Genomic DNA, 128,833 nt, shown 5'->3' on the forward strand with positions numbered 1-128,833 from the left:
AGGTCACAAAAAGCAATACAGGTGCAAAAGTCTGTATTACGCAATAACTGTTTTTAATATCTTAAAGCTTTGTGCTGACAAATATCAGCCATAATTGTAAACATGTACATACTGTGTATTGATGCAAAAGAAATAGTGTGCTGCAGCCTTTATCATCATTTGGCCTCTTTTGGTGTCAAGATGATATATTAAGTCCATGCTAAGCACCAATTAGCAAAGCGGTAGATTAGCAGAATGATTTTCAGCTCACTGATATCCAGCCTTACAGGGAACCAATGGGAGGTAGATAAGTAAGTAATCAATAAAAAGATAAGTAAGGGAGAACTAGTGCGTGAAATGGACAAATCAACAGTGTGGAAAGTTCTGAAGATAACAAGAAAACTGATTGCAGCTGTAGACCGTCATAATTCTCTTCCATTTGGGTCTGTGGGTGATATGTTCCCGTTGTGGTTGGGAAGTGAAGGACTATAGCATAATAACAATTATTATTTTGCTGGTAGTGCACTTCATTCATGATTCATTTCTATTGGAATTTAATTCAAATCTTCATTCTGAGCTTTCTCAGCAAATTCTATTGAATATAATGGTATCCCTAAAATTCATAAAAAAAATCATCCTGGCTAGTTGACATTAAATTCTCAGTGGATGGATTCTCAATTGATTTAAATGTTAGCGCATTTGCAATTAAATTACTGCACTGTTTGCACTAAGATCCAAGCATTACGAACACCAAGGCCTCAAAGCTACAACACCAATGAATAAGGAAATCTTGTGGAGAAAAGGTCTTCTGCAAAATGTTGGAAGCTTAAAAATGCTCAGAATGAAGGAAAAGATTCACTTTACCCAAATACCTTGCAAACAAGAGAATTCCACCTACCTGCACGGCTTTGCTATCAACATGGCTGAATCCGATGGATTCTGTAGTGCTCTAAGCTTAAAAATAAAATTTAAAAAAGCTTAAAAAATAAAAAAGGTCAGTTATGGATATAGTAACAATCCAACGAAGAAGAAATTTAAAAAAAAAAACAGACTATTACATTTATAATTGAATTGTGACAATCCGAATCTATAAAAAATGAATAAGAAATACTTCACATAATAATTTTATTCATGCAATCATTATTTTATAAAGCAAAATATCAGAACCATCTGATTGTTTTTTACTAATCAAATCTTTGATTATTGTGAAGGTCAATCAAAAAGACAAATAAAAACCATTTGTTATTATTCAGTGTCATATTCTTGTTACTAACAGATTTAACATGAACACATGAAACTGAACCACCTTAAAAATACCACCTAAAAATACCATGTGGTACTTCTAGCTCGCACTACAGAGGACGAGCGACTCTAAATCGTAAACATTGCATATTGTGGCTCCGTGCACCTTAGGGAACATGGTAGACCATTAAAACTGATCTTATAGTATGTATCTCTCTCCCCCTCTCTCTCTTTATATATGTGTGTGTGTGTGTATATATATATATATATATACACACACACATACATAAATAAACACCCAGCACGCCCCTGCGGGCGGTTTATCCTTCAAGCTCGGGTCCTCTACCAGAGGCCTGGGAGCTTGGCCCAGATAAATGCCACACAGCAGACACATCTCTACATCAACTGTTCAAAGGAGACGATTATACGATTCAGGCATTTATGGTCAAATGAAACCTCTACCAAGGAAAAGCAACAAGCAGAAGAGATTTGTTGGCGCCAACAAACACAAGGCATGGACATTAGACCAGTGGAAATCTGTGCTTTGGTCTGATGAGTCCAAATTTGAGCTCTTTGGTTCCACCAGCGGTGTCTTTGTGCAACACAGAAAAGGTGAGTGGATATTCTCTACATGCATGATTCAAACAGTGAAGCATGGAGGAGGTGTTTTGGTGTGGGGGTGCTTTGCTGGTGACACTGTTGGGGATTTATTCAAAAGTGAAGGCACACTGAACCAGCATGGCTACCACAGCATCCTACAGCAACATGCCATCCAGTTTGTGTTTAGTTGGACGATCATTTATTTAAGATAAGATAACCTTTATTAGTCCCACACGTGGGAAATTTGTTTTGTCACAGCAGGAAGTGGACAGTGCAAAAGTTATGAGGCAAAAATTAGAATACAATAAGAATAAATACAGTACACAGCTGTACAGAATAGAATAAAATACTATATACAGTAGAATAAAATAAAATAAATATACAATAAGATAAAAATAGAATACAAATACAAATACTATATACAACTGAGTAAAAATACAACGATGACAGAAAGGATTATTGCACTTAGTATTATTGCATATGTATGGATGTGTGTGCTTGATCAGTTAAAGTCTTTATTATGGAGTCTGACAGCAGTGGGGAGGAAAGACCTGCGAAATCTCTCCGTCCCACACCGTGGGTGCCGCAGTCTCCCACTGAAGGAGCTGCTCAGTGCTGTCACAGTCTGCTGCATGGGGTGGGAGATGTTGTCCAACAGGGATGACAGCTTAGCCGCCGTTCTCCTGTCACTCACCACCTCCACTGGGTCCAGAGGGCATCCTAGAACAGAGCTGGCCCTTCGGATCACCCTGTTCAGTCTCTTCCTGTCCCCAGCAGAGATGCTGCCGCCAATTTTCCAATAGCAAAGTGACCCCAAACACACCTCCAGGCTGTGTAAGGGCTGTTTGACCAAGAAGGCGAGTGATGGAGTGCTGCGCCTGATGGCCTGGCCTCCATAGTCACAGTCGTCTGAAAACGCTCCACGTCCACACTACCGTTTTCAGTCGTTTTCACAGAGTTGTGCGTCCACATTGAAACGCCTAAAACGCTCACGTTCCAGTACTGTGCATGCGTGAAACGCAAGACGATTCGGCCTGCCTCATTTCTGTCAGCCATTTATTTACTTTCCAGCTCTTTGAAACATCGTGCCAAAATGTCAAAGACAAGCACCGAGTTTTTTAATTGGACTAACAATGAGGTGGAGTTGTTGCTGCGAGTAACACAAAAGTACAAAGTTGCAAAAGCGAGTGAGAATTAAAGAATTTGAAGAAAAGCTATCTGGCGCATGTACAAAACTGACATTAATCTTTAATAAGGCTGTCAAAATTGAGAGCAAACAAAACAACTGCTGTGTAATGCCCTCCGCTATCTTTATTTAATTGGTCACTTAACTGCATCACATGAAGTCCTGTAGTGACTTCAGTTAGCACGAGCTTGTGACTCCTTGAAGCTGGATTTGTGTGTACTACCAGTTTCAAGCAGAGATCTTTCTTGTGTAAGTTAAATGTGTTAACCACTACATAAAGTTCTCACTAGTCTTGTGACTCTAATAGGGGACAAAATCTGCTTCATGTTGCTTTCAATAACTATCGACTGTTATCAGTCAGTAAAGTGTTCGCTGAGGTCACAGGAGGGTAATTCTAGACTTCAATAGAATCACACACAAAAAGAGGAGTTGCCCTCTGGCAGCCATTAGAAAGAATGCAGGATAAAGGCACTTGGCACTGAATTTAACACCTCCACCAAGCCTGAAATGGAATGAAAGAACAGTTGTCAAGGTAACAACCACACACATGCACATACATAAAAGAAATTGCTGGATTTATCAGATGGTACTGGGAGCATTATTTGGCAATGGAAATAAGATTGCCCACACAAGAAGGTACAACAAGGTAAACAAAACAATCTACAATGCTTCAGATAACTTTTTATTGTGAATTCAAAAAATCAGGGAACAAACAACCTTCCTGGGTAGGCATGTTAGAGTATTATTATAAACTCAGAATGAAAGCAGGTAGGTGAGCCAGAATCTGTCTGAAGAGTTTAAAGGTCGATTAATGACATGAAATGTAGACAAGATTAGAATTTACAGTCATTTGCTCTTCTTGATGTTGTAGCTCTACTCCTGCAGGGTGCTTTTGGAAATGAAGTGTAGGCCTTCCTCTTTCAGCCGGGCCAGCACTGGTTCGTAGATCTCTTTCACCATTGGAACCACCAGACCCTTTGTATTGATTTCACCTACAAAGTAAGTATAGAGAGCCGGTAACATTATATTCTCAAGTATTTATCTAATATTCAGTGAATGAGGTTGGTGACTAAATTTAGTTTGAACATAGTTTGAATGCTCTCTGTAAAGTGAAAGACCAACGAAAATGAACATTTTTGAAAAGTGAAATCACTAACCGTTAAGAACCATCCGAGCAGCAATGGCTGCTGGGTATCCAACAGTCTTGGCCATGGCTGAGAAGCCGGTGGGGTCGCCATACACCACCAGGCTGATGTGTTTGGTCTCTAGTTCTCCAGTTGGATAGCGAACCCCCACATCGTTTCTCAGAATGATCATGTCTCTTTCTCCCTTATCTGATGACAAGAGGCAATAGTTTTTTTTACACTTGGTGTCACATTTAATACTCCTGTTCTTCTAATATGGTATTAATGAGCTCACCGAATGAAAGTTTAGTTTCCAAATGTTTTGCAAGGGCAGCCAAAATGCTCTCTGCATGGGGCACTAGCTCATCGCCAAGCATCCCTAAGCTGCAGAAATAAAAAAATGGTTATTAAAATAACATAACCGTTACAAAACAATACTTAAGGCTCGAAAGATAATTACTCTGCCCTAATAACCCTACACACTGCAGCGGCAGCCCACGTGTCCTTGGCTACATCTAAAGAGATGAGCATTTGCTTTTTGTGGCTGGGTTGCTGGTGAATTGAATAAATGAACAACAAGTCTTTCAATGTGAGCTGCAAGCGGCTTGCTTTTTACCCTTTAACAACACAGATGGAATGTTTCCAACAGTTCACTTTACCATCAGAGGAATTTACATTTCAATGCCAGTGTGACCCTCTTGCATTCACTGCCAGAACTGTGAGAACAATGACAGCATGAAGCCTTGGTCTGAAGAGACCCTTGGAAAAGCTAATTTAAACTGATGATTGTGCATACTACACCACTTCAGGTGTACTTGTTAGGCAGGCAGTAATAAGTGTGTAGAAGATGCATAGCCTTGCTCTTGGGGCGCTGTGTATAGGGACAACGCAAACTCAGAAGAGCAGTATCAATCACAAAAGAATATACCAGATATTTGGATGTCTGCTAAAGTAGTACAGGATTCCACCAAATGACAAAACAATTCAAATTATTTCAGGCTTCATTTCATCTTTATACTTTTGATAATCACTTTCTGACTTGATAAGGACGAGACTCTTCTGAAAGCTGCCAATTCTCACACACTGACAATATGATACAAGCTTTTACCTTCACATGGTTTCAGACTGGCCAAATATATTGAATAAGGGGAGTTTTAACATTGCATTTAGCTTCAGTGTAAACCATAGATGGTATAAACCAGTGGTCCCCAACCCCCAGGCCGGTCCGTGGCCTGTTTGGTACTGTGAGAATTTAGGCTCGGGTGTGAAATTTATGGCTGTCAGGATTTTTATTGTTAACTCTGTTTCCCTGGGTCTTTTCCCGTGTTGTAGTTATAGGTCTTATTTTGAAATAAATATTTACGCATTACCATAGCAACTAGAGAGCATTAAGGGGCAGAGAGGAGGATGTGACTCTCAGTGTTGTTGGCGCATTTCAGTAGGACGCTGCTAATAAAGTTACACAACTAGTTATTATATTTACAAAGTACCACAGTTCGTCGCTTCATTTTATTTTGTTGTATTTATCGTGACACCTTAGTGGCCGGTCCATGAAAATATTGTCTGGCATTAAACTGTGGCGTAAAAAAAGGTTGGGGACCGCTGGTATAAACAATAAAAGGCGCTGTGACATCACTCACTGGTTTATGAAGTACTGTTTTAAAGCCTCCCTCATCTTCGTGTTTTGAAACCGTATGTAATGAGTGAGCGATAGATCTGCCTGTGAAACTGCTAGTTATTTGCCAGTGTGCATACACAAGATACGAGGCTCAAAATGAACAAAATTTACAAAACTATTTATTTTAACCCCAAATGACTGACTGACCCATAAATTAATCAGCGAAATGTTGTGCACAGAGGCCAGGCCCAAGTGCAGTTTTCTTATTGTGTCCTACTGGACAGGCCTGTTTTTGCAAACACAGGACAGATCCTTGTTGTCATTAGACTTTTTAATTAGATTATAAGGCCACTGGACTCAGTAGTATATAGAGCCTAATCCTGGTTTGAAAAAAATATTAACATACATGGCAGCCATTCTCAGGTTCAAGAGTCTTGACGTCCCTCACATTTTTATTCTACTGTTCCCTTTCCCCCATTTCTATTAATCAGAAAGGCTTGAAAGTGAAAAGTGATTTAGTTTCTGAGATATCTGAAGACTTTTTTTAAAGGACCCATGGACACTATGAGAGAGATGGTACCAAAAGGAAATTTGTTAAAATCTTGAAAACACAATAGGAGAAAGACAGCTTAGCTTTAGTTGACTAAAAGAAGCTATTTTTTTTACTTCAGGGTGGCTTCTCACCATCTCAGAGTGTCCATCCTGAAGTCATCCTGCCCTGTGTGTTCATATACAGCTTGTTCAAAGACATTTTGGGAAACAGAAGAAGATAAATCCATCTGCTGACAGAGGAGTTCTTTCTGTAGAAAGAAGAGAAACAAGTCACTGCATCACATTAATGAATCATGAGACTTCAGGGCTACATTTTGTAGGTGGGCTGCTATTTATTTGGTTCTCTTTGAATTGTCTTTTCAGATAAAAAGTTCTGAGTGTTTTCAGAGAAAACCCTTGTTACATCAATCATCATCAACCAGCTTTTGATTTCTGATAAACACAACCCAAACACGGAGCACTAAGGCTGCTTTTTCTTGTCGAACAGATAGCAGATGACAAATATTGTCTGCTGTATACTCTCATCAATGCCAGAGTGCCCCAGCTCACTGCAGCCTTGATGCTAATAAACAGCAACTGTAATAGGCTCTACTGTCACAGTCAAGAGCTTCAAAGCAGCTTGTTACATTAAACTGAATGACAGAAAGAAGCAGGGTGCACTGTTAACTGACTATTTTCCGCCCACATCTTTGGATGCTTTTGAACACTAAAAGAGGTTCTTACCCATGAAACTGGTGATGACGTGTGCTGCAGGATGGAACTGGGATCGCTGTTGATTAGACCCAGTTTAATGAAACCACTCATGGCCTTCGAGAAACCCTGAGTAACAGGACAAGAACGGAGGTGACCAAAATATGTTAAAATAAATTGGGTTTCAGGTTTAATCAGGGGATTATGTTACACGGAAGGAAAAGGTTTTAAATATTTTGCTGAGTGCTGGATATTTGCAAAGTTACGTGGACACAGAAAAATGTCTATTTTGCGCACCTCAAGATCACAGTGATACCATTGCTGTGCACTGATTGGCCACGCTGATGATTAATGTAGGACTTGTACTTCTGTAGTACAAGTTAAGTTTAAAGCTCATTTTGTACCACTGCCAAATCTGTAGTGAGATTTAATGTTCTGGGCACTTATTACTGATGTGGCTTTGTTTGGTTAGTGTTAACTGATAACTCCATCCTCGTGTCTTAATATGGTCACTCCTGTCTTCAAAAACTAACATGGTAGGTGCCAAAATGCTAACACTGAGGTGTCAAAATGGGGAGTCCAAAACTCATGCATTTCAGAGACTATTTATGCCTTTTATAATCAAAGATAATTATAATTTCAATATTAGATTATTACAGATTATAATTACAATCTAATATTGAATTTAATTATTTCTTAAGCATAATAAATTCTGTATAGCAGTTGTATTTGTATGTGCAGTTTGTCTATGTGTGTTGTACCTTAAAACGCAGAGTTCCTCTGATGAGCGTGTGTGCTGTCTGGATGCCGTATGGCTCAGCGTATTTCGTGCTGTCACGATTCGGAAATCCCTCAAGGTTGAAACCTGGAAAGAAATCCATTGGAGTGGTGGAATCCATCAGAGAGCCACCAGGTGGGACATTTATCACCTCAAAGAAAGACAAAAAAATCGTATCTTTACTGAAAGTAAATAATAATAAAAAAAACATATTAACAATTTATGGTCTTTTGAGACATCCATACCTGGTTGTCTTTGAGAAAAATAGCGGGACTGATAGTGTTGAGGAGGACACCATATGGGCTCCAGCTGAACTTGTAACGAAGAGGATTGTCTGAGCACTCAGGAGCAGGAAGACCACCACAGAATGAGCTGTAGGACTCCACCTAAAATGTATTCAATGCATAAAGAATGATCAGACAGCTACACAAAAATGCAGCTAAAGCTACTGTTGATATGCAGAAAGTACTTAAAATATCTAGTAGCTGGTATATGTTAGTGACCAAACGGAAGCCACTACTCAGTAAAATGCACAAGGGCTCATCTTGAGTTTGCCAAAAGGCACCTGAAGGACTCTGACCATTAGAGGCAAAATGTTCTGGCCTAATGAAACAAAGATTTAACTCTTTGGTCTGAATACTAAGCTTCATGTCTGTTGGAAAATGTGAATTTAATATTTTTTTGAATAAGGCTGTAACATGACAAAATATCAAATACGTAAAGCACTGTAAATACTATCTGGATGCACTAAAGTGTATTTATAATGATACCAACAAATGTAATTTTTTACAGAAATGTCTAACAAAATTGTCCAAGCAAGGAATAGTTGTTAACCGGCAACCAGGTCACTGGCAGCCAAGGATCACTGATACACATCAGGAGAGAAGGCTGGCCCGTTTGGTTTGATTCAACAGACGAGCTACTGTAGCTCAAATTGCTGAAAAACGTACTGCTGATTAGAAAGGTGTCAGAATACAAAGTACATCACAGTTTGTTGCATATGGAGATGCATGGTTTCCAACAATGGGCACCCGAGCATCAGAACTGGACAATAGTGAAACTGAATAATGAAAGACAGTGGCCTTGTCTGATGAATTGCATTTTCTTTTACATTACGTGGCTGGCCGGGTACATTGTTTACCTTGGCAACACCTGGCACTAAGATGCATATGGGAAGAAGACAAGGCATGGGAGCAGTGAGATGTTTTGGGCAATGTTCTGCTGGGAAACCATGGGTCTTGCCATCCATGAGGATGTTACTTTGAAACGTACCACCTACCTAAGCATAGTTGCAGATCATGTACACCCTCTAACCAAAACAATATTCCTTAATAGCTGTAGCCTTTTTGGAGCAGGATTGGTTTAAGGAGGACAAGAACGAGTTTGACCCTAACCCTAACCCTAACTCTCAACCTAATCAAGCTTAATAATCTGTGGCATATGCTGGACAAACAAGTCCTATTTATTCATATTTTTTAATACATTATATTATTTATATATCATAACAGTTGCCTTAAGGTGCTTTATATTGTAAAGAAGCTACAATTATGCAGAGAGAACCCCAACAATCAGATGAAACCCTATTAGCAAGTACTTGGCAGCAGTAGGAAGAAAAAACTTTATATTAACTGGAAGAAACCTCCAGCAGAACTAGGCTCAAGGAGGGTCTAGCCATCTGCCATGACCAGTTGGGATTTAAGGGACAAAAGACACCCTGTGGAAAGGAGCAAGAGATTAATAATAAGTAGTGATTAAAGGCAAAGTGGTGAATAAACACAGCGAGTGAAGAATAAATAATGTTATGCCTGATCAGTGTACCAAGTAATCCCTGTGATCTAATAGTTCAGGCTTTAATCTGATCCAAATATTCAGCTTCTAGTTTTTTGCATTTTTGGTCTTTGTGATGTTAAAGAGAGAGGATATTCTTACAGAGCTATCTCAAGCAAATGGCTATCTGTAAGCGAAGAAACCCAACCTACCTGCTCTTCAGTGCGTTTTTGTAATAGGAGTTGCCAATCAAAAGCAGTGTTGGGCAAGTTACTTTGAAAAAGTAATTAATCATAGTTACTAGTTACTTCTTCAAAAAAGTAACTGAGTTACAAGATTCTAAAAGTAATTAATTATTTGAAAAGTAACTACTGCGTTACTATAAAAAAAAGTTTAAGCCTCTGGGGTCCAAGGGTATAATTGGCCATTTTAAACTACTTTTGATGTTTCCTCTATATTACACCTTTAAAAACTATTTACTTTGCCTTGTTTGGTCTCATCCTTTTCAGCACAACCTCACGTGTCTGAATTTATTTACATAGCAATCAGCTCTTCTGCATTCAATAATATGCCACACAAATTATTTGTGCCACTCCAAATATTTCTGTCCACTATAAAGGAGAACATCACAGCCTGACACCTGCAGGTCTGACAGCAGCAGGTGTATCACTCCTTTTTGTACCTGGAGACAGCAGGTTCATTGTTCTGACACACAACACAAAACTATCCACAACACTACACACTAACTACACAAGACAACACATTAACTACACACTCCAAAAAACACGCATATATATTGTTTATCATGACTCTGGTTTTACGTGGCCTATCAACACAATTGCTTAAAGATGTAGCGCCCAGATTACTTACAGCTACTTCTGTGCAACTGATATGAGATGCGGTAAACTGAACACAGCTTCAACCGTCTGTTTGTTGAAAAATAGTAACGGACCGCATTTTCTTGTTATTAACTGTAATGGCGTTGTAACGATAGGAACAGTAATTAGTTAGATTACTCCTTACTGAAAAAAGTAACACCATTACTTGTAACGCTGTTATTCCCATCACTGATCAAAAGAGAAGTTTAAACGGAGTATGGCGTTACGGAGATGAGTTAAAACTGCTATTTCAGTCTGTGGTTAAACTTAGGGGCTGCACTTGTCTAGTCTAAGTTAAATAAGATTAGTCTCAAAACCTGAATGAGGCAAAGTCACTGTAATATAGTTCACAAATACAAACATGAAACTGAAAATGAGTATAATAGGTCCACTTTAAAGGAGTAATAGTAGGTAGACAATTTTCAATTAGAGAATATTTTTTTCCTATGGTCTCTGAATTCAGCAGCTGTGTGATCCATAATTGGTTAGTTTATGCTTAAAGAAAATCATGCGTGGAAACAAACCTGTCAAATCAGTGCTTACAGAATAACCATTGGATTCAGCTTCCACTGTATGCTGACTGACTGAATGATTGCATGAATAAGCAGGTCTACAGCTGTTCTTAATAAAGTTAGTGACAATTGTATTTATGTATCTGTCAAAGTCTGATCAGGTTAACCACTTGATATGACAGAAGCTGGCATGAATCATTAATCTTGAGTTGTGTCTAGTTTTAAAGTGTTCAGTCTGTCAGAACAATATTGGGTTCAATTTGTTTGTTTACATTACTAGTTTCTAAGAAAAAAACAAAACAAATTCCAGTTCAAAAACTCCACATTAGCCTGTGTCTGTCTGCTTGAACTGGAACCTGTGTGAAACTCAGCATGTGTTGAACATAAAACTTTCCATGTTGAGCCATAGTGTGACTGTCCATGTGTGTTTGAACACTGTTTATATGGCACACATACAGGTGCCAGATTTTCTATCTCAGTGTTGCAATGTTCACTCACAGTGCAGCTTTCAGCTTTGGCTTTGTTGATACACTCCATGGCCAACATGTGGTCGATGCCTGGGTCCAGTCCCATCTCATTCACGATCGTGATCCCTGCTTCTTCTGCACTAATACACACAAATGCATTCAACATGTAAATATGCATTTTCACTTTTCATGACTATATTTCTTAATAATATTAGGGGGGATCTTTTCTGTTTTATTTTATTCTATTTTTGCTATGCATTTCACTTTCTTATCAAAAGAAAAATAAGAAAATGTCATTATAAAATTCAAAGTTTAAACTTTAAAGTCACAGCTTTTTATCCCATAACCTTCAAACGTTTAGCCAGTGCAATAATTATGTGACACAATAAGAAACAAGACTAACATTTGCCTATACATTTGTGCATCCCAAATCCTATGCATATGTTTTACAATAATTTATTAATACTGCTGAGGATGATGTGCACACATAGGAAAATAATAGAGAAACATTTATTGAAAGTAATCCTGAATTCCTAACAGACTTCTGTGGACTTGATCATTACCTGCTCTGCAACGCCTTCATGGCAGGACTAAGGTAGCTGGCTGTCACCATGTTCACCTTCCTCTTTATACAGTGTTTGGCGATAAGCGGATGGAACGAGTAAGGCAGCAAGCTGAGGAGAAGATGAAGGGGTTGACTTAAGTATAAGCGGACTGATATTTTAATCTAATAATGTAATGTTAAATTGTAAAACAGTCCAAAAATAACTGGGCTCCATTAAATTACTTTGGAGATGAAATGATAAAAAAATAAAAAAGAATTTGTTTTGTGGTAATACATATTGTGGTAAAGTATTCATCTGGAATAAATGAAATCATTACAACTTTACACATTACTTAATAATTGCCACCAATGTTATATCTGTCCTGCTGCTATACCTGATGACCAAGTCATGATCTCTGACCAGAGAGTCTAGGTGTCCCTCTTGGCTGCTGACATCCAGCATGACAGGGATGGTGTTGGGGTATTTGGCTGCCAGCTCCTCTGCCTGGCTCAATAGCATCGATGCTAAACGCAAACAAAGAAACAATAACCACTGTTACACATAATTTTCTGGTCTTTGTCAACTTTCTCAGTTTCAGTTTTTTTTAAGACTTTAAGTAATGTACTCTTTACTGTGCTTATAACTGTTAATGTAAGCCACTCAGCTGGACTCAGCTGGAAGTTTGTGGTGTCTTTGTAATCTAGGCCAATTTAATGCAATTATCAATGAATATTGTGGCTCAGGGTTTCATTTATATGTTAGCTCAGTTAACGTGATGCACTGTGCTACCCAAGCTACCCAGAATATATCCATCTTCTAGATATAGTCAATGGCACTCATTATTATAATAATAACACCAAGATACCTAAAGTCCTAAGTTGGACAAGAACCCCAATGGTAAGATTTACACTTTAAGGGTAGTGTTAGAAGTGTTTTATCACTTTTACTAGAGATGAAACAATATGATTTATGATAAACTGTATCTAAGTGAACTTCCTCAGGCTAAAGGAATAAGTCACAGTTAAGCTTCTTAAAGATGAAAATATTTAAAATAGCAATGAAAGTCCTCTGACTCTCAGCCAAACTGCAGAAGTAAGTCTTCTTGGGGTCCAACATGGTAACAGAAATCTAACAGGCTAACCAGCATTAAGGTTGACACCAGTATACTGATGCAATGTTTTCACTCTGTTGATCTCCAAAGCCCCGAAACAATTTAATCTCAGTAGAAGTACATACATCTATGTTAAGAGGGAAAACATGGTCAGTCAGTAACCTGCACTGCTTACAGTTACCTTTTGGCAGAGTTGAGTAAACACTGACTAACACTGTTCAAGGTTGTGATGTGTCCATTAGATGGGGTATACAAATCACTCACTCCTCATAATACTTTCAAAGAGACCAAACTAACCCTTTATAAAAATATTAAACATTGACCGTTGGTTTCATTATTTATCTGAAAATGATAAACTTGACAATAAAGACTGACATGAATTTTAATCCCACAAAAGCCCAGAACATTTCAGTCTTAATAAAGTTTAACAGGCAAACTCACCCACAGTAACCTGGGTGCCCTGATCACGGGTCAGATACTCCACAACAGGTCCAGACACATATCCTGAACCCAACAGCAGAACTCGCTTCATGCCGGCCTTCTTCATGATCTGAGTTTTCTCCCTTAAGAACATCAGACAGGCTGGGTTATTATGGTAAAGCATGACAACATTTCAATTTCTGAGCCTCCAAGTGGGAAAGTTACATACTGAACTCCACAGATTTGAGTTCAGTACCTAAAACTAGAGATGGCACGATACCACTTTTTTATGTCCGATACCGATATCATAAATTTGGATATCTGCCGATACCGATATGAATCCGATATAGTGTGTTTTTAATCAATAAAACTGTTTTTTTAATATCTTGCTGCATTTTGTATAAGTTCATACTCAAGTTTAAATAAACAACAACACTAAAGCTATTCTGTTATACCTGTATGTAAAAAAATACACTGCACCCAAAATATTTCATAGTTCAGCAATACTGATCAATCTAATAAACTTAAACCTACTCCATCCTTCCTATTCTGGTATTTTAAAGAGTACTTAGCAGAAATATTAAGCAACCTAACTAATAGGGTTGCAAACTCCCAGCAAAAAAAAATAAATACCTACACCTCATGATGCTTAATCGACATAATCAACTTTAATTTGATGCAGTGTGAAAAAAAAATGCACAGAATTAAATTATTTTTCAAGAATAATTAAATAGATTCAACATCTTCCTTCAACAGAATTGCAGACTGCACAGATGGTACCTTCCCAAAGGAAAAAGCACTATAGCTTACTAGGGTATATTAGACTTATTAGTTACTATATACAGTAATTGACTTCTATACATTTTACATAAGATTAAAACTTTGGGTGTAAGATTCAGATAATTATTTATTAAAAGCTAGACATTTTAAATGAGAATAAGAAAGAAAAGTATGTCTTTGTGCCCCCTTTTCCCTGTTAATGCCCTATCGGGCCCCCTGGCTAAACTTTGCTAGATCCGCCCCTGCACAGTTACCAGCCGTTAGCTATGTAAAAAAAGATCCTGGTGTAGAAAGTAATATTAAATAAATTCTAACAACAGCTTATCAAGGTTAAACGTGCTGCAGTTGTTCAGCCGCTGGTTTCCTCTTTCTGGCACGAAGTAGGCGATAAACAAACAAGAGAGTCACGACAGAAAAGCCAATCAGCTGATCATTAAGGAGTTTCATGATTGAAGTAGCAGCAAGAAGAGGCAGTCGCTCCAGGTATTGGTTGTTAAGCTTAACGCGGGAATGCTTTACAAACATTCAGAGATGAACTTACACACTTGCTTTACTTCTCTCTGGGATAACTTTCTCAGAGATGAAATGCTGGTTTGGTAGCGAGGCTCCAAATACACCCAGCCGCTCTATCATGTGAGCATACTGCTCCGACTTGCTAAGGTTATAAGCCGAGTTACGCCGTGTTGCAAGTTTTGTGAGGTGCTTTTTTGATATTTAATGGATCGGATTACATTTTTATTTCTATCCAATATCCGATCCAGCAATTTACGTCAGTATCGGACCGATACCGATACGTAATATCGGATCGGTCGATCTCTACCTAAAACATGAGATTTCAAAAACTGAAGCACAGCATACCTAGGATATCAGATATGGATATTTGTTGCAAATAAAAAAGGAACACCAGAGATGCAGTTCATGAAACTCTGATTCCTTGCTCATTCATCTGTTTGCACTGATCATGTTTGCACTGATCACCACCTGCACTCATGTATATATCTATCTACTTAGCACTTTTAATTCTTATTTTTATGTCTATTTAAGCGTTATATGACAGTATGTTTGCACTAAGTACCGCAGCAATTTCCTAATGTTGTAAACCTGCTCAACATTTGGCAATAAAACCCTTTCTGATTCTGATTAATGTTTCCATCTGATCCTTAAAACTGTATGATTTGACTGGAACAACACAAATTACAGGTTTTCTGGTCGAATCATTTAAAGCAACAAATAAAAGTTTTAGATGACGAAGCTGTCAATACAATTCCGTCATATTTTGTCAGTTCCGTTGGAGCAGCCTTTCAACGCCTCTCTCTGTCTCTCGCTAGCAAAGTTGACCCAGACAACAAAGTAAAGCTAGTTTTCAGCTACGAGCACGACACAAACCCGACGTATTAGCCAGAGGTCCCTTTACTATGGTTCGGAGCCGTGGACCTGTTTTATATACGCGTGGAATAGTTTTCCATACGAGATCGCTGCAAAAAGTGCAGCCTTACGTAATGTCCACCCTACTGTTACTCATTTTATATTAAGATTTAAAAATCTAGTTGGCACTGGTATGACAAGTAGCCTTCAGTAATAGTAATAAATCACACAGCAATAGTTAGGGATGGGTACTGGTGTTCTGACATAAACGGTAGTAACCAGACCGAAAAGCAGCGCACATTTCGGTGCTTTATTTCGGTGCTTTTTTTTTCCTGAGCTGTGATACACTTCTAGCCAATCATTTTACGTTTCCGAGGATAGTAGGCGGGCCCAGGTACATACGTTCTTTTAGAGCAGAGCTACAGATTAAAAATGCCCAAGGCGAAGCGGTCAAAAGTCTGGCTGTACTTCACAGCAAAAGATACAAACTCAGCAGCTTGCAACAAGTGCTTTAAGCTGATACTGTGATACTGTCAAAGGAGGTAACACCTCAAATCCGATGAAATACCTGGCGACGCATAGAGGGCTTTTTTTTTAAAAGCCGAGAAATGCGCCGTATTTGATAGCTTGCTGCGAGACCTCACACTGAACACATCTACTGCGGGTGTGGTGCCTGTTATCAGACCCGGAGTTAGCAACATCCCCCCAAAAACACGAAGAGGAGAGTCCTGGCCCCTAGCCCTGCCAGTGTAGCAGAAATGATGAGGATGATGCAGCAGCAGCCGTTCTTCTCTGCGTGAGTAGCTTAATGTTGTTCGTGTGTAATTTACGTTGAGTAGGCTAACCACGTTATTACATTAATGCATGTAAGGTGAACTAGCAAACACCATCATAGCTACATGCGGCTGTCTTCTTGTTTGATGGCAGATACTCCCTTCACCCTGGCCAAAAAGGCTAAAATGACAAAAGAAAAAGAGGGAAACAGCTAAACATGAGAGGTTTAGGACAAAGTTTGTGTTTTTTCCATTGTTTAAGCACTGCTTCCAGCCAAGAGTGATACCATATATGCCCCATAGCTGAAGAAAAGGCTAACATTGTTATCTTTTTACAAAAAAACAGCTGAACATGAGAGGTTTTTGGACCAATTTTGTGTTCTCCATTCTTTAAGCACCGGTTTGAGCACCGTTTGAGCACCGGCACCGTTTCAAAAGTACCGATTTGGCACCGGTATCGGATAAAACCTAAACGATACCCATCCCTGGCAATAGTACATTCATGTTGTTGTAAAAAGCATGATAATATATTAAGTAATCTAAAGTATTCAGAATACGTTACTCTCACTGAGTAACGTAACGGAATACGTTACAAAATACATTTTGGGGCATGTAATCTGTAATATGTAGTGGAATACATTTTAAAAGTAACCTTCCTAACACTGTTAAAATCTTTATTTTTGAAAAAATGAATTCAGTCATTAATAGTTATGGTTAAACAAATGCTTGGCTTAACAAAATGTCCACCTACTGTTACTCATTTATATTATGATTTTAACATCTAGTTGGTATTGGTATGGTGAGTAGCCTTCAGTAATAGTAATAAATCACACAGCAATAGTACATTCATGTAGTTGTAAAGTATTCAGAATACATTACTTCTATAATCTTTGGTGGAATACATTTTAAAAGTAACCTTCCCGACACTGTCAACAGGTTAGCACCTCATACCACAGTGCAGCAAAGCAGTCTCATGAGCGCTGGGAAGGACGAGCCCAGAGCCCAAAACAGACAGTGTAGGAGATGACAAGGTTAGTAATTGTATGGTGAATTTCAGTTATCTTGATTGGCAAAAGAAAAGTAAATACAAAATCTGCTTCTCACATATAGGGTATTTCCAAGATTTTTTTTTCAAAACTTCTCCAATTTCTTTCATTACAGCTGTCCTGTGCCAGATGTTCTGTTGACCCACAGTGAGAGGCATCATTTCACAAACACCAGGAAGACTGAAACTCATCGCCGGGATCAAGCAGGGCTCGTGATCTTCACCAGCAGCTCCCTCACAAGAAGGATAAACCCAGCATTTCATGAACACTGATGGAGACCTTTGCTTTGTGTAATGTTAGAAGTACTCAGATAATCCTCAGAGGGTCTGGACTTTTACATAATAGAATAGAATAGAATAGAATTCAACTTTATTGTCATTGCACATGCACATGGCAACGAAATCCAGTTTGCATCCATCCAGAAGTGCTTTAGCCATGATATAGATATATTACAATATATATTAGCAATAATATAGATATGTAAGTATATTACAGAAATAGGTCTATTATGGTATGTTATAATGTACACGGTATGAAGTATGTTAAGAATATTCTATAACTATAAGTATGTACAGGCTGTAGTGAGTACAAGCTATGTACAGGATATGAACAGGATATAAATATGTAATAAAAAACTATACAGAAATCTGAGATATACAGTTATACAGAAATGTGAACTATGCAAGTTATAAACAGTTGTAGGATTAAAAATTATCGTATGTACAGAATGATTATTTACACAGAACTATACCGTAGTGCAGTTAAGTAATAGCTATAGCTATAAGCTATAGTAATTTATAAGCTATAGTAAAGCTTTAAGTCCTGTAGAAAGTTAAATATATTTTGTGCTCACTGGTTACTCTGGTATGAATGACTCTGAATTACTTTATGATAAATAACACACTATTGCCTAAAAACAGTGAAAGAATTCCAGATCACAAGTTTTTAGTTCAAATACAAGTAACAACCTTTGACTTTAATCAGGTTTTATTTAATTGTGTCAGAGAAAACATCATGTGCTCTTCATGTAGCTGAGTACATTCAGTGTTTAAAACAGAAGTTGTGCAGGTCTGAGATCAGCAGTTTTCTGAAACACCAAACTGAGGTACTGTTAATGCTGATGTATAGTGACACAGTTACAGGGGTGATTAATCCTTCTGACTTTTTGTCTTTAAATTTATCAATAAAACAGCTGCAGCTTTCACTGACAGCACATGTGGTACTTTAACCTTTGTACTGTTTTCTTCAGTTAATTTTGGAGTTACTACAAAGATTGAAGATATAGGATGATCTGTCTGCTGTCACTGGGTGGTGCTGAGGTCTGAATCTGAGGACGGCTCCTGTAATCACAAACAGAACAGAATGATCACAAACTGAAATATAAAGTTTATCTTTCAAATCTGAAATAGAGCTGTTCCTTCTCTGTCCTCACACACTCGGGATCTGAAGTTGTTCAGTCCTACAGTTCTGCCGACAGCTGACATATGAGCTGTTTATTTTTTATTTGTTTTAAAGGCCTTATATACTAACACATTTTCTAATATCATGTTTACCTTTGAGTTGTTGATACTTTATAAATGGACATCTGCAAAGATGAGATGATGGAGCTAGGTAGCTAGCTAAGGACCTAAATTACGGATTAGTTTACAAACACATTTAACTTACCAAAAATAATGCGGTGGGGCCTCAGGTCCTCCTGTCCGGTAGTCCAATTTACTGAAGAACACCTCAGGCTGTCACTTTGAAATAGTCGGTAATGTAAACGCTGGACCTCTCAGCATCTGCCATTCCCGAACAGACACGTGCAAGTTTGTCCGTGACCACAGCCGCGTCGTCAGTGTTTTCTCCAGTCATTGGTCAGCATTATAATATATGCAAATACATGCAAAATCTTGCATTGAAACTGAAAAAAAAAAATGTAAGCGAAAACAAAAAAATTACAGTTTCAATTAATTTTTTTTCAGTTTCAATGCAAGATTTTTCAGTACATTTATTTCAGTTACAATATTTTTTTTCGGTTTCGTTTCAAGGTGGCATCGTTCTGATTCCATAGTCTTTCCCTTTTCACGTAAATGGCCTCTGTGTTGTGCCATCCGCTTTGTCAGAGGTTGGGAGAGTATTCCAGTGTGTACAGCTGATCTGGGACTGCTGCAATGATCTGGTGTCCACATCGGATGGGAGGTAAGCATGGGAGGAGGCGTTGGATTCGGGGGAGGGAGAGTGATAGTGAGGACGTATCAGTATCAGTGTACATGTTTCATGCGTGTGCATGTGTGTGTGTGTGTGTATCCCATGTTCATCTGAGAGAAAGTGTCACCACACCCGGTTAAGCGAAGGTCAACAGTCACTGTAGTGTTCTGTTGCAGAGTGTAGCAACTCTGGTTAAACACCAAGCTAAACCTCTCTCAATGAATACATGAGTCCGAGTAGACGTGACTTTTTACTCAGAATCTTCATTTGACAAGCGGTGAAAACTGTGGTTGAAAAGACATAAATATTGTATCACGAAATAACTCAAAATATGACTTTACATCTTCGTGTTAGCTTGAGCAACAGTAATGATCATCAAAAGGAATGCCTTTTTTAACATGTACATATCAACCTCCATGAATCACAAATAAAATATAATTTTTAACAAATACCGCTATTTATGCCTTTTTAACACCTTCATCATGAAATATATACACTTACGGAGTTGCCTGAACGATGTTCCCAAGTGGATGGCTGTGGATAAGCCTCAGAGCAAAACCGCATGTCACTCTCCCTCTTAGAGCAACCAGGATGAGGAATTAAACAGGAAATGAAGCAATACAGGGAACCCACCAGGAAGTGAGGTTATTAGCAAGTTCACCTTCAAAATTAAATCTTCTTAACATGTTTAACTCTTTTTACTGTTCTTTTTAACTTAACTACAAACAAATTAATTATTTTAAAGCAAACATTAAAGATAAATGACGTAAATGCCTTTGAGGCATCACAGTCTCCAGTGGATCCAGGTGGCCTTGAAGGAGGTACAAAGAATTCTGACAACAATCCTGTTATTTAGTATTTAGTATTTAGTATTTTAGTATTTATTTATTTATTGTCATTGTCAAGAACAATGAAATTGCGTTTGGGGCTTCCATACAACCCAAAAAAAAAGAAGAAAATAATAAATACCCCTTAAAACCCAAGTGTACATATTTAACCCAGTGTGACTCCAATGCAATAAGACAATCCTTAGCAATAATGTTCGTAGAAATTCAGACAAAGACCTGAGAAACATGACAAAATACAACAATGCAACCCATTCAATATTATTGTACTGTGAGATATGATATCAGATATGATAGTTATCTATTTAAGAAAGAGGGGGGGGGGGCAGGAGGGGGAAGAGAATAAAGATATGATGCACCAATGCAGACCAGTTCATTGCTATTAAGAAGTTGGATATGGTTATTGTCCGTGAGAGGGGGGCAGAGAGTTCAGGAGCCTCACAGCCTGTGGATACAGGCTGTTGGCCAGTCTGGATGTTCTGGCCTGTATAGACCTGTACCTTCTCCCTGAGGGCAGCAGATGGAAAAGGTGGCGCGCAGGGTGATGTTGGTCCCGCAGGATACTGTGCACCCTCCTCAGACAGCGAGTGGGGAAGATATTACTGATCTCTGGCAGACTTGTTCCAATAATTCTGCCAGCTTCTTTCACCACCCGCTGGAGTGCTTGCTGATCGGCCTTGGTGCAGCTGGGGAACCACACTAGAAATCCATACGTCAGAACGCTGCTGATGGCACAGTTGTAGAAGTTCAACATCAGAGATCTGGGAATGTGTGCGCTCCGCAGTCTCCTCAGGTAGTAGAGGCGCTGTTGGGCCTTCCGTACAACTGAGGTGATATGGTTGCCCCAGGACAGGTCCTCGGTCACAGTTACCCCCAAGAATTTAAAACTGCTCACCCTCTCCACCGCCTCACTGCCAATGAAGAGAGGCAGATGGTTGTTATGACCCCTCTTCCGGAAATCTACAATGATCTCCTTGGTCTTTTTGGTGTTTAAGACCAAGTTATTGTCGTGGCACCATGACTCTAGTTGTTGCACCTCTGTCCTATAGTTTGTCTCATCATTGTTGGATATAAGTCCGAGCACTGTAGTGTCATCTGCAAACTTAACAATGAGATTGGACGCGCAGGAGGAAATACAGTCATGGGTGAAGAGAGTGTATAGCAGAGGGCTCAGAACACACCCCTGAGGGGCACCGGTGTTGACCACAAGGGTGGAAGAGGTGTTCTTACCCACTCTGACACTCTGTCTACGGTTAGTGAGGAAGTCCACAATCCAGTTGCACAGAGAGGAGTTAAGTCCCAGTTGGTGGAGTTTGGGACGGAGTTTGTATGGCCGGATGGTATTAAAAGCCGAGCTGTAGTCTACAAAGAGGAGCCGTGCATAGGTGTTCCTGTGTTCCAAGTGCTTCAGTAATGTGTGCAGCACTGTGGCGATCGCATCCTCGGTTGACCGGTTCTCCCTGTATGCAAACTGGTGCGAGTCCAGGGATGGTGGAAAAGCAGCTCTGATGTGTTTAATGACCAGTCTCTCCAGGCATTTGGCGGGAATGGGGGTGAGTGCCACAGGTCTGAAATCGTTCAGACATGTGACATTTGACTGTTTTGGGATGGGAACGATGGTTGCTGCTTTGAAACAGGATGGTACCAGTGAACAGGACAACGAGGTATCATGGGAAGAATTTGTTGTTCCAGTCAGCTTCAACCTTGGTAGGCCTTCAGCTGGCGCCAGGGGGGCCGCATGAAGTGAATGTTTGGGTTTAGTGTGACAACTTCATCCAATTTTTACAGTTGGTCTAATGTCCATCATGGCAATGTTCCCTCTAAGCTGCGCGCGTGCGCACTGCTGGCATGGTCTCTGCGCACAGAAAAAAAATCTAACCAGAATTGAAATTAAAATTAATACTTTAACAATTCTGTTTTGCAGTGTTAGTCAGTAAGTGACTGGCTGCTCCAGTATGGGATTAGAACGATGCCACCTTGTCCCATAGTCCAGCCAATAATGCAATTCACATTCGTATATACGCAGCTAATCAACGTCGTTGACAGGCTATGACAGCGTCCTTATGTGCTGACACTGGTGTTTTAGCCAGCAAACCGGCTGATGAGGAGTGACGCCACGTTAATGTCAACGCGCACAACCATTGGAGATGTGAGCAGGACAGACGGAACAATTGAAGGAAAAAGTGTGGACTTTATACCAGTTTTTAAATTGTGTTGATAGGCCACGTAAAACCAGAGTTATGATAAAAATATATGCAATGTTTGGTTTTCTTCCTGAATACTATCGTTGTTTATATTTAGTGCGGGAAGAAATGGTAAAAACAGCGTTTTATACGGAAAACACTCAAAAGCTTGTGAGCAAAAACAAAACCAAAAAACCCCACCCTTTCCTATTGGTGGAAAAATGTACCATGCCAACCAATCCAAAAAATGATATGGCAACATTAGGGGTGCAACGATATTCGTATCGATATTGAACCGTTCGATACAGTGCTTTCGGTTCGGTACGCATATGTATCGAACAATACAACATTTGTAATTTATTTTATCAACTTTCCTTCTGATGATGCTGTCTGTGTTGAGCGCTCAGTGAATCTGCGCTCGACAGTGCAGCCTAGGCGGAGTAGTCGAACGCAGATTCAGTGAGCGCAGGGCAAGCTAGCGAGACAGAAGTTAAGCTCTCCTTGCAACATGGCAAATTGAACCTCCCCCACCCTCATTCAGATCTGGTGTTTGGAATTATTTTGGTTTTCATGTGACGTATGACCCTGAAGGTAAGCGCGTCATGGACTAAAGTAAAACAGTATGTTGGATGTGCCACGCAATGCTCAATTACATGGGTGGGAGCTAGTGTGTTAGCGCAGTTAGCTCGTTAACGTGTTGGCCGTCCAGCCCCACGCACGGGGCGATCCGCGGTAGCTCGTTAACGGAGATTTGCCGTGTTGTGGCGTTAACGTCATTTCAACGAGATTAACGCTGACAGCACTAGTGAGAACACAACGAATATGACTGCACATTTATGCTGACATCATCCTAGTGCAAAGACAAGTGGAAGCAGACAAAAACAACAAGCGCGCATGCTACAAACTTTACCCGAGTCATTTAGACAGCTGTTAGCACAGGATTCTCCTTATGGGGACCTGATATGTTTAATATGCTGCTGAGAATAAAGCCCAGAAGAAGCGTATAGTATAGCTTTTATTTTGGAAAGAGCCATTTCTCTGTAATAAACTCTCTTTTCCAAAGATGAGTGATTCCTCGATCAGATATATTTTTTTTATTACTTTGTTATTTCAGCGACATTCAATTTAAAAACTGTACTTTTGAGTTAAAATATATATTTATAATTTTAATAAATGACAAATTAAAAAGGCATGAACATTTTTTTTGTATCGAAAAAATATCGAACCGTGGCACCAAAGTATCGAACCAAACCGAATTGTGAATTTTGTGTATCGTTGCACCCCTAAGCAACATGGTATTTTGTTGTTTAGGAAGGGGGAAGTTTTAGGAGTGACGGCGGTGTTTTGAGATGTGAGAGATTTGCGACGTTTAGCGCAAATCATGTGTAGTTAGTGTGTTTTGTTGTGTAGTTAGTGTGTAGTGTAGTCAATAGTTTTGTTGTGTGTGTCAGAACAATGAGGCGACTGCTGAACGTTACAGGTGTTACAGGAGTGATACATCTCCTGTTGTCAGGCCTGCAGGTATCAGGCTGTCGTTCTCCTTTATCTCATAGTGGACAGAAATTATTTTTTGGAGGGGCACAAATAATTTGTGTGGCATCAAATTTGATGCAGAACAGCTGATTGTTTTGTAAATAGTTTGAAATGCTTATTTAAAAAAAAAGCCTTGGCTGCATTTTTAGGTAAACAGCTGCAAAAACTTTGTTGTTTGCATAACTCAGTTACTTTTTTGAAAAAGTAACTATATAACTAGAAAAATTTGCATTTCCTGCGAAAATGCTGTGTGGATGCCTTAACGCTGAAGATGTCTGCTGAAAAAAGCTGAAAAAGTTGAAAAAAAAAACAAAACATTGCACTGAGCAGGATTTGAACCTGGCCCTTCTGGTCTAAAGGCGGCGATTCACCTCAGTGCACCAAACTCATTCACACAAAGAAGAGGTGGAGAGAGTGACAATTGTGGTGAAATTAGCAGAAGCTGCTTAGAATTGTGCTGATAAGAGGTGAAAAAGATAAACATTTGGCAGAAAAGAGGTGAATCAGAAGAATTTCTGCTGAAAAGAGGCAAAGAAGCAAAAAGATGAGCTGAAAAGAGGTGTAGAAGCAGAAGTGCTTGCTGAAGATGGCTGTATGTGTAATGACACACTGGAGAGCAGTGACACACAAGAAAGCAGAGCGCATGCAAGCAGGGAACATGTGTAGCAACTGTCACAGGTAGGATTCAAACCTCTGCCACCGGGTCTCACGGCAGATGCCCTACCCTCTGAGCGAAATGAGCTCTGGTCACAAGCAAAGATATGATGAGAGGGACAATGTGCACTGTGGAGCAGAAGCTCAAATTAGCAGAAAAGAGGTGAAGAGGAAGAACTTTGTTGTGAAATGAGGTAAAGAAACTGAAATTTGTGCTTAAAAAAAGTGAAAAAGCTGAACTCTGAAATCCTGCTAAAACAGCAGAAGAGGCTGATATTTTTCAGCTACTCATTGAGCCAAACTGGTTCCCACGTAACTGAAAAAAGGTGGAAAAGCTTACAATTCTAATGAAAACAGCAGAAGAGGCTGAGATTTGTGCTGATAAGAGGTGAAAATGCTGAACCAATCAGAGGTACTGCTTCTGTCTGCTTCATCAGGCTGTGTACTTGTATGTATTTCTGCCATAGACTGTTAACAAGAATCTGAGGTCCATATTAGAAAAGCTGCTAAAATCGTAAAACTTTGCAGAATTGTAATAAATTATCAATATGAATTACCGGTCTGTGATAGTGTATAAATTTGTACTCAAAAACTAGGTGGGATAGAAGCATAATTCTTGCACTGGGTGAATCAGCGGACTTTGGTGTACTTTGACTGCGATTTACATAGCTCTTTGTATCTCCGTGGCGGAGACATGACGAGAGAAGAAATGGCTTAATTTTCGGAGTTTGAAAAATGAGAGGAGGACAGATTTCCACCCCTCAAACATGTTTTTGCAGAAACACTGTAATTTCGCTTAAATAGTATGAAATAGCAGTAATACTATGATTTGGCAGAAATACTACTTTTTAGAACAAATACTATTGTACAGAATGGTGTACGTCAGTTTAATGCTGGGTGGTGCTACAATAGTAACTATCCTCGGTCAGAAGGAGAGGCTGACATCCAGGGATTAGATTACCACAGGTGGAGTTTATTGGCGGTCAGATGGATGGTAGAGGGAGGCATGGCATACAGTAGGAGGATGTGGAGAGGTGATATGGTGTGGTTTCTATGATTAAGAAAACTGGCAACAAATTCCTCCACTACAAATCAGTCTGATACCACTTCTTACAGGGTTCAAGTTTACTAAGGCACTACCCAAAAGGCGCCACAAGAGGGCACTCCAACACAAGAGATGACCTATTTACACTGTAAACACCCCCTACTTAGCCACTACATACTACAGTGATATTACAGTATACAAATTCACACAAATACTATGATTTGGCAGAAATACTATGACTTAGTAGTAATACTATAACATAACAGTTCAATGTTCTTGCACAAATACCACAATATGGCAGAAATACTATGTTTTAGCATAAATACTGTGATTTAGTATAAATACTACGATTTGGCACACATACTATATTCCGCAGATACACTATAACATAACAGATATTCTACGACTTAGTAGTAATACTATAACATAACAGAATTATTAATTGGGCACAAATACCACAATTTGGCAAAAATACTATGATTGGGTACAACTACTATGGTTTGGCAATAATACTGCATTTTAACACAACTACTGAGATTTGATTGAAATACTATGATTTTGAAGAAATACTATTACTCCATACAAATACGATGCTTTGGGACAAATACTATGTTTTGGTTCTAATACTATGATGTGCAACAAATACTATGATTTGGCACAAGTACTATGATTTAGTACAAATACTATGATTTGGCAGAAATACTATGCCTTAGTAGTAATACTATAACATAAGAGATATACTATGGTTTTGCAGACATACTATGTTTTTGCACAAATACCATGATTTGGAACAAATGCTATGATTTAGCAGAAATACTATGATTGGGTACAAATACTATGATTTGGCAATAATACTGCATTTTAACAACAACTACTGAGATTTGATTGAAATACTATGACTCCATACAAATACGATGCTTTGGCACAAATACTATGATTTGGCAGAAATACTATGACTTAGTAGTAATACTATAACATAACAGATTTCCTAAAAAAAACTATGAAATTGCAGTAATTCTATGACTTGGCAGAGATACTACGTTTTAGCACAAATACTATAACAACGCAGAAATACTATGACTTAGTAGTAATACTATAACATAACAGTTCAATGTTCTTGCACAAATGCCACAATATGGCAGAAATACTATGTTTTAGCACAAATACTGTGATTTGGTATAACTACTACGATTTGGCACAAATACTATATTCCGCAGATACACTATAACATAACAGATATTCTACGACTTAGTAGTAATACTATAACATAACAGAATTATTAATTGGGCACAAATACCACGATTTGGCAAAAATACCATGATTCGGCACAAATACGATGACATGGCAAAAATACTATGATTGGGTACAACTACTATGATTTGGCAATAATACTGCATTTTAACACAACTACTGAGATTTGATTGAAATACTATGATTTAGAAGAAATACTATTACTCCATACAAATATGATGCTTTGGGACAAATACTATGTTTTGGTTCTAATACTATGATGTGCAACAAATACTATGATTTGGCACAAGTACTATGATTTAGTACAAATACTATGATTTGGCAGAAATACTATGCCTTAGTAGTAATACTATAACATAAGGGATATACTATGGTTTTGCAGACATACTATGTTTTTGCACAAATACCATGATTTGGCACAAATGCTATGATTTAGCAGAAATACTATGATTGGGTACAAATACCATGATTTGGCACAAATGCTATGATTTAGCAGAAATACTATGATTGGGTACAAATACTATGATTTGGCAATAATACTGCGTTTTAACAACAACTACTGAGATTTGATTGAAATACTATGATTTAGAAGAAATACTATGACTCCATACAAATACGATGCTTTGGCACAAATACTATCATTTGGCAGAAATACTATGACTTAATAGTAATACTATAAAATAACAGATTTCCTAAAAAAACGATGAAATTGCAGTAATTCTATGACTTGGCAGAGATACTACGTTTTAGCACAAATACTATAACAACGCAGAAATACTATGACTTAGTAGTAATACTATAACATAACAGTTCAATGTTCTTGCACAAATACCACAATATGGCAGAAATACTATGTTTTACCACAAATACTGTGATTTGGTATAAATACTATGATTTTGCACACATACTATATTCCGCAGATACACTATAACATAACAGATATTCTACGACTTAGTAGTAATACTATAACATAACATAATTATTAATTGGGCACAAATACCACGATTTGGCAAAAATACCATGATTCAGCATAAATATGATGATTTGGCAAAAATACTATGATTGGGTACAAATACTATGATTTGGCAATAATACTGCATTTTAACACAACTACTGAGATTTGACTGAAATACTATGATTTAGAAGAAATACTATTACTCCATACAAATACGATGCTTTGGGACAAATACTATGTTTTGGTTCCAATACTATGATGTGCAACAAATACTATGATTTAGCACAAGTACTATGATTTAGTACAAATACTATGAATTGGCAGAAATACTGTGACTTAGTAGTAATACTATAAAATAACAGATATACTGTGATTTTGCAGACATAGTATATTTTTGTACATATACTATGATTTGGCACAAGTACTATGATTTAGTACAAATACTCTGATTTGGCAGAAGTACTATCTTTTGGTAGAAATTCCTGCTAAAAGGCACTATTTCTGCGTTTTAGCAGAAACACTGTAATTTGGCATAAATACTATGATTTGGGATAAATGCTATGATTTGGCACATATAATATATTCAGCACATATATTATAAAATAACAGAAATGTTTGGCCCCAAAACCATGATTTTGCACAAATACCATGATTTTGCAAAAATACTATGAATTGGCAGAAATACTATGATTTAGCAGAAGTACTAAGATGTAGTAGAAGTACTTTGCTTTAGCAGAAATACTATGATTGAGGAGTAATACCTAAACATAGGAGAAATATTGATACACAGACACACATACACAGACAGTAAAGGGAACAGGAGCTGTGGAGAGTCTGGGCTTGGTATATGTAGGTCAGTTAAATTAGCTGCACCTGCTGTAGTCAGCCCTTACACACACAGACACAGAGAGAGGTGTGAGTTTTCTTCAGTGTATTTCTGACATTCAGGATTCCCCTCGAACAAATGGCCATAATTTCCTAACCGTAGAGGCTAGAACGGTCATTCAGGCATCGTTTTATTCAGAAGAGATGGGGGAATCTTCAGGTCTTCATAATTCAGAGATAAAACATAAATTATTAAAGATATATGACTTGTAATACACTGTAACTGAGTAGAGGCGAAGCAAAAACTGCCTTGACTTGCGCTCAAACAACCTTTGGTAACTCTAAATCTATATGGAGCATCAAAATCATTCTTTCACCGTAAGAAACAGCAGGCTTTGGTGAACAGTCATGGAAATTTTCAGGGCTCTGTGGAAATCCATCAAAAAGATATGACGAGAGAAAAAAGTGGTTCATTTCCAGAGATTGAAATCTGATGAAATCTGAGCGAGGGACAAATTTCCTACCCTCAAACAAGTCCAACTCATTTCAGAATGGTAATAGGTGAGAAAGAAATTCTTGAATTGTGAGCGTCAGGAGTGTCTGAACATATACGGGGACAAGCCTCATGTCTTAACTTCGCTTCGTTAAGGAGATATGACAATTTGAAAATGCCTCTCATTAGAGAAATCCAGCGGTGATTTTGAACAAACTCTCCATTGAGTTTATATGGAGAGTTTTCTGACTTTGTGTTACTCTGAGGAGATTTGCAAAATATCTATGAGTCCCACAACAATGATAGTGACATTTTCTGAAAGCCAGCAAAAATACCTACGTTTTGATGTATAATTTGTGGGGCTTGAGTGAAAATTGAGCGAGTAGCAAGAAGTTGTTTGGACATGAAGAGAAAATTCAAACAGTTTCACTGTCCCCTCTGAGTTAATTGCATAGCAACCATAGCAACGCATGTATTTTCTGAAAAATCACAATTTTGCAACTGAAAACTCAAAGAGGGATAAGATTAAAACGGTAGAAGATCTGAAAAAGCTGAATCATACAGGAATAGCCAAATCATTTGAGAACATTTTAAAGTTTGAATGGAGTTTCTAGGTGAAAGTATGAGGCAGTAGTTAAGTTTCAAAGACAAGAAAGTTTTAGCAGAATTGTGGAAGTTTCCCATTCATTTCAATGGGACAAATTAAAGGAAAAAAGTGTAATATTTTAAAAAGTATAATAGTAATAAACACCAAAAGTCATAGCCGGCATTAGCAGAAAGAGCAGAACAGTTTAGAGTTTGAACGGTGAAAATAGCACAAAAATTGTGGAAGTAGATCCACGGCAAAAAGTGTACGGAAACACCCGGAATAATAATAAAGAAGAAAGAGAAACAGGATCTCAATAGTGTGGATGCCTATTAAGGCATCCACACAATTAATTGCCCAACATTGGTCATTATATACTGTATTTTGCAGACGGAGTTACAGGACTCTCTCCCAGACCACAAACTCGTGATCATAATACAAGTCAGAGCTTTATATAAAAAAAAAAGAAAAAAAGAAAAAAAAAGAAAGTTGTGTTTTCAAAATTCAAGTTATTTTTACTGTGTTAACATACCAGGTCATGAACAAGATTCTTTTTAAATTTTCGTTGTAAGTGGGCTAAAGCAGTTAATTAAAAGTAGCTAACATAAATGTAAACACTGTAATTTGATTATTTTAATAAACCATGTAACTTGATGCTGGCGTGACCACAGTGCTGTTGCTCACAGTGGTCCAAGAGACTGCTCAGGGAGTTTGTGTGTTCGCTCAGACACACGAAAAATTAGAGGGAACATTGATGACTGGTCACCAATTATCTCAATTCCCGTTGTTCTTCTCCAATATGTTATCCATATTGCGTTCAAAACACAGTCTGAGTACTCACAGCCCTGCCTATCATGTCGGCCAGCCTTGTGGGATTTTGAACAGCTATAGCCACTTCTTGTTCTTTGATAAGCCAGATCCGAGCCAGCTCCAATCAGCCAGAACTCTGTTATCGTGGTTCCAAATTGGTAGATGTTGTTCATTGTCCTCCATCGAGAGTGTCGCCAGACACACAACGCAATCGACCATCGAGTATCTGGCAGCAAACGTCTCCGCAGGACAATCTGGCTCTCCCAAGCCCAGCAAGGTGTCAATTCCGTTACGGGAACAGTTGATCAAATCCATAATTCTTTAGGTTTTAGAGAACAAGACTGAGAAACTCTTTGAGGGTTAGAGTTAGAAGAGACTAGACTAAAAGATAGAAGCAGCAGCCGGGAAGATAAGGGAGGGAGAGGGGAAAGATGCGTCCGCCTCCTCTGAGAGTCAAAGAGGGTAATGTGTAGAAAGGTTTGAATCAATGTCTTAGTTATTTACAATACAGTGTGTACAAAGTCAAAATGGCAGCAATAGGTAGCAAACTGTATGACTGATGAAGAATTGGACAGAATTCAGACAAGGGGAAGGCTAGCAGTGGAGAAAGTGGGTGAAACATGGGAAAAAAATAGGTAAAAATCCTGGCGGCCACCAGTGCTTCTCCTCAACCTTTGCTTAATGCAAGCCAATGATATGATCTTTCTAAATGGAGTAAGACATTTCTACAACGACAGGATGTATGTTTTCCATTGTGATTGTTTAATGAGAAGCACCGTATTATTTAGGGTTCAATAGCCCAATTAAAACCAATCAATCATAGCAATAATTCTCCAATGGGAGATCATTTGTTTAGTTAGATCTAGGTTGGTACTTTTCTTGTCAGGCAGTGCATTTTTGTTTAAATTGGAAGTAAATAATAAAAATGTCAGAAAGAAGCATTTATAGTACATTATATTATAATGCATAATACACAATACATTAACTGTTAGTAAGATTTAAAAAGCCAGGTAACCTATGAGTATGCCTCATTTAAATATTACTATGTATATTCCTTTTTATGTATTTGGGTTTTTTTTCCTGTTTTGTTAAAGGAATCTCTGGCATCATAAAAGTAGTGACTTGTGATTAAACAACGTGACAATGAAAGCCATGCTCTGGAAAACCCAGAGTAGGACTTTTAATCAAATTATATATCCTTCTTAAAATATCTGCTAGATTCAGTAAAAAAAATCAGTTTGTGATTTTGCAGGCAGGATCCCCTCAACATTACACCAGCACCACCACCAATATTATTGGATGATTGAGGCACCCAGAGTGACCTGTGGGATTAAGATCCCATCACCCCCCTCAAATCCCCCCCGGAGTCAAACCCGTGGGCTTGTTATCGCTGGCCTAATTGGAAACCGCATTGCACAAATGCTCTAGCCACAGCGGGACTGACTGTAGATCTGCCTGGCACTTGTATTCTTAATTAAAAAAGAAAAGGCAGACATTCACTCAGGAGGATTACCCCCTAAGTTTACATATCTTAAGGAGCCAAATTCAGTCAAAAGGATTAAAAATTTGATGGCATGGCTTGTCTCGAAAAATTATACTTAGGATCAGTTAAGAAAAAAAACTCATCAGGTCTTAGAGCTGGCCTAAATATGACCAAATGGAAGGCTTTGGTGACCATGGATTCACTGAGGATGGTGAAAAGAGGATGAGATACCTCCAAGCAAGCTGTTCCTACAGCCTTCGAGAAAAAAATGCATACAGTCTGATTGTTAATGATTAATAAAAATATTCATTGGTTAAACGTTATAAAGTCATAGATCTGTCAATAGATCCAACAAACACATTCAAATATTTGTAAATACAACTCTTGCGAACATGTAAAAAAAAGCTAAGACTGCAGAAAAATAAGCAAATCAATTACAAATAATCAACAGATCTGAGAAAATAATTATAGCAGATTTAAAACCATTCCTAAATGCTATATGCTATAAATGTGATTTCCCAGATGACGAATGCTAAATGTGCAAATGATTATATTTTCATGTTTTTGAGAAATCTCCTTTATACAGAGCCAGACTGAATTGACTTCTGTGACTTTGGTACTAGAAAAAAGCATTAGCTCACAGGGCATGTTTACTTACAAGTCTAAGCTTCAAAATGTTTTACATTTGTAAGTGACTGGCTGGACCCACAGTTTGCTAATAAGCTGCCATAAGTTAACTGCAGATCTGACATGTAATAATAAGAACATGCAATATTAAATAGCTAGATTTGTTGCCTGGGCATGTAAAGTAGATGCTAACATAAACAAGTAAACCTGTCCTCAATGTTAGTCTTCAAACTTACTTAATGTAGCAGATAAGACAAAAAATATTCCAGTACTATTTTCAGACATTGCTGATGTAGAGAAAATGGAGAAAATGTACAAATCTGATGTTATTTGAACGCTGTCTTTTTCCATAGTCACAAGCAATGAACCGTTTTATGTTATTATGTTATGTTATTTGTACTCATTTACTTAAAGACACTTGAAAAAAAATATTGTATTCTTTTAAGATAAATCATCTCTACGAAACTCCTAAGTGCAGTCAAGGTTCCCCTGTTAACAGTGGAATTCTAGCAGTTATATCCTGCCTCCAGTCTTTGTCCTAGCTTTTATTTATGCACAGAAGTAAAACTGGTATTGATTATATCTGTTATATCTGTTGATTACATTTTACATCTGATTACACCTCAAAAGAACCTGTATGTTAACACCAGACAAAACAAGACAGAAAGACTCAGCATAATGAGTGATTGGGTTTTTAGTGTAAAAGAGTAGAAAAGCTATGTCTACCACTTGGTGAGTGCATATTCCAGCTTCTGGAGTTAGTTAGCGGAGATGGCCTATTTAGCATGCTAGCTAAGTAAGGTGTTAATGCAGGCACAGCAGACACCAGAAGGCAGCACATAGTAATGGTTTGTTACTATGAACAAAGATCCTCAAACTTCACAAATGACAATTCTAGGAAAGGATTACTTAAGGAATGCAACAGCAGAAACGGCACACTAGAAACCAAGTTAATAACTGAGGTTAACAAGCTCTACAATTTAGAAATTCAGAGCTGGTGAGCTATTGCACCTTTCCTGTAATCGTTAGACATTGTATCTTACTCATAGAATGTTTTAACAGGTTTGATGAACATTTAAAATAAGAATTACATTCAAACGAAGCATTTAAATGCAAATATAACAAACAAACAAACAAACTTACATATTCACAGTTCCTGTCTGAAGACTTACCTTCTTTCTCTAAGTTTTTCAATGTATTCAAACTTTGGAGTAAGTTTTCCGTTAGAGGCGATGACAGCCTTTAGGAATAAATCAGAACATCCAAACCAAACATGAATTTCACTTATTTGCAGAAAGAGTCAAATAAACATCCGTTACATACACATATCTAATCCAAATAAATGTTATCAACCAAAATATTGAATTAGAAAATGAAGTAAAACACTCAACTAAAAATAGCATCATGCCTTTGTAACAAATAAAGTGAGATACTTCTCTCAACCAACATTTCACTACTTACATCTCTGACTTGTGGGCTAAATTCTTCTTCGTCCAATGGTCTGGTTGAATCTGAAGGTAGCTGGTAATGACATATAATTCACAAGGAAACACTATGTGAAACATGTCATAGCCCTCTCCCATACTTGATCAGAAAACACCACCAAATGCACTGGAAAATTGGTGGCATCAAATCAGACGTCTTACCATCTCCCAGATGTAGGGGAAGAGACGGTCACCAAAATACTCTGTGGCTTCGATTGGCAGCTGAGCAGGAAGGTTGTCAATGGAGCACATGAGAATCCCGTTTCCCTCCACGCTGCCGGGACCACAAATAAAACCAAATCAAATGTTAAAATTCAGGCATTTTACTCTTTCAAAAAAAACCAAAAAACAGTAGCACGTATACAATTTGATGGCAGTCTCAAAGAAGTTAGGAGGGGACAACAAAAGGCTGAAAAAGCAAGCAGCACTAAAAAGAAACAGCTTTGCGTCTATTTAGGTTGACTGTCAATAGATCTGTAACATGAGGAGGGTATAAAAAATTTTAATTTTAGTAGATTAACAAGTAAAGATGGGCAGTAAAGATTGTATTAAAAGCATTCATGATTCTGTTATTGGTTGCACATCTGGAAAGGCAACATTAGTGCTGAAATGTATGTAGCAATTTTAGAGAGACATATGCTCCCATCCAGAAGAAACTGTTTTCAGGGAAGGCCTTGCTTATTTCAGAAAGACAATACTTTTGAGTGGGCCCATTTCCATATGGAAGCAAAAAACCCCTGGACATACTGAAGTCAACTTTTAACTTTGGAACATTTAGAAACATAAAACAGAAACTAACAGGGCTATTTTTCTGTATCAACTTGTGTATTGCTTAATTGTAAAACCACTGAAAGGCAAAATTTGTTGATGTTTTCTTTATTTACCTGTTCACCTTTGCAGTTATATTGGGCTCTCAGACAAGTCTTTTTTTTTTTTGACAACTTTATTTATGATTTTCCAATATGACAAAAGTACAGACAAATATAACTCGAATTGCGACTACAAACACTGCCATTGTGAAACCGGTTGAGCCACGCAGTGGCAAACCAGTTGGATGCAGAAAAATGTATAATCTATGGGCACAAACAAAAAAATACTACCATGTGAAACCCAAAAAACAAAACCCACCAAAAAACAAAACAAACAAAAACAGAATAAAATAAATACATAAATAAAAGGGGGGCTGCATTGTGCGCAGTTCTTTTTGGCTTGCTACAGATAGTAGGTGGCTTTAAAGAAAGAAAGAGAAAAAACCCCAAACACAGATAAAAGCAGTAAATGACAACTTCTCCACATATTCAACAAAGGATGACCAGGTTTTGTAGTATTTACTTTGAGACCCTCTCAAACTGTATCTCAAATACTCTGTCTGCAAGCACCTCATCACCTCTCTCACCCAAGACTTCTGTTATCGGATTAGGATCAATTGTTTTCCCACACACATATTAAAAACTAATTCCCAGAACCGGTTCAAATCAGAGCAGCTCCAGAACATATGGTTAATGTCGGCGGGTGATTGCTTGCACCTCGGACATCTATCATCAGAGGCATTGTATATTTTGGCTAGTTTAGCTTTGGTTAGGTACGCCCGGTAAAGAATTTTAAACTGTATTATACAATGCCGTATACAGATTGAGGATTCATGGATCTTGCTAACACTAAGATCCCATAGGTCGTCTGGGATCTGGAGGTTTAAGTCCAGCTCCCAGGCATTTATGGCTTTGGACACAGAGTCTGCCTTTATATGCTGCAATGTGCTATATATTTGAGAGATGTGACCTCTAGCAATAGATCGAAATTGCAGACAATCCTCAAGTGAATGTGTGTGTGAATGGGTGGATGATTGTGTATAGAGTAAAGCGCTTTGGGGGTACTTAGGACCAAGTAAAGCGCTATACAAATACAGACCATTTACCATTTAAGTGTACAGACATTAGGTAGACTTGGATAAGAAGTGAAGTGTTTAACTGCAAAGCTACGCGCTTGTAAGTATCTAAAGTGAGTCTTTGGGATTCCAAAATCTTTAGACAATGCTTCAAAGGATAAAAATGACCCTTTAACAAACAGATCAGAGAAGCAGATAATTCCTCTGCTGTACCAAACCTTGAACCCTGCATCGCTCAGAGCTGGTAAAAAAAAGATGATTTGACGTAATAGGAGAACGCTGAAACCAGACATTGAGAGAGTTCTTAACCACAGGATTTTTAAAATGAACATTGCGACTGACTGGTAGACCTGAACACATTATTGCAACAGGGGATATGGTGAGATTACCGTCTAGCTCCATAGTGGACCAAGGCGGCCCTCTGCCCTCCCTAAAACCCCGCATCCAGGTGGATAATTTCACAATATTGGCAGCCCAATAATAATACATAAAGTTTGGTAGGGCCAGGCCGCCTTCCGACTTAGAACACTGTAACAAGGATTTACGGATTCTTGGAACTTTTTTGTCCCAAATAAAAGATGATATGAGTCCGTCTAACTGGATGAAAAAGGTTTTAGGAAGAAAAAGGGGTATCATCTGGAAGAGGTACATGAATCGAGGCAAGACTACCATTTTAATCGTGTTGACCCGCCCAGCAAGAGATGGGTAATACTGACCAGTGTGCCAAATCCGATTTTGTTTTCTCTAATAAAGGGATAAAATTTTGTTTAAAAAGATCCTGATAAGCGTCTGTGATTTGAATACCCAAATAGGTGAATGAGGAGTGTTCCAGTCTAAACTGAAAGGCTGAGTAGTCAGCTTCCTTCGCCAGACTGTTAATAGGGAACAGTGTGCTTTTAGCCAGGTTCAATCTGTATGGAAGAAATATAGTATCATCAGAATTCAAATATTTTTAGACATTGGATTTATAACACTGAATTTTTATCCTCCAAATTTCTCTGCAAAAATATTCACCTGCAAAAATTCACCTGCAAAAATTCACCTGCAAAAATTCACCTGCAAAAAATCCACCTGCAAAAATTCAATTGCAAAAGTGATGAACTTGAAAGACCCAAGCCAGAGCAATCAGGATGTGGATGGGGTAAGGTACTGACATGCTACAACTTTATAGTTGTTAAATTCTGGGTACAAGTATACATACCCATCTTGTACATGTTTTTTAATATTATTATTATCCTACCCAATTACATGTTTCTTTTAATCAGAGTATGCTGTTTTAATGACTTTACAATATCACTTACATTGTGTTCCTTACATTTTCCCTAATTGTATGTTATATTAATCCTATATTTCCGTTTTAATATTTCTAATGTTTGCCTTGTTTTCTTCACTGTCTGGTCTGCCTCTGTCTCACCTGTATGGATGCATTTACATCTAAATGTCCCCAACAAAGGATGTTTTAATTCACCACTATTCCAGTGAAACACGAGTCTCCCATCTTCCTCCTACCGGTCTCGAGTTTTTGTTCACCAAAGCACACACCAACTTCATACTGACGGACAGATCACTGCCCTTTTGCCGCCTTGTCTGACCGTGTTTTGTGGCTTTGGTTCACTTCACCTCACTCTTCCCCATTCTTGTCATTAAATCAGGCCGTTCTGCAACCATGGCAGCCATTCACTCTATGGCTTTATTAATGGTGTATTTTACCCCTTCACCAAAGGCCGTTCTTGTTTACAACATTATATTTGCAGTGTTCATCTATCTATCAATATCTGCGGAGTATTTTTTTTTTTTTAACGAGTATCCTATTTTCCAAAGCACAGCATGTAAAGGGTAGCTCGGTTAGCAGGATGCTAGCATGTAGCGCTTAGTGAGACACGCCTCAGACGAGTTGAGCAAAGACCCCGTCTGTGTACTTTATACGTGAGCAACGGATTTAAATAAAATTAACGTTTCAAAAGACAAACTTGAAGATAAAAAACAATATACAGTGGGGCAAAAAAGTATTTAGTCAGCCACCAATTGTGCAAGTTCCCCCACTTAAAATGATGACAAAGGTCAGTAATTTGCACCAGAGGTACACTTCAACTGTGAGAGACAGAATGTGAAAAAAAAATCCATGAATTCACATGGTAGGATTTGTAAAGAATTTATTCGTAAATCAGGGTGGAAAATAAGTATTTGGTCACCTCAAACAAGGAAAATCTCTGGCTCTCACAGACCTGTAACGTCTTCTGTAAGAAGCTTTTCTGTCCCCCACTCGTTACCTGTATGAATGGCACCTGTTTGAACTCATCATCTGTATAAAAGACACCTGTCCACAGCCTCAAACAGTCAGACTCCAAACTCCGCCATGGCCAAGACCAAAGAGCTTTCGAAGGACACCAGGAAAAGTATTGTAGACCTGCACCAGACTGGGAAGAGTGAATCTACAATAGGCAAGCAGCTTGGTGTGAAAAAAATCAACTGTGGGAGCAATCATCAGAAAATGGAAGACATACAAGACCACTGATAATCTCCCTCGATCTGGGGCTCCACGCAAGATCTCATCCCGTGGGGTCAAAATGATCATGAGAACGGTGAGCAAAGATCCCAGAACCACACGGGGGGACCTGGTGAATGACCTGCAGAGAGCTGGGACCAAAGTAACAAAGGTCACCATCAGTAACACACTACAACGGCAGGGAATCAAATCCCGCAGTGCCAGACGTGTTCCGCTGCTGAAGCCAGTGCATGTCCAGGCCCGTCTGAAGTTTGCCAGAGAGCACATGGATGATACAGCAGAGGATTGGGAGAATGTCATGTGGTCAGATGAAACCAAAGTAGAACTTTTTGGTATAAACTCAACTCGTCGTGTTTGGAGGAAGAAGAATACTGAGTTGCATCCCAAGAACACCATACCTACTGTGAAGCATGGGGGTGGAAACATCATGCTATGGGGCTGTTTTTCTGCCAAGGGGACAGGACGACTGATCCGTGTTAAGGACAGAATGAATGGGGCCATGTATCGTGAGATTTTGAGCCAAAACCTCCTTCCATCAGTGAGAACTCTGAAGATGAAACGAGGCTGGGTCTTCCAACATGACAATGATCCAAAACACACCGCCCGGGCAACAAAGGAGTGGCTCCGTAAGAAGCATTTGAAAGTCCTGGAGTGGCCTAGCCAGTCTCCAGACCTCAACCCCATAGAAAATCTGTGGCGGGAGTTGAAAGTCCGTGTTGCTCGGCGACAGCCCCAAAACATCACTGCTCTCGAGAAGATCTGCATGGAGGAATGGGCCAAAATACCAGCTACTGTGTGTGCAAACCTGGTAAAGACCTATAGTAAACGTTTGACCTCTGTTATTGCCAACAAAGGTTATGTTACAAAGTATTGAGTTGTATTTTTGTTATTGACCAAATACTTATTTTCCACCCTGATTTACGAATAAATTCTTTACAAATCCTACCATGTGGATTCATGGATTTTTTTTCCACATTCTGTCTCTCACAGTTGAAGTGTACCTCTGGTGCAAATTACTGACCTCTGTCATCATTTTAGGTGGGGGAACTTGCACAATCGGTGGCTGACTAAATATTTTTTTGCCCCACTGTACTTACCGGAGAATCGCCAGGGTTTGCCGCTTCCATCTTGCTGCTCCTAAATTCAAAACTGCCTCTGCAGACAGGCAGGGGAGGCGTGGAAATTGTCTTTGAGTTAGTCAAACGTTTTCCTTAGTTCGAGTAGATGATAAAATAAAATAAAAATAAATGGGATTTTAAGTAGGACTAGGCGTTCTGTAATGATCTCTATTTAGGAGAAAAACTTAATCACTCACCTTTAAACAGCTCTCTTTTAGGAGACACACTGCTGGCTAACGGTGTCATGTGATCAAACAGCATAATTTAATTGGCTGAGAGCCGCTCGACTCGATCTAGTGCTGATTGCTCTGGCTTGGATCATTCAAGCTCATCACTTTTGCTGGTGAATTTTTGCAGGTGAATTTTTGCAGGTGAATATTTTTGCAGGGAAATTTGGAGGATAAAAGTTTAGTGTTATAAATTCAATGTCTAAAAATACTTGAATTCTGATGATACTATATTTCTTCCATAAATCTGTAACCAGACAGGCGGCCAAAGGATCCAATGAGGTCCAGAGGTGAAGGAATTGATGCCTCCGGATCTGTAATATACAGAAGGAGATCGTCTGCATACAAGGAGCACTTATGAATAGTGTTTCCCCTAGTGATCCCCCTTATTATGGGGTCTGTTCTCAATGCTGCCGCCAGCGGCTCTATTGACAGATTGAATAGCAGGGGGCTTAAGGAGCATCCCTGGCGGGTGCCTCTATGTAAGGAAAAGTATTCTGAAATAGTGTTATTGGTGCGGACTGAAGACAGGGGTGCTGAGTACAGAGTCCTGATCCATGAAATAAAATTAGAACCGACGCCAAATTTTTTCAAAACGGAGAACAAATATTGCCAATCCACACAGTCAAAAGTCTTCTCGGCATCTAGTGAGACTATTAGTGATCAACTGAATGGTCAGAATATAGGATATTTAACAGCCGTCTGATATTGAAATATGACTGGCGGTTCACTATAAAGCCTGTTTGGTCCTCATGTATAATAGAAGGTACTACCTTCTCAATACAAAGTGCAAGAGCTTTTGTGAGGATCTTATAATCCACATTCAGTAGACTAATGGGGCGATAGGATCCACATTTTTGAGGATCCTTGTCTTTTTTGAGTATTACAGAGATTGTGGCTTGGGACAGAGTTTGTGGCAATGTGCTTGTTGCCTGAATTTCTGAAAAAACCTCAGACAGTAAAGAAACAAACTTGTCGGCAAAGCGTTTATAGAAATCACACAAGAAGCCACCTGGGCCCGGTGCCTTGCCATTTTGCAAAGAATTAACTGCCTGCAATATTTCCGCTGAGGTAATAGGTCTTTCCAGCAGCTCATGTTGGTCTGGGTTAATAGTGGGAGTATCTATGTTCCTCAAGAAGGAAACCAAGTCAGCCTCTGAATAATCAGTGCGGGAAGTAAATGGTAAATGGTAAATGGCCTGCATTTGTATAGCGCTTTTCTAGTCCCTAAGGACCCCAAAGCGCTTCACACTACATTCAGTCATTCACCCATTCACACACACATTCACACACTGGCGATGGCAAGCTACATTGTAGCCACAGCTGCCCTGGGGCGCACTGACAGAGGCGAGGCTGCCGGACACTGGCGCCACCGGGCCCTCTGACCACCACCAGTAGGCAAACATGGGGTTAGTATCTTGCCCAAGGATATTTGGCATGCAGCCAGGAGGCAGCCTGGGATCGAACCACCGACCTTCTGATTAGTGGCTGACTTGCTCTGCCACTTGAGCTACAGCCACCCCAGAGATCCTGATAAAATAGCTTGAAAGCAGCATTAATTCCGTCAGGGTGTGTTACCACCTGACCGGAGTCTAACTGTATGTTGGGTATAGATTGAGCTGTAGCGGATTGACAAAGCTGATGCGAAAGATATCTACTTGCTTTTTCACCATGCTGGTATACATGATGTCTTGATCTAGGTAGGAGCTTCTCAGTTTCTTTAATTGAGAGAGTGTCAAATTCACACTGCAGCAGTACCTTCTGCTTGTATAAATCAGCGGTTGGACAGGTAGCATATTGTGTGTCAATGTTAGCTATGAGCTCCGTCAGCTCCCGAAGCCATTCGTTTCGCTTTTTAGTCTTATAAGACGAAAAAGAAATAATTTGGCCCCGCAGATATGCTTTTAGCGACTCCCAAATTATAGATTTTGAAACATCTGGAGTGTTATTTGTTTCTTTTTTTTTTTTTTTTTTTTGTGTCCCGTTTGGATCTTTAGCCATCAGAATTGTTGTCTTAAGGCATAAGGTCATATTGGTCCATATTGGTCCATTTGATATAATTATGAATTTATTTTATTTTCAGTTGCTACAAACGGGACAGACATGACTGGGGGATAGGACAGGGAGAAAGAATGAAAGAAAGAGAGGGAGAGAAAGAAAACCAAAGGGGAGAAGAGACGGTGAGAAGGGGGGGAAGAAAGAAAAAACAAACAAACAAAAAAACAAAACACCTGGGTCACCTGTATGGAGAAAAAAAACAGAAGAGAAAGCAAACAACAAAGAGCAACATAATAAAAAAAACAGCACCATCACAATAAACTAGCTAGCAGTAGATATCAGTAGATACTAAATAATAAACGATATTGTGCAGCACGCAAGATAGACAGCGCACAATGTGCTTTGAGGCAGCAGCCAAGAAAGCTGTAGTCCGCGTCTGTGAATACCCGTGTGTACACCTGTGTGCATACTTGTGTGGATCAGCATGCTTGCATTCCAAAGGTTTCTCCATGTAACGATCTGCTAGGGAGTGTGGGGAGCCACAGCCCCGTCCTCCAGGGTATGAAGCAGGTATGGAGGAGATCAAAACTCCAGACATCCAGAGGCCCCCAGAACACAAGAGACCAAGGAAGACCAACAGAGGGGCAGCCGCGCCACTGTCCCAGTAAGAGCTGAGGAGAGTCCCAGATGAGGGCTCACTCAGCAGCCGCGGAGCAGAAGCCAGGGGGAGTTGCAGTGACGCGCCCGTGAGCTCCGCCGGCAGCCAGCTGTGCCTGAGTGACCGAGGTGGCCCCAGGCTCCAGGCCCCGATAAGCGGCCGCCAAGGAGTGAGCCGGTGTGTACCTGGACGCCCACCCCCAGACACAAAGAACCACCAACGCACCGACACCTGAGGGAGTCCGCCACTGGCAGGGGAAGTGGTGGTGGGTGGAGATAGGCCTCCAAACCTTGGAGGGCCTGAGATGTCCCCAGAGAGGTGGCGTCTGATACCCAACCTGACATATAGACACAGACATACAGGCACACACAGACACAAACATCCATTCCCACCCTCATGCTCTCATATGCACTTACTCCACACTCAACCAACGAGGAGACAGACATAAAGAGACGCTGTACACACGATCACACTCCCCAAGCGTACTCTACGAACCGGGTCTAGGTACCCTTGCCCCTGGAGGGGGGAACTGCACCCAGACCCAGGTAGTGTTACCCTTTTCCCTGCGGTGGGGCGAGGCAGACCGCCCCGACTCCGCAGCAGCAGGGAGGCCCCACACCCCAGACCGCAGTCGGACAGCCAACTACTCCTGTGTTATTTGTTTCTAGAAAAAGCTCGATGTGGTGTACTATGAACTTGCAAAACTCCTCATCTGACAATAATGCTGAGTCAAATTTCCAGAACCGCTGCCTTGCTGATACATTTGGAAATGCGATATCAACCTGCACTGGTGCATGATCAGAAATTACAATTGCATTGTATTTACACATGATGACCCTTGGGATAAGGAAATTATCCAGACGAAAATAATCAATCCTGGAATACGAATGATGCACAGGGGTGAAGAAGGAATAGTATTTTGCTAAGGGCTCAGTGATGCACAGTGGATCTGAAATGCCATAGTTTTGAAGAAATGTCTACAGCATTTAAATTCTATGTTTATCGTTTATGGACGATTTAAAATCTTCAAATCTACAATTTCACACGTGCTACACCTTAAGTTTTTGCTAATGCAATCATGCTTTTAATAATTTAAAAAATATTTCAGACTGAAAACTAAATCAAATTCAATTTCAATTACATTTTATTTAGCACCAAATCACAACAACAGTTGCTTTAAGGCGCTAAAGGGAGCAGATTTCTTGCAATGCTACTAAATTATCTGCCTGGAGAAAATCAGTCTGCTGTAGAGCTGGGCGATATAAGATTTTTTCATATCACAATATGTTTTTTTGTTTGTTTTTTTTCATTTCAGGCGATAACGATATCTATCACGATATAAGCCAAATAACTATATTTGTAAGATTTAAATGTGCCGTTGCTCACAAGTAAAATGTGAAATAATCAGCAGCGTGTTTTGATTTAAATATTTATTTCCCATAATAAGTTCAACAGGGTAGATGTACTTAAGGAACATGAGACTTTTTCAGATAAATAAAGGCAAATATTGCAAACTACACAAAAGGCAGCCGCTAAAGCGTTTAAGTTTCAAAATAGAACAAACGAAACAGGCTACTAAATTTTCAATTCAACTTAGAAACAAAATATTAATTCAAAAAATAAATCTTAGTTTGTTTTACAGAAGAACAGACAAAATTGACTAACTTTTGTCAATATCAAATAAACTGAGAACTAAAAGGAAATTCTCGATCTCTCCTTGTTGCATAGCTTAGCTTTTCAAACAGTTTTAACAGTTACTTTAGTCTGACAAAAGCCGAATGACGAATTAGCGCTTCCAGTCAGAGATTGAGCATGCACCGGTTTATTGTATTTCCAGACTTGCTTTTGGCACAATTTACAGTGCCAAAACACTGGCTGTTGTGAAATCCGTGGTAGCTGTTTTTTGTTGGTTCATCTTCCTTGATTGCACGCCGGTTTTCCCTGGGCTGGGGTGTAACAAACGTTAACTAGTAATGACTTCATGAACTTCTTCACAAATAAAATTTTAATCATTAAAGAAAAAATTACCAATAATCATTCCACAGATGTAATATTATCTACAGCTACTCTTAGTATCATTGATGTTAAGTTACTCTTTTTCTCCAATTGATCTTTCTGAGTTAACTTCAATAATTACTTCCTCCAAACCATCAACGTGTTTTTTAGATCCCTTTAAACAGCTGCTGTGATTTGCGGTCTCTTATTTTGCACCTTGTTCATTGAAAAACCTTCAGAGCACTTTAACAGAACAGAACTGAATAGCCCTTTATTGTCAATGTACAAAGAAATTATTGGTGATCCAGACCAACTGTGCAGGAGTAAAATATAAATAGCCAGCAGCTGCTTGTCTTTGTCTCCCTGGGGTATTCAGAGCTCTAATAAAGACTGTTGTAACTGAAGACTGTTATTCATAAACTAGACTTTGTATTTGTATTATTTTGTTTTATGTGTTTTAATGTTGTATTTGATTTTTAACTTGTAACACTGTAATAATATGCCTTCCTCGCCAAGTCTCCCTTGATGTTAATCTCAAGGGATCCCTGATTAAATAAAATAAATAAATATGAGGTCTTTAGGATAAAATAAGAAAGGAGTTTTTAAAAGCCAACTCAAGTAATAAATGCATGAACCAGTTTTTCTACATCACTCTGAGATAGGATGTTAGCATGTTTTATCCATGTCCAAATGCAAGTAAACAGTCCTACAGATTTGGATAATATGTGCATTGAAAGACCTATCCTGGTCAAAAATGACTCCAACATTCCTCACACAAAGGTCTAGCAGGATACGAATGGTGAGTTATGTTAATAAACAAAGCTGAACAGAAGAATATACAGAAATCATAAAAGATGCTGCTTGATGTAAAAATTGGAGTCGTTGCCTCAATTCTGAAACCCTGATCCAAACAGAAACACAGTTGATGCTGGCACAAAGGCAAATCATGAACCGTTTGCTCTATACCTGTCATGATCAATATGCTGGTCAGCATCATAGATGCAGAAAGGCTTATCAATGGTGGTGCATTCATTCATGAACTCTATAGAGCCTCCAGTGTCAGCAGATATGTCGCAGATGGCCAGCAGCCTGCAGGAAGACAGAAAAGAAAACACTTATGAGGGTATAGCAGGCTGTGGGGTAAGGTGATCCAAACGGGTATGTCCTACAGGGAGGAGGCCCCAGCACAGACCCGGGACACGCTGAAGAGATCTATTGGCTGGCCTGGGAAAGGTTTGATGTTTCCTCAGATAAGTGGGGTGCCTCTGCCAACTATAGATAAGCAGAAAAAAATGGCTGGATGATTTGTTTTATTATTTTAGATGTTAATTTTATTGAAGATGTCATGAGAAGTCATGAATCACAATGCTTTTGTTTGTTTTTCAGATGTTATTTTGCCATATTTTAGTAATACGTGAACAGCTTTTGTAGTAACATGTTTTCATATTTATTCTCATATTTAACATCTCAAAAAGTTGATTCAGTTCATCTACACGTAGCGTTTTCAGTGGCAAAAAATGTTTCATCGCTCATCCACATGACTTCTTTGGTCTCAGCTGATTGCAGGTTTCCCCAACCTTATAAACAGTATATTTGCATAATGACTAAAACTAGCACCACTGAAGAACAATGAGGTCAGTTTCTTGATCATTAATATACAAAATGTCATGACCATTGATCAACAATTACTGATCAAAGACAAAAACATTATCATCCTTCTGGCAGACAAGGGTAGGTACACGGTTTTGCTAAACCAGAAACTATCATGAGAAAATTTTCTTGCTGCTCGGTTACAAAAATACTTGAAACAAGACCAGGAAGTGACTAAAGGAAGAGGGTGATAGATTGTCTGAAGCAGTTAGAACAAGACAATACTACTGACCGGATGTCATTTTTTAATTAATTTATTTAATTTTTATTTTTTATTTTATTTGGTTTTTATTTATATATAATGTATTTTTATTATTTAGTTCCAATGATACAAAAGTCTTGTGTGATGTTACGTCTGTCTCATTTATGTTCCAGTCACTGAAGCAGGGGAGGCAGTTCACAAGAGATTACAGGATGACCCCAACCTCAACAATAGGACTCCTCTCAGCACCGACCAAGTGTGTTTGCTCTTGGAACTCTGACTTCATTCCACATATTTCACAATAGTTAGTACTACAGACTAAAACATGGGTGGGCCTTTGGCTCCCCAGTTTTACCCATTGTAGCCAACTTTTACATGGAAGAATTGGAAAAGAGTGCTCTGTTATCCTACCCTGGAACACCACCAAGTCATTGGTTCAGGTATCATTATCATTTCATTATCATTTTTATTTATGAACTGAACAGAAACAGAAATACAAAATAAATAGTACCAAATAACTTATAATTTATAATATTAATACCAAATAATGGTCATACTGTATTAAATGCCAGTGAACACAAATGTGTTTTAGATGTGTCATCTGTAGGGGGACATTATTCCACAGTTTAGGCACTACAAACCCAAATGCTCGATTGCCTCTGTGAACGAGCCTACACCTTGGTATGGCTAAAAGCAAAAGATCATTTGAACTAAGAGATCTAGAAGTCGGATAAGGCTTCAACAGGTAAGACAAATACCCAGTAGCCTGTCCATTTGGAGCTTAGTAGGTCAACAATAAAATTTTAAAACCAATTCTGAAGTGAACAGGGAGCCAGTGAAGAGAGAGAGAGAGAGGCAAGCACTGGTGAAATATGTTCATGTCTTTTAGTTCACATCAGAAGACGAGCTGCAGCATTCTGGACCAACTGCAGTCTTGGATGGGAGGTCTGACTAACTCCAATATATAAGAAGTTACAATAGTCCAGCTGGGATCTAATAAAAAGGTAAAGGTATGTGGATGACACCTGAGTGAAAATCAAATCTCAGGACATACCACAATTCACTAATCACATTAACTGTGGACCAACTGCTTCCTAAGCAAAAACCCTTAGTGATTTCTCATCTGTCAGGAGTATTAGAACAGCTGAGACATATTTTCTCTAAACACCACGTCAGTCAGCTGAAACTGAAGAAGTCACTTGGATGACTGACGAAACCTTTCTCCCACTGAAAACGCTACCTCCAGATGATTTTCTTTTAAGATTTCCTTACCTGGATGATTGAACATCAAGACATTTTTCTTCTTTGTTATTGAAGAATGTGATAACTGGTTTGAAATGCGTTTGTTATTGTTTTTCATTAAACGGTTTTCAAATGTAACTTCAAACCTGAGTGCTTCTTAGTGTTAGACCAGTTGGTTAGTCTAATTTTTTTTTCTTGTTTAGTCAACTAAGAAATTAGTCGCCAGGAATATCCCTAAAAGATAAACATGCAATCGCTGTTGAGATGCAGTAGCTACCACCACAGTACTTTTATTCATTCAGTAGAAAAAGATTTCCAGCCTGTATTTGTGATTTTCCTGTGCTGCGTTCTTACTTGTGAGGAAGCTTAGGTGATCCCTCGTTGTATGCAGATGAGGATTTTTGTGGTCTCATGAGCATCTGAGCGTCCAGTCGCCGGAGGAGTCGAGGAGTGTGGGGGTCCCAATAAATACCATTGATCAGACAGGTTGTATAGGGTGCTACCTATAGTCAGGAAGAAACCACGGTCCAGTCATTCACTATGTGTTGAACTACAGTGTGTCAGCCATTCAGTAGTGCTTTTGAAATCTCAACTGTAATTTAAATCTACAACTACAATTCTGAAAAAGTTGGAATGGTGTGTAAAATACATATTACACATTTTCTACAACACAAAACAAAAAAATATAATACCCTGAACTGCATTAAATAATACACCAACAATAAACAGTAAGTCTCTCTCTTCTAAGTCCCTGCGAGTAAACAGTTTTATAATTGATAAATTTTTATTTATTTATTTATTTTTACCGCCTGTCCCATTTGGTTCTTTTGCCATCAGAATTATTGTCTGAAGGCCAAAAAAGACGCCCAACAGATTTACTTTACCAAGTGGACCATCCTGGCCTTGCCGTATTGGTCCATTTGATTGACCTTTGTTTTTATTGTTTATTTTATTTTATTTTCACTTGTTACATACGGGGAAGACATGACTGGGGGAAAGGAAAGGGAGAAAGAATGAGAGGGAGGGAAAGAAAAACAGCGGGGAAGAGGAGCGGTGATAAAGAAAAGAAAATTGATCAATATACTGATTTAATTTGAGTTAAGGACCTGGTTATACTACAATGGGTATGTTAGTTTATATTCACGTGCAACTCATTTTTAGTATCTTGCCCAAGAATAGTTTGCCTGGGATCAAACTATCAACCTAACAATTGGTAGATGACCTGCTCCACCTTTATAGCCACAACCTGAACAGAAAGGGTGGACAATAAGTTAGTTCCACACCCGTGGAGGCCAAAAACTCAAAAATGTTCTGTGCTAGGACCAGTTCTGTTTCTGTACAACTGCTTCCTTTACACACTATCATTCAAAGGCATAGCAAATATTTTCATTGCTATGCAGATGAAATCCAGCTTTATTGATCCATGAAGCCAGATGACACACATCAATTAGGTAAACTGCAGGCATGTCCTGGATGGGACCTGAATGACCTCTAATTTCCTGCTACTAAATTCATACAAACTGAAGTTATTGTATTTGACTTTAAAACATGTTGTATGACTACTTTAGGCTTGGTGTTTGATCACAACTGTTTTAATTTCATGTCACCTGTTATTTGACTGCTACCTAATGTGGAGATCAGGGAAATATTTTACTGCTACTATTCATAACCATCATTACCATTACATTAATTATCATTTCATCAAAGCATTTATTCAATAGATTACACATGTTCTTAGTTAAGATTATTACACCTATCACAGAGAGCTTCTGTCTGGTAAAAGGTCAGAAGCGTCAACGGGCGGGGTGAGGCCGAGTGCATTTTGAGGTCGAGACACACAAACAGTAGTTAGACTCATGTTTAGATAAGAGTTCAAATAATAGTTTGCAAAACCTTTTAACTGTAAGATTATGTCTGCCTAAGGGACAGTTTGTTCCAGGAGATAAGCAAGAGTTAGAAGATTAATAGGAAGCACCTGGCCTCGAGACGGAGAAGATGTCCTTTTAAATGTGTCAAAAGTCGTCAACAGAACATTTGTGGTTTTTAAACTTGTGCATGTATTGTATCTGCTTTGACACATGAGGGGGCGTCATAAATAATACCCTGATGTTATAAAAACAACTGCTTGTGTATTATTGGGCGGAGATCAATGCTGTCTGTGTGCAATGTTCATCTCCCCACGTGTGTGTTCATTAAAATCATTGTTTGACTGACTCTCCTGGACCAATTGTTGTTTTTTGTGCTCACCCTCAATATTTGAGCCCGTAACACTAACTTGAGCATTGTGCCTCACGTTAGGGAGTGTGTAGTTTAGTTTTTTTGTCCGATAACTTTGGAGAAACTTAGGCACCATTTTTACTGGCCTACTATGCCTAAAGATGTGGAATAATTTTGCTGCCACTCCAATTTTAAAGCATAGAGGAAATCTGGCTTTCCCAGTTGGAGCGCCCAGACTTCAGAATAACTTGCCACTTCAGAGTCTATACAGTCTTTCAAATTGCATATTAAAACTCACTTTTAATTCAAGTTCAGTTTGAGTACCATCAGGCTTGTTTTATCTTTGTTTGCTTTGTTTACATGTTAAATATATTGTCATTGCCTCATCATGTCTCATTTTACTGTATTTGCTTTTCTATTGTGTTTTCTTGTTCATTAAGTAATTGTGAAGCTTTGGAAAAAGGATGGTATTAGTTATACTAAAATAAAGAAAATATTAAAAACAGCATTAATTGTGAAAGATTAAAATGGTAACTATGTGCATTTTAAAACTGACCTCACATATGCTTTTTGTTTTCTCAAATTAGTACTCCACACTATGGACTGTTCTCAGTCCAGCTATGGTTCCCCTACTGCTCTGCACACACAGCAACCTGCCACAGCTCAATATTCCATCTGCTACACGTTCAGCCTCCAAAAATTATTCATCTTTTATCTAACTATCGTCCACTAGTCACTATGGTATTGACAACTGATCGCTAATATGGATAAATATTGGATAATTACTAATAGATAAACACCTCTCATAACCAATATTATTCATTCCTCCCTGAACACTGGGATTGTTCCTGAAGCACTGAAAAAGGCTTCTCTTATTCCAACTCTCAAAAAGCCTGGTGCAGACCCCAATAACTTTGATAATCTTCGCCCTATATCAAATCTCCCCTTTATTTCAAAAATTCTTGAAAAAGTTGTCGCCGCCCAGCTTCATTTACATCTCAATGACCATAATCTCTATGAACAATTTCAATCTGGTTTCCGCCCCAATCATAGCACAGAAACTGCTCTGTTAAGAATTACCAATGACCTTCTGATGGCAGCTGATTCTGGTCTCCTATCCATTCTCATCCTTCTTGATCTTAGTGCGGCATTTGATACCATTTCTCACAATATTCTCCTGAACCGGTTAGCTTCCATCGGTATTAGTCATACCCCACTTACCTGGTTTACCTCCTATCTCTCAGACCGCACTCAGTTTATCCAACTTAAATCCCATTCTTCAACTCTCTATCCTGTTTCTGCTGGTGTGCCCCAGGGTTCAGTATTGGGGCCTCTTTTATTCATTATTTATATGCTTCCTCTTGGTTATATATTCCGAAAATATAATATAAATTTTCACTGTTATGCCGATGACACCCAGCTCTACCTTTCCTCTAAACCCAATTCATCCCTCCCACCTACCTCCCTCTCAGACTGTCTTATTGAGATTAGATCTTGGTTCTCCTCCAATTTCCTCAAACTTAACAGTAATAAAACTGAAGTTTTACTTGTTGGTACACCATCTATCTTAACCAAATCCCACAGCTTTTCCATTAACGTTGAAAATTCTCCCACCCTTCCCTCCCCTCAGGTTAAGAGTTTGGGTATCATACTTGATAATACTCTTTCATTCCAGTCTCACATTAATTACATAACACGGTCTGCTTACTTCCATTTACGTAATATTCACCGACTCCGTCCCTTCCTCACTCCCCATGCTGCTGCCATCCTTGTCCATAGTCTTATTACGTCCCGTATTGATTACTGTAATTCCCTCCTATTTGGTCTCCCTAAAAAGTCCCTTCATAAACTTCAACTTCTTCAAAATTCTGCAGCTCGGGTCATAACTTACACTCCGTTAAGTGCTCATATTACCCCAGTTCTTCAGCAGCTTCACTGGTTGCCCATAGAAGCCAGGATAAATTTTAAAATCTTACTTCTTACATACAAGTGTATCCATAAATCTGCTCCTTCATATTTGTGTGACCTACTCCATATCACCACTGTTTCCCGCCCTCTCAGATCATCATCTGCTATTCATCTTACTGTTCCGTCCTCACACCTTATTACTATGGGGAACAGAGCTTTCAGTCGCTCTGCTCCTCGGCTCTGGAACTCTCTTCCTCCTGCACTAAGAAATATTGACTCCCTCTCCATATTCAAGACACAGCTCAAAACACATCTGTTTAAACTGGCTTATTCGCTTTAATGCTGATTTTATTTGTTGTCACGCTCTGTTTTGTAATTTTAACTTATTTTATGTATTTTATGACTATTGTTCCTTTTATTAATTGTGGTTTTTTTTGTAAGGTGACCTTGGGTTTCTGAAAGGCGCCCTCAAATAAAATGGAGTTGAGACAAAGCTGTGTGAAAGGCATTAGCCATGTTGCTCGGCGATAGCATAATATTCTGTTTTAGCTAGCTGAAAGGTATTGTTTGCAGGCAAATACCACAGCCTTGAAAAAAAAGCTTGCATGTGAATTTTCAGTCAAATTTTTGGTCAAATACACCTAAAACAATGTCTAGAATGTGAAATGTTGGTATAATGGTGCTACTTGAAGCCTGAAAATGATCTCCCATAAAAAAACAAAAACGCGCAAACAGCAGTAGCAGATGTCCTGACTGGGTTCTACGTTAGCATTTAGATCCCTCCAGAGTTTTGTGCACACGGTTTAGGTAAAAATGAAAAAGGTTGAGGCTTTACATTTAGTTCAGTATTACCTGTTGCCTGTGTCCTTGTCTTTTGGGAAAATACTTTACACAAGTAATGGCTCAAAGAGAATTCTTTTTTTTTTTACTGTGCTGCAATTGATTTGTGCCACTAATTTTTATTCAATCTCCGCACAGGATATGCTTGTGAAGATGGAATATGGGGAAGAGCAGAAGTTCGTTGAAGTTCCACAAAGTGATGAATGAAGGACATGCATATTGTATTAAAGAAATAAGTGAGAGAATGCTGTTATTTGCATTTACCAGCTCACCTATGTCAGACCTTTTGATAAACAACATTCTAATGAAAGTGAGAACATGTATACTGTTACATCTTTCAGAAAATGTTTTGTGGTGCACAGTTCAGAATAAATGTTTTTCAAAAACCATTGCGTCTTTTTAGTAAATGTTTATTTCCAAAAGAAATTTCTAGAAGTTCAGAACAGTAAAATTCCCGCTTTTTAGAATTAATTAGAAGAAAACTCTTACGTAGTTAAACTAAAATACTCTTTGAGAGTTAATATATAAACTCTTAACACCTAGTTAGCATTAGTAAGTGTTAAATTATCAACTCCAGACAGATTTGGTGTTTAACACTAAATCAGAGTTAACGTACCAACTCTCCAAAAAGAGTTAAATTAACACTCTCTGGTGTGGACCCATATAGACACTTTAATAGTGTTGAAATCAAATCTGACAGTGTTAATTTGGACATGCCAGAGACAAACTTAACACTACAGCTGCAACTATCTTACTTAGGTTTTAATGTTGATTAATATCTAAGCATTGACTTTTTGAAAACCCAACCTTAAATATGTTGTCAATACATCGCTAAGTAGCTTATTATTTTAATGTATCTGACTGATTTCACTGGGTGACATTAATTCACGGGGCACATTCCTCATAAAGCAGATAAGACAGTTACAGACAGTTCCATCACACTGGAAAAAAGTCTTAAGCGAATGTGAGTCCAAATGGTGTGTGTCTCTATGTTAGCCAGGATGTACCCTGCCACTCGCCATGTGGCAGAGCAATAGTTCTCAAGGCCTTCTGAAGGCCAAAGTTTTTCTTTGGTTACTTTTTCACTCATTTTTTAGTCCAGTCCATGATGATTTTCAGAGGGATGGGTTTCTTGTTTGTTAAACCACTTAAAACCGACACATGATTTAAAGGCAAAAACACCTAACTCAAGAGATGAATGAATTATGGGTCTATGCATAATACAGAACCTAGCAAAGAACCAATTTTAAAATATAATATAAAAAGCTAATAACTAATAACTAGTTATTGGCTAATAGCTATTAGCCAACCAGGCAAGATATGCAAGTTATTGGCTAATAGCTATTAGCCAATAACTTGCATATCTTGCCTGGTATGCATTACATTAGAAAAAGTCTTTTTGAGGAAACTGGACAAGTGGAGGACAAAAGAAGTGGCAAGCCTAAAAATAAAAAAAACAAATCTACAACAGATGAACACTATGTTTTCCATTTTTCTCCTCAACACTAGGGCTGTTCGATATAACTATATATATATCAGATGATGATATAAAAACGTCTATCGTTTCATTTTACGCTATCGTTTGTTTCGTGGTGTCGCAAAATAAACTGTTTACGGCAATATTTTTTAATCGTTTTGATGGTCACTGTAGTGGCTATATTAATTTCTTAAAGTTCTCTCTTTCTCTTATATTTTATATAACCACACTACAGATGGACAAGCGCCTGTTTTTATGCGTTGTCGTTAGCAACAACGACGGTAACACCATCGCGTGTCCGCTTGTTTATGTTTCACATAAACCTTTCACAATAAAGCTCAAGATCCTGTTGAGACTTTTCAAAATAAACTGAATCACGTGAAAGAGCAGATTATTTACAGATGAGAATTAAAAAAGAGCCGCCAAGTGCTAAAAAATAAACCTTAGACTCAAACGTTAGAACAGGCTTTTCCCCGCAGCACGCCGTGTAATAAATACTCACAAAAAAAACGGCGCCCTTTACAACTTATGTCTAAAAATGTATTGTTTCATGCATCTGTTAAAACACTCGACTCCAGCTACATGATGCGCAGCTGGAAACACTTTACGCAAGACGAGATTCACAGAATTTACAGAAAATGTTACATTTTTGTGATTTATATCGTTATCGGGACGATAGATGTCTTATATCGGGATATGAGATTTTGGTCATATCGCATAGCCCTACTCAACACCATACCTAACCAACACCTCATCGTCTCCTCTGTTCACTTAACCTACATGTCCCTGAGGACACTCTCTGCCACTTCATCTAACAACTTCTGCATCCAGTAATGCCATTTCTGCATGCATGTACATTTCCAGAATTCCATATTCTTTTCTAACCGACATCCAACCTGTGGGTCAAATGCACTAACAATATTCACACCTTCATTTTCCAGCTTCAAATTCATGATGCTGTCTGACACTATTCTTTCAAGATTACCCCTACTCCTTTCCATTTGCTCTCTACAGCAAAGTAGAACAGTCCAAATCCAGTGCTACTGACCTTGCTACCCTTCCACCTGGCCTCATGCACACACAATAACTCACTCTTCCTTCTCTCCATGTCAGTGAGCTCTCTCTCTTTACCAGTCATAGACCCTCCTTTTAAAGTCCCAACTCTCCCCTCCATAATCACATACCTTACCCCTTTCCTTTCCCTAATCTCTAATAATCTATATAAAAACATAGGGATTACCATGGTAAACACAGATCTAGAACCCTGCAAGTGGGCTTTATATTTCTACTTAAATGACACATCAATACAGCATGTGTTTTGAAATGCCAGCACAACTTGACTTATTCATGTCTTATGTGGGCAGCACGGAGGTCAGCAAGAAGGTCCTGAGTTCAATTACACCATCAGACCGGGGTCGTTCTGTGTGGAGTTTGCATGTTCTCCCCGTGTTTGCATGGGTTCCCTCCGGGTACTCCGGCTTCCTCCCACCGTCCAAAGACATGCAGTTTGTGGGGATAGGTTAATTGATTAATCCAGATTGCCCATAGGTGTGAATGCGGGAGTGAATGTGAGCGCTGTCATGTGGCTGTCTGTCTCTGTGTGTTAGCCCTGCAACAGACTGGCGACCTGTCCAGGGTGTACCCCGCCTCTCGCCCTAGGACAACTGGGATAGGCTCGAGCACCTATCCTGAAAAGGATAAGCGGAAGCGAATGGATGGATGGATGGATGGATGCCTTATGTGTTGCTGACTGAAGTAGAGGACAAGGCCCCTGAATAACAGACGGGGGTTGGAGTAATGTTGTAAGCAGGTCTTAGTGACAGACAAAAATTAAGAAACTCACGCTGGTCCTGAAGTGGGAAGTGTACAGTTCTGGATGGATCTCGTACTCAATGGGGTCATAGATGCCGTCACTCTTTCTTACAAGGTGGTGGTGTCGGCTAAGGACGGTGGCATACACTTTGGTCATATCTGGCAAGAAAACATACAGTTTGCTCTAGTTAAATTACATAATATAACTTAATGATAGTGATAAAAACGAACAAACACAATTGCATAATAAAAGGTTGTAGGAATACAGTTAGCTTTAGCCATAAATTAGTATATATCTAATCTTAATGTCACATTAATGATTCTAGTAATATTTTGACTTAATCTTTAATGATAATACAGTGAACTGACTTTGAATCCTAATAATTAGAGAGGTTTACTGTGGTGCAGGGCTCTAGACTAACTTTTTGCCATGGGCGTACCGGTACGCCTAACTTTTTAAAGTTAGGCGTACCGGCACAAAAGTTAGGCGCACACAAATTTTATAATAATTTATATAATATAATGTGTTTTTCTGGATACACTGTGCTTTTTCAGCATTCAAAGATTGATGACACCGTGTCAGAGCACTGGCTATGAATTTCAGAAGGATCAGGCCTTAACTTAACAGAAAAGTTAGCAATAGTTCTTTTCCTATTGCAGCTACATCCACTTCTGTCGTGCCTAGGCTGCTCACTAGGGCTGGGTATCATCACTGATTTCTATAATCCATTCGATTCCGGTTTTCAAAGTCCCGATTCGATTCAACTTAGCCTCAGACAGTCAGAAATATTATAATTCTGATCATTTATCAGTACTGACTTCATCAGAATTGTGAACATCACAGCAGGTGCCTTTGTGTGAAAGTAACTGAGAATAAAACACAGAAAAACATGAAGGAGATTTTCCTGGTCTGGCTTTTTATAGCAGATAACCTTAAAAATATTCTACAATGTTCTGCATATAAAGTTTAAATTTCTTCAGTATTGAACAACAGAAAAAATAGGCTTTCTTGTCCGAGGTCATTTAAGTGAAAAAAAGAAAAAGAAAAGAAAAAGACAGCAGCCACAGTGCTGTAAACAACGGTAGACTGGTGGGTAATAAGTGAATGAATAATACAGAAAACAGAGATTGGAGACGGGAAACTGTTCTTGAAGTATAGAGAGAGAGCTAGCTGTGCATGGAGTGTGATTTTAATAGTCGTGGAAGCAAAACAGCAAAATTCATGACGACATTGATCAAATGTGAAGCGCAGTTTGCTGCTTCTTTTGCTGCTGGCTCGGTGAATTTTGGTTGGAGAGACAAAACCTGCAGCTCAGAATCAGCGCAAAAAGACGTAAACACAGCGCGGACCGGACGCATCAGAATCCCTAAGCTCCGACAGCGTGTCCGTCTACGGGCCGTCGGGTGAGAAAGCCAAGAAAGACAAAGTTGATTCTGATGCGTCGGTCCGTTCTGTGTTTACGTCTTTGTGTGCAATCCGTGTACCTGCTCTCATTTGCTGTTTGGTTGTTGTTGAAATGGTTTTGTGAGCTTTAATCTGAGAATCTGGCGTTTCTGGCAAAACACAGTTATATTTAAAAGTCGATTCAGGATTTAATGATTTGATATCGCTTTATTCAAGCTACTCACCTCCCACTTCCACCTGCACTTTCAACTGGACCACGGCCAATCAGAGAGGTCCCGCCCCTGACTATCTCTGATTGGTTTAGTCCACAATAGGGGCAAAATGTGTGTCTGTTGTTGACCACAGGGAAGGTTGCAGATTTTTTTTCTTTCTTTTTTTTTTTGCTACCCGCCAGTTGCAACCAAATTTTTTTTTTTTAGTCGCACCACTGAAAAATTTGGTCGCATTTGCGACCAAATTGGTCGCACTCTAGAGCCCTGTGGTGGGATGTGGAGTTGTGTGTGGTGTGGAACAACAAAGGTAGATGGAAAGCTGCTCTCATAAAAGCAAAGGAAAACACTGCAAATAAATATCACTTGACTTGCCAACTTGCAACTAACCAGGGAACATCATTCATGTCTCACAGACTACAAGGACTGTACGAATTACTGGCATTAAATGTGTTCGGACCAACTTCTACCACCCTCAGACTGATGGGGTGGTGGAACGGCTGAATGAGACTTTAAGCTCCATGATTCGCAAGGTCATTTACGCGGATGAACACAATTAGGATTGCCAGTTAGACCCTCTTTCGTTTACAGTGAGGGAGGTGCCCCAGAGTTTCATGGGATTTTCTCCCTTTGAGTTACTGCTCAGCAGAACTACACTACTGCCCCTTGTGATGTGATAGCTCTGTTTGAAAAATCTTCACCGAGCATAACACCCCAGTAGATCTCAGACCCAGCAACAACCTCAGACAACAAAATGGAAAATCACTGGAAAAAAAGAAAAGAAAACAATGTTGTGTATGTTATATGATGAGCAGTTCTCAGACCAATACATAGGAGGGACGAAACAACCACTCCAAAGGTACGTAGCGCCACAAGAGAGATCCAGGTCTTTAGGACAAGATTCAGCTATAATTTCACTTCAATGAGGGGACACACTGTTTTCATGATGCTAATATTCACATTTTGGACAGAGAAGATGGATGGTTTCAGAGAAGAGTAAATGAGTAAATGGATATCCACTGAATAGAGGTAGTGACCTACAACACCAAACAGGTGCCACCTATAATACAGTCCTGAGATCATTTTCCAAGTGATTCACCTCTAATTCACACTTTGTCTCATGGGATCCTAATGACTCACATGATGACAGAACGGGTCAGTGACTCTCAGTATCTCAAAGTTGACAACCCCACAAAAACAGGGATAGAGATGACAGACGTTTTATTATCATCATCTGGTATATTTTGTCATATCCCACAGCCCTAAAATAAATTGACAGATATTTTGTTTTTTTAGGTTCATGACTTTCCAATTTATTCACAGAGGCAAAAATAAAGGAACATAGTAAAAGTTTGGTTAATAGTAAGAACTTTTTGATCAATGTAGAAATTTATAAATGTTCTTATTTTCTAAACACATTTCATTTGTAATATAATCTGTAAGCAATGTTTAATTTAAGTCCTTGTGCTTTTTGTGGTATCCATGTTTTTCCACATTCCAAATAACAAGATCAGACAGACCATTTCCCCAAAGAACTTGTGTGTTTAAAGTGCTACAACCCACCACGGTCACTCCAACAGCTGAAAATTGCATGATGCTCAAAATATTTCATACCTCCTGTTTCAGAGACGTCCTTCAACTCGTGAGGTTCAACATATTCAACAGGAAGCTCGTTGATGATGTCTTGGGCTCCCTGCAAGAAAGAAAAAAGATGCATAAAATGAAACATTCATCACAAAATCCTCCTTAATGTATTTTTTCTGAGTGTTTGGTTGTGTCTAAGGTTTTGTACCTTGGAGACATTTCCTGTTCCAGTGAAGCAAAATGTGAGGGGTCCAATGGATTTGGGCATAAGCCCCATTGAAATTTCATACCCACAATCCCTGACTGCTTGGATGGCCTGGCTTACATTCCTATAGTTATGAGCCATACCAATGTGCTGGATATGAATCATGTGGAGAAAAGGACATCACATGTGAACTCTTTATAAGGACAAAGTTGTTTTTAACATTTTTTTGAAATGATAAAGAATGTCCACTCTTACCATAAACGGAGTGTGGTGGCCGAGAGCCAAGAAGCGCAGCCCCAATCCATGCAAAATGTTAATCATTCCTGAAGAAAAAGAAAGAGAGATTCATTTACTTCAAAAAGAACTATTTACTAAATAATAACACACAAAATAGTAATTTATAATGTGGTCATCATAAACGATTAAAATGACAGAAATATTTATAAGACAGAAAAACTGGTCATTAATTTAAGGTTAGAGGGTGATTTTTAGTATTCTGTGCCATTTAAGCTCCCATGACAGACTAACTATTGTATGCTGTATAAAAATACAGGCCATTCAAAATGGCTCAGTATGTATTTGTAAAAGCTTGCCTTACACCATCAAACTCTCATCTACCATAGAAAACCATCTTATGTATGCAAAATTATGTTCTTAATTGTCTTCTAGTTACATGACTTACAGCTAGTTGTATATAGTTTTGGAGGGAAATCATCTACAAGAACCAGAATAAACAGCTTTTTCTATCTGATTTCTCAGATCTTTTGTCCCGATTTAGGTTCAGATAACATAATTATAAAGTCCAGCAAGGGCCAGGACAGTCTCCTAAAGATGATTCAGCTGCAGGATTGGGGTGCCATCTGTGCAGATCTTGCTCAGGAATGGCAGCAAGCAGTTGTGAGTGCATCTGCACACTCAGTGAGCTGAAAACTCTTGGAGGATGGCCTGGTGTCAAGAAGGGCAGCAAATAAGCCACTTGTCCCCCCTAAAAATATCAGGGACAGGCCGATATTCTGCAAGAAGTACAGTGAGTGGACTGCTGAGGACTCAGGTAAAGTCATTTTCTCTGATGAAGCCCCCTTCTTATTGTTTGGGGCATCTGCAAAAAGGATTGTCCAGATAAGAAAAGGCGAGCACTACCATCAGTCCTGCCTCAAGCCAACAGTAAAGCATCCTGATACCATTCGTGTGGGGTGCTGCTTTTCAACCAAGGAAGTGGGATCCCTCACAATTTTGCCAAAAAACACAGCCATGAATAAAGAATGGTGCCAAAACATCCTCCGACAGCAACTTCTTCCAACCATCCAAGAACAGTTTTGTGATGAACAATGCCCTTTCCAGCCTCTGATGGAGCACCGAAGTGACTGAAGTGATAATAACTAAGGGGCTCGGGGAACAAAACATTGACATTTTGCATCCATGGCCAGGAAACTCCCCAGACCTTAATCCAATTGAGAACTTGTGGTCAATCCTCAACAAGCAGGTTATGAAAGAATGGGTTGTGTGGGATTATAATATTATTTTATGCCATGTTAGACCCCTAATTAAAGATTGTGAATTATAGGGGGACGAGGCGGACGGGGCAAGGGTAAGTGACGGAAGTGACGGACAAGGTAAGCGACCCATGTTGTAGGTGACGTCAGACGCCGGAGATTTTGGCGGAGAAAAAGCAAATGGTAGCATAGAGTTTAACAAAGGTTTTTCAAGCTTCAGTATTACCAAATATACTAATCAATTGTCATATAACTAACAACATCTGTTTTATCATCTCTAACACCCTGGAGGACAACGGGGAGAGTTTAGACGCTCTCCAAGATTACATCGACCGCTGTTTTCAAGATTTAGTAATGAATAAGGCCCAGAGTGCATCTTCCCCGGCCAAAATTGAGACGCCGTCATCGAAGAGATGTCGCCCGGCAGACTCCCCCGGTACAACATCGCCTGCCGGCAAAGACATCGCAGACATCCTGGAGTCAATCGACAAGCGATTGTCCAGTTTCGATGCGAGGCTGTCCCTGGTGGAGATTTTACACCGGGAATTTAAATCTCTGAGAGAATCCCTGGAATTCAGCCAGCAGCAGGTGGAAACGCTTGCCGCTGAAAATGCCACGCTACGGGAGTCGGTCAAATCTCTCACCGATAACGTGACCCAGCTAAACATTGAAAATAAAAAAATAAAAGAGTCCGTTATCGATCTACAAGCCCGTAGCATGAGAGATAATCTTGTGTTTTCTGGTATTCCAGAAACTGCCGGAGAGGACGCAGAGGCAACGGTGAAAAGCTTCATTAAAATCCACCTGAAGCTGCCGGAGGACACCGTAAAGAACATCAACTTCAATAGAGTACATCGCTTGGGGGGCGTGCGGTCGCGGACCGGGAGACCACGGCCTATTGTGACCAAATTCGGTCAATTCAAACAGAAGGAACAGGTGAAGAGTCGCGGCAGAGAGCTGAAAGGAACGGACTTCAGCGTGAACGACCAGTTCCCCAAAGAGATCCTGGAACGACGCAAGGTCCTGTTCCCAGTTCGACGTAGCTTCATCCAGAAAGGCTCCCGTGCTGTCATCGCCGTGGACTGGCTCTACGTGGACGGACAGCTCTACCGAGACCCCGGCACCACACCGTGGTTATATTGACTGCACTCCAGATAAGAACCCGCTACACTCTTTTCTTATTCATTCACACTTTCTCTTTTAACATGGGTTTAACCTAGTAATATCAATATGATGTCATAGCAGATATAACACCGTCACCCTCCGTCATTGTTTTAATTGGAATGTTTCCGTTTCGTTTCTTTTTTGTTGTTGTTGCTCACAGTTCATGTGGTTTATTTCTTTCTCTTGTCTTTCACTGCTGTGATCACCTACTTCCCCACTCACCTACAAACAACACCCTCTATTTCTCCATATTTTCACACCACGATCACGCAAACACATCAGCTCAACGGCAGCACATTCACAACAGCCTCACAGCACGCACAGACTTGCAGGACACATAAGCAAGCCACGCTTGTTCATATTAGTGAATATTCACACACATAGTCAGACTTATGGAGCCTCTCACCACACTTCTTTTTCTCTTTCTATTTACAAACAAGGGATGTTTCCACATTCTCTCCACCTGTCTAAACGAAACACCCAGCATACTTCATTAGACATACACACACAATTATGGGCATGCTGAGGTTTGTCACATGGAATGTAAATGGAGCTGGCTCCAGAGGAAAGAGGTTAAAGATATTTAACCAGCTTAAAAAACTACAGGCAGATGTTGTTTTATTACAAGAAACTCACAGACCTGTCACAGGTTTAAACTAACTTAAAACACCTGAGTTTCCTAACGTGTTTGCAGCCTGTTATAATTCTAGACAACGGGGAGTAGCAATTTTAATACATAAAAATGTTAATTTTACAGTACTCGATACAGTTATAGATCCAGAGGGTAGATTTCTAATTATTAAACTATCAATATTGAACAAAAAACTATGTATTGTAAGTATATACGGTCCAAATGTTGATGAACCCTCAGTCTTCCACGGATTTTTTAGTGCACTCTCTGAACACCTTGATTGCACACTCATTCTTGGCGGTGACCTCAACCTTGGACTAAATGAAGACATGGATAGGCTCAACACAACAGGAACTCAGCGCAATTGGCAGTCCACAAATATAATCAAACAGTATATGAGCGACTTTGGTCTTTGCGATGCATGGCGCTCTCTTCACCCCACCAGTAAGGAATATACTTTTTTCTCGCATGTTCATCACTCTTACTCTCGTCTGGATTATTTTTTGGTCAGCAGCTCACTGCTGTGTGACATTTCAGACACTGAGATTCATCCTATAGCTGTCAGCGATCATGCTCCTGTATCTTTAACACTAATGCACAAGAATAACACTACGCCAAGAAAAAACTGGAGATTTAATATATCACTACTTAAAGATGAAGACTTTATTAAATATTTTAAAAAGGAATGGACTTCATATTTAGACTTTAATGACACTCCCGGAATATCTGCTTCTGTTCTATGGGAAGCAGGGAAAGCTGTGATGAGAGGTAAAATAATTTCTTTCTCATCACACAAAAAGAAAGAAGAAAACAAAAATATTCAGGAATTAGAAAAAAACATCAAATCACTAGAAGAAGCCTACGCGTGCGACCAAGATCAGGAAACATTGAACAAAATATGCAAAACAAAACTAGAATTAAATGAAATTATTAATAAAAAAACACAATTCCTTATACAAAGACTTCGCTTGCAGAATTTTGAACACAGTAACAAATCAGGTCGATTTCTAGCTAACCAGCTAAAAATAAATAAAGAAAAAACAACTATATGTGCTGCTAAAGATTTATCGGGGAACACAATATATGATCCTGGAAGAATAAACAACATTTTTAGGGATTTCTATGAAACTTTATACTCACCACAAATAAACCCATCTAAAAATGAAATTGATCTGTTTCTTGACAACGTAACTCTTCCAAAATTACTAGATAGTCAAGCAATGGAACTGGATTCGCCACTGACGCCAAGTGAACTCCAGGAAGCCCTGATAAGTATGCCCAATAATAAGGCTCCAGGTCCAGACGGCTTCCCTGCAGAATTCTACAAAGAATTCTGGATAATTTTGGCACCAGTATTCCACGGCATGTTGCAGGAAATCGAGGAAAATGGCAGACTACCACCAAATATGAATTCTGCCAACATTAGTCTCCTGCTAAAACCAGGCAAAGACCCTTTATTTCCCTCAAGCTATCGTCCAATTTCTCTTTTAAATGTAGACCTTAAAATAATCTGCAAAGCTCTCTCAAAGAGATTAGAGAAAATGACCCCCCTCTTAATTCATCCTGACCAAACTGGTTTCATAAAAGGTCGGCACTCCTCAACAAACACTCGTAGATTACTTAATTTAATAGACTACTCATACGATAAAAACATCGAAACCATAATATTATCTCTAGATGCAGAAAAAGCATTTGACAGAGTTAACTGGAAATTTTTATTCGCAACTTTACACAAATTTGGTTTTGGAAACTCTTTCATAAACTGGATAAGAATATTATACAATTCCCCAACAGCTCGTATCAGAACAAATGACCAGACATCCTCCAGCTTCTATCTCCTGAGGGGCACCAGACAGGGATGCCCACTCTCCCCTTCACTTTTTGCAATTTTTATCGAACCTCTAGCAGCAGCATTTAGACAGGCTACAACAATTAAGGGCATAAAATGTAAGAACATAGAACATAAAATCAGTCTCTATGCGGATGATGTGTTGCTTTTTCTGCAAAACACACAAACCAACCTCTCTGAGGTAATTACTTTAATAAACTGGTTTTCAAGAGTTTCAGATTATTCAATTAACTGGCCAAAATCTACAGTTCTCCCCATTAACTGCTCCTTCCATAATTCTTCCTCTGCCCCACTGCAATCCGGAAATATTAAATATTTAGGTATTAATGTCTCTCCTAAGCTTTCAGACTTAACTAAATTAAACCACATCCCACTTCTAAAGAAAGTAGAAGGCGATCTGACTAGATGGAAATCTTTACCCATATCACTCATGGGAAGGGTCGCCACTATAAAAATGATGATCTTGCCAAAAATAAATTACTTATTTTTGATGATCCCTAACAAACCATCACAAGATTGGTTCAGATCTCTGGATTCATGTATTTCCAAATTCCTTTGGAAAGATAAACCCCCGCGTATCAGCTTAAAAACGCTACAAAGAACCAAGGATAGAGGAGGATTAGATCTGCCTAATTTTCACCAATACTTCTTAGCCAACAGGCTTCAGTTCATCTCAGAATGGTTAAAACATACCTTCTTAGTTGAGCCCTGGCTAGATGTTGAACAGGCACTATGCAAGGATCTAGAGATTTCAGACCTACCATTTATTAGCTCAAACATCAAAAGACATGAATGCTTTAAAAGTATCAACATCAGCTTTTCTCTGACAGCATGGTGGGAGTTTCTAAAAATAACGGAGTCTTCATTAATCCCATGCAAACGTACACCTATCTGGAATAACCCTGACATATTACAAAACAATAATATGATTAATTTCCCAGAATGGAGTTGTAAAGGAATTAAATACTTAGAACATATATTAGAGGGAACAGAATTTATTCCATTTGACAGACTAGTTGCACAATATGGGATCAACAAGACAAGATTTTTAGAATATCAACAAATTAAATCCATAGTAAAAAAGAAATTTAACCTCAGTCAAGTTGAATTACAAACACCACTAAGTGCGGCACATTTTCTTACTCTTAAATCCCCCAAATTATTATCTAAAATATACAGAACACTTTCTAAATTAGATGAATCAATATCCCTTCCTATTGCAAAGTGGGAAGCAGATTTATCAGTCAGCTTAGACCAAAACTTCTGGTCTCAGATTTGCTTAAAAACCTTTAAATTAATTAAAAATCCCAGTCTGCAATTAATACAATACAAAATACTACATAGAGTGCACTATACAGGTCATCGGATGTTCAAGATGGGCTTTACATCTTCCAACAACTGCTCACACTGTCAAGGCAATACACCAGACAATTACATCCACGCTCTTTGGTTCTGTCCACCAGTGCAAAAGTTTTGGCACGAGATATGTGAAGACTTATCAAAGTGTCTGAAATGTAACATTCCAACCTCCCCCTTAGTGTGTTTACTGGGCAGCTTAGATAATGTCACTTCAGAAAAGAATATAGCCCATATGATTTTCACTGCCCTATGCATAGCCAAGAAAACAGTCCTCATGAACTGGAAAAATAAAAATAATCTTAATTCTAACCAATATAGAAATTATCTATTAGATTACATTAGTCTTGATACAGCCTCTGCCACCACATCAGATCAATTGCTCTGGACTCCTTTTATCAGCTCCATCACCTAGTGGGGGTGGGGGGTCATAATTTGGTCCCGCCTTCACTGTTGTGATTGGTGTGGGGGTAGGGACAGGCTTAGGGCGTCGGGGGGTTCCCCGGAGGCATCTTCCTTGGGGGGCTCAACCCGGGGTAGCGGTCATGTCCGGTTGGGGGCTCTGTTGGCTCTCAGGTGACTGTTTCCTCGCGGCTGCGTGCAGCGGGGCTAGGGGAGGGTCTGTGCTGACGGACGTGGGTTATTGACCTGGTAGCCTGGCTGGCCCTGGGTGGGTCCGGGATGGGCGTGAGGTTCTGGGGGCGCTCCGTCTCTGGGCTGGGGCCCGGGCCGGGCCTCGGGGGCTTGGATCCTGGTTGGTGTGTTGCCGGGGTTGTGGGCGGGTGGGTGCATGGGGGCCCGGCCCTGGAGCGGGGTGCCGCCGGTGCGTCGAACCACCTGGGGGGCTCTTCAACTGGTGGGGGAGATGGTCACATCTTGCAGGAGCTTTCCTCTCTTCAGGAACTCTCTCTGCAGGAGGGGGAGATACAGGAGAGGTGGAGGAAGATCTCAGCCTGGGCGTTTACTGTCTTATGTAGTCTGGAAGATGAGTGGATGGTGGGGTGGGTGCAGTTTTCTCTGTGGTGGGGTTGGGTGGACTGTCCCGGGCTCTGTGGGGCCGGGAGGCGCTGCTGCACTGGGCCCCGGTCTGGATGGGCCTGGGCCCCCTTTCCCTGGCGGGTCGCGGAGTGTGGGAGTGCCTACTGGGGTCAGCGGGGGAGCTGGCCCCAGGGAGGGGTTACCTGCCCCTCCCTTCCTTCCCTCCCCATCTCCAGCTGCCTCTCTCTTCCCGCTCCACCACAACCACCCACACATGCAGGGCCTTGGAGTAGGGGTATGTCACCAGGGTGCAGAGGAGGCTACCCCCCCCCCCCCCTCTGTCCCCTTCTGGCTGCCTCTGCCTCAATTTTATCCCACAACTTAGACATTCACATTATTCACACTCTCATTACACATACATATAGGATCTTGGGGGTGGGCACAATCACGGAGTCCAAATTACCATCAGGGTGTACACCTCACCCCTGGCGTCGTTGCCCACCTCTCAATTTTAAATACACTTAGACATTGAGGGCTATCAGGAGGGACTATGCGCTTACCTGCTGCTCCTTGGCAGGTAGCTACATGCCCTCCTGGGTTTTAAATGCACCTTAGAACACACATGCATCAACACTACAATGAGCGGGTGGAGGGAGGTTTGGAGTCTTCTCCCACCCCCATTCTCTGCGGCCTGCTGGAGCGGGAGGGCTAGGTGGAGTTGGCCGTCCGACTGCGGTCTGGAGTGTGGGGCCTCCCTGCTGCTACGGAGTCGGGGTGGTCTGCCTCTCCCCACCGCAGGGAAAAGGGTAACACCACCTGGGTCTGGGTGCAGTTCCCCCCTCCAGGAGCAAGGGTACCTAGACCCGGTTTGTAGAGTACGCTTGGGGAGTGTGATCGTGTGTACAGCGTCTCTTTATGTCTGTCTCCACGTTGGTTGAGTGTGGAGTGAGTGCATATGAGAGCATGAGGGGGGGAATGGATGTTTGTGTCTGTGTGTGCCTGTATGTCTGTGTCTATATGTCAGGTTGGGTATCAGACGCCACCTCTCTGGGGACACCTCAGGCCCTCCAAGGTTTGGAGGCCTATCTCCACCTACCACCACTTCCCCTGCCGGTGGCGGACTCCCTCAGGTGTCGGTGCGTTGGTGGTTCTTTGTGTCTGGGGGTGGGCGTCCAGGTACACACCGGCTCACTCCTTGGCGGCCGCTTATCGGGGCCTGGAGCCTGGGGCTCGCTCGGGCCCCTTCGGGGGTGGGGTGCCCCCGGCCTCTCGGCCTGGGGCTCGGTCACTCAGGCACAGCTGGCGGCCGGCGGTGCTCACGGGCGCGTCACTGCAACTCCCCCTGGCTTCTGCTCCGCGGCTGCTGAGTGAGCCCTCATCTGGGACTCTCCTCAGCTCTTACTGGAACAGTGGCGCGGCTGCCCCTCTGTTGGTCTTCCATGGTTTCTTGTGTTCTGGGGGCCTCTGGATGTCTGGAGTTTTGATCTCCTCCATACCTGCTTCACACCCTGGAGGACGGGGCTGTGGCCCCCCCACACTCCCTAGCAGATCGTTACATGGAGAAACCTTTGGAATACAAGCGCGCTGATCCACACAGGTATGCACACGGGTGTTCACTGCTCGTAGACCCAAATTACACCTTTCTTGGCTGCTACTTCGAAGCACATCTGTCCTGCGTGCTGCACAACAACATTGAATATTTAGTATTTACTGCTGTTTACACTTAGCTAGATTAATGCGATGGTGTTGTGTTTAGTATGTTGCTTTGTTTTTTGTTTTTTTTGTCTTTTTTTGCTTGTTTTCTATTCTTCTCTCAACAGGTGATCCAGGAGATTTTTTATTTTTTTTCTCCCCCCCTTTCTCACTGTCCCTCTCCCCTTCTGTTTTTCCTTTCCTTCCTCTTTCTTTCTCCCTTTCCTATCTCTCACTCATGTCTGTCCTGTCTGTAACATCTGAAAATAAAATATAATAAATAATAAAAACAAAGATCGACCAAATGGACCAATACGGCAATGCCACGATGATCCATTTGGCAAAGTAAATCCATTTGGTATCCTTGTTGGTCTTCAGACAACAATTCTGATGGCTAAAGAACCAAATGGGACAGGCGAAAAAAAAAAAAAAAGATTGTGAATTATTATGTAGTTTTAGTTTGCATTATTCTCCTGAATTAGAAGAAGGTGATAACTATTGCATTTGTTAAACTGATTTGCATTACATTAGACTGCTGATTTATTGTGAATGAATGATATTGTTTTATGATGCATTATACTGCTGAGTTATAAGAAATACTGTTCGCAGAAAGTCATCGCCTTATTTGTCTGATTAGAAGAGAACAGAACATACTGGAGTTTTCTGCCCCATCTCAGCAGGAGCAGATAAACAGGGAGCCAAGGTCGTAGCTTAGGCGCTGTGTGAGAGAAAGAATGTGAATGTTTAGGCTTTTATGATTAGGTGGGGGCCACTAGAGGCTATAAGAGTTTGACCAATGCTCCACCATTTTGAGATCTGATGCTGTCTGCGTACAGTGTCCATCTCCCACGCGTGTGATCATTAAAATCATCGTTTGACTCAACCCGGCCGGACCAGTGTTGTTATTGTGGTTTTTCCTCTTGTATCCATCCCCAATATTTGAATCCCGTAACAGTTTGGGGGCTCCTCCTGTGGTATTGGGGTGGAAGTTGGAGGTTTGGACGGTCCGAGGTTGTCGAACGGACAGACACAAGCCAGTGGTCTGACGTGAGTGGGCATAAGCCGGCTTATACAAAGGTAAGGCACTACCTGTTGAATCTATTTCCAAAGTGTGCCAAATTGGACATGATAAAATTAAAGTCTACTCACTGAAATTACTGGTAGATGTCTGTTTTGATTTTGATGAAAAAAATCTCATGAGTTAATGCAGTTAGAGGCTGCTAAGAAATTGAGTTAGAGGCTCAAGTGTTTAATGCAGTTAGAGGCTGCTAAGTGTTTAATGCAGTTAGAGGCTGCTAAGAAATTAATACAGTTAGAGGCTGCTAAGAAGTTAATGCAGTTAGAGGCTGCTAAGAAATTGAGTTAGAGGCTCAAGTAGTTTGGTAGGGAATTGGTCATTTTGTGAGGTAGAGGCTCAATTGGTTATATGGTGGACCTGAGTTGGTCATGTTGTGAGTTAGAGGCTCCATTGATCACTAGGTTGCACCTGCCTCAGTCACACTCTTGTTTCGAGGAGTTGACTGCTGTTTCAAAGTGTTATAAATTATTATAGGACGGCAGTTAGAGGCTGCTAAGAAGCGCATAGCCCGGAGGTTACGCTCCCTCCTGGCCGTGGACGCGCGACTTTGACCTGTCGGCGAACAGGGTTAGTTCAGTTTGGCTTAACTGTGGGGTACAGGGCATCCTGGAATAAGCTAGGAGTTAGAGGCTCCTTACCGTGTTAAACGGTATCTGCGCTTTTTTGGACACTGTTAAATTGAGTTAGGGAGTTTAGAAATGAGGCCAGATACAGTTAGAGGCTGATACTGGTTAATTGATCACAAAAAAGTTGGACTTTCTTCGGTTGGACCCGTTAACTTAAATTTGTCAAAATTGTGTAGGCGCTAAAGCTGTCGGGCCTGACAGTGATTGTAAATATAAGACGTCTTTGTAATATAAAATAGAGTTGTGTGTGAGACGAGACTGTGTGTGATGACAGCGCACTGCAGCGCTGCGAGCTATTTTTAGACTGTGAACATGCAAATGAGGTGGCTGCTGTGAAGCGCACAGAGGACTTTTGCTTACTGTTTAGCGTGTTTTTGAGTTTTATAATTATGATTTGCAAATACTGTTAAAGACCTGTAAATAAGACGCTGATTTTGCTGATTATAATATTACAAATAAGGTTTTGAATGACTAGGGTGAATGTTTGATGTTTGGCTGGGTTTTGATATAGAAAAGACAAATCGTGCATGATTTAGACCGGCACTTCAGTCGGCAGGGTAAGATTGAGTGATAAATACAGCTGTGATTTGTTTCAGTTTTGTGGTGTGAAGCAGGATTTATAAGATTTTTAAGTGACTCTTGGTTCAGTTCAATAATATAGGCAGTTACATTTGATTTATGGTTACGATTATTACTGGTTTTATACATTCATATTAATGGAGGATTGTGACTGAGAGTGTGGAGAGAGGACGTGAAGACGGCTTTGCAGCTGCTGGAGTGAGTAGCTGTGTGTGTGACAGGAACTCTGCATGCCCATAGAAGGCAACTGCCTGACTGTGTGAAGTATACACCCAGAGAGAGAGAGAGAGTTAAATCTAGGTAGATGAAGCGAATGGATGTTTTCAGAAAAGAAATACTAAGTGAATGTTTTAGTTTGTTAATACAGTTGAATTTCTCTCAACCTGGAAACCTGAGTACAGCGGCAAAAGGATAAACAGAATTGGGACGACAGACAGGCCAAGCTTTGTCTCAAAATTACAGCTTGACCTCACTTTGTTCCCAACCTGAAAAGAAGCTTAAAGGACATCTTCTCCTCCAGTTATCGGTTACCATCACTGGAAATTTTCAGGCAAGTTTTTGACTGAATTGTTATTGGCGCCATGTGCCCCTGAAATCTCACAAGCAGGCTCTGACTCCTGGCTGAAGACATGGAATGCTGTTATTTAAGGTGGGAAATCAAGATTTGGGAAACAAAATAAAAACACGCAAACAACCAGAGAAATGCCTCGTTTGATAAAAAAGTTAAATTAACCCACCTACAAACGCACACACACGCAATGAAGAAACAGCTTACATTCATGAACACGTGAAGATTTTCTAGCAAGGTTAAAGCAGCGAAACTTAACATACACCGGTTGTTAAATGATAAAGTTTATCCACTACTAACAAATAAACTCTCTGGGTTGCAGGACAACAACTTAACTTCAAAAAAAGACACTGGTCTGACCAACCAGTGATGACACGTCAAATTTAGTGGTTAAAAGAGTCAAATTGTGACATGTTTTCTGCTGATTGATTAATACAAATGATTACTGAATGAAAGAAAATTCCTTTTTGGGCTTTTAAACATGATCTTAAGAATTTTAACATGTACCTGTGTTGTCCTGTCAGCTTGGTGGGTTATGAGTTGATTATATAGTGAGAAAAAACAAAAAAAAGGGGGAGAGAAGGCTGACACAGGGCCTGGTCCCGTTGTTTCTCCCCTCTCTGAATAACACAGCCAACACAACATCATTTTCCTGTTCGTCCGTTTTTGTTTTGTTTTTTCTCTTTATGCTTGATTACAGGCTGCTTTGTCGGCCCGGAAAGCCGAGGCTGACCTGGACTCCTGCTCTCCCCTCTACCATCTTTGCTCACTCCTCTACCATCTTTGATGTGACCCTGACCAAATGCTACAGCAGCTGGACCCACAACAACAACCTGAAAATGTCAACACTGCTGCAGGAAAACGATCTCATGCAGCGGAGACGAAGAGCGTTAAATCCAAGGCCCGTTTCACTACACGGGGGAGATTTCCAGACAGCTTCAGCTGACAGAGCTGTGACGAGACGCCCATTAAGCCCGGATGAAAAGTGAGGCCGAGCAAAAGAATGCTGACCTTAACAACTCTGCATTAAAACTGTGCAGGACAGTGACGGACCAACACTGATGATCGGGCAGCAAAAAGGGCGTGCCAGAGACAGGAGGAGTAACTGAGGTCAGGAGGCACCTCAGAATGGACAAAAGCACAAGAAGAAAATAAGCTGAAGGCACAGGTGTCGGGGCTCGGCCAGGAGCTGACCTCTGAGAAGAGCCGAACAGCAGAGCTGCAGAAGGCCGTGGAGCAAAGCAAGGAAAACATCAATAAACTTCAATCTGACGTGTACGGAAAAGACTCTGAGGTTTCTGCCCTCAGTATGAGCTCAAGGCATCAGAGCAGAAACTGAGCATGGCTCAGGAGGAGCTGGCTGATAATCGAACCCATCAGTTAGGCTTGGAGTCCCAGATACAGGACTTGAAATCAGGCCGGAGCTCGCCGGAGCTCGCAGGAGGTCGCCAAACCTGACGAAAAAGCTCCAACAGCAGGAGCAAGCCCTGAAGGAGCTACAGAAGCAAAAGGGTCAAGTTAAGGAGGAGCGGAACAAGGAGAAGATGCAGGACACTGGAGAAAAGGACTGCCTCAATTGGGGCCAGAACCAGTATGGAAAGAACTTTGAGCAGCAGCACCAATGGACGCAAATGGACTGAAATGGAGGAGGGCAGGACCCCAGGGCACGCTTCAGGCCGTGGTTTACCCAGAACAGGAAAGTGATGAACACAAACACACACAAACACACACATCTACATGCACTGACTCAGAATGAAGAGAAACACAGATATGAACACATATGCACTTGTTGATTGAGTGAGAACTGACACACACACACACGCACACAAATCGAAATGCTGATTCAATTCACTGAGAAGTGATCCACACACACACACACATGCACACGCTGATGCAATGAAGAATGCTTTACTAACAAATGCTGCACACAAACATCCAAATACAGAATCTGTTACAACAACAAGAAGCCATTGATTGTTTATTGGTTAAATGCAGTTCATGTCACCCAGAGGGCACCTGTGTAGATTTGGGGGACAAGGTCTAAGGCAGTTTGGTTATGAAAACAATGTTTGTGTGTGATGTCTGTTTATGGCTTAAGGCCTCCACTGAATTGTTTACTGTGCTTCACATAGCCTGATAAGGAGCAGTGGTACAAAGTGAAAATGATGAATTAACGGTGCGAGCCTTATTTCGGAGCGCCACATTTTTGTGTTTGAGATTTAATTGAAGGAGGAACACACTGAAAAAGAAAAAAAAGAAAAAAAAGGGGCCAGCCCTTGGATTTACGTAAGCATCTTGCGTGTATTTAACACAATTGTCTCAGGCTTTAAAGATCTGTACGAAATCCAACAACTCAATTTGTTCTCATTGAGATGACACGATACAATCCAATAAGAGTGGTTAGTTGCTGAACTCACGGAATTCACAACACCGCATAAGATTTCAAACTACAGGAAAATCACTGGAGTTATAAGAGGCAGACAACGACACACACACCCCATGCATGCTATTGCTATTTATTGTGGATTAACCTGTCAAGGGCAAGAACAAAAGAATTCTGCCTCAAATAAGATAAGATAAGATAAGATAACTCTTTATTGTCATTGCACAGTCATACATAGTACAGTAGTACAATGAAATTGGAAAAACTGTCCTACGTCGGCACTACATATAACACAACACGACACGATATGACACATCACAACGTAACAAACAACACAACACAGTATATTAACTTAGTATAAAAAAGAAGAATAAGTGTATGTGTATTGCACACTGTTATTATTGCACATTAATTATTATTGCACCTTGTTATAAATATAAATATTATTGTTATCGTTTTAAACATTGTTACCTCCCCCTAAAAAGTCCAGGGAGGTATCCAGTCAGGTCAGCTATTTACATTGATCAGGGCTATTGCCCTGTTGTAAAAGCTGTCCTTGAGTCTATTTGTTCGGGACCTCAGCAGCCTGAACCTCCTGCCAGACGGCAGCAGCTTAAACACCCGGTGTCCTGGGTGTGTGCAGTCCCGTAGGATGCTGCGTGCCCTCTTGAGACAGCGAGTGCTGTACAGGTCCTTCAGGGAGGGAAGAGGATGTCCAATGATTTTTTGGGCCATGTTGATGACCCTCTGGAGTGCCTTTCTGTGTGCTGTGGTGCAGCTGGAGAACCACACACCGATGCAATATGTCAGCACACTTTCAATGGAGCAGCGGTAGAAGACGGTCAGCAGCTCCTTCTTCAGGTCCATTTTTCTGAGGATTCTCAGAAAGTGGAGACGCTGTTGGGCCTTCTTTAAGACCGCAGAGGTGTTAGAGCTCCATTGGAGGTCTGTGTCTATGTGCACACCCAGAAACTTGAAACTGGAGACCCTTTCCACGCACTCCCCGTTGATGCTGACAGGCTGCAGCTCGGACTTCCTCCTTCTGAAGTCAACTACCAGTTCTTTTGTTTTGGTGGTATTGAGGTCCAGGTTGTTGTCTGCACACCAATCTGACAGCCTCTGAACTTCAGCTCTGTATGCAGTCTCATCTCCCCCTGAGATGAGCCCCACCACAGTGGTATCATCTGCAAACTTGATGACTGTGTTGTCTGGGTGGGAACTAACACAGTCATGTGTGTACAGAGTGTACAGTAGGGGACTCAGTACACAGCCTTGTGGAGAGCCGGTGTTGAGGCTGAGGGCTGAGGAAAGATGAGGCCCCACTCTAACTCTCTGTACACGGTCTGAGAGGAAGTCTCTGATCCAGCGGCAGGTGGTGGAAGGAAGTCCAATTTCCAGCAGTTTATCTATTAGTCTGTCCGGGAGTATCGTATTGAAAGCAGAGCTAAAGTCAACAAAGAGCAGCCTGGCGTAACGGCCCTGCACTTCCAGGTGAGAGATGGTGGTGTGGAGCGTTGTAGCAATGGCATCTTCAGTTGATCTGTTAGCTCTGTATGCAAACTGGAGCGGGTCGAGTGTGGGTGGCAGGCAGGACATGATGTGACGTCGGACCAGTTTCTCAAAGCACTTCATTATAACAGGTGTTAGAGCAACTGGTCGGTAGTCGTTGAGGCTGCTAATGTTAGTACGCTTTGGCAGTGGGACAATTGTGGCTGACTTTAGGCACGGCGGGATGCAGGACTGGGACAGTGAAGTGTTGAAGATCTTAGTGAAGACCCCAGCCAGCTGGTCTGCACACTCTTTTAGGACCTTTGCGGTTACCCCATCTGGTCCGGTGGCCTTCCTGGGGTTCACTGCCCTCAGTGTGCGCCTCACCTCATATTCCTGCACTATGAGGCTTGGGCTGCTGCTGTCCGATGTTTTTGCTGCTGCTGCCTCTGGTCCCTTCACCTCAAAGCGTGCGAAGAAGTGGTTCAGCTCCTCTGCAAGCTCCGCGTTACCCTCAGTCAACGTGGTATTGCCAGGTTTGTAGTTGGTTAAGTGCTGAACTCCCTGCCATACCTGTCGTGAGTTGTTGGTGGTGAAGTGGTCTTCGATCCTTCTCTTGTACGCTGCCTTGGCCTCTCTGATGCCTCTTTTCAACTGAGATCTGGCTGCACTGTACTGCATACCATCACCGGATCTAAAAGCGGCGTCACGTTGCTTCAGCAGGACCTGGACCTCTTTAGTCATCCAGGGTTTCTGGTTGGAATACACCCGGAGACGTTTGTCCACAGTGACACTGTTGACACAGAAGTTAATATATGAGAGCACTGATGTTGTGTGCTCTTCAAGGTCCTGATGTTCGAACACGCTCCAGTCCGTGTTTTCAAAACAGTCCTGCAGCTGATGTGATGCACCTTCTGGCCAGGTTTTCACAGTTTTTGTGACTGGGGGGGCTCTTCTCCTAATAGGAGTGTATGCAGGGATCAACAGCATGGACATGTGGTCTGACAAACCTAGATGTGGTAGAGGGGTTGCTCTGTAGCCTTTTTGGATGTTGCTGTAGGCTTTATCCAATGTGTTTTTCCCCCTCGTTGCACATTTAATATGCTGTTCAAATCTGGGGAATACTGACCTTAAATCAGCATGGTTGAAGTCCCCAGCTATAATGTGCACTGCGTTTGGATGGGAGTTCTGCTGGTTGCTTATTGTCTTGTGCAGCTCCTCCATGGCAGAGTTAGCATTAGCATCGGGTGGTACATACACGGCCGTTACCATGACAACAGTAAACTCGCGAGGTATGTAGACGGGTCTGCACTTCACAGTCAAGTATTCCAAATCCGGGGAACAGTGGCTGTCTACAGTCTTTGTGTTTTTGCACCAGCTGTCATTGGTGTAGATGCATAAACCCCCTCCTTTGATCTTACCGGAGTGGCCGTTCCTGTCGTGACGGTGAACCGTGCGGCCTGCTAGCTCAATAGCCGAGTCCGGAATTGATGGCTGCAGCCAAGTCTCTGTGAGTAATATTATGCTGCTGTCCCGTACACACTTATTGACTGCAATTTGTAATCTCAGTTCGTCGATTTTGTTGGTTATGGACCTGACGTTGGAGAGGAAAATACTCGGAAGCGGTGGCTTAAATGGCTGTTTCTTTAGCCGAGCTAGTGGACCCGCCCTGCAGCCACGCTTTTGCCTCCTTTGTTTACGTTTCCTCTTTGTCTTGCCGCTGGGAAGAACCAACCATGGAGACCCTGGAGCTCTTATTATGTCCTCCGGAATGCTGTGAAAGTGGTGGTAGTCCGATGTAATGCTCCTTGCACAGCGTAATCCCAAACTCAAAAGGTCCTGGCGACTGTAGGTGGACTCTACTCGATGTATAATGATAAAAAGCACACACATCCACACAGATACACGTAGAGAAAGTAAAAAACAAAACACCGAACGTGAGGAGCAGTGAGCCGCTGCGTCTGTGCGCGCCGCCATCTTGGTCAGACAGAAATACAGGAAATCATAGCTTTCCTGTATTTCCTACATTGTTGGCATGCTGGTTAGTGCTGTTGCTTGACAGTAAGAAGCTCCTGGGTGCAGGTCCACAGTCTGGCTAGTTTGCAGTGGTTTCTCTTTGGGTATTCTGGTTTCCTGCCACAGTAAAAAGTCATGCAGTTATTAGAGCTAGGCTAATTGATGATTCTAAATTATCCATGAATGTAAGTGCAAACGGCTGTTTGTTTCTATCTGATAAACTGGTCAGCTGTCCGGGGTGTACCCTGCCTGGTAACCTGTCACTTCAGGGTTATTTCTCAGCCCTGTTGCAACCAGGATAAAGATAGGAGGATGGTAGTTGTTGTAGACCCATTCAATTTTCACGGTAACCAGGATCTAGACTTTGTTGAACCGCATGCAATATGAAGACAACATGTAGTATTTAAGTGACCAAGTAGTATTTGGATAAAAGTTACTGAATAGTGTTGAAATAAACTGACAGAATTGAAGGATTAAAATATTCCAGGAGCTCAATTTACTCCATCTGACCATGTTTCAATTGCGTTTTATGAACACAAAATGCACAGGTTTACTGAATATGAAAAGGTTGTGTTGATTTAACTCAGTTGTTTAAGTTTCTGCCAAAGCAAAACATTTGTGTGCAACCAGTGTCCACTATTGAATTAAGTAAATCCAACATGTTTTTTGTCAGTGCAAAAAGGAGTTACGATACCTGTATTCCTACACAATATTGTCCCGGGAGGGAGAAAAACTTTCTGGTGAAGTTTTGGTTGATTTTTGGGTTTTGCTTGACACTAGGTTGATTTTATCAGTGAGATTTGGATTGTTTTCTTTCTCTAAGAGAGAGAAAGATGGTTTTATGCTTGGACATGTTTGCAATGGGCCCCAGTATTTGATATTATATGAGTATTTTATTGGTTACGTTTGTTTTTGCTTTTGTTACAGTGCACTGAAATAAGAAAATCTGAGAGGTGTGATCCACCGGTGGTGATATTTTGGTATTTTGTGAGTTCCTGATTTAACAAATCAGCTCTTTAATCCAGGCCTGAGAGATTGAACTTTAAAGCGCTATAAAATATTCTTACTGAAAACAGTCGCAAAGTATTTTTCTCCATGATTATAATGGGCTTGGGAGAAATTCACTTATATGGGACATTGATCACATGAGAAGTCCTGAGCCTAAAAGGATTGCAGCGAGTCAATCCAGTCCAAAAAACAAGGAACTGTTTTCCTTTAAAATGAAGACGTCATCGTGCTGGTGATGGATGCTCGAATAGGTTGCGCATGAGACTCCATTATCAGCAATATCTGGTATGAATGTGTGTGGATGCATGCATGTAACTGGACTGTGATGGACTGACGACTAAAAGTTTTAACTGACTTGATACTGAGACAAAAACGGTACCGACTTTAGGATCAGTGAATGTCCACAAACAATTCACCCAGCCTGTAAAAGAAGGGTGGATGTTTTGTCTTGCTTTGTTTTGTTTTTGCAAGAACAGAAGGATGACAGAGACTAAGGGAGGCTGTAGTTTCACATGAGTGTGAACTGCAGACTTAACCCTTTGGTTGCTAATTTTGAGTTACTGATGTTTGCATTAAGAAAATTGTGTTTTAGTAGCTGTGTTTCGATTAATGTATCACATTATATTGTTGGGAATGTTAAATGCTAAAGTAAAGAAAAGGTTTGATTTCACTCATGACTGAACATGTTATTATTAACCATAGCAGGCTACTGTAAAGAGTCAATTAACTTTTATAGAGGGGGGGGAAAAAAAGCCAAAAAACCCTCTATTGAGGTCTATGAATAACAGGGGAATGATAGACTTGTCACACTCAAAATGGAGATATGTAATGATAAACACTGGTCCCCGTCTTTTAGGTGCTTTCTTGAAATAGTCAGCAATTTAAAAGTAGGATAGAACCGACAGGGGCATGTGCTGAGAGGTGGTGCTGCACAAGAACAAGAGCAAAATAAAGAAAAATATTGTGTTTAGCTTTGATAAATTCAAATTAAAATGTACCATTACACTCAGAGGATCAATATGAAATTCGATATATGCTAATTTTGTATGAAGTACATGACTGATAACTGTTCTGTCCTGAGCTTTTGTTTTTACAGCACCCACTTGACCACACCAACAGTTTCTCGCCACCAACAGGGGTATTTGCAAAGAATATGGAGGAGTATCATCAAAACTGGGAAAGGTAAGCCCCGAAGGGGGTGATAACACCATAACTTTCACTTATGGTTAAATTCTCAAAACTTGACCCCAAACTTGAAAATTCTTCAAACATTTAGAGACAGAGTGGATAAACATAATGTCACAAACCACAGAATTTTCTGGGATTGGAAATCCTCTGGGTGAGTGGTTGACTAAAAGCATGCATAAAATAAAAGCTATTTTTTGTTATTGATTGGTAATAGATTGATAATTGGCCACATTTACAGCTGTATTGACTTGTTGTGGACGCAGTCTACTTCATGTTTAAGCACTCTAATTAACAGATTGAAAATAGAGACATTAAAGGAAGAATATCCAGCGCCACCCTGTCAGACGCCAGTGACGGTGGGGCTCAGTGATGAATCAGGTGAGCTGGATTCATGGCTGAATCAAAACAAAGATTTCCCTGCTGTGGTCAGTGAGGGAAAAACAGGGGGAAATAAAATTGAAAGAGGTATTTATAAACGTTTATGTGTGAAGTTTATAAACGGGATAAAAAGGGGGTGTTTTACTGTTATTTTAGCATCAGCAGTATTGTTACATCAGAATCATATAACAAGCATTGCATTAATCATTTATTGAAGCTATTGACATTACATTAACATTTGTATTACAGTGATTGTTATAACCTCAGGTTAATCTTCTATTTACAGGTGTCAGGATAATCATATGATCTTTCATTGCAGGTGTAATCATGATCATTTTTATACATATTCAGTTTGTTGCTCATTATAGAGTTGTGCTCAAGTTAATAAGGGTTAAAAGCTACAGTCAGCGCGATGTTTGGCTGATCTATGGACTGGGGTGACTTCGAGCATAGAAGGCTGCACGCGCTTACATAACACTGATATCATGTTTTTCTTGGTGATCTTTTATTCAGTTATATCTTTTGCTAAGTTTTAAGTAGTGGCAGTTAATTAAACGACATTCATTTAATATTACATACCTGATTCAGAGCATTACACACAGATCAACTTAACAATCTGCAAGACCTTGTAGCTGCAATGTTGTGTCTCCATAAGGGACAGTTGGCTCCAGGAGATAAGTGGGAGTCAGTGCCTGTCCTCGAGAAGGAGAGAATATTCCTTTGCTGTGTCAAAAGTAGTCAACAAGTTCATATTCAAGTGAAGTTCATATTAATACAGGTTTTGTTTCTTGGCAATTCTAAGGACGCAGGCTCTGGGCAGAGCCAGGAGTTGAACAGATCTAAAATGACAATTAAATTGGTTTCATTCCCTGGCACAGGCTGACAGGACTGGAGCAACGACACTGGATAGGAGAAGGTCTCATACTTTCTAAGATATGAGGTCACTAACCTTTTCTTTTAATTTTCTAGCTCCGTTGATTTGACACATGGGAATGTGTCAAAAAAAAAAAGGGGGGGGGGGGGGGGAGTTGAGTTTTAACATCAAAAAAGGGTTATCTGAACATTTTTATGACTTCATTGGTGTTTTAATAACTTAGGTATGGTAAAACTTACGCTAATAGTGACCCAGAAGGTCACGTTTAGATGATAAAATGCCTGTGTTCATGAGAAGCTGAGTACCACACTGGAGAGGAAACCGTGGGACAGTAGGCGGAAGCAAACACATGATTTTTGGGGGGGCAAATGTTAGGATTAAAAATGGCTAATTTGTTTTTGATGTCTTTTGTTAAAATGAGTGGTTTTAATAATTTTCAGACACACCTTGCAAATGTGCTTATAATGAGTTGGCACTCGGTCTTTTGAAGGTCATAAGCTTCGTTTGGCGTGATGGTCCAGACTGATAAAGTGTAGGAAATGACTTGAGTGCAGAGGGCTAAATGCAAACACGCTTACACACACATAGGATATGATTAGAATAAGTCCCTGGGACATTCTGAATATTCTAAACCAATTCTGAATCACCAGGAGGTCAGTAGATAACAACATTAGATTATTAGGGCTAGGAAGAGAGGTGTTTTGGTTTTCTGTCTCTTACAGAGAAAGGAACAGACACCAGACGAGGTCACAGATATACGAGGATCCTTCACAGCAGAGACAGACACAGTGACTGCCGAGACACCAACTGGGTTCAAGTGTCATGGCGTTTGGCTCCGATTAGTCACCTCAAAAGGATGGATCCCATAAACACAGCAATAACCATGAAGGGGTTGGCGGAAATCCAGGAACACCAGACCAACGAGGTTCGAGAGGCTCTTGGGCAAAAGGGGGACACGTTCCTGTACCTTTTTCTGGGGGATACACAGGACACACAGGACCCGAGGATTCACAGATCGTTGTTTGAAATCGGGGCAGAATAATCCCCTGATCTGTGCAACGACTGAAGGGTTGTCTAACCCCTGAGGTTGTAGAAAGAAGAGCAGAGGATCACCCAATTGGACGACACTGGTGGCTGCAGCAATAAAATAAAGGCTAAAAGCTCCTTGGACAGGGGTTCTAGTCTGAGTACGTCTGAAGGGTATAAGGTAGTAGAGCAGGGCGATATGGCCAAAAATATTTATCACAATATATATTTGAAAATTTGCGATAACGATATAACTGACGATATAATTGATGCGAGACAAAATACAACTCCACAACATTACTAGCGCAAAAAGACAACCTTCCATTTATTTTCACTTAAACAAGAAGCTGGTTTTTATGTACATTAAAGCTTTATAAAAATGTAACAGTGCAAATGCAAATTCCTTGCTGAAAGTTTAACCAAAAGGCATTTCCAGTAGAAATGGGCTGACATATCCTGAGCATAACCATGTTTAATATCCACTGAAGTTAAAAAGAGGTGCTTTGCAACATTAAACTGCAGTGTGCAGTACGTATTTTTCGGACCATAAGGTGCACGGGATTATAAGGCACATTAAGCGAAACAAAGCAGTCAGATAAATCAAACTTTATTAAACTCATTCTTCTTGCTTCCTCCACTTCTGTACCATTGATTCATTAATGTTGAATTCTCTGGCAGCTGCTCTATTCCCATGTTGTTGCAGTATATTAATGACTGACCTCGTATTGTGGATGGATTATCTCAGTTGTTCTCCTGACTGAAGTTTGGTCAGTTTACAGCATCCTGCCATGCGATTACATTTGTCTCTAACTATCAGAACCTTAACGTTAACTTTTGTAAGTGGAAAAGTGTTAGTGTTCGTCCTCCAGCTTCACTGTTTATGTTATGCTAACATAGCTGTGTCGCTAGCGATCACGTAGCACATCATTATATACCAGCTAGCCCAACTTCAGTAACCCTACAAACGTCACTGCTGTTTAGTTTCCTCTCTTCATTTATGTTGGAAGTGATAGCAGAGCTGTACGTTTGAATTTTTTCAGAAATCTCTCAGTCAGAACATGCTATATCATGTTTAGGTAACTAGCGAAGCTAACTTCCGCTAGCTTCCTGCTAACTTCTAACGCCGTTAAATGTAATAAATTCTGTTTTCATAGATGCTTGGAAGTTAAACTTCATAGTTACACATGGTAAAGCAGCAATGCTGATCGTTTTATTAAAGATGAAAGAATTTAGACAGTTTTTAACTCTCAGTGATGCTGCAGTGTTCGTTTGACCTGAAGCATACGGAGTTTAGGACCCAGATTACTCCCAGATTTAAGAGCATCTTAGTCCGACAAATACGACAATAACGACGGCCGCTTGCATGTTCTGCAAAGAAATGTGCTTTGTCGTGTATCTGACGGACAAACACCAAACCAGTTCCACATTACTGAAGTTGCACCATTTTTACAAACCAATTCTGGTTCATCTGTTTCACTCAACAATCGGCCATGTGCGTATGAAAACAAAGGCACTGCGCATGCGCGTTTTACTCATATTCTATCGCGATATTTCATTTTCCTATCGTTGCCTAACATTATACCGGTATCACCATGAACGGTATAATATGGCCCAGCCCTATAAGGTAGCACCAAAATAAAGCTGTGGGAGAACTGGGCAGTGTCATCTGTACCTACTATTGTTGTAGTAATAGTTTTTCTTACATCTGAACTGCGCAAACACAGAGGTCATCTCACATATGGTTCGCCCAACAGGGGGACAGAGGGCCTCAGGGGGAAGAAGAAATGAACCCGGCTACACTGGATTACAGGGTGTAGGTGAGCTCTTTATTCTAAAGAGCTCAACAGGGGGAGTGTGGGATTATAATATTATTTTATGCCATGTTAGACCCCTAATTAAAGATTGTGAATTATTATGTAGTTTTAGTTTGCATTATTCTCCTGAATTAGAAGAAGGTGATAACTATTACATTTGTTAAACTGATTTGCATTACATTAGACTGCTGATTTATTGTGAATGAATGATATTGTTTTATGATGCATTATACTGCTGAGTTATAAGAAATACTGTTCGCAGAAAGTCATCGCCTTATTTGTCTGATTAGAAGAGAACAGAACATACTGGAGTTTTCTGCCCCATCTCAGCAGGAGCAGATAAACAGGGAGCCAAGGTCGTAGCTTAGGCGCTGTGTGAGAGAAAGAATGTGAATGTTTAGGCTTTTATGATTAGGTGGGGGCCACTAGAGGCTATAAGAGTTTGACCAATGCTCCACCATTTTGAGATCTGATGCTGTCTGCGTACAGTGTCCATCTCCCACACGTTTGATCATTAAAATCATCGTTTGACTCAACCCGGCCGGACCAGTGTTGTTATTGTGGTTTTTCCTCTTGTATCCACCCCCAATATTTGAATCCGTAACAGTTGCCATCAATCAGGATTTGGCCCAGAAGCTTGAAAATGAAGGGCCAACACTGCAAATATAGACTCTTTGCATAAACTTAATGTAATTGTCAATAAAAGCCTTTGAAACGTAAACAGTGCTTGTAATTCCTACTTCAATACGTCACAGAACAACTGACAAAAAGATCTACAAACACTAAGGCAGCAAACTTTGTGAAAAGCAATATTTGTGTCATTCTCAAACCGTTTGGCCACAACTTTACTGTCTACTTGCCTATCACTCCCACTTATTTCAGCTTGTGTCAGGGATGAAAATAATGACACAGTCTACATTACATTTATTTTTATTCCATAAAAGGATGAGAGCATGATGGTAAAGTGCAAACTGCATCCAGGACAGAACAAACTGCATTAAGCTTCTAACACAACTTCAGTTCTTTGCCAGTGCCTGCACAACAATTAGGGGAAATACCTCCAACATGCACAAACATTTGACCACACAGCATACAATTCAACTGCACAAATGTAATATCTTCGCTAAATTCTTATCAATTCCCATTCCTACTCCCTGGTATAACTCTCAAACTTAAAAAATAGAACCCGTATGTTGGGGAGGAAATGCCATCTCAATTTAGAAGATCTTTATTTGGCCTGTAAAAATAGTTTCCCCTCTGTAAATCTAGGGTGTCTTGTTATTCATCACTGACTACAGTGATGAATAAAAACAACCATAGGTTTCTCTTAGGCACTGTAGCTAGGCTAACTAAAAGTCAGCATTTTGTTAAGCCAAGCATTTGTTTAACCATAACTATTAATGACTGAATTCATTTTTTCAAAAATAAAGATTTTAACAGTGTTAGGAAGGTTATTTTTAAAATGTATTCCACTACATATTACAGATTACATGCCCCAAAATGTATTTTGTAACGTATTCCGTTACGTTACTCAGTGAGAGTAACGTATTCTGAATACTTTAGATTACTTAATATATTATCATGCTTTTTACAACTACATGAATGTACTTTTGCTGTGTGATTTATTACTATTACTGAAGGCTACTTGTCATACCAGTACCAACTAGATTTTTAAATCTTAATATAAAATGAGTAACAGTAGGGTGGACATTACGTAAGGCTGCACTTTTTGCAGCGTTCTCGTATAGAAAACTATTCCTTGCGTATATAAAACTGGTCCACGGCTCCGAACCGTAGTAAAGGGACCTCTGGCTAATACACTCAACAAAAATATAAACGCAACACCTTTGTTACTGCTCCCATTCCCCATGGGATGGACGTAGAGACCTAAAATTCATTCCAGATACACAATATAACCATCCCTCCCAAACAGTGATCACAAATCAGTCCAAATGTGTGGTAGTGGGCACATCTGCTATATTGAGATAATCCATCCCACCTCACAGGTGTGCCACATCAGGATGCTGATCTGACATCATGAGTAGTGCACAGGTGTACCTCAGACTGCCCACAACAAAAGGCCACCCTGGAATGTGCAGTTTTGTCTCACAGCAAAATGCCACAGATGCCACAAGCAATGAGGGAACGTGCAATTGGCATGCTGACAGCAGGAATGTCAACCAGATCTGTCGCCCGTGCATTGAATGTTCATTTCTCAACCATAAGCCGTCTCCACAGGCGTTTCAGAGAATATGGCAGCACATCCAACCGGCCTCACAACCGCAGACCTCGTGTAACCACACCAGCCCAGGACCTCCACATCCAGCAGGTTCACCTCCAAGATCGTCTGAGACCAGCCACCCAGACAGCTGCTGGAACAATTGGTTTGCACAACCAAACAATTTCTGCACAAACTGTCAGAAACCGTCTCAGGGACGCTCAACTGCATGCCCGTCGTCCTCATCGGGGTCTTGACCTGACTCCAGCTCGTCGCCGTAACAGACTTGTGTGGGCAAATGCTCACATTCGATGGCGTCTGGCACGTTGGAGAGGTGTGCGCTTCACGGATGAATCATGGTTCACATTGTTCAGGGCAGATGGCAGCTGAGAATGTCCCAGTTCTTGCATGGCCAGCATACTCACCGGACATGTCACCCATTGAGCATGTTCGGGATGTGCTTGACCGGCGTATACGACAGCGTGTACCAGTTTCCACGAATATCCAACAACCTCGCACAGCAAACCAAAACAAAACACTCAAACAAAATACACAATTTCCATTACAAGTGACATTACCCTCTACAATTTTTACAAATAAATTAAAAACTGCCTAAATAGGCTTTTAGGTGATTTTTAAAATTATGAATAGAAGCCAATTCTCTAATTGCATAAGGCAACTTATTCCACTGAAAAGATGCTCTAAATATAACAGTTTTTCAAAAAGTTACTTTTAACTCGAGGAATTACTAAATTGTGGTTAGTTGAGAATCGTGTAGCATGATTATGTATTTCATCTGGATACTGCAACTGAGCATAAAAAAAAGTGTGGTGTGTTTACCAGTATTGCTTTCTTTAAAAATACAAGTAAGCCATAGTATAATTTAACTTGTACAGAAAGCCAAGAAAGTTTATCGTGCATTTTATCAATACTTGTATAATATGAACACCTTAACACTAATCTGGCCACCCTATTTTGGACTAACTGAAGTCTGTTCAGATCTGTCTTATTAGCTGCTGACCAAATGATTGAGCAGTACTCTAGATGAGATAATACTAGTGGATTAATGACATCTTTCATAATTGAAGAAGTGATATAAAAAGAGCATTTCCTAGCTATAGCTATGCCCTGTCCCATTTTCTTAATAACAGAGTTGATGTGCTGAGACCATGAAAGGTGGTGGTTTATGGTAACACCAAGTAATTTAATCTGGGTGACCTGTTCTAATACCGATCCAGCTATGGAAAGATTTAGTTGTGGGCTGTTGACTAAGCGTACTCTACTTCCTATTAACATGGATTTGGATTTAGACACTTTTAAAATCATGTTGTTTTTACTTATCCAATCAAACACGTTCAGCAAATCTAGTTGTAATACGCTTGTCAATTCAGAGTGGCTACTGGCTGAATAAAACATGGTGGAATCATCAGCATACATTACAAGATGAGATTTATCCAGGACATACGGCAAATCATTTGTAAAGACTGAGTAGAGAAGTGGACCGAGGCAGCTGCCTTGGGGTAGACCACAGTTCATTTTACAGCCCTCCGAGAAATAACCATTATAATAAACCTTTTGCCGTCTTCCAGACAAATAACTTTCCATCCAGCACAAAGCTGCTGGTGAAAATCCATAACATTTTAGTTTATCTATCAAAAGATCATGATTTATCAAATCAAATGCAGCACTAAAATCCAAAAATACCACCCTGGCCAAATTCCCATTATCTAGATATTTATACCAGTTATCTGTCATGTGAATGAGAGCTGAACTGGTGGAATAACCAGGTTTGTAGGCATGTTGAAACTGAGTGAGTAACTGATTTTCTGTTAGGTAATGTTGAATTTGTTCATAGACAATCCTCTCCATAATTCTACTTAGAACGGGGAGTAGACTAATAGGTCTGCTATTGACACCATTAAAAACGTCATTCTTGTTTTTAGGAATGGGAATTATTTTCGATTCTTTCCACTGCAATGGAAATAAGCTGCATGCCAAAGATCTATTAAATATGTGACATATAGGAAGGGACACAAACTTGGCTGCAACTTTGAGCAGTTTATTGTCTATGTTATCAGAGCCGGAGGATGTATCGTCAGGAAGTGATATCAATAAGCACTCTACCATCTCCACATTCACTGCCTCAAACTTAAATTGGCATTGCTTATTATTCATGATAACATCCTGTATAAGACGACGTGATAAGGTGGGATCGCCTCTGCTCATTGTAGATTTTAAATTTGTTATTTTATTGCTGTAATAATTCGCAAAATAATTGGCTATGTCCTTAGCTTTACTTATAAACGTATACCCATGTAGATGTGAAACATCACCGGAGCAAGATCTCTACCCATTATATTATTTAAAACTTTCCACACCTTTTTGCTGTCCTTATTGGCCTCCTTGAGCTTAAGTTGATAATATTCTTTCTTGCGCCTATTCAATTTAGTTACTTGATTTCTTAACTCGCGATATCTTGCCCACTCTTGTGGACTGACAGACTTATGTGCTTTTGCTTTTGCTATATCCCTTTCTGACATTGCAACCTTAAGTTCATTATCTAACCAAGGTGCGTAGTTCTTTTTAACAGTAAATCTTTTTAAGGGGGCATGTTTGTCAGCCAGGTAGCAAAAGTTTTCAATAAACATAGATAATGCCATATCAGGGTCACTCTCGAGGCAGATGTCAGTCCAGTGAATTTCTTTTACGTCATTAATATACTTATCTGCATTGAAATTTTTGTATGATCTATGAAAAATAATCTTTTGTGCAGTTTTCAGTGGTTTCATTTTCTTGGTCAAACCTACAAGATTATGGTCACTATAACCAACTGGAATAGAAACAATATTAGAGCAATGCTCAGGAACATTTGTATATATATGATCAATACATGATGATGACCTATGACCTCCTGCGTTGACCGTGACCCGGGTGGGAATGGTGATCATCTGAGACAGGCAACAAGCCGACGCTGATGAACTTATCTTTTTCCTTAAAGGACAAGAAGGAGCTGACCAATTGATATTAAAGTCTCCTAATAAGAACATGTCTTTGTTTTCCTCAGTTACTCTTTCCAGCATTTCACAGATTCGTTTTACATACAACATATTACTACTTGGGGGTCTATAGCAGCAACCTGCTAATACAGGCCTGCCATAGAGCGGGTGTAACTGAACCCACACAATTTCCAGGTCGTTAAACATTAAGTCTATACGTAGTTTGCTTGCCATATTATCATTAATGTATAGAGTCATTTTTGACCAGGACATGTCCTTCAACGCACATATTAAACAAATATGTAAGACTGCTTTCTTCCATTTGCGCAACATCTCTAAAATTAGAAATATCCTGTCTCAGAGTGACGCTGAAAAACTAGTTCATGCATTTATTACTTCCAGGCTGGACTACTGTAATTCATTATTATCAGGATGTCCAAAAAACTCACTGAAAAGCCTTCAGCTAATCCAAAATGCTACAGCAAGAGTCCTGACAGGGACTAGAAAGAGAGAGCATATTTCTCCTGTTTTGGCTTCCCTTCATTGGCTTCCTGTTAAATCCAGAATTGAATTCAAAATCCTGCTCCTCACATACAAGGTCTTAAATAATCAGGCCCCATCTTATCTTAATGACCTTGTAGTACCATATCACCCTATTAGAGCGCTCCGCTCTCGCTCTGCAGGCCTACTTGTTGTTCCTAGAGTATTTAAAAGTAGAATGGGAGGGAGAGCCTTCAGTTTTCAGGCCCCTCTTCTGTGGAACCAGCTTCCAGTTTGGATTCGGGAGACAGACACTATCTCTACTTTTAAGATTAGGCTTAAAACTTTCCTTTTTTCTAAAGCATATAGTTAGGGCTGGACCAGGTGACCCTGAATCCTCCCTTAGTTATGCTGCAATAGATGTAGGCTGCCGGGGGATTCCCATGATGCATTGAGTTTTTCCTTTCCAGTCACCTTTCTCATTCACTATGTATTAACAGACCTCTCTGCATTGAATCATATCTGTTATTAACCTCTGTCTCTCTTCCACAGCATGTCTTTATCCTGTCTTCCTTCTCTCACCCCAACCGGTCGCAGCAGATGGCCGCCCCTCCCTGAGCCTGGTTCTGCCGGAGGTTTCTTCCTGTTAAAAGGGAGTTTTTCCTTCCCACTGTCGCCAAAGTGCTTGCTCATAGGGGGTCATATGATTGTTGGGTTTTTCTCTGTATCTATGAAGCGCCTTGAGGCGACTTTTGTTGTGATTTGGCGCTATATAAATAAAATTGAATTGAATTGAATTGAATTATAGGGCTACGCCCCCTCCAAATCTGTTTCTGTCCTTCCTATACAACTTATAACCGTTTATTTCAAATTCATTATTCTCAAAGGCAGCATCTAAATGTGTCTCGGAAAAAGCCAGCACACTTATCGTATTTGTTGACAACAGTGCATGAATTTCTTGAATCTTATATTTAAGGCTACAAATATTAACATGAGCCACTTCAAAATCTTTACCGGAGAATCCGGGAATAAGTATAGGATCCGACATTTGCAGACCGATCGATCTCAACAGCTACAAATGGCAACATTGCTGAAATCTAAATATTAATTCCGGCGTTCTGTGGCCTCGGTTTAACAATTAATTTGTCATATTTCAGGATGGCAATATCACCTCTGTCTCTGGCCGCTCTCAGCTGTGGTAACAGTTCTTTCCTCTTCTTCCTGATGGACTCTGAGAAATCTTCGTTGATGTAAAGATTGGTACCTTTCAATTTTTTGGCAGATGAGAAAATTAATTGTTTATCTTTAAATCTTTGTAGTCTGACCACAATCGGCCTGGCTCGTCCATTTTCCTTGTATGGACCGACTCTGTGAGCGCGTTCAATTTGAATGCTGTCACTATCCAGGCCCAGCTTGTTCTTCAGCATATGTCGGACTTTCTCCTCTGATCCATCCCACGTTTCTGCTTTTTCATCTGTTAATCCATCCACCACAATGTTGTTCCTTCTCGATTGATTTTCTAAATAATCCATCTTGGTTGTTAATTCTCTGTGTTCCTCGCGTATGCTGCTGACCGCCGATTCAAACTCTTTTAGTTTGCTTTTAATGCACCTCTCTTCAGTTTGCAGCTCGGTGACAACCCCATCCGTGAATTGCAGGCTGGATTTAACATCCTGTACATCCCTTAGAATGCTGTCCAACCTTTTGTTAGTTCCATCCATGATTAATTGGACAAATGTCTTAAAGTTATCTTGCTGTTGATGAATCAGATCTTTGTGTAAAATTCCCGTTGCTGTTCCAGCATAGCGTTCAGCGTGCTAACACTGACATAGCTGTCATCCTCTGCCAGTAGCGCCTTGACGGCCTTCGGGGGCATATCGACCAAATCGTTTTGCCCCCCCCCCCACCCGTGAAGATCGCTTCGTGTACAATGGAGTTCACAAAAACGTATACGTGAATCAAAGAATGTGAATCAAATTATACGTGATACGGTGCGACGTTCTTTCTTTCTTTCCACGCTCCAAGTTGTGTTCAGGTATCTACAAGTACGGCTGCCGTCAGAATTCATTAAGCTGTACAATTTAAACATGATATCAGGTATCAATCATCGTACTATCAAGTTAACGGTTCATCTGCATGTTTCAATAATAAAACTTTTTGAGGCTTACTGCAGCGGTGGATGGAACAGCTACAAAGTTTGTTCTTATTCACGTTAGAATTTGTTGATCAGGTCCTTTGATGAAGGATTCCCACTAGCATTTTTCTCAGTGAATGATTTAATGGTGCTGTTTATGCTATAAACACGTTTTCTTTCACGCAACCTGAGCTCACCATCTTGGTACTGGATGAATGAGGTAAGCTGTATAAAGCGCTTTGAGTGCTCATGAGAACAGAAAAGCACTCTACAAGAACCAGTCCATTTACTGTTTGTCATAAAGAACACCCTTAAACCCTTTAAGCCTTTTGTTTTCTGACTTCGCTGGGCCAGGAGGAGCTCTTCTTGATCCAACTAATTGTGGGTATTTATGTATGGGGTCAATAGTGTAGTGTCGAGCACATTTTCCAAACATGCAAAAGATCTTTGGTTTAAGACCAGGAGGCATAAATTCCTAGAAGGGTTGCATCAGGAAGGGGATCCGGCATAAAAATGTGCTGAATCAAGCACACGGATCCATGTCTAAAAATAAGGGAGCACACGAAAGAAGAGTATGGCTGGACAGAGGGATTTCTTATGAGTCCTACTTTCATTATTTTTTTATGTCAGTAATGACATAAAATTCTGTAACAGTTTATACTGAATAACAGATTTTGATCTTGCAAGTCCGAGTTAACAGTGTCAACAGTGGTCAGACTGATCAAATGATAAAGGCCATGTTTTTACGAATGATTCACTTCTGTCCATGATCTGACCTGATCTTCACTGATCCCAAAGTTTGCTACAGTGCAACTCTTTCTACACAGTCGGGGAAATAATTAACAAGATTAGGAATCCCAGCAGCCTTTCTTACCTGCGACACCAGCCCACTGGCCAAATGCTACAATCCGGTAACCATTAGCATCAACCATCTTCTCATAATCAATGAGCCTGATCTCCTGCACAGACAAAAGAAACTTTGTTAGTGTTTTTGAAGAGTGTGAATTTAAATGGAAAATGAAATCCAGCCTTCGGCAGAGTATGCTGTATTTCTTTATTTACTGTACATCAAAATCATTAGTTGAGTAGCAACTAAGGATGGGTATCGAAAACCGGTTCTTGTTGAGAACCGGTTCCCACTGTTTCAATTCCTTGGAATTGTTTGCCATTTTCGCAAACAATTCCCTTATCGATTCCAGTTGCCCCGAATGACGTCACCACGTTGCAGAGCATCATTTACCTGGCAGGAAACAAGGCGGCTCAAACGCTAAAAAGTTTGGTTATACTTTATGAGAACGGATGACAACAGGGCAACTTGCAATACTTGCAAAGTAGATATTTCATTTAAGGGAGGAAACACTACGAATATGCAAAAGCATTTGCTCACAAAACACGCGATAACCTTAAATGAATGTCGTGTTTTTAATTCCGCTACGGACTCGTGAATCTCAATCCAGCAGCAGCGGTAACGTTTGCACATCCTCTCCCGTTAATGCGGCAGGTAAATAATCAACTAACAGTGCATATTATGTTAGCGTGATCTGCCTTATTACAAAACCTGCCATTACTGTGCATTTAGGTGACCATGATGAGAGAGACAGACAGAGTCTAGCTGGCTCAGATGCTGGCAGTTGTCACTGCAGTCTACCAGTAGCGTCTCCTTTCAGGCCAGGATAGACGAATGTCACCGAGCAGTGACCAAGTTTGTGGTAAAAGGCTTGCACCCATTTGCCACAGCAGATGCCCCCGATTTTCGGTAAGTGAATGTGTTTAATTGTAGGCAGGGACATTACTGGATATTCTTGTGTAATTGCTACAGAATAATTTATGTTATACTTTGTTATTGCTACAGAAGAATGTTTATTTTACATTTACAATTTTTTTCCTGGGGACCCTGTGACATCCCATTGAAAAGCCGTAGGCTGTGGATCTCTTAAGATCTCACTGCTGGGTTTGTAAGGCCATGTTACTCCTAAATTTCTATCTTGTTCAAAGAGAAGATATAAATCAAAGTTCTAAGCTAATCGACCTTAGTGTTCTCCTTTTTTAAAAAGAATCGATAAGAGAATCGATAAAGAATCGAATCGTTAAACAGAATCGAAAATGGAATCGGAATCGTGAAAATCTTATCAATACCTATCCCTAGTAGCAACAGCTAGAAATCTGAATCAGTTTTCATTATTTGTTGAGAAGTTTGGACACATAGTCATTTATGGGTTTTCTTTATTTATGTCTTTATTATTTATTTTGCATTTTAGTGTATTTTGTTTTTAGATTTTTCAAAGTGAATACCAATCATTTTAAACTCCCCAACACCTGTGGGAAAAACTCCTATGCTCCGATCCCCATCAAAAGTAATTTCTCTCTCAGATATATGGTAGACTCCTTTCATCTGTTTATTCCTCACCATCCAATGTTAAATCTGCATGGGAGAGAGAGCTGGGAATTAGCCTGAACAAGTGTTGGAATGTAAACCTCGATTCACACCCACCTCTCTTTATACAATTTCAGGATTCACCTATCTAAAGCTGTCTATCAATTTTTTATACTTAAAATCAATAGCTTCAATAAATGTCAAGTTTTACGTTACCTTTCTCATATATCGATTAGTCAATTGGAGTTCTTACCATTTATCTTATTATTGTTTTCTTTATTAATAAATTCACCTTATTATTGGCAACACAACACCTACTCTTCTTCTGGAAAACAGTGCCCTGTACCACACTCAGTGGCTCCGTGAAGCAATGTCTTTATTTAATCCAATTTTATAATCCTTGATCAGTCTCCTGATAGTGATCCCAATTTCTTGTCCTCCCACCTTTCCAAATCTAATAAGTCATAACCAATGGATCTTTTATTGTCATTGTTTGGACTTGTGACTAAGATTGTTTCACCCTGTCAAACCGCGTTAAATCTAATTTAACTTAATACAATTAAATGAAACAAATAGTAACTCAATCCTACATTGATTAGGACACTCCAAAACTTTGATTTTGTATTCTTTGATCCATTCAGAGGTAGACTTGCTGGTGTGTTTTGGATCATTGACCTGCTGCATAGCCCAAGTGTCCTTGAGTTTCAGGGCACAAACTGACAGCCAAACATTCTCCTTCAGGAAACAATCTCCTTTTTCAGTAAAGAGCCGAATTCATGGTTCCATCAATTATTCCTTTTGTATAGTTTCACTGGTTCTTCTATACTTATACTAAATAATTTTCATTACTTTATATACCACTTCATTTAAATATGACAACTTAATCTATAATAATACAGAGTAACAGATTTTATTTATATTCTATATTAACGAATCAAATCATGCAAATCCATGTCCCCCTTTAAGCAGTGATTACATTGTGCAACATGGATGGTTGTAGACATCATAAGGGTGAAGTCAACCATTTGGCTACATGTGCAATTTTTGCATTCTAATGGTAAATCTCTACAGAAGTGTCTGCCCATAAAAATAAAAAAAAAAAACAGGAAGATGAGCAGAAATCAGCACAGACTGTCATGCTCACTGTCTGATGACAATGTAGCTTGCCATCACCAGTGTGTGAATGTGTGTGTGAATGGGTGGATGACTGGATATGTAAAGCGCTTTGGGGTCCTTAGGGACTAGTAAAGCGCTATATAAATACAGGCCATTTACAATGATGTTTAGACCCAAGGAGAACCCAGGAGATATAAAGAATAATCAAGGTTTTATTTCAGTCTTACCCTCACATACTGTGAGATGCGACTCTCTACTGAGAGAGGACCGCTGCTGTCAGGCTACAGCAAGTTCATGAAAAACTTAACAGACGTAAAGCTTGTGAACTATGACAGCTTTGGTTTTAACTTGATCTTAATCCAGTTTTGGTGTTAATGTGTCAAAAAATGAAAACAGTCATTGCTGGAAGCAGTTAACAAGCTTGTTTTCATTAACATTTAAACTGTCTGTGTCACAGTTCTGGGGCGATTCGACCCAGCATTTTGAGTTTATTATGTTTTGGTTTATTTTTTGAATGATGGGTTCTTTATGTTTCTCTGGTGCTTTGTTGATTATTATTATAATCTCTGTTTCAGTTATTCTTGTTAAGAGATTAGTTCTTATGTTTGGTTTTTCTCTGAATTATGATTTGCTTGGGTTTTGAGTAGTGATTCATGTTTCCTGTTTTATTGTGAAAGTCTTTGTCTTATGTTAGTGTGTGCAGCTTTGTTCCCCCTGTCTCATCAGCCCTGATCTCTCCCAGTTGTGTCTCCCTCCTGTTGTCCATTCCCTCATCATTACCCTGTGTAAGCCCTGTGTTTTCCCGTGCTCGGTGTCGCGTCGTACCCTCAGATCCTGCCTGTGTGTTCCAGTTAGTGTTTTCATGTTTGGTTTCTTTTTTGTTGGTGCCAGCAATAAAGCTGTGCTTTTCAGTTATATCTCCGTCTCAGAGTCATGCACTTGGATCCACATCTCCACCAGCCCGCACACAGAGCCCTGACAGTCTGAGCAGGTGATTGAAAGGACTGAAATTAAAGGTGTTGGCTTTTTATCCCAAAAATTGATCACATCACGTGTGTGTGTGTGTGTGTGTGTGTGTGTGTGTGTGTGTGTGTGAGTGAGTGAGAGAGAGAGAGAGAGAGAGAGAGAGAACCTGCAGGTCTCTACTGCTGTTGGGATTGAATCACAACAAAAATAAAACACATGCTGGAAAATGGAAAATGTGTGTCAGGCGAGTCTTGGTTTCAGGTTTCAACACTCATGCCTGTCATTGACCTTGTGAAGAGTGATCATAGAATTGCTTCACTTTGTCTACAGTGCTTGAACTGAAACTTGAGAAGAGTTCAGCTACTCAAGCAGCAACATCTCAATTAATCGATTTAGGTTATTAAAATATTCACAGAGAGCAACATAACTGCTTGTGGAATTTTGCTCCCAAAACAAAACAGCCAATCACTGCAATGAATAATCAGTCTGTTGTACATGAATAAAGTTTGTAACCAGCAGCTAGTTTGGTGATCAGAGCACAGTTAGCTTGCATTACATTTTTTGTTGTTGCTTATAATAGTCCTTTTAACAAAGACAACCCCAAATGACAGGTGCAACCACTGTCAAGTGTTGAAGCAACACGTACATCTAAATCCTGCCTTAAACCCTCATGCTGTTGAGTTCTTGAACCTAGGATCTTCTTGCTGTAAGGAAAAAGTGCTGACCACCACACTGCCCACCTTTGTCTTTGACTAAGCATATTACTTAAAAAAAAGAAAAACTCATACCGTTTAAAAAAAGTTATTTCAAGGCTAGCAAAAGAAGAGAAAAGACACCAAAGAATGCTTGGGAGGAACTTCTTGTACCTCAGATAAATACAGACTTTCCCTGCATCATTTACAGTTGTATACTGGAAACAGGGCTGGGCAATATGAGGAAAACATAATATCACAATGTTTTTGGCTATATCACAATCTATATCACAATATGTTTAAATAGCCTCCAAAAACAAATGTTATTTTCAATCATATAGTGCCTAAAATTGCACTGGTATACTCATTCAAATCGACCACTCAATATTTTTTTCTACTTTGAATAAAAAGAATCATGTTTTAACCATCAGTTGCACACAGAGGTTTTTTTTTTTTTTTTTTTACAGATGACAATACTGTCACAGTAAGTCTCTCTGTGGTCAACACTAGACCTTTAACAAACAAAAGATCATAGCAACAAAAATTTACAGCAAGCAAGAATTCATGAGACAAAACAAAACAGTTAAATTAAAAAGGTTCTCTTTTGTGCTTCTAACCTATAAGGTTATTATAAAAAATGTGATCACCTCAAATTACAGAAACATAAGCCTAGACAGTGACTAAAACAGAGTGACCAAGAACAGTCGCAGGTGTCACAGCTGGTTCATTTAACGTTTTCTTTGGTGTGTGGGGAGACGCTGACATGCAGAGTTTAAAACAGGCTTCATTTTGCAGTGGATGACTTTTCAGCTGGTGGAATACATTTGTGGTGCTGCTACCTTTTGCGGCAATATTTTTAGAGGATGTTTTGCAAATTACCACATTTTGTTCGACACTGTTGTGAAATCTAAACGACAGAGAGTCTCATTATCTCACTCATCTAAAACTCCTGCTGTCGCCATGTTTTTCCCCACCTGGTAGTATATAAACACTAGGGGTGCAACGATACTCGTATCGATATTGAACCGTTCGATACAGTGCTTTCGGTTCGGTACGCATATGCATCGAACAATACAACATTTTTTAATTTATTTTATCAACTTTCCTTCTGACGATGCTGTCTGTGTTGAGCGCTCAGTGAATCTGCGCTCGACAGTGCAGCCTAGGCGGAGTAGTCGAACGCAGATTCAGTGAGCGCAGGGCAAGCTAGCGAGACAGAAGTTAAGCTCTCCTTGCAACATGGCAAATTGAACCTCCCCCACCCTCATTCAGATCTGGCGTTTGGAACTATTTTGGTTTTCATGTGACGTATGACCCTGAAGGTAAGCGCTAAAGTAAAACAGTATGTCGGATGTGCCACGCAATGCTCAATTACATAAGTGCACATAAGTGGTCCGCAGGTGCGCATTCGCTGTCAAAATAAAAAACATGCACAAGATAAGAAGTTGCAACGCGTGTTTGCGTACATAAGATTTTCTGGAGGAGGACAGACATTTGTTTAGAACTCTTAAAGATGTCGAAGAAGCTCCTTTAAACAATTACTGTGATGTTCCTCCACCTCCAAAGAAATGTCAGAAGGAGTCCGAACCACAAAAGAAGCACGTATTCTCGGAAAAGTAGTTGCAGGAGGTGAGCTGGCTTCAAACAAATGATGAACGAACAGATGTGGTGCGGAATGTGCCGTGAAAATTTAATAAATGACAAATTAAAAAGGTATGAAAATTTTTTTTGTATCGAAAAAAATATCGAACCGTGACACCAAAGTACCGAACCGTGAATTTTGTGTATCGTTGCACCCCTAATAAACACACATGCTCAGTGCAGTGTGTCAGGTAGAAAACTTTCCGGTTAGGAGGGGGGATTAATGATGTAATTCGCTGAGAAAAAAAACTCAGCGAATTAAATGCAGACAGCTTAATATTGCCATGGCAATTTATACTTGATGGTTACGATAAAGCGATTTTAACCATCATATTTGGAAAAACTCGTGATACCATCAAGTATATTCGATATATCGCCCACCCCTAACTGGAAACATAAATAAACTGACTGAAAAGCAGGACCACTGCAGGGTATTTTAGGGCTTACCTTTTTCAGTACGTCATCCAAGAGCCCCATGTTGGCTTCCTGAGCTTTAATGGTGTGTGAGAAAAAAGCGTACGTCTTCTTGGGAATGATCTTCTCCTCCGGCGGCCTCTTCACTCCAATTATCAGTGATGCATCTGAAATGTTCTCCTGAATGATAGCCCCTGCCTTCATATAGTACTGAAAGAAAGTACGGTCTAAATGTTATGGCTTACAAAATGTTTTTAATGTGTCTTCAAGTTTGTCTGTATTTTTAGTCCCATAAGCTATACATTTTATAGGTACAATATGTTTTTAGATGAAGCAAAGATGCCTAAAAGTCACCAAATGTAAAATCGCTAAATACTATCCAAAAAAATTGATTCTGTTAATCTGGACGTAGCATTTTTAGTGGAAGAAACATTTCATCACTCCCCCGAGTGACTTCTTCAGTCTTAGCTGACTGCAGGTTTCCCAATCCTTATAAACAGTACATTTGCACAATGACTGAAACTAGAACCACTGACAAATAATGAGCTGTGAGGTCAGCTTGATCATTACTATGCAAATTGTCATGACCACTGATCAACAACCACTGCTCAAAAACCATTAATCTATGGTCACTGCCATGAGTACAATTCACAGAGAGTTGGGGAATGGCTGCAATAACAGCATTGTGGCCTTAGGCCCCCTCCTTGATTCAGAGATGGTCTTTCCTTTTTCATGTAAATGGCCTCCTTGACTCCGCGCTCAAACCAGCGTTCCTCCCAGTCCAGGATGTGTACATCCTCATCATTGAAAGAGTGTCCACTGGCCTGTAGGTGTAAACAGACTGCGGTCTGATGAGTTAGCTCTTCGCTGTTGTACCATCCGCTTTGCTAGAGGTTGTTTGGTTTCCCCGATGTATAAATCCTGGCAATCCTCCTGGCACTTAATAGAGTACACTATATTACTCTGTCTGTGTCAGGGGACCTGATACTTGGGATGGACGAATTTTTGCCGCAGCGTGTTTTGGGGTTTGAAAGTCACAGAAACGTGGCGTTTAGAGAAAACATGTCACAGCTGTTCCGATACTCCTGACACATAAAGGATCACTACGGGTTTTTCGCTTAGGCAGCAGTTGTCCTTCTCTCCTGGATCGGCTGGAGCTTTCTTTTGGCGCCTTCCCAGCTTTGACAAATGTCCAGCTGGGATAACCACATTTACTCAGGGCCTTCTTGATGTGCTGTTCTTCTGCTTCCCTGGCCGCTGTGTCTGTGGGGATGGTGTTCACTCTGTGTTGTAGCTTCCTGATGATGCCCAGTTTGTGCTCCAGTGGATGATGAGAGTCAAACCTTAAATACTTAAAAGCTTTTTGGTTTACGGTACACATCAACTTTTAAATGTCCCTCATTACTGATGGAAATCTTACAGTCTAAGAAGGCTAACCTGCCACTTTTCATATCCTCCCTGGTGAATTTGATGTGTTGGTCCACTGAGTTAATGTGATCCGTGAATTGTGGTACGTCCTGAGATTTGATTTTCACCCAGGTGTGATCCACATACCTGAACCAATGACTTGGTGGCGTTTCAGGGTAGGATAGCAGAGCACTCTGTTCCATTTCTTCCATGTACAAGTTGGCCACAATAGTTAAAACTAGGGAGCCCATGGCACACTCATGTTTCTGCCTGTAGTAGTGATCCTTGAATGTGAAATATGTGGAATGAAGACATAGTTCCAAGAGCAAACGTACTTGGTCGGTGAACATCAAATGAAACCATCTGCCTGCATAATGACAGCTCTCATCTTCTCAACAAAATCAAAAGTGTTCTGCATGGTGTTCAGAGCTGCTTACCAACAGCTTGAGGATCAAAGCCAGAAACTTTGAGATGTTATAGGTGACCGAGTTGATTATACAGACAATGGGTCTTAAAGGTAAACCCTCTTTATATTATTGATATTATTATTGATATTAATGATCAAGAACCTCACCTCAAAGGTCATTGATCGTCAGTGGTGCTAATTTCAGTCATTATGCAAAGGTACTGTTTATAACGTTGAGGAAACCTGCATTCAGCTGAGACTCAAGGAGTCACTTGGATGAGTAACGAAACGTTTCTCCCACTGAAGACGTTATGTTCAGATGAACAGAATCAACTTTTTGGGATTTCCTTACTTGTATGATCGAGCATGCGTCAAGATATTAAATACTACCTTCATAGATCTGAAAATCAAAACAACACCACCTGAAGAAGTGAAAATTAAACAAAGTATTCCTTCTCTCACCTTCTCGTGAATAGCTCTGCGGTTGGATGGCTGTACCAGGACTTTTACGCCAGCATTTGTGAGTTCTTTGACATGTCGTGGTGCCAGTGGCGCCCTCCTCTCCCAGGGATTGACATCCTCGCGACGTATAGCCATGATGGCCCTGTGGTGCTCATAGCGCCGCTGGGCCCTGAGACTGGTGCACATTCCCTTACCTTGATGATGGAGGATTCGGAACATGACTTCACCTCCTCCTGCCTGAATTAAAAGAAGAGAAACAGAAATAGAAAGGGCAACCTGTGACGAGGCTAGGGAGAGTGTGGCTGAAAGGTCAAAAAATTTGCTGCTGGGAGAGAAGTGACATGAGCTCACAAGGAAGCTGTTCTTCCAGACCAGGAATCATATTAACATGTTATAACATTTAAATTATTTTTAACAACTACAATACTTTATTATTATTGATAATACTCACTTCAGTTTTATTTATATAACACCAAATACCTCAAAGTGATTATTGTTACTTTATCATTATTATGATAAGGTAAAGACCCTACAATAATACAGACAAAAACCCCAGCAATCAAATAATTCTCTGAGCAAGTACTCTTGTTCTATGGCCTCACCAAACTCCTTCCACACCCGAGCTTTTGTTTCAGCTGCCAGGCATTCCCATGAAACACTTTCTATATGTATGGGTGCATCCTCCCTTACAATCTGATCTACCTGACCTGACCTGCAATCTGGGGTGTTTTGGTGCCACATGTACTTATGGACCGTTGTGTTTGAACTAGAGATGTGTGTGACTAGTCGTTCATATGACTAATCGTCACTATTGTCACTAGTTGGAACTGAGGATGGCACGATGCCACCTTTTTATTTTAGATACCGATATTTTAAATTTGGATATCTGAAAAACAAAGGAAGTGCAATATCAGCATGAAATGGTGTTTATATTCAACAAACAATTGTAGAATGGGCCCTTGTAGGCTTAAAGGCATCATTTAACATCAGTTGTTTTTCTTGTTTTTCTGTTTTGAGTATAATTTTAGGTTGTTGCCTAAGTCATTGTTGAAGTCTCCCAGTAGGACAAGGGTGTCAGCAGGTGGAGCACCCTCAAACGCCCCACCAAGTGACTCCAAGAACGCTGGGTATTTTAAACTGTTCTTTGGCACATAAACTCAAATGACAGTCAGTGTTCCGTTTGGGTAAGTGGAGCAACCCTCTCATGCACAATGAGAACCTCAGTGTACTGGTAGCAAATTGATGGGATACAAGAATACCCACCCATGGATATTCTGGGGTTGCCTCTCACCGAGGGCAGACTGAAACAGAGCCCATTACAATAGTTCCCAAGCCCAAGCCACGGGTCGAGGTGAGCCCGACTATATCTAGCCAGTATCTCTCAATCTCATGCACTAGTACAGGGCCCTGTCTCAATATGCATACTTGTGCGTATTCGTGATACGTCATCAGTCGGAGACCAAGTACTGTTCCAATTCAAAGTACGCATCAAGCCGAGAACGCAAAAAAGTCCCGGATGTGTTCTCGCTCCGCCCGTTTTATCGAGCATGCATCGGTGGGGACTTGTGTGGACTTGGTACAACTAAATATCCCAGAATGCATTTCGTCCAAAACTCAAACGCAGCAATGGCGGACGAGCGGGGTTGAAAACTTTTAAATATTACTCTTTCTGCGTCACAAAATAAACTTTTAAGTTATTTTCAAGCGAGAATGTAGCTGTGTAAACTTCAAATATTTGCTCGATTTATCAAGATATCATATATTTCCAAACGCGCTCCGACGTTTTCGGAGACGTCTGTGACCTGCCAGCTCCAAAGAAAACAGCGAGGTCGAGGATCATTAGAGCCGGCGAGAACAGCGGACTCCCGGCACATTGTTTTCAACCCCCCCCCCCCCCGCGGTCTTTTCGCTACTCAGGTTAAACAAACCCCAAACCCCAGCAGCTGTCTATTGTACTAAAATAAAAATAAAGGCGTTCTAACATCTCACCTGCTTGTTTTTATTAAGACATACATGTACACTATTTTTATTAATAGAGATTTCGCTACTGAGGTTAAACATGATATATAAGTAACTTAGATCACTTCTAAATGTTAATGTTTGGTTTATTTCAGTGTTTTATTTGTTCCTGAGTAAATCGGTTTGTCTGTGATTAAAGTTAAGCTTCATAACATATTACTCACAGTTAAATTAAGAGGGGACAGCAGTAAAAACTCCGGACCTGTGACATCATCATGTACGCTGGTGTTCCAGTTGTACAAATCACGAGTCCGTGCTCGCGTTCTCGGCAAGTCCGTACTCCCGTGCGGTCCAGGCAAGTCCGGTCTCGCCGAGAACGCGAGTACATACTTCCGTACTTAGAATTGAGAAAGGGCCCAGATTCCTTCCCCCACCAGCGAGATAATGTTCCGATACCCAGCCTCGATAGCCAGGGACTGGACCCCCAGTTTCCAACGATGATGGCAGCTACTTAGTTTTAATATTTCTCTTTCTGAGTCACAAAATAAACTTTTAAGATATTTTCAGGCAAGAAGGTAGCTGTGTAAACTTCAAATATCTGCTCGATTTATCAAGACATCACATATTTACAAAAGTGCTCTGACGTTTTCTAGGGCTGCTCGATTATGGCAAAAATGATAATCACCATTATTTTCAATGAAATTGAGATCACGATTATTTCACGATATTTATTTAACAATAACAATGCATTGAATAATTGCTTTAAAGATTGTCAAAAAATAATATAAAACAATGTGCAAATTCTGATAACCGTCCAAATGTTTGCAATATAAAAAATAAATAAAAAGATGTAAACATTAATGTTTAGTGAACTTCAAACTACTGCATAATATTTATGCATACAAATAACCAAACATCAAGGCAAGCTGTGTAGCCACACAATGCACAATTGCATCAAACTGACATTGAGGTATGTCAACTAAAGTTGCTGCCTGAACAAAAATAAAATTAAACACTGAAAGTAGTACCTTTTATAAGAAATAAATAAAAACTAGTAGGCCCGAGTCCCATACAATCTCAAAATGGCTCAACAAAACATGGTTCCTGCAACCTTTCAACCTTTAGCCAAAAACACCAGCCTATTGACATGATCAGGCTTCAGGGATGCACGCAGGCAGTTGACAACATTTCCACCAGTGCTAAAGACCCTTTCTGATGAGGCACTTGTGGCTGGGATGCAAAGATATTTCTTTGCCAGGATGGAGAGTCGTGGGAAGAGGTTCTGTGATAGCTTCCACCACCCCAGTGGGTCTTCCTCTGTGTCCAGGGTCCCTGCCTGGAGGTAGGCCTGAAGCTCAAAAGCTATGGCCTGGTCCAGTTGAAGAACATGTTCTGCACCTGGAGCTGTGCTGTGAGGGGCCTTAAAGAAGCTGCTTAGGCCCTTTTTCCTCTTCTTTTGGTTTTATGCACCATTATCAGCAACCTCCGTGTTACCAACGGGTGTCCCCATCACTATAGCCTCCTTTAATGGGACAAATATAAAATGACAGCAACACAGAATGAGGAACCAGTTTTATCTGTCTCGGGTTTGGCATTCTAAAATACAATCCTTAAATAATTACTATAAATAATGATAGATAGATGGATAGATAGATGGATAGATATATGTTTAGTATCTTTATAAATACCATGATGGACTTCATTTCCATTGTCAGTCTGGCTTTTATTGTCTCTTGGCTGACCTCGCTTACATACAGTGGGGCAAAAAAGTATTTAATCAGCCACCGATTGTGCAAGTTCCCCCACTTAAAATGATGACAGAGGTCAGTAATTTGCACCAGAGGTACACTTCAACTGTGAGAGACAGAATGTGAAAAAAAATCCATGAATTCACATGGTAGGATTTGTAAAGAATTTATTCGTAAATCAGGGTGGAAAATAAGTATTTGGTCACCTCAAACAAGGAAAATCTCTGGCTCTCACAGACCTGTAATGTCTTCTGTAAGAAGCTTTTCTGTCCCCTACCTGTATGAATGGCACCTGTTTGAACTCATCATCTGTATAAAAGACACCTGTCCACAGCCTCAAACAGTCAGACTCCAAACTCCGCCATGGCCAAGACCAAAGAGCTTTCGAAGGACACCAGGAAAAGTATTGTAGACCTGCACCAGACTGGGAAGAGTGAATCTACAATAGGCAAGCAGCTTGGTGTGAAAAAATCAACTGTGGGAGCAATCATCAGAAAATGGAAGACATACAAGACCACTGATAATCTCCCTCGATCTGGGGCTCCACGCAAGATCTCATCCCGTGGGGTCAAAATGATCATGAGAACGGTGAGCAAAGATCCCAGAACCACACGGGGGGACCTGGTGAATGACCTGCAGAGAGCTGGGACCAAAGTAACAAAGGTCACCATCAGTAACACACTACAACGGCAGGGAATCAAATCCCGCAGTGCCAGACGTGTTCCGCTGCTGAAGCCAGTGCATGTCCAGGCCCGTCTGAAGTTTGCCAGAGAGCACATGGATGATACAGCAGAGGATTGGGAGAATGTCATGTGGTCAGATGAAACCAAAGTAGAACTTTTTGGTATAAACTCAACTCGTCGTGTTTGGAGGAAGACGAATACTGAGTTGCATCCCAAGAACACCATACCTACTGTGAAGCATGGGGGTGGAAACATCATGCTATGGGGCTGTTTTTCTGCCAAGGGGACAGGACGACTGATCCGTGTTAAGGACAGAATGAATGGGGCCATGTATCGTGAGATTTTGAGCCAAAACCTCCTTCCATCAGTGAGAACTTTGAAGATGAAATGAGGCTGGGTCTTCCAACATGACAATGATCCAAAACACACCGCCCGGGCAACAAAGGAGTGGCTCCGTAAGAAGCATTTGAAAGTCCTGGAGTGGCCTAGCCAGTCTCCAGACCTCAACCCCATAGAAAATCTGTGGCGGGAGTTGAAAGTCCGTGTTGCTCGGCGACAGCCCCAAAACATCACTGCTCTCGAGAAGATCTGCATGGAGGAATGGGCCAAAATACCAGCTACTGTGTGTGCAAACCTGGTAAAGACCTATAGTAAACGTTTGACCTCTGTTATTGCCAACAAAGGTTATGTTACAAAGTATTGAGTTGTATTTTTGTTATTGACCAAATACTTATTTTCCACCCTGATTTACGAATAAATTCTTTACAAATCCTACCATGTGGATTCATGGATTTCTTTTTTCACATTCTGTCTCTCACAGTTGAAGCGTACCTCTGGTGCAAATTACTGACCTCTGTCATCATTTTAGGTGGGGGAACTTGCACAATCGGTGGCTGACTAAATACTTTTTTGCCCCACTGTATCTCAGTTTGAACCTTGGGTCCAGGACAGTGGCCATGTCAAGCAACTCTTGTGTTGGTGAGTCACCATACTTTTCATTTAGGTACTCCAGTATTCTCCTCTTGATGCATTTTGAGAGGTCTGTGTCATCATCTTGCTCAGCCAAGACTGAGTTGTTAAATAGGTGGAGTGTTGGTTTTATTAAAGACACACTCACATATTTCTCTTCAGAAAGTGCATCAGTGAATTCAACCAGAGGTCCCAAGGTCTTGTTGATGGCCTCAAGGACATCAATGTCCTGCCATGAGGGGATGAGGTGCCTGGTTCCTTTGTCTTGGGAGAGGACATGGGCAATGACCTTCTGCTGCTCAAGGACTCTGGAAACCATGGCCTGCCTAGATCCCCATCTGGTTGGACATTCAGTCTTTAAGGAGTGGTCTGGCAGTTTGAGGTCTATCTGTGCCTTTTTCAGCTCTCTCTTTTTTTTCCAACTGAATGAAAAGGTGCTGACCACTTTTTTGCAGACCCCCACTGCACGCTCAATCCTGTGATCTTTCATGGCTCTTTCTATAAGAACATAAAAAATATAAACAAGCATTATCAGGATGATGACTGTCATTTCCTTGAGTGTGAATGAATAAGAAAAAGTGATGGTAGCTTATTTATGTGTTTGTATAATTCATAGAAAATGTGTTTGACTGTGAGAATGAATAAAAGTATCTCTGAATTTAAATTGTTTTTCATTTATTATATTCATTCGAAGCATTATGTTGTATACTTATTGAAAGAAAATCACATTATGCATCATATTCAGTAGGAATTAGGCCTACTCACCTATGGCCAAATGTAATCTGTGCCCAAAGCACTGGAGCCTCATCCAGCCATTCAGTTCTGCAGCCAGTATGACATTTGCAGCGTTGTCTGTGGTTATACAGACGAGTTTACTCTCCTCCAGATCCCACGTAGCCAGTGCTTGTTTCAGACCTGCAGCTATGTTCTGTCCTGTGTGGTCTTCTGGGAAAAAGGATGTCTGGAGACATTTCGTTTTCATGTTGAAATCCATGTCAATGAAATGTACCGTGAGGCTCAAATACGGCTCCATGGTGCGGCTTGACCACAAGTCCGTTGTGGTGGCAAAATATTGGGCTGTAGGCACTTCCTTTGCGACACCATCATGACACTCGTCATATAAAGCGGGAATCGCCACTCGACTAAAATAGTGACGAGATGGCAAGTTATACCATTTGTCCAAAGTGTTGATTAGTTTCTTAAAGCCGGGGGTGTCCACTGTGTTAATTGAGCATTGGTCTTTGGCGAGGAAAAACGTTACCGTGTTTGTTATCTCCTTGTGTCTCTGGGAGCTGGTGGGATATTTAGTCGCGTTGTACATGGTAGCGTGAATGGAGGTCTGTGAGGATGAAGCATGTGTTGTTGAGGGTTTTTCTCTATGCTCCTTCATTGTTTGATCGTATGTCACTTTGTGAGCGGTCTTCAAATGATTGAATAAATTTGTAGTGTTGCCCTGTGGTGCAGCTACAACACCGTAGCAAAGTTTACACACTATATCGACTTGATCCACATCGGACTCCGCGAACCCATAATGTTTCCACACCACTGAAGTAGTTTTACCTCGCTTTTCAACCAACGGCATTCTTTCTTTAGCAGCCATTATCCTCTCCAAATAACGTCTGCTTAGCTCTCCTCAGATACTCTTAATTGATGTGACACGTGTTCGAAACGCAGAGAGGTGCGCTCGATTTGCCACCTCGCAAGAGTAAAGCACGAGGGAGGTGCTAATAATCGGCTCAGTCATTTTTAATGATCGTTGAAAGCTCAGATCGTAATCGTGATTAAAATTCGATTAATTGAGCAGCCCTAACGTTTTCTGATTAAACAGAAATGTGAGATGGTCGAGAATTTGTCCTGTTATATTTGAGGGAGCAAGGAGCAGACGGCTGAGTTTATTAAACTCCACCGAGACAATCTACAAATTTCATTAAAAGTTTAATAAACTATTATTTTGTCTTTATTTTTAGTTAGCACATACCTTAAACACTTCAAGTTGTAAGCTAATGATAGTTAAATAAGAGCAGACGCATGCTGGTGCAATAGGCTGTATGTTTTACATCCAATGGATGCATGATCTGATTGGTTGACTAATCACAAAAATAATCGGTGACTAGTCGACTATCAAAATAATCATTTGTGGCAGCCCTACATCCATGTACATACTGGAAATGACAGCTTCAACACGGCATTTAACCTTTCATTAGTCAACTGGCTTGATTCAAAATGCAAAAGAACCCACCCATTATTTTAGACACACTCTAGATCTTGTTCTGACATTTGGCATAGAAACTGATCATTTAACACTATTTCCTGAAAACCCTCTTTTGTCAATCCATTTCCTACTAACATTTACATTTACAATAATGGATTACACCTAGAGCTGGGCGATAGAACGATAATGATATGTATCGCGATATAACTTTTACTCGATAGAGAAATTAAGCTATCGCGATAGACCTCGCCGCTCTTGTCCTCTTAAAAAAAAAAAAAAAAGGTCAGCCAATCCAAATCAAGTAGCGCAGAGCCGAACCAATCACAGCCACAGCGTCACGTCGCGTGACTTGTTACGTACAGCACAAGTGCCAAGCCGCACGTGTGTTTGTTTGGGAAGCAGCCAGCGGGTAATGGAGCCAGCGCGTAATGGAGGAAATGAGTGTGCCGACTAGAAAAATCAACCGAGCGTGACCGAAGAGAAAACAGATGATGGTTCCAACGCCGGAGAGATTGTCGAACGGAAGAGCCATAGAAGTTCCGTAGTGTGAAGGTATTTCGGCTATTTCAAGTCTGACAAAAAACAGAGTAGCGTGCACTGTAAATGTGCCGAAAGCAAGTCTGGAAATACAATAAACTGGTGAATGCGTCACACTGTGCGCCACGTTATTGTTTCGGTGAAATGAATTTCTACAATACTGTTACTGTTAATTCTACTCTCTGCAGTGTTTAAATGCTTACATATACACACAGTTACTGTCCCTCCACACATACGACTCGGTTCTGCTTCTATGCCCCAGCTTTGTTTACTTTTTCCCACCGAGGCTTCTAGACTTCTGATTGGCCAACATTTCTGCACGGTTAGGAATCTAGCGCCACCTGCTGCTTTGACATGTTCATAGCAGCGTTTTCCTTCATTTCTGCCTTTATGTGTGGACGGGATTATTTTTTAAAACGAAAACGGAAAATCTCAGTTTTCAAAAATACCCGTGTACGTGTGGACGTAGCCTCAGTCTCTGACTGGAAGCGCTAATTCGCCATTCGGCTTTTGTCAGACTAAAGTAACTGTTAAAACTGTTTGAAAAGCTAAGCTATACAACAAGGAGAGATTGAGAATTTCCTTTTAGTTCTCAGTTTATTTGATATTGACAAAAGTTAGTCAATTTTGTCTGTTCTTCTGTAAAACAAACTAAGATTTATTTTTAGAATTAATATTTTGTTTCTAAGTGGAATTGACAATTTAGTCTGTTTCGTTTGTTCTATTTTGAAACTTAAACGCTTTAGCGGCTGCCTTTTGTGTAGTTTGCAATATTTGCCTTTATTTATCTGAAAAAGTCTCATGTTCCTTAAGTACATCTACCCTGTTGAACTTATTATGGGAAACAAATATTTAAATAAAAACAAGCTGCTGATTATTTCACATTTTACTTGTGAGCAACGGCACATTTAAATCTTACAAATATAGTTATTTGGCTTATATCGTGATAGATATCGTTATCGCCTGAAATGAAAAAAACATATCGTGATATGAAAAAATCTCATATCGCCCAGCTCTAATTACACCACAATGGAATAGATTACATCACAGCAGATGTCTTTCTGAATGCGCTGTAACCAAGTTTAAGGATATAATTAATCCACTGATATCTTCTTCAATGCCTTCAATGCGGAAAAAAATTGTAGAGCAGCTACCTGAAGCTACTCCCACAGAGGTTGATTATCTTGTTATTATTTTTACTTCTTCACTGCATTCAACTCTAGATATTGTAGCTCCTCTAAAAAAGAAACCCTCACATCAGAAGTACTTGACTCCCTGGTGTAACTCACAAACACGCACCTTAAACCAGAGTACTCCTAAGCATGAGAGGAAATGGCGTCTCACCAGTAGGGCTGCAGCTAAAAATGATTTTGATAGTTGACTAGTCTGCTAGTTTTTTTGTGATTAGTCAGTTAGTCAATGATTATTTAAATAACTCTTATCTCTGTGTCCTCTGGGAAAATATCCTGTTCTAGTTTCCAGTACCTCACCTGCTTAAGTCTGCCCACCTTAATATCACCCTGTTGTCTTGTCCCACGAAAAATTAAAATAATGACCTAGAAAATCAATTTGAAAAAAATTTATTTTTAACAATATTCAATAAGACTGTCAGAATAAAAATGAAATAAATACAAATATTAAGTAATACAAATTAAAATACTAGTAGTATTTAAACATAAAAAAATAATGTGTACATGGGAAACTTTTAAAAAAAAATTTCCGTGTACAACCATATCTTTTTTTTTTTTTACCACTCAGTGGAACAAACCACATTTAATATTGTTACCAGACTGCGTTTTGTTATCTCTTGTAACTCTCCATTGAATCTTGGGCTTCAGTGCCTTATTGTTGTGAGGACTCTACATTAAGGCAAAAGGTTGGTAAACAATTAAAATGAATATACTTCACAACACTTTAAAACGATTAAAATGCATGTTTTGTCCTGTACTATTATTCTGCTTTATTCTGTATTATTTTTGATGTAACTGCCATTTCCCATGGGCCATGCCCAAGTCAGAGTAAGGCTAAACAACACCTCAGTGCATTTGCCAGACACTTTAGAAATGCTCCGGAAAACGTAAGAATAACAAAATTGGATGCTTCTGTTAAGTGAGCCTTAATTACCACGGCATATGAAGTACATTGCACTACTTTGTGATCGATAAGCTTGTTGAACACCACACAACACCAAACAATCATTGTCAAAAATCTAACAACACAGACACAGCAGTAAAATCAGTAAACGTATAAGTGGACCTCAGCGTTGATTTTAGCTAGCAGTGTGGCTTTAATCGACAGTCTGTTACCACATGAGTCAGTTCTGTTCAAAACGCTTAACATTTCAAGCGCTCGATAATGGGCTAGACGTGCTGCAGCTACCCGAACCCACCTTACTGACTGCTTTCTCTACACCACAACGGGTCCAGGCGATGAAATTTGGCGACTATTCACCGAAAACAGTGGAGGTGAGAAGACGTTCAACTTTACGCAGACACTACTTCGCACGCGCACAGGCTGAACCAAGCTACTTCCGGTCACTATTTCAAAATAAAAGTAAAAAGTAAAACCTCACGTAAGATGACAACATTCTACCGTACGTACCTACATGCAATGTGATACGTAATATAATCTAACGTAATGAAACCAGCAGAGGTAGAGGTCCTACAGGGTATGACCGTTAGTGTTACGAATGCGTACGTGCGTAAGATATGTAAGCTAACATGGGTAAAAATTACAAATATTATTTTTGTGCAGATTTTGAGGACTCACAAATGCGTGCATCCACAAATACGAAGCAATTTAATAACATGTAAACCTATTTTATGAATGCGTTCATTAAAACCTGGATAAATAGTGATTATTTACACACAACTTATTAAGTTCAGTTTAAAAGTTCTCTTAAAAACTCTTCTTTGCATGCAAACTTCTAAAACTTCACGTAACATCCATCTCGCTCTCTTAAAAAAAACCTTAAATGAGTGTGCACCAATCGCCTGATACGCACAAGTCACGTCTCACGCCCACGTGGGGTTTGGAAGCACTGCCAGCTTCGCACAAATCCACAAATATAAGCCGCGTTCAATTCCCAGTGTAAAACTGGGACATCTGGCCTTTCACTGTTCTTCTGCATTTTTTTTTAATGAAGCGTTCCTTTTTTTTAAATATAAACAGAACAGCTTGTCGCCCATCTACCAGAAAACATAGTTTTAACAATTAGGCATTACACAGTAGCCTATGAAGGTTTATATATGTTTTAAATAATTTGCTGCTACATCCTGAAGTATTCAGGATTAGTCATTAAGCTAATTGTGGCTCTAACTCGGGAGGTTGAGCAGTTCAACTACTAATCAGGATTCAGTGCCTGCTCCAGTTTACCTGTCTCTAGTATCTAGATACTAACCCCAAGTTATCTCTGATACGTCCATCCAAGTATGTGTTTGAATATTAGATAGAAAGTACTTATGTAGAAAAAAGTTCTGCGTATAAATGGGTGAATGAGGCAGTTTGTTCGAATTGCTTTTAGTGCTCGGAGTAGAAAAGTGGAGTAGAAAAGTGCTATATAAGAACCAGTCAATTTATTATCAGAGAATGCCTGATTTTTCACAACAGGCCTCTGTGTAGCATCTATATTTTTTTTATATATTTTATTTATTGTTTACTCTATTTAATTTGTAAAATATGTGTACACACACACACACACACACACACACACACACACACGTAGAAAAACATTTAGTATTCACATCCAGAAATGCATATACTATTATATATTGTACATATATTTATTAGTTTCAGATGTAGCCATTCTTGTATTTTGCTTGTTTACATTATTGTATTTTGCACAACTCTGTTGCTTGTGAAGCTCGCACACAAGAATTTCACTCACATGTACTGTACCAATGTACCTGCACATGTGATGTGACAATAAAAGTGATTTGATTTGATTTTGATTTGATAATTGCTAATACTATTAATTTTCTAGTAGAGGGGTTATGGGCTGTTTGGTTTGTTTAGAACTGTCAGTTGTTTTGTTTCTTTTTTTAAAAATTGAGGAGTACAGAGAAGAGTTTTACACAGGGACATGGACGCAGGTTACATTTGTGGATCTGTGCAAAGCTGGCAGTGTGAAATTTACCTCAAAACCCCATGTGGGCATGAGATGTGATCTGTACTCGTGAGGCATCAGGCACTTGCTGCACACGCATTTAAGGTTTTAGTGAGCAAGAGATATGTTACCAGCGGTGGACGGCGGTGGATCTAGAGAAATTTTCTTAGAGTGACATGAGGGTGGCACGGATATCAAATGGAGTTGCCAAATCAAAGGCATTTCTTAATACAGATGCAGGGTTTACATTCTGTAATATACATAATCCATGGTTAAAATACATCAAATGCAGTAAGTGCACACGTTTCACAGCTAAAGACATTTTTATTTCAAAAAGTTCATAATTAGACCAGGGCTTTTATGATTGTGTTGGGTTTTATGACATCTGTCTATGTAATGTGCTATATAAATAAACTTTTACTTAAACATAGCACAACCTCATGTGTCTAAATTTAGACTTATTTTTTCATTGACGTACTGTATTAACATAGTTGATCTAAAATCACACAAAAAACATCCCAGTAGGGAAAAACCACAAACATGTTTAGTGAATAATTTTCATAATTTGAAATGCAAATATACATTTAACAAACTTTACAAATTTTGTAAACAATAAAGTTATACACAACTATTTACCTAAAAATGCAGCCAATGCCTCTGGCATTTTTTGTATAACCATTTAAAACTAATGAACTACTAAAACTAAAATTACAGAACAATTAGGTTTGACAATAAGATGCCGCAAAAATTATTTGTGCCACTCCAAAAAAAAGTTTGTTCGCCACAAGACAGAGGAGAAATTCCCTGGCCTAAACCCTGCTTCCCTGACAACAGGAGGTAAATGGACTGGTTCTTATATAGCGCTTCTCTACTCTGAGCACTCAAAGCACTTTATACAACTAATTCATTCACCCAACTCATTTAAGTTGTTAGTGCTCACTATCTAACATTCATACACATTTACACTCCTGGATGCATCAGAGAGCAACATGTGGTTAGCATCTTGCCCAAGGATATTTGGCATGCAGACTGGAGCAGTCTGCCAGCCTGGGATCGAACCACCAACCTCCTGGTTAGTAGCTGACCTGCACTACCACCTGAGCTACAGCCAGCCAACCAAGGACAGAGATACAGGTGTATCCCACTTGGAGACAGTGATTGCATTACAATCTGCCTTTTGTGACATTTTAGCAGCAACTGTGACATTCACTAGTAATCTCATTATTCTGGAGAAACCAAAACAAACGACCACACTACACACTAACAATACACTCCAAACAAACTAAACATCACAAATCTCTCTCGTCTCAAACTCACTGTTGATCTCTCCGCAATCACTGCCAAAATTTTCCCTGCATCCTAAACAAACAAATGTCAGGTGTTGCCATATAATTTTTTTTGATTGGTCGACATTTTTCTACCAATAGGAAATGGGAGGCACTGTTTTTCTTGGTTTATTTTTGCGCTGTCCTTGAAAATGCCATTTTAAATGCTTTTTCCCCACAATAAATGTAACGACAGTATTCATAAAAAATTATCACATATGTTTTTTTGATCATAACTCTGATTTTAATGGCATATCAATAAAAACTGAAAACTGGTATATAGAGTTTGAAGTCCGAACTTTCAACACAAGTTGGCTGCAGCTTGTTGCTGTGTCAGCTTACATTGGTCATGTCGACCCCAGAGAGTTAATAACACTCACCTTTATTCCATTTCCAGACTGTGTTGAAATCTAAAACACAGATGAGCTCGGCACAATCATAGTGGGTTGCTACTGACAACAAAAAATAAAGCTGTTCCACGCTATGAGATGAACCATTTTTTAATGGGTGAGAGGGGTTAACACAATGCAATATATTCACTTTTAGAATTTACATTCAGTGTTAATTGTAGCTCAAAGTGTTAATACTAGCTTATAAACAACGATGTCATTTGCAAAACTAGGGTGGGACTAGGGGTGGCAAGAAATTATTTTAGGGTGGCACATGCTACCCCATACCACCACTGTAGATCCGCCCCCGGATGTCACCTGTAGTTTTAGACATGTATACATAAATCAGTTGTATCGTAAACAATCGGAACACCTTGTTTTCTGGTTGTTGAGCAGCCAGTCTACTCTCCTCTACCCTCTATGGGTTTTTTTGTCTTGTTTTTCAGCGAGACATACCACGTCGACATGACTGGACTGGTAATCTGCCATAACCGGCATTTGCACGGAGGACCGACAAGTCCTCGAAGGGCAGCTGCGCACGTACAAGCACTGTCAGCAAGCCTATTCGTTCGTTCCAAAAGTATTGCAAGCTCTTTCCAAATATCAATAGTGGATTAATCAATCAATGTTTATCCTCTACGATCTGTGTGTAGTACTACTGAATGGTTCAACATTAATAATTATATATATATATATATATATATATATATATATATATATATATATATATATATATAGATATAGATATATATATATATATATATATATTTTTTTTTTTTTTTTTTTTTTTTTTTTTTGGGAAATGAAAAACATTACCTCAAACATACACTATAAAAAATGTCTGAACTTTTTTTTGTTGACTAACAGGTTAAACTTCTTTTTTTTTAGCCCATGACACATTTAAATAACAGAAGCTAACCCAAAGAATGCTTTAGAGACAGACACATTTATAGTCCAGGTCTCCAAAATACCGGGTTTCAAAATACATGATATATATAAAGTGCCTTCACATCTTTCTGGGCCTACAAAATCTACTACGTATATGGCTTCATGATGCTGGTCCGGGATTGTATGGATATTTTTGTGGAGACTGAATATCAGTTTTTTGTATTGCTTTCTAGTGGGTGAGTGATGGTGTTCACTGTGATTGAGCAACGTCCATTTAGTAAGTGGGTTTCAGCTGGGTGGCTGTGCTGCCCTTTGCGTTTAAAGTTGCCTCGAGCTTGGTACACCACTGAAGACTAGGTAGGTAAAGTTAGGGTTTTATTGTTTTTAGCATTTTAGGCTGGGAGTTGCACATAGTAAACCAGTGGCACCAAACTTGGTAGGAGGTTTGAGACCATTCATTATTATGGTCTTGTAGCTGAGGCAGGTAGGCTGTTTTAAAGTTGGCATTGTGTGTACACCATGTGTGCATATGTCACTGTTGATGGATGCTAATGAGATCGTTGTGTGGTGAGTGTTTTGTGGGTGACCTTTAGTGTTGTGGGGAATATGGCTACTTTTGTTGGATCACTTGTGAGTGTTGTTGGCCAGGTGATGGCAATAACACTGAGGGGTGCTGAGCCACCCTTGATGTGATCGTTGTGTGGCCATAGCTCTCAGTTTGTGGTTGGTCACTAGCATGCTTGCTTTACTGAACTTTGGAGTTTAAAGTAACTTGTTGTGGTATACCCATATGGAAAAGAAATAGTAAAAACTTATATGTGATTACTCATGAAAGTGGCCACTTTCTCATTACTTTCATGTATTGTTTTAGGAAGTATCCAAAACATACAAGTTTCATTATATAATTTTTCAAGGGATCTTATATCTGTTTTCACTCTTGTATGCTTTTCATACAAGTTTCACGCAAGACAGATACAAACTTTATAAGATTTATATATATCTTTTCCATATGGGTAGGGCCACTTGTATGTGACCATTTGTGTGGTGGAGACAACAGATCACTCGGTTGTGATTATTTGTTGGTACTTTTGGTTTTGCGTTGTAGCAGATCAAGTAATCATTTTGGGTTTGACTGTGGTGCTCCTTTGTGTTGGTCACATGTTACTTTTTGTGTGTTTTCAGTGTGGCAACTTCAAATCCTCATGCAGGGGCATCCATGCCTAAGGATGCCAACTATAATGTGAACACTGCTTTTGCTAGTTTTTTTTTCTTTCAGGTTGGTTGTTTGTTTGGTTTTTTTTTTTTTGGGGGGGGAGGGGTCAAGTACCTGAAGGCTTCAGAGGGGCTTTTAATTTGTTTAGGGGTCCTAGAGGTACCGGTTGGAGGGAGGAAGTGTTACGTCCCTCTGCAGCCTTTAATCTGGCTCAGTGTGTTCAGCTGGTGCTAATTGGCCACACCTAATCAGGTGTTGATCAAAGCATACCTGAGGCAGGCTTTCAGACGCCTCACTAGCCGTGCCTGGGTGGCACCAGCCATTTTAGCCAGCCTGTGATGCCATTGTAAGATTAAAACCTCTTCCTATTTACACTCTGGTATTCGTCTCCTTTTTTATGTTGCGGCCTTGAGCTGGGTCGTAACAGTTGTATTTACTAATTATTGTGAAAATCAGAGGGGTTTAGTAGTTATTAAAATGTGTTCAACATATTTGCAAATTGAAGATGATTTGTCTCATAAATTATGACTCACTGCTCTCCCCTAGATAAACTGCCTTTATACGGTAAAAGTATTGATATTGGCAATACTGGCCCTGTATTTACTTGGTATCCGATCGATACCAAAATCAGTTTCAATTCAATTCAATTTTATTTATATAGCGCCAAATCACAACAACAGTTGCCTCAAGGCACTTTGTATTGTACAGTATAGCCTATAATAATAGATACAGAGAAAAACCCAACAATCATATGACCCCCCTATGAGCAAGCACTTAGGCAACAGTGGGAAGGAAAAACTCCCTTTTAACAGAACCAGGCTCAGGGAGGGGCGGCCATCTGCTGCGACCAGTTGGGGTGAGAGAAGGAAGACAGGATAAAGACATGCTGTGGAAGAGAGACAGAGGTTAATAACAGATATGATTCAATGCAGAGAGGTCTATTAATACATAGTGAGTGAGAAAGGTGACTGGAAAGGAAAAACTCAATGCATCATGGGAATCCCCCGGCAGCCTATGTCTATTGCAGCATAACTAAGGGAGGATTCAGGGTCACCTGGTCCAGCCCTAACTATATGCTTTAGCAAAAAGGAAAGTTTTAAGCCTAATCTTAAAAGTAGAGATAGTGTCAGACTGGACAAATATTTGTTCAGTGTGCTGTTGGTAGCTTCCAAAAAGGCCATAACCCATCGTTGGCTTAATGAGGATACTCCTACTATAAATGAGTGGATTGACGTGATATATGCTAATTTTGTTATGGAAAGAATAACTTTTAGGCTAAAGTTGCAGGCGGACTCATTTGACGAATACTGGTCGAAATGGTTGAACTATGTACAAAATGGGAGGGCCGATTTTGTATAATCTCGTTGTATTTTCTGGTTTGTTTGTTTTTTTTGTTTTTGTTTTGCGTGTTTGTTTGTTTGCCGATTCTTCTTTGCAATTTATGTAATTACCATGCACTTAATGCATGCATGTTATTAAAATTTAGGCTGTAATGGTTGTATTGATGTATAGCAACTTGAAATGCTCCCAAAAATGGCACTACAACATGTAAAAATATAATATAAGCTCTGGCAGACTTGGTTCTATGGTAGGTCTTAAAGGGTTAATAGGCTCTGTTTTGAGTTTTGTTCAAAAAAGAATGACTTCATATAAGGAAAATATATATCATATATGCAGGACACCTTAAACTAGTTTTTTAATTAAGCAGCAAGGCAGAACAAAGTCGGGCTGTATCAAGACACGAGGACTAAACCCCAATTCAACCAGACCCAGAACTGATCCGGAATTAAAACTGGACTACAACAGTTCAAAATCAGGACTACTTAGGACTTAACCAAGACAGAACCAGAATCAGAACTAGATGATAGTAGCACTATCTGTGGGGAAAGAGCGAGACACCTGCCTGTCCCCTGTGCTCTGGAAGAGGGACCCTAGAACACCTCCTTAGCAGCTGCCCGAGGGCCCTGGCCGATGGTCGGTATCGTTGGCGGCACGACCAGGTGCTCAGAGTAGCTGCTGAAAAGATTGCCTCAGCAATAAGCACCAGCAAGCATCTTCAGGCTCTGAGGAAGGAAATCTCTTTTATTAAGGCTGGAGAGAAATCCCAGGTGCGCCCACATTTGACAACTGGCCTCCTCAACACAGCCTCTGATTGGCAGCTGCAGGCTTACCTGGGTAAACAACTAAAGTTCCCTCAGAACATTGCAAAAACATCACTCCTGCCAGACATGATAATTATTTCTGAAGCCTCAAAACAGCTGATCATGCTGGAACTTACAGTGCCCTGGGAAGAGCGGATTGAAGAGGCCAATGAAAGGAAACGAGGAAAGTACCAGGAACTAGTGCAGGAGTGCAGGGGAAGGGACTGGAAGACTTTCTATGAGCCCATAGAAGTCGGTTGTAGAGGCTTTGCAGGACAATCACTCTGCAAAGTCCTAGGCCGGCTGGGCGTGGCGGGGGCAGCCAAGAAGAGGGCCATCCAGGCTGTGAGTGAAGCGGCAGAGAAAGCCACAAGGTGGCTGTGGATCAAGAGGGCTGATCCGTGGGTAGTTACTGGTACACAAGTCGGGGGCTGATCACCCCCGGCTGGGTCGCCTGGGCGAGGGTGTATGATGTTGTGAGACCTGAAACACCTGATGACCCCAGGATACATCACTGAAGATGCGTACCAGTGCATCCAGGAGATGTGTCTTTATAGCTAAAAATCATCATAGACCTGCACTACACTTATTTTTTAATTCTACTAAAGTCCACTATTTAGATTGAGAAAAGTTTATATAATTATTTAGCCTTGTTGTGCAAACAAGCCTGCAAAACTTAATAAATGTAGAATTTGAAAAATAACAAACCTAAAAAGAAACACTAGGTACGAGATACATGAGTACCTATGATACGGTGATACTTTTGGTAAACAACCATTTGACTAACATGTGTGTCTCACCTGCTCTTGTTCCCTCTCTCTTCTGTCCTCATTCTCCTCTCTCTCCCTCTCTGTTCCTCTCTCTCCCTCTGTTCCTCTCTCTCCCTCTTTGTGCTGACAATCAAGCCAAACACCAACATCATCAAATATACAGTTGAAACCAGATATTTACATACTCTTCAGATAAAAACACTTTTTTAATTGTAACATCGAATCAGAGTAAATGTTTATTTTTTTAGATTGATAAATATAAAAAACATATTTGTTAACTTTAATAGTAAAGAGAGAAACTATCTGTATTTCTTAATTGTAAATGGCACCAAATTGTATTCAAAATTCAGCCACACTTATGGAGCTCCACAATTCTTTTTCTGGTGTTTTGGTTGACATCTCTTGATGTTCCCATGTTAAATAAACAGGCTCTGTGTTTTGCCTTATATGTATCCACAGCTGTGGCACCAATTTACTCACATGGACTCTACTAACCTATCAGAAGCTTCTTCAGCTCAGAATGGAATCGTCTGGAGTTTTCTTATTAATTAAGGCAAGGCAAGGCAAGGCAAGGCAAATTTATTTGTATAGCACAATTCAACAACAAGGTGATTCAAAGTGCTTTACAGAGACATTAGAAACAAAAACTAATAAAAAGCATGATTTAAAATTAATTAAAACAAGCAAACAAACAAACTAACTAAACACACACATTTCACACCTGTTCGCGCGATCTGAACCCTTATCGTAAGGGGAGCTACCAGTCCTTCTGTGGACGAGCTACTTTCTATTTTAAATTCCCTGAATTTAAAATACTCTCTAGACCCAGTCTAGACCCAGCTGGGGAGCTACCCAGAGCTCTAAACCCACTTAACAAACAAACAAACAAACAAACAAAACAGATAAAATCAAAACAGATAAAATCAGAACAGTAGATAAAATCAGTAGTTAATGTAAGTTTTGAAATTTAAGCTTAACAAACAAACAAAACAGTATATAAAACCAAAACAGATAAAATCAGAAATAGATAAGATCAGTAGTTAGTGTAAGTTTTGAAATTTAAGCTTAAAAGTGTGGATTTGGTGCTTTATTCAAATGCAGCTGAGAATAGGTGAGTCTTCAACCTGGATTTAAATAAACTGAGTGTTTCAGCTGACCTGAGGCTTTCTGGGAGTTTGTTCCAGATATAAGGAGCATAAAAGCTGAATGCAGCTTCTCCGTGTCTGGTTCTGACTCTGGGAACTGATAAAAGACCAGATCCAGATGACCTGAGGGATCTGGAAGGTTCATACTGGGTCAGCAGGTCACTGATGTATTTTGGTCCTAAACCATTCAGAGCTTTATAGGCCAGCATCAGAACTTTAAAGTCTATCCTCTGACGGACAGGTAGCCAGTGTAAAGACCTCAGAGCTGGACTGATGTGGTCCACTTTTTTGGTCTTAGTGAGGACTCGAGCAGCAGAGTTCTGAATGAGCTGTAGTTGTCTGACTGATTTTTTAGGTAGACCTGTAAAGATGCTGTTACAGTAATCAAGCCTACTAAAAATGAATGCATGGACTAGTTTTTCCAGGTCCTGTTGAGACATCAGATCTTTTATCCTTGAAATATTCTTGAGGTGATAGTAAGCTGACTTTGTTATTGTCTTAATGTGTTTTTCTAAGTTTAGGTCTGCATCCATCACTACACCCAAATTTCTCGCCTGGTTTGTGGTTTTTAGATGTATAGATTGAAGTTCTCTGGTGACCTGTAATCGTTTTTCTTTGGCGCCAAAGACTATTACTTCAGTTTTGTTTTTGTTTAGTTGGAGAAAATTGTGGCACAACCAGTCATTGATTTCCTCAATGCATTTACCAAGAGCCTGTACAGGGCCTCGGTCTCCTGGTGACATTGTGATATATATTTGTGTGTCATCTGCATAGCTGTGGTAGTTTATTTTGTTGTTCTTTATAATCTGTGCCAGTGGGAGCATGTAAATGTTAAACAGAGGGGGTCCCAAGATGGAACCTTGGGGAACTCCACATGTGATACTTGTCTGCTCAGATGTGAAGTTACCTATTGATACAAAGTATTTCCTGTTTTCTAAGTATGTTTTGAACCAGTTTAGTACAGTTCCTGAAAGACCTGCCCAGTTCTCCAGTCGTTTGAGTAATATGTTGTGGTCAACTGTATCAAATGCTGCACTGAGATCCAGTAAAACTAGGACTGACATTTTTCCACTGTCTGTATTCAGACATATGTCATTAAACACTTTTGTCAGAGCGGTTTCAGTGCTGTGGTTCTGTCTAAAACCTGACTGGAAGGCATCGTAGCAGTTATTCTGTGTTAAGAAGTAATTGAGCTGTTGAGAAACTGCTTTTTCAATGATCTTACTTAAAAATGGGAGATTTGAGATCGGCCTGTAGTTGTTCATTTGTGTCTTGTCAAGACTGTCCTTTTTCAGTATAGGTTTGATTACAGCAGTTTTTAGTGGTTCTGGAAACACACCTGACATTAAGGAAAAGTTGACGATCTGTAACAGGTCTGACTCTAAAGTCTTTGAGACCTTTTTGAAAAAACTTGTTGGCAGGACATCTAAACAGCAGGAGGAGGAGTTCAGTTGACCTAAGATGTCCTCCAGGTCTTTGCTGTTAATAGGGTGAAACTGTTTGATGGTGTTTAAACAGCTTTTCGGTGGACACAGTACATATCCTGGATCTGCTGTTGATGTTCCAACTGCTTGTCTAATCTTTTGGATTTTGTCTGTGAAGAATTTGGCAAAGTCATTGCAGGCCATGGTCGAATGAAGTTCAGCTGCCACTGACACAGGAGGGTTTGTTAGCCTGTCAACTGTAGAAAATAAGACCCGAGCATTATGGCTGTTTTTAGTGATGATGTCAGAGAAGTAGGACCTTCTTGCACTCCTCAGTTGTAAATTATAATTGTGAAGTTTCTCTTTATAGATGTCATAATGAACCTGGAGGTTTGTTTTTCTCCATCTGCGCTCAGCTTTCCTACACTCTCTTTTTTCATTTTTCACTAGTGTGGAGTTTCTCCATGGAGACTTTTTCCTTCCAGAGATAACCTTCACCTTAATGGGGGCAATAGTGTCCATTACATTTAACATTTTTGCATTAAAGCTATTGACGAGCTCATTGACTGAACCTTTGGACAGGTCAGGTGTTAATGGGAAGACCTGGTTAAAGATCTCACTACTGTCTTCAGTTATACACCGTTTTGTGATCACTGCTGTTGATATATTTGTGTGGGCTGAGATTTTACTTTCAAAGAAAACACAGTAATGATCAGATAAGCCCACATCAGACACAGTAATGTTTGAAATGCTCAGGCTCTTGGAGATCAGTAGGTCGAGAGTGTGTCCTCTATTATGTGTGGCCTCTGTTACATGCTGAGTCAGCCCAAAGTTGCCCAGAGTGTTACTCAGGTCTTTAGTCCCTTTGTCCTGAGGGTTATCCACATGGATGTTAAAATCCCCAACAATAATTACACAGTCGAAATCAACACAGATCACAGACAGCAGTTCACTGAGGTCATTAAAAAAGTCTGTGCAGTATTTGGGAGGCCTGTAAACATTAAGAAACACAACTTTGGATGGGGCCTTCAGCTGTAAAGCCACATATTCAAAAGACTGAAAACTTCCAGGAGATAGCTGCTTACATTGAAATGATTCATTAAATAAGACAGCAACCCCTCCTCCTCTCCTGCTCACCCTGGCCTCACTGATAAAACTGTAGTTAGGAGGGGTCGTCTCGATGAGAACAGCTCCACTGTTATTTTGGTCCAACCAAGTTTCAGTTAAAAACATAAAATCAAGGCTGTGCTCAGTGATTAAATCATTAATTAAAAATGTTTTCCCAGATAAAGATCTAACGTTTAATAAAGCCAACTTAAGTGTTTTAGAGGCATTACTTGTCCCCTCGTGTTTGGGAGCAGTCTGTGGCACACAAGGTATGTTTACTATGTTTAAAGATCTTTTAGAGTGCAGCTCTCTGTGTTTTGACCAGGCCACATGTCTCCTTCTGTCACCTAAAAGTACAGAAATTTTAAAACCTTCTAGTAAACAGGGTCCCAGCTTCTCCTGGGAAAAGTCACCACTGCCATAATCCTCGCAGCCCGGACCCTCCACACATCACACATCAGACTGCGGAGACAAAGCATGAAGGTGGTAAGGAGGAACTAAGGGGGGCGAGGCTGGGCAATGTGACTTCGATTGCTCTGTTGAGGGTGGGGCTCGGTGGCAAACCTTTGGCTGCTTTGGTGGGGAGTTTATGGGGGACAAAGAGGGATTGGGCCGGGGGGTAGATCTGAGCCCAGCATTGACCCGCTCCATCATCTCTTCAGTGAATTTCAGGTGTGGGGAGGAGGGAGAAAGGGAGGGGGAGGAGGGTGATGGGGGTGATGGCCTGTCAGGGGTTTGGGGGACTGGGGAAGATCCTGGTCCTGGTCGTTGGTGTTGTTGAGAGAGTTGGAGGCAAATAGGGACCCCTCTTCTTGCCTCTTCTTGCCTCAGATGTCTCTCCTTTCTGAGGCTCTTCCCGGGTGGGGGCAGATGGAGCTCCTTCTCAAGGTTTCTGCTGGGCTTTGTCTGTTCTTGGAGTACTGTTTGTTCTTTATGAGATAACTCCTCGTTTATCTCAGCCTTGGCTCCAAGCACAGATGGATGACGTATGGAATAAAACAAGTTGGAGGTGAACAGTTTCACCCCTGACTTGTTAAAATTAAATCCATTTGCTTTAAACAGATGCCTGCGTTCCCAAAAAATATTAAAGTTGTTGATAAAATGCACTGAGTGGTCAGCACATGCTGATATAAGCCATTTATTCAGTGTAAACAGCCTGCTGAATCTCTCGTCTCCTCCTCTGACCGGCGGTACAGGTCCACTGATGAATACAGCTGCATTCAGAGAGTTTACAGTGTTTAATAATCCAATAAAGTCCCGTTTCAGAACCTCCGATTGTTGTTTGGACACATCGTTTGACCCTGTATGCAGGACAATGTTTGTCACAGTTGGATATTCATCTGCAATTTGAAGAATTCTCTCCTTCAGGATGTTGACCATATCGTTAGGAAAGCAGAGGACTTTAGTGTTCTTACCGCACATGCTTTGTACATCCTTTACAGCAGAGTCACCCACAATCAGCGTTTCAGGCCTAGCCTTTAGCTTTCCCCGTGGATTTTCAGGCCTTATTTCGCTACTTTTAGATGGATGGTTGTCCGATATAGATCCAGGGTCCTTTGATAGTGGAGCAAATCTGTTCTGCAGTTTCACATTCAGTTGTTTTGAAGGTTTGTTGTTAACCTTCCTATTCACGGTTGTCCAGTCCTGTTTCCTCTCGTATACAGGGGTAGAAGAGCTTCTCTGTCTCGTAGGAAGTGAAGGCCAGTCGGTTTCAGAGATTTCAGCTCGCTGTGCCCTGCCTGTGGTACGTCCTCCCCCTTCCAGGAGACATGATTTATGTCTTGGTTTTGCACCAAGACAGTCCAAGGGGGGATTATCGCTTGAGGATTTATAATAGTGCACAAAGTCTACTTTCTTGGTCATGTTATCTGTGCTCCTTAGCTGTGTGCTAGCTTGCTCATCGCTATTGTTTTGAGTCAAAGGCAAGGTTGTTTCATTTCTACACAGTCCATTTACCTCCACGTTTACTTCTAAGCGATGAATTTTTGTCTCCAGTGCTGCAATCTTCTGCAGGAGGCTGTGGTAGTCATCTGTGGAGAGGGAAGGCATCTTGTTGCTAGTTAGCCTAGCGGTTAGCACCTTTCTAGGCTATCGAGGCTGCTCGGTGCCCAGACGCTGTAATCAGGCTTCAGCTGTGTCTAGGCCACAGACACACGGAGCGCTGAGGATAAGGTAACTATAAAAATGTTGCTGTTTCTGTTAAGAACACTTTAGTCCTAATGATCTATAAGTGTCCAGAAGCTATCGCAGGTAAGCTCATATGGAAAAAGGGAAAAAATCAGCATAAAAATCGGTAAAAATCAATAAAAGAAGCAAAGCATTTAGAGAGCAAAGAGATGAAGTGTCCACACTCAGAAGTGGGAGACATGTCACTGCAGACATGTCAGTGCAATTAACAATAAACTTAGTGTATATGTACTCCTAAATCTGATGAAAGTGATAAAAAAAAATAGACAGCTCGCTCTCTTTATTCTGACATTTAACGAATTCAAAAGATATTTCAATATTTATTTATCCAAAACAAAACAAGTTTACTCTAAATTGATGTTGTACAGTAAAAAAAATGTTCTTGTGTTTTCCATAAAGTGTATGTAAATATCTGGTTTAAACTGTGAATATACTGCTGTGTGTTGAAATTCCTCTTGTTTTGCATAGAAATATACTGAACAACACACAAAACATAATATATAAAAGAACATCTACCAGAGTTTTTTCTTTGAACGAAGCCCCTTATGTCCATTCTTGTATATCAGTGCATTACTGAAACCGATTTATTTAGCCGTGGAGGGTAACAACTGAAAATATGAAATAAACACACGTAAGCTAAGACTCTCTAAAGAAACAGCATTGTTGTTGTTCGGCTTTTCATTTCGCCATTTGTTGATTCACTCGAAGAGCAAGTAACGTAATATGGGTCAAGTGATCAGTTTGACATCAATCTTTTGTGATACACCGTCATATTTACATTATTTCTACAGTACGAATGATTTGCTTTGGTACCTGGTCGAACTTCTAGTGATGGGTCGTTCGCGAACGAAATGGCTCTTAGGTCCATATGACAGAGAATATGCATGTTCTTTTTGTTTTCATATTTTAATTTACATTTAATTGTGTTGTGGTTTGCAGTGTTTTGTGTTGTTTCCCTTTAAATTTGTAAAAGGAAAAAGCTGAAAATTTAAATATTTAAAAGTTGAAATGTGAATAGTTGATTTTTGTATTATATGATTTATTTATTACATTTTATGTGGAGTGAATAAATAAAAGTATATTTATGGACAAAGCACATACAAACTTCAAATCACGTACGAACTCTGAAGCACGTACAAACTCCAAAACACGTAAAAACACGTACAAACTCCAAAACACGTACAAACTCCGAAGCACGTAAAAACTCAAAACACGTACAAAAGACAACAGAAGTGCTCCAGGATGCTGGGCGCAGTGTTGAGCTTTTGTTACCTAGTGGCAACACAAGCCAGCAAGTACCAACAACCTGAAGAGCCGGTTCGGAGCTGAAAGAGCCGGCTCTTTTTAGTGAGCCGAACCGAAAGAGCCGGATCTCTAAAAAGAGCCGGAAATCCCATCACTACGAACTTCAGTTCTCCTCTGTCTACCTGGCTGCGCTTCTCCAACAGCGCACTCGCAGGCAGCCCCGCCCCCTCGCTCAGTCGCTTAGTGCCTGAGCTCGGATCATACCAATATTAGGTGGGATTTGCGCACAGTCGTAAATTCCCACAGTGCACTATGTGCTTTGAATATTGTGTGTAGTTTTTGTTTTATACAGTTGTCAGCCAGGCATCTAACTATGAAAAAATTACACTCCAAAAGACCCCGGGCTTCTGAAAAAATAACCCGGGCTTAAGCCCAGTAAGCCACCCACCGCTCCGCCACTGGTCTGCAACTGTGTTGGTTACTGGAGCCTGAGCATTGCTGTTAAGTGCTGCCTCCTCATGCCATATGCTTTTCCCGGTGGGGCTGTTCTTATATTGTTCTCCTACCACAGAGAGTACATCTTAGATTTTTCAGTGGAGAATATCTGGTTTATTCTTCACTTCTATTCTTTTGGTATACCTCTTCAAGTAGCTAGCCAAGGTTTTGAGTCTTTCCTTGTCACTTTCTAAGAACTCAAGTACAGACAGCTTTTTGTACTTCTTAGGCACTCCTTTCTTCATCACACCTTTCTATACTTCCAATAGTTGGCTAACTTGCCTTGACTTTGGCCTATAGTCTCCTCCAATGGGGGTCCTGCTCCTTGTGGCTTTTGTTCATCTTACGGCTCAATTCTCGTCTGTGTTTCCTAGTTTTCCTCAACACCTGGCACAGACCTTGTTATACTGAGCAATGTCCAAGCCAGACATCTGACATCAGTTATATATCTCTCGCTCATACTGTAGTCTGAGGTAGGCGGGGGCAGGCCTAGGCTTGAGCCCTTACCAGATGCATCACTTATTTGGTATTCATACGAAGTACTACTATTTTGATTTGCTGCAATGAAATTTCCGCAAATTTTACATTTCAAGAAGGATCAGCCAGATGGCTCCCGGCCTCAGTCGGGTGATGGGTCTATGTGGCAGGGTGTGGACTACGATGCCGGTTAAGGGGAGGCGGGCGCACCTGAGCGGCATCCGCAATCACGCCTCGCCGGCTTTAAAATCTGTATTGGGTCCAAAGATTGTATTGTTGTTGGTGTGTATGTGTGGCTGCAAGCTGCAAAGCTGCAGCCAGTGTTGAAACAGATACTGAAAAGTATAAATGTTTTTACATCTAGTTTTTAGCATCACTCTGAGACAGTATGTTTCTAATTTTAGAGATATTGCACAAATGTAAGAAACCAGTACTACAGCCTATATGTATTTAATATGCACATTAAAGGACATATCCTGGTCAAAAACGGCTCAAAGATTCCTCAGTGTTACTGGAGTTCAAGATAATACCATCCAGAGTAAGCATCTTGTTAGATACCATATTTCTGAGATTTTTAGGGCCACGTACAATATATTTATTTCTAATAGAGATCATCCAGATCTGTATATCTTTTTTTCTATATTTTATATTTATATTTTACCACTGGAGTGGGTATGATGACCCGCACCCGAACACTCCGGGTCAGGGATGAGTTCCTGGCCCAAGTGGAGGAGTTCAAGTATCTCGGGGTTCTTGTTCACGAGTGATGGGAGAAGGGAGCTGG

General features: G+C 40.2%; 2 protein-coding genes and 1 pseudogene across 2 annotated transcripts; all 3 read right to left on the minus strand.

Annotated features, from left to right (window-relative positions):
* Positions 1-3,676: 3,676 nt before the first annotated feature.
* Positions 3,677-111,653, minus strand: aass (aminoadipate-semialdehyde synthase). The gene is made up of 24 exons (XM_085283230.1): positions 111,528-111,653; positions 101,031-101,267; positions 98,789-98,965; positions 92,427-92,511; positions 59,791-59,858; positions 59,539-59,685; positions 59,361-59,439; positions 56,164-56,291; positions 48,233-48,381; positions 45,751-45,873; positions 34,560-34,671; positions 34,375-34,434; positions 34,086-34,153; positions 13,491-13,612; positions 12,333-12,462; positions 11,957-12,067; positions 11,425-11,533; positions 8,015-8,155; positions 7,753-7,920; positions 7,025-7,120; positions 6,434-6,549; positions 4,427-4,515; positions 4,165-4,341; positions 3,677-3,999 (listed from the first exon to the last, which is right to left on the minus strand). Exons 2-24 carry the CDS (start codon positions 101,247-101,249, stop codon positions 3,881-3,883), a joined length of 2,793 nt encoding a protein of 930 aa, XP_085139356.1. The 5' UTR covers positions 101,250-101,267; positions 111,528-111,653; the 3' UTR covers positions 3,677-3,880.
* LOC146570287 (E3 SUMO-protein ligase ZBED1-like) lies at positions 103,750-106,824 on the minus strand (annotated as a pseudogene).
* LOC146570288 (E3 SUMO-protein ligase ZBED1-like) lies at positions 107,147-107,989 on the minus strand. Its single transcript, XM_085279420.1, has one exon. It carries the CDS (start codon positions 107,987-107,989, stop codon positions 107,147-107,149), a length of 843 nt encoding a protein of 280 aa, XP_085135546.1.
* Positions 111,654-128,833: the final 17,180 nt, after the last annotated feature.

The sequence above is a fragment of the Mchenga conophoros genome, linkage group LG7, assembly GCF_057382185.1.
Source record: "Mchenga conophoros isolate Kocher_MC1m ecotype Shallow Benthic linkage group LG7, M_conophoros_male_GT1.1, whole genome shotgun sequence".
Lineage (NCBI taxonomy): Eukaryota > Metazoa > Chordata > Actinopteri > Cichliformes > Cichlidae > Mchenga > Mchenga conophoros.

Coding starts and splice junctions, on each gene's coding strand:
- LOC146570288 (XM_085279420.1), bottom strand. CDS start 107,989: ATGGCTGCTAAAGAAAGAATGCCGTTGGTTGAAAAGCGAGGTAAAACT.
- aass (XM_085283230.1), bottom strand. CDS start 101,249: ATGTTCCGAATCCTCCATCATCAAGGTAAGGGAATGTGCACCAGTCTC. Junction 59,859..92,426: donor CCAGTGGGCTGGTGTCGCAG/GTAAGAAAGGCT, acceptor CTTTTTCTTCAG/GAATGATTAACATTTTGCAT. Junction 34,154..34,374: donor TTAGCCCACAAGTCAGAGAT/GTAAGTAGTGAA, acceptor TTATTCCTAAAG/GCTGTCATCGCCTCTAACGG.